Source organism: Hippopotamus amphibius, chromosome 11 (assembly GCF_030028045.1).
Source record: "Hippopotamus amphibius kiboko isolate mHipAmp2 chromosome 11, mHipAmp2.hap2, whole genome shotgun sequence".
Taxonomy (NCBI): domain Eukaryota; kingdom Metazoa; phylum Chordata; class Mammalia; order Artiodactyla; family Hippopotamidae; genus Hippopotamus; species Hippopotamus amphibius.
This window is the reverse complement of record NC_080196.1, coordinates 83,824,544-83,954,862: the sequence shown is the minus strand read 5'-3', so window position 1 is coordinate 83,954,862 and position 130,319 is coordinate 83,824,544. Positions and strand designations below refer to the sequence as shown.

General features: G+C 45.2%; 2 protein-coding genes across 2 annotated transcripts; both read right to left on the bottom strand.

Annotated features, from left to right (window-relative positions):
* Positions 1-12,578: 12,578 nt before the first annotated feature.
* On the bottom strand, positions 12,579-15,105 carry TXNDC2 (thioredoxin domain containing 2). Its single transcript, XM_057698209.1, is given in 3 exon segments — positions 12,579-12,706; positions 12,709-14,760; positions 15,033-15,105. Coding segments are annotated over 3 exon segments (2,253 nt in total).
* Positions 15,106-20,552: 5,447 nt separating this feature from the next.
* On the bottom strand, positions 20,553-127,691 carry RAB31 (RAB31, member RAS oncogene family). The gene is made up of 7 exons (XM_057699245.1): positions 127,527-127,691; positions 87,640-87,719; positions 83,341-83,422; positions 65,150-65,221; positions 57,692-57,798; positions 36,129-36,238; positions 20,553-23,346 (listed from the first exon to the last, which is right to left on the bottom strand). Exons 1-7 carry the CDS (start codon positions 127,563-127,565, stop codon positions 23,252-23,254), a joined length of 585 nt encoding a protein of 194 aa, XP_057555228.1. The 5' UTR covers positions 127,566-127,691; the 3' UTR covers positions 20,553-23,251.
* Between the last annotated feature and the right edge of the window lie 2,628 nt (positions 127,692-130,319).

Genomic DNA, 130,319 nt, shown 5'->3' with positions numbered 1-130,319 from the left:
ATGCATCTTTTACAAAAATATTTTATTCATTAGTATATTAGTTTCCTGTGGCTGCGGTAACAAAAATTACCACTGAGTGCTGCTTGAAACAACAGCTGTTTATTCTCCCAGAGCTCTAGAGGCCAGAAGTCCAAAATCAAGGTGTGGGCAGGGCTGCACCCCCTCTGGAGACTCCAGAGGGGAATCTGTTCTTTAATTCTTTCACCTTCTGATGGCTGCCGGGGCTCCAGTCTCTGCCTCCATCTTCACATGGGCTTCTCCTCTGAGTGTGTATGTGTGTGTGTTGAGTCTCCTTCTACCTCTCTTGCATAAGGCCACTGTGAAGGCCTTTAGGGATTACCCAGATAATTAAAGGTTATCTCCTCATTTGAAGACCCTTAACAATCACTTCTGCAAAGACCCTTTTTCCAAATAAGGTAACATTTATAGGGTTGGGACCTATTGTCTTTGGAGTTACCATTCAGTCCACTAGAGCTGGTACTAATAAACTTCACATCAACTTAATCTGGCTAAAATCGTCTCTGACAAATAACCCAACACAGAGAAATGGGATAACGTGAAGAGGTGTCAATATAATTACCACTAATTGAAAATATAAAAGACATTCAATCAACAGATTGCTTTACATAATATGAAAATTATTTCCCTGCTTCTAATTCTCATTTTTTTTTTATAAATTTATTTATTTATTTATTTTATTGGCCGTGTTGGGTCTTTTTTTGCTGTGCGTGGGCTTTCTTTTTAGTTGCGGTGAGTGGGGGCTACTCTTCGTTGCGGTACATGGGCTCCTCATTGCCGTGGCTTCTCCTGTTGTGGAGCACAGGCTCTAGGTGCATGGGCTTCAGTAGTTGCAGCACATGGGCTCAATAGTTGTGGCTCACGTAATTCTCTTATTAAAAACAACTGAGGCTGGTCATCCAGTGGGTAAGACTCCGTGCTCCCATTGCCAGAGGCCAGGGTTCGATCCCTGGTCGGGGAACTAGGTCTCACATGCATGCAGCAACTAAGATCCCACATGCTGCAACTAAAAGATCCCACATGCTACAGTGAAGATCCCATGTGCTGCAACTAAGACCTGGCACAGCCAAAATAAATAGATTTTTTTTAAAATATAAAAGTAACTGAGGCATTGTGAAAAATATTTACCTAAATTATGTGTAAATTTGCCAGTGATTATTATAGAAGTCTCGGTGTCTCTCTTTTCTTTAAATAACAGGGTTGAAAATTATCAAAAGTTGAAGTACATAGGATGCCCAAGGCAGACTCAGACCAAAAGCAGATTATTTTTACGCACACATTAGCAAAGTTTGTTTTGTCTTTTAACAAGGGACAGCAAACCCCGTTGTGGAATTAAACACCTTGTATTTCAGATGGACTTTTTTGGCCACCCATCCTATTACCTAATTTAGAGTACGATTGGTAAGTGTAATCTAGCTACAGTCATCCAGTTTCTAAAATTTTCACAAGCAATACAAATTTAGATTTCTGGTGTAACCCACTGATCTACTTAAGAAATAGGAAGTGTATCGCCAGGGTGGCACTCAGGTCTTGTCCATCCTGACTGTGGCCCTTGAGGCCAGGGTGACCTACCTCTGTATCATACCTCTGCCCCACTCATCACTGGTGACCACCCCCTCCACTTCCCACCCCTCCCCTGTTATCCCCTCTGAGCCCATCTTGTTTCCATGTCCAGTACCCAGGTTCTGACTTTTATACCCACAGATTACCCCAATGGCTCTGGCAACTTCTGGAGTCCCCTTCTGGTTTCTTGGGTCTCATCTTCACTGCTTCATTTTCAGCTTGTTGGCATCCTCTGCTGCCTGGGATGAGAGAGACCTCTACTTGCCCTTTACCTTCAGGAACTCCCCATGCCCCTGCTGTTCAGCTCAACTCTTCCCTCCTGGAGAGAAGCATGGTTGGATATGCTTCACTTGAAGTGTTGGAAAAGCATCGAATCTCCACCCAAGAGAATAAACAAGGGTTATCAAGACCTCACATTTAAGCAAGTCAATGAACTATGGAAGAATCCCAAGAATTAGAAATCAATTTATTAATTTTACCTAGAAACAAAGGAGTTTTTGGTGTCCCATGTATCTGTAAACAGTTTTCCCGGAGGGTGGCCTACTGTCTCCAAATATTCACCGTATTCAGAACAGTTTCTCTGTCAATTCTGAATAGAGGTCTTTTCTGACATAAGCACCAATCTTTCTGCCTTCAACCTGAACATCAACAATAAACATGCACAGTGTCTGAACCACACATAATAAATCTTGGCCCCTTTTTAAAAAGCACATAAGGAAAGAATCAGTACCATGGATGGGGCTTAAGAGGAGAAATGATGGGGGCTGGTATCCCACTGTGTACAACTACTGATTTTATTTTAGCATTTTTACATCTATACACATATATGAAAGTAGCAATCCAAAATAAAGTGGGATTATAATTTGGCTTTGTAAATGCTGTTTTAAAAACCTCAGATGCAAAAACAGAGATTAGTTTAAAGTCATCATCTTTATCATACAAGTAACTTCGAGCTGAGATGGAGACATCAAATTATTTAAGGAGATGAACATGGGGAGGAGCTCACCAAACCCACTAATGTTGAGTCTTTTCACTAAGAGGCTGCTCCAGTTCCAGTCATTTGTTTGTCCGGGTGAGTGTGACAACACACGATAGCCTGGCCCTTGTTAACTGGCGTGATTGAAAGGAAATCTTCTTTAAAGCCTTCTCTGGGAGGCGGCTAGCCTCTTCTGCCATTTCTAAACTAAGAATCATTAGCTGACTGGTGACTTCCTCCAAGTCATCCTAATGTCCGTGAAAGATATTGATCTATGAGTCATTAGACCTGCATTTAGCTTTGCCTTTCAAACACCAAGGGGCACAGGAGGGAGAAGCAGCCCTTCTGTCCACTCTTCTGAGGCCCCACCAGTAAGTGGTCTCCAGAGGCCAGAGGCCCCGGGGTGTTTTGTGAAAGCAACAATCAAGTCCATAGACACGTTTGAAGCCAGAGCGACACTGTTCCTGGGCCATCCTCCGGCGCCAGGTCTCACTCTTGCTTGACCTTGCCATCTTAACCTGAAAGAAGATGTCAATGTGTGAGCATAAAAGCACTGCAGTTCCTATCGATAGGCAGCAAAACCATCACATTTTCTTTCCGTTTTCACAATTCACCTTCTTCCGTTTCAATCACCGCCTCTCTTTACCAACCTTAACTTCCTGTTTACCACTTTCCATTTTTTCACATTCACATCAATCATTTTTTTCCATTGTAGAAGTTGACAATCCTGATTTTCCTAATCGGCGAAGCTTTATCTGGCTCCACGCTATGCTGATCCCAGTGTTCGCCACCGTTGCCCTGGTTGACTCTTTTCACCGTGGGTGTTAAAAGATCTCCTGATTAAAGTACCAGTACTATTTCAGAATTTGCAGCCATCTTCTCCTTGTACCTTTTGGGTTATTTTGTTTTTCAGTTAACTTCTATCTCCAAAGAATATACCATCTCACGTTCCCTTGCAAGGTCTTAAACAGCTGCCCCAAATCACAATGGACTTCTCTAAGCAACAATATACCACATTTTTCAATATTTGCTGAGTATAATTTATTTGAAATGAACACTTCTGCCTCAAAAAGACAAACATGTTGAGCATCCAAGGAACAGTCTGTGTAGACCCCTGCTATGAAATCAAATTGCTTATACTCAGAGAAAAATAAATTCTAAAGCATCACTTAGAAGAGCAGAGCCCAGGGCTTCCCTGGTGGCACAGTGGTTAAAGATCTGTCTGCCATTTAGAGGACACAGGTTCGATCCCTGGGCCGGGAAGATCCCCCATGCCTCGGAGCAACTAAGCCTGTACGCCACAACTACTGAGCCTGTGCTCTAGAGCCCGAGTCACAACTACTGAGCCCAAGTGCCACAGCTACTGAAGCCCACGCACATAGAACCCATGCTCTGCAACAAGAGAAGCCACCACAATGAAAGGCCGGGCACCACAACGAAGAGTTGCCCTCACTCACTACAACTAGAGAAAGCCTGTGTGCAGCAACAAAAACCCAACTCAGCCAATAAATAAATAAAATTAATTAATTAACTTAAATTTAAAAAAAAGAGCAGAGCCCCAAACTGTCTTACCCTGTTCATATCCTTTGCATCTTTATGGGAATCTAATTCCTGAGTGTTTCATACTCTCTTTGGATTCACATTCCATATGCCATCTTTAGCAAAACTCAAGTGTTATAATTTGTCTTTTGAATAAGGCACAGAGTATATTGATTTCTAAGGCCTATAGATAGAAACTTAGGAAGTCAGACTGGATTAAAATGAAATGAGAAGGGGTATTTGAAAGGCATTGGGTAAGCGCACAGCCTCTTCTTATCAGGTTTGATTTTTCACAGGAATTGATCAGTGGCGACAAGATGATGCTGACTACATTCTTGGTGCAGCCCTGGTCCAGGGCAGTGTTTCCAATGCCAAATCCATCCCCTGCAGCAGACACACCAGTCTGCCCAGCACCTCTTCCCTCCTCCTGCTCCCCACGTGGTCCTGTTTAGCTCTGATGGTCTGATGGCACTGACCTTGCTGCAGGGGTGCAAAGTGACCCAAGCCTGCAAGGTCTCCCCCAAGTACTCAGGGTGTTGCAAAGGACTGGCACGTGACCAAACTCAAAGTCTTCCCAGGGACTTCTGTTGGAGCTATTAGGAAACAGGCTCTCTTTTTATCTGTGATACTGAGCCAGGGAAGCAAATGATGCTAAAATCAACACAAGCAGCAGAACAAAGAGGTCTAAAACATCAGGTCCCAATGCTGTTATTTGAACCCCCACATCCATCTGAAGCAGTTTGTCCCCTTAGAATTTCCAGTTTCAAGATCCATTACTCCCTCCATTTTTGCTGGAGCAGGTTTGAGTTGGATTTCTGTCACTTGCCACTGAAAAGCGAATATATCACCTGCCCCACAACACCCAAGATCACCGAGGCAGTTCATCTCCACACAGAAGAACTTCTACTGATTTTAGTCTCTGTGTCTGTCCTGTAAACCTGAGAAGGCCCAGAGTGCATGACTAGAGCACAGAACCTGCGGTTAAGCTCAGTGTTCAAAGACTCCGTCAGAACACTTGTGACCTTGGGCCATTGTGCTCTCTCGCCTTTGCTTTGTCCTCCCAGATTTTGTATTTCCCAGCAGTTTCTAAGCAACTGGGGTCTCCAAAGTACTCCATTAATTGCTTTTTTGTCCCTTTGATTATAAGTAAGCAGAAAAAAATAGAATGAAAGAAGAAACATCCATACAGAGCCAACGATAAATAAAAAATAAATAAATTTTTTTTAATTTAAAAATAAATAAAAAACACTTCATGCTTTTTTTTCCATTTTCAAATAAAACAGGGCTCATTCTGTTCTTCATATTTATACCGTTTTATTCTGGGGTGGTTTTTTTTGTTTGCTTTTTTGTTTTTCATTTTTCTTTCCTCAGTGAATTTGGAAGAGGAGACCCCTGCTTTCCCGGTCCCCACACCTCTTTTAAGCATTGACTGGGTGAAGGAAGGCCCTCCCTCTGGCCAGACCCTTAGGAGGCATGTAACCCAGACCCCACACCCTGCTCCAGGAGAACTTGGGACTGCAGCCCTTGTTAAAGCAACTAAACAAGGAGCCCATTAGACAAAAGTGGCTCTGCAAAGCAACCAACACCGAAGCCTGTGATGTCTCAACGGTAAGAAATCAAACCTAAGGATCACAGTCAACCAGGCTTCAGGCCATAGCGGTCAAACCATTTCTTCACTTTGCTTCTCCACCTTCTCTGTGTAAGTCTTTCCCCAGCTCTCATTAGCTGAGCCCCCCGAACCATTAATGGCTTGGCACTGCTCAACTGGAATCAAATTTTGCTTGAATAAAGTCTTAAAAATTGTAACGTGCCTCAGTTTCTCTTTTAACAGCCTGTAAGTATGATTCCACAATGAACCCATTTTCTTATTACGGGTAGGTCTTTGGGGCCAATTTGAGAGAGAGTGGATGAAGTAAGTATGTTCCATTTGACAATCTGAAGTCCAGGGACCTCCCTGGTGGTCCAGTGGTTAGGATTCCATGCTTCTACTGCAGGGGGCGCGGGTTCCATTCCTGGGCAGGGAACTGAGATCCCTCATGCCACATGGTGTGGCCAAAAAATAAGAATAAAAAAATAATGTGAAGTCCTAACTCCACTGGAAAAGAAGCAGCCTCGCATGTCATAGGGACAGAAAGGAAGAAGTTCCTGCAAATAGGAGGTCCTATGGGGTTCGGTAATCCAGTCCCAGGAGTGACTCTGTTGTGGAAGTGTGTGTGTGTGTTTGTTCCAACAGTTGTGCTCTGGATTACCAGGGTACTTAGGGGCACACGAGCGGGGATTCATGCTAGTGGGGAGATCTCAGAGGAGATTGGACCCACCCAAGCCTGAGCCTCTTGTATGGACCAAGTGGTCCTCTCTTCCTGGAGGTGACGTTCCAAACGGAGTCTCTGAGACTTAGGGAGGAAAGGCTGCTGGGGAGGGGACTGATTCTAGGATAAGACCCCTTTGTGGGCTAGGGTTTGGGGTTTCTGGAAAGGAGGGTGGAGATTAGAGAAAGGTGATGTTGTGCCAGAGAGCAGATGTCCTGAGTCGAGGAAGCACGTTTGTGAGGGGAGCTTGTGGGGGACTGGACTTGAACTACGGACGGGTGGATGATTTTCCTTTACCTACGGAGAGAGATTCCTAGGCCCCGGCCCGCAACCACTAAATCTGATTTCTTGAGAACAGAGGCCTGGATATCTTGAGTGTCTAACAGCACCACATGTGGTTCTGTGACCGCTAGTTTGAGAAACTGATTTAACATGATCCTGACCCTGCTTAGTTCACTCCCCCTCCTCCTGCATGGGGAGCAGAAGGGAATCCGACACCGCCTCCTGCTGTCCAGCATGCTTGAGGAGTAGGAAGTCAGCAAATGCCTTTTGCCCTGGGGCACGCGAGCTTGGTGATGGGCAGCCCCCCAAGCTCATCTCTTTCAAGGTTGGAGAATCACTTGGAGCCATGGACACTGGCCTCACTGCCATCCAAGGCCTCAGCATCATGGTTTTTTGGTCTGTGCCTCAAGGCCTGCATTCAAGGGGGACCACAGACCCCTGACACAGTCTCCTGTTGGGCCTTTGGAGAAGTCCCCGTTTCCTCTTCGGGGCTGACTGCACAGGGCTGTGGGTCAGAGTTTCTTAGGATACCCCCCTTCTCTGACATGCAACGTCAGGGTGTGCTCCCTGGGCTCTTGTCTGATGCAGGCCAGAGCAGTCTCCAGGCCAGGCTCTGAGCCTCAGCTTGAGCTGTTAAGGGCTAAATTGTGTCCTCCCCAAAGTTCACATGTTGAAGTCCCAGTCTCCTGGTACCTCAGAAAATGACTGTATTTGAACATAAGGTCTATAAAGACACAAACTAAAATGAGGTCATTCGGGTGGGCCCTAATCCAATCTGACTGTTGTCCTTCTAGGAAGAGGAAGTTTGGACACACAGACACCAGGGATGTTTGTGAAGACAAAACACAAGAAGGAACCCTCTCAAGCCGGGGAGAGGCCTCAGCAGAAACCAACTCTGGGACTTCCCTGGTGGCGCAGTGGTTAAGAATATGCCTCCTGGGAGTTGCCTGGTGGTGCAGTGATAGAGTCCTGCTGCCAAAGCAGGAGACATGGGTTCAATCCCTGGTCCAGGAATATCCCACATGCCTTGGAGCAACTAAGCCTGTGCACCACAACTACTGAGCCTGAGCTCTAGACCCTGTGAGCCACAGCCTCTGAGCCTGTGGGCTGCAATTACTGAAGCCCGAGTGCCTAGAGCCGGTGCTCCGCAAGAAGAGAGGCCACCGCACTGAGAAGCCCGCGCACTGTAACAAAGAGTAGCCCCCGCTTGCCGCAACTAGAGAAAGCACGCGTGCAGCAATGAAGACCCAACACAGCCAATAAATAAATAAATAAATAAATATATAAATACATAAATTTTTTTAAAAAAGAAAGAAACCAACCCTGCTGACACCTTGATCTTGGACTTCCAGCCCACACGGCTTTGAGAGAGATATTGCCGCTGTCTAATCCCCTAGGGTGTGGGGTTTTGTCCTGGAGCGGTGGAGCCCGGAGCAGCCCAGCACACAGGCCGAAGTTCATGGAGGGTCTGCTCCTGTGTTCTGCTGTGTTCCCGAGGGTTGTAGCATCGTAATTCCCATCTGCTCACAAGTAGCTGCATCTCTACACACTTGCTAGCCCTGCTACCAAAGTCTGGTTGACTTTTGTTTGTATTTTCCTATCAATTAAAAACATTCATGTTTATCACCAATTTGTTCTTACCCTAACATGAACTGTGTGTTTTGCTTATTTTTCTATTGAGGTGTTCCATTTTTCTTACTGATTTGTCGGAGTACTTTTTTTGGTAAAAATATTGAATCTTATGTCGTATATTTGGCAGATAGTTTTTCAGTTTTTGTTTCTTGTTCATTGTGTTTATATTTTGGCATGGGAATGTTGAAATGTTTTGTATGTTCAAAACTCTTTCATTGTATCTGCATTTAGAAAATCCTTTTTCTACCCATGAATCAGATGAATGTTTAACTAAGTCTTCCTCAGCTTTTAAATGGTTTCATGTTTCATTTTTTAAGGTTTTTAATCCAATTTTTATTCTTTTGGTGACTGGCATGGGAATAGGATGTGAACTGATTTCCAAAGATCTAAATTTTGCCACACAACTGAGACGTATAGTAACCTAGTCACAATCCTTCAAAGTGAAATGTCTTCTTTCCCCTATATTGCTACTTACACACCAGAGTGTGGTTCTTGGTTATTGCTGTGTTTCATTACTCGCTTTTCTTGCTTCTTCGGTACTCCTGTTGGCATCTCCACACTTACACACCATTGCTACACTGATTACATCTGATAGGGCAAATCTCTCTTCACGGCTTCTCCTTTTAGACTTTTTTCTACCTATTCTGGTCTATCATTTTTAAGTATTTTGTCAAGTTCTCCCAATGACCTCATTGAGATATTGGTTGGAATTATATAGTTTACTAATTAAGTAGAAAGAATTAACGTCTTTCCATCTTTCTCTCCAATGGGGGAAAAGAGACTGTGTCTCCCTTCATTCAGACCTACTTGTTATATATGTCTCCAAACCTTCAGATTTAGTCTTAATAATCCTTACCACTCTACTGAGGACTGCTACTAGGTATTTTCATTCCTTGGCCCTGTTGCACATGAGACCTTTCCCCATGAAGATTCCCAATTACTTAGCACTGAATCAAAAGGAAACTATTGTTTTTTGGATATTATCTAAAGACCGCTATTTTATGGAGTTCTCTCATCAATTCAAACAGGTTTTCCATTGCTTCTTATTAAGATTTTAGTTAGATTGTCATCACTCACAGCTAACATGATTATCTGGAATCCTCCTCCCAATTAGAACTGTGTCTTATTTCTCCTTCATGCTAAATAGTAGAGGTGATAACAGTTGCTTGGTTCATTTATTTCAAGTACGCAATTCTTTCTTGGTTAGCAAATGGAATTTCCACACTCGAGCTTTTTGAGTAAAGAGAACATAACTCTGTCCTGGTGCCGTTTGACTATTATCCAGTCAGGAGAAATGGTGCTGAGGATGGACAGTGGGAGGAGCACGGACTGGCTCTCTGATAGCTTAGCGTTTCTCCCTGGATCGAACTAGAGCATCGAGAGCCACAGGTTTGCTCCAGTTGTCTCAGCCTCAGAACTGCCCTCCCAGAGCTGTGCTCTGCCCTCCCCCTTAGCTACATTAGTAACAACATAAAATCACCTGCAAAATCTATCACAACTGTTTTTAAGGATTTTTTTTAGGTCGTTGTTCAGGTCATCACTTGGTAACCTAAATATGAAGAAAGACCTATGATAGCAATATTTTCAATACTACAGTCCCAGAAAAAGCAGCTGGTGTAACTCACTAATGTTGGATTTTCGGGTCCCTCCAAATCACTGGGGGCTCACTAAGTTGTCCACACAGGGCTTTGGGAGCAGAGGGGTTGGGTTAACTCACTGAGGTCTGGGCTTAATAGCTAAGCAGATAGAGTCATATTAAAACCAGGCTTGGGACTTCTATGGTGGTCCAGTGGTTAGGATTCTGTGCTTCCACTGCAGGGGGCATGGGTTCAATCTCTGGTCAGGGAACTAAGATCCCACATGCTGTGCGGTGCAGCCAAACAAACAAACAGCCTGTTCAACATGGAAAATAGGAAAAAATCCAAGTGAAAACGTCAGAGGAAGGTCTATCAGAGGAAAAGAACAGATGGGCTCTATGAATCAAAAGTCCTTTTATAAGAAAATACATGCATTTGTATTTTCTTATAAAAGGACTTTTGATTCACGATTCTTTCATTGAAAAGTGCTTTCTGATGACAGCTTTGACGTCTATGAAAGATTATTACCAGGAAGAGTCATATGAAAATTGTTTCTGAATTGATCATGAAAAGCATTGTCAAGAACATCATCCATTATTCAAGGTCCCAGGTGAAAATTTTCATTCAGAAATTTAGTTGTGGAAAAGCTTTGACACCTTTTTCCAATTCCGATGCTTGCTCCTTTCAGGTAACACCTGATGTCTGGGTATTGCTGAGTTTCCCTTTTCTCCCCCCACCTCCTCGTTGCTAAAAAACTCAGAACAAAACTTGTCACTCAATTGGGGCAGTGATACCAGCCCTCAGATATATTATTGACACATTATTTATTTTTATGCTTCTAATTTCCCCAAATTATTTTATTAACGCTATCATTAATACTTTTTGCAGGTCTTTCTGAATCCTTTTGGGAAAAAAAAAGACTGGGTATGTATGGTATTTTGGTTTTATGGTTTTATTTTTATTTTTTAATTGATAGATTCAATCATTGATTTAAAATATTTCAACTGTACAGGAAAGTGATTCAGTTATACATATATGTCTTTTCTTTTTCAGATTCTTTTCCACTGTAGGTTATTACGAGATGTAGACTATCATTTCCTGTGCTATACAGTAGTACGTATGGTATTTTGTTTGCTGTTGTAGGTAGCTGTTTAATGCTCAGATGGGCTCTATGGATCAAAAGGACTTTTGATCTCAATCATGAGGTCCATGATTGAGATATCAAGGAGAGTCAGGGTCAGCACATGATGGAAGTTGCTGGCATCATGCCACTCCTGCAGCTAAGGAAGGATAGCAACTCAACCAGGTAAACGCAGAAGCCAGCCAGGTTCCTCACCAGAGATGGAGAACACACGCCCCATCCAACAGAGCGAGCTGCCACTCAGCCCTGAAGGTTAGATGGATTTCTGGAGGTCATGCAAGCCTGGACTGCCAGATTTCACACTTTTTCAAGAAAAGCTACAATTCAAGATTTTAAAGGGAATCCTGATTTTTGCCATGTGGATAATTAGTTCAAATTCTTTAAAACATTCTGAACCAGCAGAAGATAAGACAGTGCCTGACGGGGAATGAGGGGAATGCAGAGTTGTCACTCAGTGGGTATGAAATTAGTTTTCCAGGATGAACAAGTTCCAGAGATTTGCTGGACAACATGGTGCCTAGAGTTAATATTCTATAGTGCACTTAAAATGTGCTAAGAGAGTAGATCTCATGCTAAGTGTTCTTAACACACACAAAGGAAAGGGACACACAGGGAAAGTTCTGGAAACAGGTGATAGGTATGTTTATTACCTTGATGGTGGTGATGGTATCACGGGAGAAAGCGTGTGTTCAAAATCACCAAATTGTATATATTAAGCATATGCATATATATGCAATACACACACACACACACACACACACACACACACACACACACTTTGAGACATCTGAGAGCAGGTATCAGGAGCCCAATTACCAGGACGACAAAGTAGGAACTCTGCTACTAGGTTGCTGGTGTCATAATGGCACCAAGGATCACACTAAAACTTGAATCATAAAGCTCTTGGTCTGAGAAAACCAGAAGTTTTAAGCTGTATCAGTTTGCGAGCATGGATTAATAGAAAGAGGCCTGGACTTAAAATCTGGAAACATGGCCTTGGTCTCAGATCTGACACCAAAGAATCCCCTAGACATTTGCAGAGCCCATGACCGGTGGCCACAGTACTTCCCGCACATGAAGGAGGTTAGGTATATGTGAATCCTTCTAATTTTTTACTTCCAAAAGTATCTTACCAGAAATCCCAAAGGTATGTGAACATCAGAAAAGAAATTTCCACTCATCATTAAATCATGTCCTTTTACAGAAGAATTGTCTAAATTTCCAGTGTTGCCATTAGGACTACATACGCTGAATTTTCAAGAGTGAGTGAAAAAGAAATTAAGATTAAAAAATAGGGGACAACTGGACATCCAACCTCCGCCAAAGGAAATTCTAATATCACATTATCCCATCAACAAGAACACAGTCACGATAGGTGTTAGAGCTTTGACTGCTTTTTGGAAAGGGTAGAGCTAATGTTTCTGATTTACAAGCAGGTGCCACTTGGACACACCTTTTCGTTACTTCTCATCTTTTTTTGTAAAAAAAAAAAATCACAAGCTATGAACAGCTGACTGTTTCTAATGCTTTCAGACACATGATCACTTTAATTCTGTAGTGAGTGTCTTGAATTTCTCATTAAGGGTGCCAGAAAATTCGCCCACCTTTTCTTCTTTTTTGTAAAACTGAAAGATTGGGACACAAATGATGCAGTCTTTGGCCAGCTCTTGCACTTGTCCGCATCCACTTCCAGGAACACCACATCCTCGTGCTTCATGGACAGAGACTGGAAAAGGGGCTTCATGGAACTGCAAGGCCCGCACCACGTGGCCGAGAAGTCCACGGCCACCAGCCTCTCCCCGGCTTCCTTCAGCGCCACCTCAAAGTCTTCCTTGCTCAGGACCACCCTTATCAGGTGCTCCTCCAGGAGTTCCATGGCTTCATCTGCTGACTGCAGGTGGCCACCTTCTATGGGCTGGATGGTGTCTTCTAAGGACTTGGAGGTGTCACCCTCCTTGGGCAGAGTGGTTTCAGCTGAGGACTTGGGTGTGTCACCCTCCTTGGGTAGAATGGTTTCAGCCGAGGACTTGGAGGTATCAGCCTCCTTGGGCAGAATGGTTTTGGCTGAGAACTTTGGGGTGTTGCCCTGCTTGGGCAGAATGGTTTGGGCTGCAGGTTTGTGGGTGTGGCCCTGCTTGGGCAAAATGAATTTTGCTGGAAAATTGGGGGTATTGCCCTGATTGGGCGAGATGTTTTTTTCTGACAAACTGGGGATGTCAGCCTGCTTGTGCAAGATGGTTTTGAGTGGGGAATTGGGGGTGTCACCCTGCTTGGGTAAAATGATTTTGGCTGGGGAGTTGGGGCTGTCAGCCTGCTTGGGTGGGATGATTTGGGTTGGGGAGTTGGGTGTGTCAACCTGCTTTGGTGAAGTGACTTTGGCTGGGGAATTGGGGCTTTCAGCATGCTTGGGTGGAATGATTTGGGCTGGGAAACTGGAGGAATCAGCCTGCCTGGGCAAGGTGATTTTGGCTGGAAAATTGAGAATGTCACCCTCTTTTGTTGGGATGTTTTTTTCTGGGAAGTTGAAGATGTCAGCCTGATTGGGCAGAATGGTTTGGGTTGGGGTTTTGGAGGTGTCACTCTGCTTGGGTGGGATGGTTTTGGCTGAGGGCTTGGGGGTGTCACCCTCCTTGGGTAGAGTGGTTTCGGCTGAGGACTTGGGGGTGTCACCCTCCTTGGGCAGGGTGGTTTCGGCTGAGGACTTGGGGGTGTCACCCTCCTTGGGCAGAATGGTTTCGGCTGAGGACTTGGGGGTGTCACCTTGCTTGGGTGGGATGGTTTCGGCTGAGGACTTGGGGGTGTCACCCTCCTTGGGCAGAGTGGTTTCGGCTGAGGACTTGGGGGTGTCACCCTCCTTGGGCAGAATGGTTTCGGCTGACTTGGGGATGTCACCTTGCTTGGGTGGGATGGTTTTGGCTGAGGAGTTGGAGGTGTTACCCTCTGTAGGCAGAATGGTTTCGGCTGAGGACTTGGGGGTGTCACCTTGCTTGGGTGGGATGGTTTTGGCTGAGGACTTGGGGGTGTCACCCTCCTTGGGCAGAATGGTTTTGGCTGAAGACTTGGGGATGTCACCTTGCTTGGGTGGGATGGTTTTGGCTGAGGAGTTGGAGGTGTTACCCTCTGTAGGCAGAATGGTTTTGGCTGTGGACTTGGGGGTGTCACCCTCCTTGGGCAGAGTGGTTTTGGCTGAGGACTTGGGGATGTCACCCTCCTTAGGCAGAATGGTTTCAGCTGAGGACTTGGGGGTGTCACCTTGCTTGGGTGGGATGGTTTTGGCTGAGGACTTGGGGATGTCTCCCTCTGTGGGCAGAATGGTTTTGGCTGAGAGCCTGAGGGTGTTGCCCTGCTTGCGCAGGATGGTTTTGGGGGGAGAATTGAGAATTTCACCCTCTTTTGGTGGGACGGTTTTTTCTGGGGAATTGAGAACATCACCCTCTTTTCGCAGGATGATCTTTTCTGGCAAATTGGGGGTGTCAGCCTGCTCGGTTGGGATGGTTTTTGCTGAGGAATTGAGGTCACCCTGCTTGGGCGGGATGGTTTGAGCTGGGGAGCTGGGGGTGTCACTGCCCCACTCAGGTGGTAGTGTGTCCATGGCCTGTAGGACTTCAGACCGCTCCGCAGGTATGTATTGAACGTTGCTGACCCCATGGACAGAGGCCTCCAGGGTGTGTGCTGGGACCAGGAGAGTCATATGGCCAGAGAGAACCTGTAACAATGGACTTTCTGAAGAAAAAAGGTAAAAAAATAAAAATGCCAAAGAAGAAACAAAAAATTCTGATCATCTACTCTAAGGAAGATGGGCGTCATTCTTAGAGCTCTTACAACTGATGTATTCATTTGCAGACTCACATTCAGCAGAAGCAGCATGTGATTACACGTAATCTTCACGTAGGCTTTTAGTTTAACTACAGCTTTCTCTGCTTCGTTCGACACTGCAGCTGACTCCCCAAGTGCATAGGTCTCCCTCACCTCCCCCCCCTTCCCTTTAGCCTCACCTTCATTCGTTTCCGATGGGTTGTCTGGCCTCATTTGCAGTTCTTCCCGGGCTCCAGCTTCGTCACGTTCCATTTCCAGTTTCTTGTCTCTACCCACCCCTACTTCACAGTTGCTTCACAGTGCCAGAGGCTTATCCCTCCAGCCCTTTCCCACCGAACATCATACAGTGAGTAACAACTTGTATTCAGGTGGTGCTCACAGCTGGTGCGCCCTCTCTTTTCTCACAAGTGTCCTACTTGAGAGTTTCATGACAGCCTGGGTCCCAGGGCTGCTCTGTGTGTGAGGCTGTGCCCAGTGCCTGAAATGAATTCACAGCCATTATTTCCTACAACACAACAAGCCGCTGAGGTAAGTCCCATTATGATCCCAACTTTACAAGTGAGAACACTGAGCCTTAGAGAAGTTATGTGACTCGCTCAAGGCCTCAGGGCGCGTATGGGGGACAGGTTCCGAGCCCATACTCGGAACACTAGGCAGGGCTGGGCTACTGGACGGATGCCCCAACCAGGTGGGTAACTCAAGACCACCTTTCCTACCCTCTCCCTCTAGGCTCCCCAGCTCCCACTCTCTCTTTATGACTCACCCACCGTAACCATCTGCTAAGTGTCTCCTCTTGACCACGTTACCCTCCTCTGCAAAGTCCTGCCTGCTGGTCAGATGTCTGGTTTGGACATTGGGAAGAGAGAGTATGACACAGAGGGTATTCCCTAACTGAGAAGAGGCAGAAGTGAAAATATCGCCCCATCCATGTAGTTGGAGAACCAAGAGAACAGTATCTGTATCCCCTCTCTGGGTGGAAACCTCAGCACGGACACAAGTTAGGTATGTTCAGAGGAAAGCTGGAAGCAGAAGAGACTTTGCCTCCTGCTGCATATGGAAGGCCAGGAAGCACCCACACCCATGTGGACTCCACATCCACATGGCAGAATGGGTCTGGCAGATTCCTGGGCCAGGAATCGGGAAATCCTCATACCCCAGAGTCAGGTCATGAGTATTCTAAGACCAGAGAACCAGTAGAAGCTCAAGGAAGAACAAAGAAGCCACAGTGGAGGTGGATTTGAGGCCAGAGGCAAGGACCAGAGGCACAGGCTTGACCAGTGGGTGATAGCATGGCCCAGCCCTAGACAGGATCCACTGCCCTTAGCAGTTCCCAATTCAGGGACCAGGCCAGACCAGCTGCTTCCCATGGGGGACCAGCAAGGGGCAGAGGGCCTGGAGACAGCTCATCCACACAGCCCTGTGCACCCACGTGTTACGGAGAAAGGCAAGAACTGGGAAGATTGAGCTGCCACCAGAATAAAACTGTGTTCCTTACACTGAAATTCCACAAACAGGCAGATTGAATTCCGTGCCCCTGCTTCTCACCATCCCTCCCCAAATCCCTCTGAGATCAGGCTCATGGGGAAAAGTGGGCCCCTTGCAGGAAAATTTTAAAGCCTCATTATATCTGCACATCTTAATAAAAATGAGGAAATCTTTGACCCCATGACATTTGTGCTTGGGGATGTGAGTTGTGTTTTAGGCTTGGCAGAGTTTTCCCAATTATTTCTACTCTTCTTTCTGAAATTCAGGTGGATTCCAGGCAGCTTGAAGTATTGATGCCACTGAATAATTTTCATTCAACTTGTCATAAAATGTATTTTTTTTGCCTTCAGCACAAGCTCACCCCCAAATTGCTCATGAACCCTTATGTCAGTCATGGTTCTGTCAGGGAAACAAACAATCGGCTATTTCAGGCATAGAAAGACTTGTCTAGTCAGAAAATAGCTGGAAAGTCTGCCTTTGGGCAAGGTGTCCAGGAACGTTTCCTAGAAACAGGAACAATGCTGCAGAATTCACCTGCCAGGGGGGCCGCGACCTCCTTTTCGAGGACAGCAACCACCAGGGGCTGGTGGTCAGGAGCAGGGGCCCCAGCCAGTGGTGGCAGAGGCAGAGGCTGGGCCCAGGTGGGGGGAGTTTGTCACCACAGGTGACAGAGCAGGAATTTTAACTTGCAATGGGTGTCCCAGAAAGTTTTGAGGAAACATGATCTGATATGTATTTTAGCAGATTCATTGTTAGCATTTATTCAACCATAGATCTGAGGGCCAAAGACAGATTCAAAGAGATCTCTTAAGAAACGATCGCATAGCTGAGAGAGAAAAATATTGAAAGCCTCAACTGGGACAGTGGAAAGAGGGTTCAGGGTTCTGAAATTCCAGACATAGAATTTACATTGTTGGGACTTCTCTGGTGGCTCAGTGGGTAAGACTCCATGCTCCCAATGCAGCGGGCCCAGGTTCAATCCCTTGTCAGGGAACTAGATCCTGCACACGGCAATTGAGTCAGCGTGCTGCAACTAAGACCTGGGGCAGCCAACATAAATACACAAATAAGTATTTTTAAAAAAGAAAAGAATTTACATTGTTTGATAAATGCTTGAGAGGAGCTGAACTTGATCCTTGAATTTGGAGCCTGCGCGGCTGGGAGAAAGCAATGCACGAGGCACAGGTAACGTGCCCGGAGGGGCACCGTCCCTGAGGCAGGACACCCACCTAGCGGCTGGAAATCAAGGTCTGATCTCCGGAGAGAAGTCAGGCCAGATCGCCAGGTGGAAGTCAAACACCCAGAGGCAATAGTTCAAATCCTAAGACTGGATGGGACTGTCAGGAAGGGGTGTCCATGGAGGGGGTCAGGAGCACGGATGTGCAGGAAGCAGCTGCTTTTGAGCAGATATGAGGTTGCAAGTGGGAGGAGCTGGGGAGCCTGGAAGCCCAGGCCCAGAGGCCAGAGAAGGAGTATCAGGAGGGAAATCCTCAGCCTGGGTTCCCTCCGGGAAGCGGGGGGATTGAGAGGAGGGAGGGCAGAGCCGGGGCAATTAAGTACCTAAATTCAGGTGAGGAGTGAACAGAAGGTCACAGTTCTCCTTTAGGAATGTAATTAGTGTAAAGGAAAGAGAGGGTAGCTTGATGGGGAAAAGGAGGTGAACTGTAGCTTGTCAAACGTAGAGATGATTTGTGCGTATGTGTAACTTGATGAGAGGGGAAAGCAGTGCAGGGGATTTTAAGGTGGGAGCAAAAAGAAAAAAGCTTGAGACGTGCTTCAGAAGTGAGTTGGGATCCTTTTCCAAAGGAGCAAAAAAGGAGAGAATAGGTACAAATCTGAAGAAAACTCAAGGTAACGGAGAGCAGAGAACACTGGCCACCCTTGGGTCATCTGGGCCCACGTGGGGACAGCTGTATGGGGACTGGGTTCTCCAAGGAAGGAATTCAGTGCCTTGGGCCCTGTAAAGTCAGACTTGCCAGATACTGATCCAGAAGTCATTTCAAAAAGCCAGTGAAGAACTTGAGTCAGGCCTGAGCGATGGGGTCAAAGTTGAGGTCATGGACGTGGAAAAGATACATGCAGCAGCCTGAGCAGTGGGTGAAGGAGGTCAGCACACCCGCAGTTGGGATCAGATAGTGGTCGAGTGAAATCTCGTTAATGGTAATTCAGCTTTTCCAGCCCGAGCTGCTTAACCCCTGGCTCCTGGCCCGCACTTCCTCCTGAGACGCACAAGTAGTAGCCTGGCCTCAGCTCGGCTACCCAGTGCCCTGCTCCCCAAACTGAACAGACATGAGATGGTCAATCAAACCTTCTGTGCTCTTCCTGCACAAATGAGAGCAACCGTGCATCCCTCTCAGATTTGTGGACAAAATGAGATACCACTGGAAGGTATTTAGCTCATGGGAAGCATTCAGTGAACGTGGATTTTCTTTCTTTTGTTCTATTTTTATAGTCCTTATAATGAGAGTAGAGAAAGGAAAAAATAGAAAACAGTCAAAGGTACAAATTTCCAGCTATAAGATAAATGAGCCCTGGAGATGGATGGTACAGTGTGGTGACTGTTATTAATAATACCATATTGCATATTTGAACATTGCTAAGAGAGTGGATCTTAAAAGTTCTCATCACAAGAAAAAAAATTTGTAACTATGTGAGGTGACAAATGTTAACTAGACTTATTGTGGTGATCATTTCCCAAGATAAACAAATATGGAATCATTATTGTGCATTTGAAACTGTGTTAATTATACCTCAATTAAAAAGTTAAATTTTTTAATTAAAAAAGAAAGGAAAAAAATAACAGAAGCTACCATTTTACTTCTGCCTCTCTTATTGGTCTACGTATGGTTTTAGGCAATTTACTAACCTCCTGGGCCTTCATTTCCTCAGAATAGAGAGAATAACAGTATCTGCCTGATAAAGAGGGTTGTAAAAACAGAACAAGGTCATATGATGTAAAACACCTGGGACACTAGCTGGAGCAAAGCAGGGCGCTAAATTCGCGTTTGCTCTCGTTTACGAGCTCCTGCTTTGTGCCGGGACCAGAAGAGGTGCTTCCTGTCAAGTGAAACCCGTACAGCCCACTCAGGAGTCATGGCAGGGATCAACAGGGGCCTGCTGGCTGCCCAGAGCCCCCATGCGCAGGCCTCTTCACACGCACATTCTCTTTGAATCCTCAGGATATACCTGCAGGGTAGATGTTATGGCCTTATATGGTGGATATCATACCTTATATGACACCCTGGGGGCAGATGTTTTCAGAATTTGGAATTTTGTTTGGATTTTATAACAGTAATAGGGTGCATCTATTACAGAACATACAGCAGAGTCAGGGATCGAATCCTACAAGCAAACAGCAGGATTTCTGCAACTGAATGTGCAGACATTCCCCTCCCCTCAACCCCAGGTTGGATAAGTAACTATAAATAGCATCACGTCGGTTCAGGTCTGGTTTTACAGCCAAATGAGTCTGTATTAAACTTAAGAAAAAGTTCCTTCCAAAGCTTTTGGGATTCCAGAATTGTGGATAAATGTGCATATGAATTATTTTCTGCATTTTACATATGAGGAAACTGAAGCTTAGAGAGACTGATCTTCCAAACCCTCCCACAGCCAGCAAGTTACTTTAAAAAATTATTCAACCAAACATTATAATAAGAAAAAGACAAATAGTAAAACTTAAAATATTTATTAGTATGAATCAATGTGTGTTAAACCAAAAATAACAGATACAATCGGGCGATGTGGAGAGCAATGCTTTACTACAGAATACAAGGTGGAAAGTTCCTAATGTCTGCAGCAGTGTCTTCTATATGGGAGAACTGGGTCCAGCCCAGACAGAAGTCCTTTATAAAAACACGAGAAAGGGAGCAGTTTACGCGACAGAGCACTGACACTGGATCACTGGGTCTGGTTTCGGTGATGATGGTTAATCCAGAACCTAATATGTCTGAATGTGGCTCAGAGTCTTTTTATTTATGAGCCCACTTTTTATTCAGGTTGGGATGAGTGTGGCAGAGCAGGGAGAAGTTGGGAGCTGGTTTCAGCCATCACAGGCCACGTTCCTTGATCTCAGGGGACATATTTTAGTCACCCGAGCCTCCCTCGGTCCTGGGTGGGGCCCAGCCCTAAAGGCTGGCATTAAGTCTTCAGCCTTTTATGGTTTGCAAGGAAAGTCATCTTCAGCGCCCTGATGTACCACTTTCCATTATAAAAATGGCAGGTTAATTATGTGCGTACATAAAATGTTTGCATGACTTCACTGCCATCTTAGATATTCCCACGGGGAAATAATCCAAGAGCCCTGCCTGCATTACGTGACACAGAGTCACAAGCCAGCCTCAGACAGTGAAATGGATCACATGTCGGCATAACAAATATGAAATCATATTTACACATATAAACACATGTACCGCACAGGAGAGGAAGGAAACAGAGGAAAAGAGCACTTTGGGGGAAACTGGGTGAAGGACGCTGCTTGACATTTTGGAGCAACAGTCATTTCCAGGCCTTTGCATAATATTACCTGGTTATAGTTCAAAGATTAGCATAGCCAGAAAGTAATCTCAAGGCAAAATAAAGGAAGGTAAGAAAGCCTCCTTGTGGATAAGGCTCGAGCATCTATTTCAAACAAGACTCTGCATTCCTTCGAATGTTTGTGTGTCCAAGTGCCATCTACTCTTTCCACCAATTGCTCCAAGGAGTGACTACAGATACATTGTCACCTGATGGCTTGAATAGTTAAGGCCGTACAGAAAGGCAAAAGAGTGGTTCCCACCCTCGTGGGCTCCTGAAATCAAGTCACGGGCTCATGGATGGGTAGCTCACTGGTTAAGACCAGCTATTTTACGCAAGATGTGAGCACTGAAGGCAGCCCAAAGCTGTGAACTCCACTGGGCCGTGTACCTCCTTAGCTAGGCAACCTTGTCTAGAGACAAGCCCAGGTCCTCAGGGACAGTTGGTTGATGAAAGATTCCAAAATAAGCCTATATTACACCTGGAATGAGGTCATTTGAATTTGCAACCTACATTTTTTTTAGCTTTGGAAAGAAACAAGATAATCACTTGGCCTGCAAGCAGAATCACGGTAGCCCGTCATGTTTACAAGGTGAAGGAAACCCTAAAAATCCCTGCAAAGGCCCTGCCAAGGTTTGCAAGTGCCACTTGCTAACCATTTTTGAGGAACCTGTCTGGAAGAGCTAAGAGGCACTCTTGAACCAAAAATAAGTGTTTCCAGCTTTCACATCGTAAGATTGTCAAATTGCTCTTGCAAGCTGGATGAAGCAGTAAGAACGTCAAATTGACAACAATTTCTCAAGTTTAAAAAAATCTAAATTGAGATTTCGATCTGTTTTCTTAATTGCAGTCCACATGAAGAAATGTGAACTCGACTCTGGTCTCTCAAGGACTCTCACGTTTTTTAATAGCAGACTCAGCATCCCCGCCCATCCAGGGCTGGTGAGCAAAGCATAGCAGGACTCAAGCAGGGTTACTGAAAGTTCGAGGTCTTTAATCAGCTTATGATCTCTTCTCTGATTTCTGCATTGTATGTTTTCAATTAATGTTTGCTAAGCCTTGAATGTACCAGCTGGCCCTGATGCCATGCTGCGTGATCAACCACATCTCACCCCCACGAAAGGCACCAATCTGAATATCCTCCAAGAGTCACCTCCCAACATGAGCCCTCATAGGAAACCAACTTGATCCCAGGTTTTTACGAAAGTTAGAATGGAAACAGGATTTGAATTTTCAGTGGGGACAGCTTTTGCTCCTTTCCAGGCCTTCTTTCCTTCTCCTTCTACTGGACTCAGACATCTTTAATTAACTGAGCAGACAGGGAATCTGAAAAGGCAAAGTTCATCGGAGCCTGTTCTCAGCTAATTGGCATTCCAAGGTTGGACCTCTGGTTAGCCTTAATACCCACTCCACTGCCAAAGCTTAGCATCTTCTTAAAGACTTTCTCTGATTTGGTGGGGGTTTTTTTTGGGGGGGGGGGGCGGGGGGAAGGCTAGAATCTTAATGTGCTGGGACTTCCTCTGGCTGGCTTTCCTGTAACCTATTATTCATAGATATTGTTAGAAGTTTACCCTACAATTTAGATTCAAACATCTGCCAGTTAATTTGTTGCCCAGCTATGACACTATGACAAACTCTATCAGTAAAGTAACACTCGCGTGAAACTTCCCTAAGAGAGTGCGAATTTATTACTGTGGAGGTGATGCAAACCAGGTGGTCCCTGGAATAATATTTATATCCTGCACTTGTCACAGGTTATGCTGTAATGACTCCAACGACTTCCAAACCAGGCCCCTGAATCCCAGAAGGACATGAAATATTGTAGTCAGATTTGGTTGGTTGCTTTCTATGACCAAAACCTAGAAACAATGTTCATCAAGTAAAAGTCAGAGTGTAGACAATAGTTTCTAATACATCTTTCTCCACTTCCATAACAGCGCAAGTCTACAGCGGATGGTCCGGTTACACTGCACTGAAAGGGAAGTTAACGACCCTTTCAGCGGACCTTGGCTGAGTAACTAAGGCAATGGCACTGAAGAAGTTCCTGAAATTTGGTTAGAAACATAGGCAATCAGAGTGGAACACCACTTTAGCATCTCACACACATAAGCCAGTAAGACTTTTGTACAAATTTAAGAACATTTTGAGGTTTTTAACGAAAAAACTCAACTATAATTATGACATAAAATCCATTCCCTCCGAGTGAATTTCACGCACTAAAGGCCCTTTTCTGGTGGTGTGGTGACTTTTCCCCGAGTTTTCTAGAATCCTTTTCCAGGGACCTTCTCCGCCCCGTTGCCTGCGGGTCTCACCTCCCTCTGAGCCAGGGGCCCGGCCACCGAGGGCGGCGGAGGCGGGGGGCTCCGGCCTCTTCAAGCACGGGGGACTCCGGCCCGTGTCAGCAGCACCGCGGGCCGGTCGGCGCGCCTGGCTTCACGTGGATTGTTCCATTGTTTCTGCTCTCATGGGGGTCCAATGGTGGGATCTGGCGACCTGGAAGGAAAGGACGCCAAGGCTGAGGTCCTGTTGCTGTGCCGACCCCACGTGTCCACCCCACCTGCCCATCCCTAGTGCGCACCCCACGTGCCCACCGCATCCTGCTTCCACCTCTCCACGAAACGTGCGGGTCGCACACTAGGTGGCTACGCGACGAGCTCTTTCCCCCTCCCTGCCTCGCCTGTATGAAGTCAAATTTACATGTAGAAAGTTAAGGAAGGTAAAAGGCTTTCTGATCATAGGGATTTCCCTGGAGACGGAAGCCCGGCTCAGGAGCCCACATCCCCGTTCTCTGCACAAACGTCAGCCCTCTGGTTCGTCCCCACCTTCCTCCCCATCCGCCACCGGAATGGACCCCTTCTTGGCTCTGGGGCTTCAACTGCAACAATGAGGGCTCATCTCTGTGCTTCTCAAAGTGGACCCGGCCTGGGAATTGTGACGGACCCAGGTAACATCTTGTATCAACACTGAGCTCCCTTCCCTTATCCTGCCAGTGCACTGACAGCGCTAACTGCAAAGCCTCTGGAGACATTCTTCACGGTATCTTAATGTCATCCACAAGTAATCTTATTTTAATTTAAAAAATTATCCGAGAGTCTCTGTAAATAAATCCAAAGTAAAAATTAAACAGTCAGTGGAGGGGGTCGTACATACTCTTTAAGTATGTATTTTGTCTTTTATGGGGTTTTTTTTTGAGATGATAAAGATATTCTAAAACTGTGCTGATGGGTATACATAAAAACACTGAATTGTACATTTTAAATTGGTGAAACGTGTAGTATGTGAGTTTTGTCTCAATAATCTGTCTTCTAAAAAGGCACTGGAATCTAAAAATAACAAATATTTGTTTAGAACCTCACAGTTAAAAGGTTTTCACAGGCACATCTTCACTGGGTCCTGTGAAGCTGTGAAATGCCTGTTACTATTAACCAGAGAACTCTGGTTACACCTGAAGGTCAATACCAAGGGGCCCAGGTGGCTCTGACTCTAACCTACATCTTGACTCTGATGGACCCCAAAGCCTGTGTCCTTCCCTCTCTACCATACTAGCTCTCCATGCTACTTTTCTATCCTCCATGAAAAAGGCATGAAACGCGAGCTCTAAAATAGGGATTTTAAAAAAAATCAGCTACTTAGAGTATCACTTTACTAGGTAACCTGTAATTAGAGATGGAAGGGAAATTAGTTCCAAGACAAAGCCCTTCCATGCAAGTGGATGCCCTAAGGACCTTAAAGAGAGTCAAAACGTTCTAGAAGAGGTGCGTCTTCACAAGGGCGGAAATTGTCTATTTCACAGGTGTTATATTAAAGCATTGTGTAGATTAGGTGGTACAGCCATTTGTCAAAGCTCCAGCATAAAGATTAAGGTCACTGGCAATTATCCAAAGTTCAGAACTTGTGGTGGAGCTCTTATCCGCTTATGGGGCCAACCAGAAGGCTGGAGTGATTTCCGCAGCTACGGCTTCTGCAGATTTGCGTCCCCCACAAAGCTATACAAAGCTTTTGCAGGCCATTCTCCAAACACTTCCGTCCTAATCCAGAAGCAAATGAGTACGTACTTTCCTCTTCTGGACACGCTGTGTCTGTTTTATTAGTCATAAGAAAAGGGAAGGAAACAAAATGCCTCTCCTACTTTGTCAATCTTAAGTGACAAATAGAGAGCAAAGTTCGCAGTGACTACCAATACTCTGATTTATTTAGGTCAGACCTTCCCAGTCAAGTGCTCCATACCCCCTGGAGAAAGTGATCTGTTTGGGGCGATGGTAGTGTCAAGTTATGTCAACACTGACGCTATTATTTATTTATTTGGAGTATGGTTGATTTACAATGTTGTGTTAATTTCTTCTGCAGAGCAAAGAGATTCGGTTATATTCTTTTTCATATTCTTTTCCATTATGGTTTATCCCAGGATACTGAATATAGTTTCCTGTGCTATGCTGTAGGACCTTGTTGTTTAATCATTCTATGTATAATAGTTTGCATCTGCTAATCCCAAATTCCCATTCCTTCCCTCCCCTTCCCCTCCCCACCTTGGCGGCCACAAGTCTGTTCTCTATGTCTGTGAGTCTGTTTCTGTTTCATAGATAAGTGTATTTGTGTCACATTTTATATTCCACATACAAATACTTAAGTTGTTTAAGAATATTTCAGGTGCCTCCTGAGAGTGTGAGGAGCTGTAATAGGGGCTTTCACATCTGAAACATTTTGGGACAAAGTTATAATTCTCATTGGTGCATGTGGTTACCCTAGTTAACTACTGGAATACTGTTTACCAATCAGTTTTGACAATATCAAAATCAGTATCCTACACTCACAGCAGCTTTGTGGTACTCTTAAATTGTTAACTCCAAGGCTGGCAAAATAGCATTCAGCTCTCAGCCCTCCTATACATGACTGATTGCACATGCCTCATGTCGTAAAGTTTCATAAGTTTTTTCCTATGAAAAGGACCTCAAATATAGAAAAAGCTCATCAAGAAGATTAAAGTCATAAAAGTGAAGTGAAGAGCTAGAAAGGGCAATGCTGGAACGGCCCATCCCATCCCACCCCTTCCTGACCCCATTCCTCCCACCTCTTCCCTGCCCCTCACTTCTCTCCTCAGCAGTCGATCAGCGGTACAAGGTCTGGGAGCAAGATTAAGTGACACCCTAGGTAGCCCCTCAAGGAGACTCCCCTCTTATTTGTTTTAAACTGTGAGCAACATTTCTGAATTAGTGTCGAACCCAGCTTCCAAGAGAAGCCAGGTTCTATTTATCTTCAGAGTGTCCCAAATCTCACTGAATAGGAGAAGATAATTCTCTGAGACAGAACTGCTGCAGTTTCCTTAGACTTTGTATTTCTTATCTGGTAGAAAGAGTTTTGAGATTTGAGTGAGAGGGCTCCAGGTAAGTGAGTTTGGACAAGTTACCTGCTATCTCCAAGACAGCCTTTCCTCACCTACAAAGAGAACACGGGAAGTAGCCTGACAACCACTGCCCATCGCAGACGCTGAAGCTGACATGGAGGAGCTGAGGACAATGGGCGGGTCCCCAGCATCCCAGGCTCTGGGTGCAGCTACGTATCCACCCCGGCCTCCCGCTCCCTGCGGTGGAAGCTTAGGGTCCAGTTACTAGGATGGGACCCATCCTGCTCTTCTACGAAACACTCAGCCTGGGAAGGCCCACACATTCCAGCTTCAGACAGTAAGAAGAAAGGAAGTGCTTCCATTTCCAGGCAGAGAGAGGAAAGCCAGCCCTAAAAAGAGGCAAGCAACTTAAAAAGAGCCGGAAGCCACCAGCACTGTGAAAACACACCAAGAACTCAGCTCTTGTGGCCTGAAGTTATTTGGGACTTACTGAAAGCTTAAATATACTTACACAGTAGAAAAGTTCCAGAAAACGCCATAGGGTTCAGCACCAAGGTGATCACCTTGGAACACTGTGGAATCAGTATTAATTATACAGGCACAGAACAGAACAAAACTACACACACAAACATCTGAAAAGCCTCTAGCATCATCGCATGTTTCTGCTCTTACAAAATGTCCTCTGAGTACATGATCTCCAAACAGGTCATTCTGGACTATAAATCCCACAGCATGCTGTTTATTTTAATAAGGTTTGGATTGTGTAACATTCTGCTTGGGAAAAGTTAAAAGACTTTTTTTTTCTTTGGAGTTCCGTTTTCCTGATAGTTGACAGCCCAGAGAAAAAGCAGGTTTTATAAATGATTCCTCAAGAATGCAATATGTGAGAAAACAAATTCCAAGTCTATCAACTGTATCATGGCTCTGGACTGGGGCGGAAACGCTTTTACACACAACAAAAATAAAACAGCAGGCTCAGCTGCAGCTGTCTTCTCGCCCTGCGTGGGGACTGGCCGCTTTCTGCACAAGCCTGGAGTCCTCCCTGACAAGTCGCTGTTTGCATTCTTCTCTCTCTCATCCCAGTCCCAGGATTTACAAGGCTCGGCTTTGTTTGGTTGGGTGTTAGAGGTGCTGGTACTTGCCCTGTCGCTTCCATTTCTTGATCCTGATTTTCTGAATCATCCAGAGAAGTAAACTGATTGAGTTTACTAGGACTCGGCAGTGTTTGCTCTCGATCATGACCTCCAAGCCTCTCCATTTAGAGGGTGGTCTCTACGGCCCACTGCAGCGCTCACAATCACGGGACCCTGCCCTAGGAATACGGAATGCGGCGGGGAACACACGCATGACACTCGAGGTCATCCTCTGAACCGTCCTTTTGCTGCCGTAGAGGAGACAATATTGGGATTATGAGAGGACCTGGAGCATTAGAGCCTAGACCTTGGAAGGCGCTAACATTCTCTGCAGAAGTAGCATGCCTTAGGATTCGGGAAGTGGATTCAGCCAGGCAGCTGGCAGAAAATCCAGGTCAGGGATAATGAGAGCCTTAACGTGGGTGCAACGGAGAGAAGCAGAAACCAGGGATGGAAGGAGAACTGTAGGAAGATGCCTGGCAGATGTGACACCTGACTAGACATGGGAGGATGGACAGAGGGAGGAAGAAAACTGAAGCTTAGGTCTAGAAGGCGTGGGAACAGTGATGCCCCAGCAGAGAGGGAAGGAAGAGGGCAGATCACCACCGGCCCTTAGTCCAAAATACCAAACGTCTTCAACTCAGAGGGGCTTAAGTTACTCTAAAATCTTTAGGCTTCCTTGCCATTCAAAGGCATCATTTCCCTTTACTTATTTTTTAATTAATAGGCTATATTTTTGAGGGAAAGGGGCAGCTTTAGGCTTACAGAAAACATTGAGCATACAGTTCAGAGAGTTCCCATACATGCCTCCCCCTCCCCCCCAATTTCCTCTATTTTAACGTCTTGCATGAGGATGGAACATTTATTACAACTGATGCGCCGCTATGAATCATTAAGTGAAGTCCATGGTTACCAAAAGGGCTCACTCTTAGTGTCATACATTCTACAGGGTTTGACATGTAGCCACCATCACTGCATCACACAGAAGAGTGTCACAGCCTGAAAAGTCCCTGTGCTCCACCTACTCATCCTTCCCTCCTTCCCGCCCCCAGCCCCTGGCAACCACCAATCATTTTACTGACCCCATAGCTCTGCCTTTTCCAGAATGTCATATAGTTGGGATCAAACAGTATGTAGCCTTTTCAGACTGGCCTCTTTTACTTAGTACATATGCATTTAACATTCTCCCATGTCTTTTCATGACCTGATAGCTCATTTCGTCTTATTTCTGAAAAATATTCCATTGTATGGATATATCCCTTTTAATTTTTTATTTTAACATGTAAAAATTATGACACACACAAAAAACGCAAGCCACAAAGGACAAATCTAATAAGCTAGACTTCATCAAAATGAAAAACTTCTTCTCTTCCAAAGAGCCTGTCAAGAAAATGAAAAGACAAGCCACAGCCTGGGAGAAAATATTTGAAAGACAAATGTCTGATAAAGAACATGTATCCAAACTATGTAAATAATCTTTAGAACCCAACAATACAGAAACAACTCAATACAAAATGGACAAAAGTTGGACACATCACCAAAGAAGACACAAGGACTGCAGAGAGGCACTCAACGTTATCAGTCATTAGGAAGATGGATGTTAAAACCACAAGGAGAGACCACTGTATTCCCATTGGAATGACTGAAATTTTACCAACTGATCATTCCACATGCTGGCGAGGATCTGGAGCTACTGGAGCTCTCCTGCATTAGTGGTGGGAACTTAAAATGCTAAAACCACTTTAGAACACAGTCTGGGGGACCCTTAGAGCGTGAACCATTACCTATGAGATAAGCCAGCCACGCCACTTCTAGGTATTTACCCACATAGACTTGTAATACAGGAAAGCTCATCGCAGCCTTGCCTGGTAAGTGCCAAAAGCTGAAAACAACCCAAATGTCTAGGTGAATGAGTTAACAAATTTTTACTCATGCTATGGAATACCGCTCGATAATAAAATGGAACTCAGCAAAATCCATACTGTGTAAAACTCAGATCAGGACAGCTGACATAATTGTGCAAATGAAGAAATTGCACGAAGGGAATGTACTGCTAAGGAGAGGCTTAAAAGACACAGCAGCTAATTTTATCACTGTGTGTGGAGCTTATTTGCATCCTGATCCAAACAAACTATAAAATGCAAACAAAGAATCATTTATGATAATTATGAGCTATTGAAAATTTGAACACCGGATGTTTGATGATATTAATATGATAATAGCATTATGATTATTAATGTCACCATGTCATTGTTTTATGTAAAAAAAAAAGCTGCATACTGAAAATATTTACAGATGAAGTGATGTCTGGGATTCCCTTTGAAATAATACAGGCAGGAGGGGGTTGGGGGGAGTAGGGGGTAGGGATGAAACCAGTTTGGCTATGAGTATAGTCTGCCCTCCATATCCATGGGTTCTGTACCCACGGATTCAACTTACCATGGGTTGAAAATATTCAAGAAAAAAAAATTCCAGAAAGTTTCAAAAAGCAAAACTTGAATTTGCCACACTGGCAACTATTTGAAGAGCATTTACATTGTATTTACAACTAATTGCATAGCATTGGTATTGTCTTAGGTATTATTTGTAATCCAGAGATGACTTAAAGTATATGGGAGGATGTGCTTAGTTATACACAAATTCTACGACCTTTCTATAAGGGACTTGAGCATCCTCGGATTTTGGTGTTGGTGGGGTCCTGGAAACAATCCTCCAGGGATACCAAGATGGTTCATCACATTATTCGGTTTCCTGGTGTATATGTTTTAATTTTTCCATAATAAAGTCTTTCTTTAAGTTCCCTACAATTTCACCACCATGAAACAACCCCTGTTAACATTTTAATGTGTATATATCCTTCCAATCTTGGCCCCAAAGAATATATTTACTATTATATACTATGTGGCTCATACAGATATTTTATAAAATCGGGATATTATACAAACTGCTCTGTAACTTTGGTTTCACACTCAACAATTTATCCTTTTATGTCAGTACAGACAGATTTACATCCTCGCTTTTAATCATCAGTTTATCCTGGTGTCCCATGATTTTTAAAAAATTATTTCCCAAGTTTTGGACAGTTAAGTCATTTCCTGTTTTTCACCATGATGAATAATGTTACCATAAACTGCCGTTTGCAATGAGAAGTGATACAGACTCGTGGTTGAGAGCATGGACTCTGGAGCCAGGCTGCCTGGCTTCTAATCCTGACCCTCTGACCTGGAGCAAGTCACAAACCTCTCCACACCTCAACTGCCTCAGACATAAAGTAGGGATGATAACAGTGCCTATTTCGTAAGATAAACATTGCATCAGTGAGCTAATATATATTTAAGCAATTGCAACAACAGTGGAGAATGACAACTTGCTCTATGTGAAACACCATCACTGCATTTTGCATGCCTGACCAATTTCTTCTTTAGAATCACTGGGATAAAAGATATGCATGTTTAAGGCTCTTGAGACCCAACTTACCCACATTCTGAAACTACATTCTTTTGCAGAGGTCTCCTCTCATTGCATTTGGTAAATTAACTTTTGGGGGTTAAGAAAATGGACAGCTTTGTCTTTGTCCTTTCCTTGTCCCACAGAGGCTAAACTTACCTTCATTTGACATTTTACTGTACTATTATACACTGTGCAAACGTTTTGTTTTGTTTTAAAATTTCTTTAATCTGCTCCAAACCGAAAGTGTCTGCCTAGAGAATTTCAAAATCCAGTGGACTTAAAATAGCTAACACTCTGTGCTACCAATGACTGCAGACAAGAAACGATTACTGCCCACAAGCCTTAACTTCCTGTCACTCATGTTGACGCCCTATTCTAATTTTTCCAAACTCATATGCGTGTACCTCTACATTCACTTAAAAAAACACAAATAGTTCTCATCTTGCTCTCACACTAACAACAAACAAAAGCCTAGTTTCATCTCCAGATGTGATGTTCAGGACAAAGCCTGTGTTCTCTAGTCAGCATTCAAGTTAACTGAGCAGAAGCACAGCTGTCTGGCCGAGGTCCCGCCCCAATCCAGACATTTTCCTGTTGAACCTGCAGCCCCATCTCCTTTTGCCCTCAGGGAGAGACTTTTTTTTAAAGGGTAGGGGATTTGAGTTGAATAATTGAAATCCACAAAGCAAACCCTGTGCTCCCCATGCTCCAGAATCTGGTCTCCCAGGCTCATAGCAAATCCAGCCCCAGAGGACTCACTCCTGTACTCACCTTCCACCTTCCAGAGAAGGGAGCCTGGGGTGCACCTCAGGACCATGCTGTTCCTTGTTCCCCATTCCAGTCACTACCCAGTGTTCCTGGTTCTACTCCCAAGAGATTTCTGAAATTCACATCCACGTCTCTCCCCTCCTCCGGGCCTGTCTCCTAGAGGACCACGACAGCATCCTCCTCCTATAGACATATTCTCCATGGCAGATCTTCCCACTGCAAGGCCTGCAAGCACCTGGCTCAGTCTCTGACCCATCCCCCACCCCCTCATGTGGTCCCTGAGCTCCCATCCTGCAGCCCACCCACCTCCTTTCTCTTCCTCAAAGGCTCCACCACTTTCTGACTCAGGGACTCATTCACTGTGTCCACTTGCCTGACAGCTCTTCCTGAGCTCTCTGCCCTCTTCTCATTTTTCGGGTCCAGCTTAAAACCATCTCCCTCGGGAGACCTTCCCCAGCCAATCTAAAGTCCCCACCTGTCACTGTCCCCACGGTCCTTGTACTTTTGCTTCACAGCCTTGACTACGATGTGTAATTACACACCCATTTGACTCTGTGCCCATGGCCCATCTCCCCGCTCAACCATCAGTCTGTTTTGTTCCCCAGGATGCCCCTGGTGTCTGACACGGCCCCTGACCCACAAAAGAGAGAAGAAGAGAGAGAGGAGGCCTGTCCAATGGGCTGGTGCTAGCCAACCTTAATTCCCCTTAGAAAAGTGACCATGTTTCACTTGATCCAGTGAACCCACTGAAATAGTATCTCCTGGAACAGCATAAGATGAGCTGGAAGGTCTAGATTCAAAGCCTCAACTGGGCATGCTCCAATTTCCTAGCCTCAGCTTTACAGGGGATGTGCCAGAGTGAGATCAGCTCCAGAGGGCTTACAGTTCATCACAAAAAAGACGCACACCCGGAACCCTTGGAGAATCACTCAGAGAGAGAATATGTCCAAGTGTCAAAGTGATGGAGCAAATCAAAGGTGAAAGCCATGCGTGAGAATTTGCAAAGGGCAGAGATGCCAGGGAATTAACGGGAGGGAGGGAGGAGCATCTCACACAGGGAGGGCGGGGAAACATGAAGCCTTTACTGCTGTCAGGGCTCTGCACCTGCCTCTCAAGGTGACTGAGATGGGCAGAGTGGTTCCATAGTGAAGACAATATGAATTTTTGGCAGCAAATGAATATTTGTTGTGTTTCCACATACCAATTTAAAAATTCAATGGACAATAATTTTCTTGACCAAGAATCCTTCTTCTTATGTTTTAACTCAAGGAGGAAAACTTTAGTGTAAACTAAAGGTATAAGAACCCAGGAAAAATAAATGAACAACCCCATGGGACTTCCCTGGGGGTCCAGTGTTAAGACTCCACACTTCCATCGCAGGGGGCGAGGGTTCAGTCTCTGGTCAGGGAACGAAGATCCCACATGCCATGTGGTGCGGCCAAAAGAAAAAAAAAAAAAGAACAACCCTGGATGGAGATGCACAAAAGAACATTAGCCACGTGTGGTTGGCTAAAGCAGGTCCAAAAGTGCGCCATGGAAAAGGGAAGCAGGAGGATGCCAAGCAGAGAACAGACTGTGCACAGAAAACCCCATAGGGCGGCACCACACACTTTACAGCACAGCTTCAGTCTGAAAACAGATAGTATTTTGCTAAACAATTTCAAGTTAGAAAATATATTAACTCATGTTCCCAAAACACAGTTGTCTCATTTCTGGCTTCTGGGCACTGAGGGAACGTAAAAGGGAAACATTGGTCTCTTGGTCCGAGTCAGTATGAATCAAAGCTGCTCAAGCACAGCTCTCTAAGGGGCTTTTCTTCTCACTCCTTGTGCCTGGTTTCCTGCAGGTGCTTTTCTCCTAGGCATGTTGTCTCTGCAACTCTCTTTTGGGGGGCACGGGTGTCAGTAATATCTTGCCCTATTTTGAGCTCAGGGAGGAGAACCGGGAAAGGAAAATAAACGAGGTGTCTGCTGCAACGTATCTACGTGTGCTCGGTACTGTGTTTAAGTTAACCTGTGAGTAGGTGACAACACCCCACTCTGGAGACATGCACCTGAAGGAATAAAGAGGCTGGGGAGGCACCAGTGTCCGCATTATAAATATGGACGGAGATCTCACCACGGGCTGGGTATCTACAGGCTTTTTTGCTAAGGCAATTCTAACCAAAATCTAATGACACAGAAACAAACAACCATTTATGTGCCGTGGACGATAAGGAGATATAAGTATTCAATGGCTTCTCTAGCAATTCATGATTTGAAGCCATAATTACCCACTGTCTTATGCAAAACTTTTTTTTTTTTAAATGAAGCAGACCACCAGGCTCTCAGGAATTCCTCATGCAAAGTCCCCATCACTTTGAACTATAAAGGGACTTATACGGGCTGAATAGTGCGAAGGAATATCTTTTGAGTTAAGAGACTAATGCTTGGGCTTAGGTTCATTTTCTTCATTGAAGTCCTTATGTCATTTTATATTGAAAGCATGACTTGCAGAAACCTTGGAAGGTCCTCTAGCTCATGCAGAAATCCCAAGGTGAACTGCAGGTACACGGAGCTGCAATGATGCTGGGGAGAGAGCTCTGGAAAATACCAGGAGCTGCACAGGGACAGGCGTGAATGTCATGGTTGTCAGGAGCTCTCCTGCTGCATTAATTAAAACCATTAATATAGTCATAAAAACGAAATGTTTACTAGGAGTACAACAAGACTGATGTACCAGGAAAGCTGAACGTCCCCAGAAAAGATGGAGTTTGAGGAAGTACGAGGTTAACGGAATGAAATCAAACCAAACCCTCTTAGACGTCACCCAGAATCACACGGCACAGCCTTGCCCCCAGGGCCCAATCCCACATAGGAGTGGAGTCTGGGGATGTGGAGTTTAAATCTTAAAACTACAGCCCTGGTGCTCAAAAGTCCGAGTCCGACCACCCAGGCCCACTACTGTGTTGAGTGTGAAATCACAGCAGGAAAACAATCCTTCTGAAGGAGGAAGGGAGGGAGGCCATGTGGACCCCAGCGAACAAGTGGGGCCAGGGCTGCAGAGAGCTCTTCTCCTGCTTTTGAGCATTCTGGGGTCCAGAAATTAACCCAGGTCAGAGTTCCCCATCTGCAATGAAGTCTTCAAGCCAAGAGAAATGAGCAAAATATTCCCTGCTGTGGCTTCTCAGAGTCTGAAACAATAAACCAAAACCACCAGAAAGGAAATCAAATCTGCTCTGGGAAGCACAGCCCCTCCACCTCCAAGAGCATCGCCAACGGGGACTGCAGGCTCAGGGAGATCAAAGCATCAGCTTCCCTGCTGGAATTCCCTTCTGGAGGTGTCTGCAGCCCAGATCCTTGAGAACAACTGCCAACTGTTCTGGGGTTTGGCCTTTCCTGAGACGGGCACCCCAGGACCTTGAGTTCCCGCACCTGGCCAGGCACGGGCTCCGAGTGCGTCTCAGGACACAGTTTCCCAAGAGGGCTGCCAGCAGGTTGCTCTCTGAGGGGACCCAGCCGTCACCAGGGAAGTTGGGAAGGTGCAAGCTGGCTGTCAGCTGGGGAACAAAGGTTATTTGTGGGACCAACGCAAACATGATGCAGGACTGGGGACAAAGACAAGAGCATCAGCTTCTATCAGTAACTGATCAGATGGACCCAGTGATGATCACACTGAGAGAGGTAAGCCAGGCAGAGAAAGACAAACACCATATGATGTCACTTACACGTGCAATGTAAAAAAAAGATACAAATGAATTTATTTACAAAACAGAAACAGCTCACAGACATAGAAAACAAACTGATGGTTACCAGCAGGGAAGGGTGGGGAGGGGTGCATTAGGAGGCTGGGATTAACAGATACACACTACTATATATAAAATAAATAACAAGGATCTGCTGTATAGCACAGAGAACTATATTCAATATCTTGTAATAACATGTAAGGGAAAAGAATCTGAAAAAGAATACATACACATACACACACACACACACATATAACTGAATGACTTTGCTGTACATCTGAAACTAACACGACACTGTAAATCAACTATACTTCAATTTTAAAAAACTGATCAGAAATGAGGAAAAGCTTTCTACACCGACTCTTCACCCACTTCCCAACTTCAGATCACGTGGGATGGAGACACCACTTCTTGCTGACAATCACCAGGCAAAAGAAATAACTAAAAGCGTCTCTTGTTTCATTTGCCCAGAGTCACTCAGTTTCATGGGTGACTTCAGTTTTCTATACCTTTATCACTTTCCACTTTCTTTCTCCTGCTCTGGACATACTAACATAAAATGCTGTAGAATATATAATTCTTTGATTAAAGTAAATTTTAATTTACAACAGGGTTACTTCATTTTGATTCACTAAACACAGGCTTGGCAGGTGAAAGCACAGACTCGTGGAGATGGAGAACGAGGAGGCTCCGTGTGGGTCTGCAGTAACCAGGATGTGGCTGCAGGGCTTAGTATCTGTGGCATTGGACAAATTCACACAGAGAAAACGCTCTCCTCCAGAGTGCCATGGTTTTTATCCTGTGACTCCCAGAAGCATAAAAATGCAAGCTACGCTGAAAACACCAATCAGGTACTTACTGATTCCTTGAAAGAGCTCTTCGATATTAATCGCGTTCTTTGCACTGGTCTCAACCACGATGGCGCCGATGGACTCCGCGTAGTCCTTAGCATCCTTCAAGGGCACTTCCCTGGAAAAGAGGGCAAACCCAGAGAAAGATGAATGCTCATTTGTACAGAATAAATAACCCAACAGAGCAAAGAAAAGGCTCACGTGCAAACAGTTCCCTTGTGGCCCTGCAGAATAATAACTCAGTCGCTCAGCAAATATTTAAAACCTAGGATGGGTGAGGCTTTTTAAAGTTTAAAACTTGGTCTCTGGCATCCATGGAGACGAGATGTGCATATATAAACCACTGTCCCTGGTCCCACCAGAGGAAAGAATTCCAGAACAGTAGGAAAAGGTGTTAGGAGTAAGGCCAACTTTTAGAGTCAGGGTTGATTCCAAAATCTTTCCCATAACAAAGACTCATTATTTTTAAAAAACTGTGCATGTGCACATGCGTGCATACATGCTTGTCTAAGCTTTCCATATATTGCCTTTTGTAAATCAGAGAAAATATGTGACATGACCTGGAAGTCTGGCAATGAACACATTTAGAGCTCCAATGGCATATTTGGACTTTCACCTTGAAAAGGCTGTTCCTGCAAAGGTTTTAGGACATGAACTCTCTTTAGATGAATAATCTAGAAAGACATCCGTTGATGTACTTTTCATGTGAAGATACTGTGGTGGATTCAAAGATTAAAAAAGACACAGTTTCTGTTCTCCAGAAGCTTATTGATGTATTCAATCAATATTTAGAGAGTGCTGTCGTACGCCAGCCCTTCTTATAGAGAAAACCCTAGTCCCTGCCTTCTGGAACCTACACTTGAGAGCAAAGACACACACCCACGGACACACTAAGCCACAACACTGTAATATCTGTGTGGATAACAAAGTGCTCAGGAGTAGCAGGGTAGAGAGCCATGCATTTGATCAACGGAACCTGGGCAGGGGCCTTGCAGGGGGTCACTGAAGTGTGGCCACGAGAGGCAGCGGGAACAAGGACCAGGGCCTGTGATGCAGCAGCCTGACAAAGGCCCGCAGGCGGGGAGCACCCTCACCCCCCATCCCAGGTGCTATGGAAGGTCGACTCTGCACCCAGCACTGCCTTGGGTGCAATGGAGGCTAGACAGTTGAAGGACGTGGGGTCTGCGTGCAGAGAAAGTCAGTGATGGGGTTGAGAGGGTCCAGCAGGAGGGTGGATGGGCAGGAGGGCACCCAGTGGCCACGGAGGGACAGAGACAGGGTCAGCGCCACATCCTAGGGAAACCGGGCACGAGAGGGACTGGAGGGGGAGGCAGGGGAGGGTTCGGAAGCTCCCCCAGTGCTGTAAGCGGGAGAATGCAGGGCTGGGGGTGGGGGCTGGGGGCCGCTACAGGGAAAGGACAGAGGGCAGGGGTAAATCAAAACCGGGAAGGCAGTTCTTCCACTGGCTGCATGGATGGTTTTTTTTTTTTTAGTTTTATAAATTTATTAATTTGTTTATTTATTTGTTTATTGGCTGTGTTGGGTCTTCATTGCTACACAAGGGCTTTCTCTAGTTGTAGTGAGCGGGGGCTACTCTTCATTGTGGTGCACAGGCTCCTCCCTGCCATGGCTCCTCCTGCTGTGGAGCACCGGCTCTAGGCACATGGGCTTCAGTAGTTGTGGCACACAGGCTCAACAGTTGTGGCACACGGGCTTAGTTGCTCCACGGCATGTGGGATCTTCCTGGAGCAGGGATCAAACCCATGTCCCCTGCATTGGCAGGTAGATTCTTAACCACTGCGCCACCTGCATGGATGGTTTTAACTGGCACGTAAAGCTACTGGGAAACTTCTACCTGGCCTCTAAATTCTCTCCAGACCCCAAATCATACGAGAGGACTTTTCAGGCACTTTCTGGGAAAGGGTCCCACTGCCAAATCCAAGTCGGTGGTCCCAGAAGAAAAGAGGCCTCCTGAGCTGTGTCCACTGGAATCTGCATTTGTGCTATTGTTCTCACCAAAGACACAGCCCTGATCTACCCTCTTCCTTGTTTCTAACAGACAAGCTCCAGGCCTCTCAGTTATCAAAAAAAAAAAAAAGTTCAGCTTTTTGGTGGTGGTGAATTTTGCAGTTGAAATACTCCAGAAGAGGGCTTTTCTAGGTTCAGTTTGGCAAGTTACCCTACTTTTTTATTTCTTCCTGGCAGTCTTTATCAAACCACAAATGGAACAGTGGGGCTCCTCTCTGCTCAAAGGTGGAGCAGCTAACACAGGCTGTGTCTGCTCATCTCTCCCTGGGGTGGGGGTGCATCTGGCAACCAAGGGAGCTGCAGAGACCCCCACCCACTGTGTTCTTAACTCCCTCTCATCAGCCCCCTCGTGGGACCAAGAGGAGTAGAACAGCTTCTGCCAGGGTTACAGTGAGAACAAATTCGCTTGCAAAGCAATACAAACTATCCATCCTGAGGACAACAGTTAGCCTCCAAGAAGGGTTAATTCTCTCAGAGCTGACAACCCTGGGCCCTGAAATGCAGAGAGAAGAGAAGCGTGTCCTCAGGTCTCCCCCACGTTTAGAAACGGGTCCCGTTAAACAAATGACTTGCCAAGGTGACACAGTGACACGGGGCGGAGGCAGGGGCCAACCCAAGGCCCTCTGGCTCTGCCCACTTTACTCCCATCACAACCACCCACCCAACAGGCACCCACATACCAGAAGCTGTTCCTTCGATCTTTATAGACAAAGAAATAAGCTCAAACTGCAGCACACAGGAGGCAAGGGTGGAGCCAGGGGACGGGCACAGCCTGTCCTGAAGAACAGGTTCTCAGCTAGGAGTCTGAAGGCCAGGGGAGTCCCTATCCTCTTAAATGAACTGAGATTAGAAGGACCATCCACTCCTAGGTCTGCCAAGATATGTTCCCACCACAGTGATGTCATGCGAAACATGTCTTTGTCTCTGGTTCTTGGCATGGAGCTCCTAAAGCTGTGCCTCTTTGTGATTCATAAAGAGCCCCAGGAGACCACACCTGAGTTTCTGATGGGTTGGGGCTGCAGGACGGGGGCTGGCAGCCCAGCTGAGTAGAGGGGGCAGATTTAAGCCCCACTCCCAACCTCGGGGGAAGGCCTGGAGATTTAATCAGTCACGACCAAGTAATGACACCTCAATAAAGACCCCTGAACACAACGCTTGGGAAGCTTTGGGTTGGTAAACACACAGAGGTGCCGGGAGGGTGGGGTGCCCGGAGAGGGCGTTCAAGCTCCACACAACACACCCTCCACCCAAACCTTGTCTTATGTCTCTTCCATTTGCCTGGTCTTGAGTTGTGTCCTTTATAAAAACTAATCATAAGTCTAGTGCTTTCTTGAGTTCTGTGAGTCAGTTCTAGTGAATTATTGAACCTGGGTGGGGGGCAGGGCGGGGGGCTGGTCACAGACCCCCCAAAGGTGTTGTCTTCTGGGCAGAAGCGTGGGTGACTTGGGGATACCCAAGACCTGAGCTGACGCCTGAAGTGCGGGGCAATCTTGTGGGACCGAGTTCTTGATCTGCGGGGTGGGTGCTAACTCTGGTCCTTAGCATCAGAGATGAGCTGAGTGCAGGACACCTGGCTGGTGTCCGAGAATTGTTGTTGGAACAAATGGTACAGATATACTCTGAAAGGAGAGCCCCGGGAAGGTGAGTGGGTGCTTCCTCGGGGCCTCTGGAAGATGTATGACCATCAGGTGACCTTGGAACCCCTCCAGCTGTGTCTCCAGACAGACCACACACAGCCCAGGGAGGCCAGAAGTGGCCGCTGTCAACCAGCTTTCTGTAATCACCATCACAGGAGACACGGCATCCAGGACTTTCCTTCATTTCTTTCAACAAATATTTACAGAGTGTCTGCCATAGGCTGGGTGCTGTGTTAGGCCTTAAAACAGGTAGATTGAAACGAGTCCAACCAAGCCACGGGATAAACACACGGCTAGTCAATTTTTATGGGAAAGAGTATTTTTAGACTTTCAAGATGAAGCTACATATAGAAAGAATGAAAGTAGTGATTTCTGACTCCCAGGAATCACCCTGGAGACCACAGGGGAACATGTTGACTTCCAGGGGCCATAAGAAAAAACAGAGTCAGAGTGAGTGTGCAGAGCTGGGTGACGGGAGGGTGAAAGCTTCCCGGGTCAGGATCTGGGGTGTCTGGTGGCCTCCAGCAGAATGGCCTGCACCAGCGTGCAGTCACAGCCTCAGGGGGCTCATCGCCATGTGAACAGCAATGGGCTTTGAAAACATCACTTCTGCATGTATACTCACCGCCTTTCAGCCACAAACTGGCTGCTCTCCCTGTAAACCTGCTGCTTCCCAGGCAGGAAGTCATGGAGGCACCTACAAGGCGTTCCCTCCCCTCTCACCTGAAGTGATCAGGCCCTGGTCCCCATCACTCAGGTTTCTGCAGGTGTCTCTGACTGGTCCCCCAGCCTCCTGTAGACTATCACCTCCCCCAGGCCCACTGTGGGGATCTTTCAAAACTGCAAATCTGTCAAGTATTCCTATGAATAAAATTCTTCCATGTCTTCCAACCAATAAAACCCAGTGCCTTAGTAGGACAGGCTTCCTGCCTTAGTCCTTCTCGTTCATGCCCAAAGCGACAGCTACTCTGGGACCTTGCTGTGCTCACTTCTGTTTCTGGACCTTGCACCTGCTCTTGTCCACCCCTCCCTGTCCCCCTAGTGACCGTCCATGCGTGGCCTCCTGGAGAGCTCCAGGCAGCACCCCCTCCTCGAGAGCAGCCTGGGTGCTGCCACCATGCTGGTGAGCTTCTGTCTTCCTAATGGGCGGTGGATTTCTTGCGATCAGGACCATGTTTTGTTTTTAGGGGCACCTAGGAGGCGATCAGTAAGTACCTGCTGAATGACTGAGTGACAGCCACCCCAAGTGGCCTTCAGCAGAGAGGAGGACTCAGGTAGAGGGACCGTGGGGATGCGGAGTGTTGACAAGGACAACTGGAAAAGTCTCGGTGGGGTCAAAGATTCACCCAGACTTCTGAAAGAGCCGGGAGTGGGGCTTAGGCCTGAAAACACAAGAAAGGGGGCGTCTCCTCCCAGCCCCAGGCTCTGATGGTAATCAGGTGTTGTATTTTGGTAGGGGGGTCCACGCACCGTGGACCATGTGTGTCCCGTCATGTGTCTGGGCCTCAGGCACAGGCCACAGCCCTGGGAGGCTCCTTGTGGGGCAGGAGGGCAGGAAACAAGATTCTTGTGGCTCCGGACTTTTCAACAGACTGTGCCGCCCAATAAGGCTCCTTGTTTTGTTGTTGGCGGGTGTAACCTGGCAACAGGGCAGCTGACTCATTCCAACCTCAGGGCTATTTAATTCCATGAGCCTCCTCCACGGATGGTGGGGGCGGGGGTGGGGGGAGGTGGGGGGGTGGTCAGGGACCCCAAGAAGGAGCTCCTGGGCCCCATCTGTCAGGAGGCAAATCCAATCCTCAGGCTGGGGCAGGACAGCGCTCTGCCCCCAGGGTTCTCTGGCAAGTTCCCCTCCTGTGTCCCTCCTGAAAGCCAACGGAGACAGGTGACCTCCACTGGACCCCCGTGCAGAAGAGCAGTGCTGTGGCCAGGGATTCTCGTTCAGAATCTCTCACAGTCAGTACCCAGCTTGAGGATGGCAGCTCAGCGTGCTGCTCACAGAAGTAAAATGTTCTCCTTCAGCAAACAGCCTCTTCACGTCCCCCTCGCTCAGGTCTCAGCCCCTTTGCTGCCAGATGGCGTGAACGCTTTACCATTTTAAATGTAATGTAAGTTGATATAATAAAGTGCTCAAAACTATACCCGGCACATAGAAGGTGTTTCCGTAATACATCTTTACAAAGATGGCACTGCTTTCTCAGAGAATGCCAAACAGACTGAGGAAAGAAGCAAGTGGAGGAAAGAAGTAAGTAGGGGCTCAAACTGCTTCAGAACCTGGGTACATTTATGTGACTCACGTCCCCCATTTTAGGGCCCAGGAAGGCTCCCAGGCCAGTCACCACTATTCCACAGAAGAATGGGGGACACAGGCTACATCATTAAATACTCTAACTTCCAGAAATCACCCCAAGAGTAAAATTACATCATAGTTTAAAGTCCTTTCTCCATGAGAAAAATCTGACATTAATTCTGAGTAACTTTTATTCAAAGTTGGCACATAACTTTTCGTAGGCCACAGATATTTCTTGTTCTGTAACATTCTTACCCATGTTCTCTGCACACTTTGGTTTGGACTGTTTGGAATTTTTTTCTTATTTATTGGTAAGCACTCTTTGCATATGAAGGAACCTAGCCTTTCGTGATATATTTTCCCAGTTTAGCATTTGTATTTAGATGCTGTTCGTGGCATTTTTGCCACATAGGAGTTTTTATGCAGTCAGACTTATTGATCACTTCTACGACTTCTGAGTTTTGTAGCATGATTAAACAGTTCATTCCAATTCCAAATTTACTTTAAAATTTCAACCGCTTTCTCTAACTTTTATGGTTTTGTTACTTCATACTTAAATCCTTGATCCATTTTGAATTCACTTTCTCTCATTTTTTTCCTATGACTAGCTAATTTCCCCCAAACCATATATTGAACTATCCCTTTTCTTATTTAAATATCACCTTTATCATATACTAAATATCCCTATGTATTTCACCCTATGTCTTAATTCTTCAGTCTGTTCATTGATTTTCTGCCTCATTCTATGACAATGCTTTATTGTTTTATTACTGAATCACTAAAATATATTTCAATATCTGCTGGGATTAGTCACTCCAGTACTATTTTTGCCCGTTTGTTTTTCTAGACAAATTTTAGGATTATTTTCTAAAACCCTTTTAAAATGTTATTTTAAATTATTCCAGGTAATTTGCCTGGAATCTCAGTGAATTTAATCTCATGATTTAATTTAGAGCAAACTGACATTTTTACATTACTCACTTTTCCCATCCAAGGAAAAAGTACTTATTTTCACTTATTTAAGTCGTTTTTTTTTTGTCCTATCATAGAGGTGTAACATTTATCTATATAGGTCTTGCTCATTTCTTTCTAAATTAATTCCCAGGAATTACAATATTTCAAACTTTAAAATTAACATGCATACCCAAAAAGTCTATTACTCATACTTATATTGCTATTATAGAGTATTAACTGCTACTTGATCTTCTAATTGATTATTATTTGTATACAGATGAAGAATAGTTATTTAGTAGGTAACCTTGGTTTTCCTAATCCTGCCTGCAATTAAAGAACACATGAAAATGAGGATCACATCATTCGTGTATCAGGCTGGCCAAGATGAAAACATTTACTATATGCAGTGCTAGCGTGTGGAGACTGAGGAGGGCTCACATAGCAGGGTAACCACGGGATTCCACAGAGTTTGTTGATAACTGCAGAGCAACGATGGCTCCTAAGAAGTTTTCTGACATCTTAGAGCAGGTGCGCAAAAGTCCTCATTTTCCAAGAAAATTAAATATATATGTTAAAAAAAAACCACTTTGATGCTAAAAACAAAGAGGTGAAATGACAAACATCCAAGGTTCCTGCACTTGTCTCTGTCACATAACAACCAACACTAAGCTTCTCTAGACATCTTCAGAGGACGCCCCATGCATGTTGTGGGGCATCAGTCTCTGGTATGTTCTACAGACTTCCTAGCCCATGATTATTTGGGGCTTGTTAGAAATGAAGAGCACCCTGTGCCCCAGACTTACTGAGCCAGAATGTTTAGTGGACACATCCCAGAAACAGGCATTTTAGCAGCTTCCCAACAGCTTCCTATGCTTCCAATAGCTTGAGAACAACTCTTTTAGAAGGTAGACTGTAAAATATTGAGCTTGATATTTTTGCAGTTCATGCAATTCATAATCTGACACTCTCAAGTCCAGAGTTTGGAAATCTGTATTAAGATGACTATACCTAGGACATAAAAAAATATATATTTATAAGGCATCATTTTACAAGTGATCAAATAAAAGAATAGTGGCCTCATAAGCTCTTCCCAAAAGAAATCTTCTGGTAGTTCTGGTGTGTTCTAGCATGGATATTATATTTCTAAAATACCATACCATACCAAGCATTTTGTATTCTTCCAAACTCCTGGGATACGACAGTTACCATTTCACTGAAAAATGTTTGCCCTGTAATTTTACTCTCTTCTACAACCACAGCCGCCTTCCAACCAAGGTCAAGCTTAAACCACCAACTAAGCTGGCCATGAGGACGCAGCAAGGCATCATGAGCAGGAGAGGCTGTTGAATGTCTGCTGGCATTATTTTTTGTCAAAACCCCCCATGTGTTTAAGGCATTCTAGCCAAAAGCAATGGAAATCGTTCACAACATTCCATCAAAACCCAGCAGAGGAAGGCTGCAGGCTGTTTGCAAAGGCTGTTGTGTGCCATGAAGTGGTCTCCATCTCCCCAGGTCCCTCAAGCAGCCACTGAAATAAATAATCAGGGCTTACTGTGCTCCTACCAGCTCGTATTTTCTCTAAATATCCAAGATATTTGTGTAGCACCCCAGAGGAGGCAACCATTTTAGCAATAACTAAAGCAGCCAAATCTTTGTTCAAAATGCCAGTTCTTTTAGACCCTCAGATTGGCTCATCTGCCAGGTGGAACTAAAACTTAAATGAACTTTAAAAAAGAAGAAGAAGAATTACTACCTTCGCCATAAATATCTGATTGGAAAATAACTCTTTACGATGATCTAAGCGCTTACAGTTAAAGCACTTGGCATGTGTACCCTGGGAAGGATTTCTGTTCCCAGGGGGCTGAGCCTGCTTATTAATGTGTGTCCACAAATGCTATTCACCTGGGGCCAAATTCCTGGTGTCAAGTTCAAACAAGCAGTGTCAGGTTCCTGCCACCAACTTAGATGGACTATTTCTCATGGAAAATGTCAGAATTTGAACCAAATGAGTATTGAGCAGAAAACACAGGTTCCCAAGGGGAGGCCTGGCCATTCCTTTGCTTCTAAATACCTGTTCTCTAGACAGAAATGAAGGCTAGTCCCAAGAGGCCAGAGAAACCATTGCAAAAAATCATTTGCTCCAAATGCTCTGAGCAGAATCAAATCAGCTGCCATTTATTTTCTCTTGGTAGTTCAGAAATTATTTTCCCTCGTGGATCCTGTCAGCACTTCTTAGGAGAGGAACATAGCACAGATATCGGCTCTAGGACAGACAACCTGAGTTAAAGCTGGGCCCCACATCTTCTCAGCCACAGGATCTGGGCAAGCTCCTCAGTCTCTGTGCTTCTGTTTCCTTATTGCTAAGATGGGAGAATGACTGTAACTCTCACAGGGCTGTGAAGATTCAGGTAAACTGCTTATAACAGTATCTGGCACATAGTAAGCATTCCATTCAGGGTGACAGTGATGACAATGGTGATGATGGTGAACTTGTTTTCAATTCACTGCCTAAGTGAACAGTATATAAAGACAAGCAAATATTGTACCATTTGAAAGTAACCACTGACATAGCTGCAAGTCTTCACACAAGTTACACTTTGAACTCTTAAAGGTCTGGGCAATATGTAAAGTGAAAGGGGGAAAATTACTGTATCTTCTAAGAAAATCTCTAGGAACAAAAGCTTACCCCCCACCCCCCCACCCCACCCCCCACCCCTCCCGCTTAATCATATATCAGTTGATGACTTTTTAAAACATCCCTTTCCCACCTCCTAAGAAGGTTACAATGAGTCCTGTGGTTCTGGATTAAAGCCAGAGGCATTAATATGAACCTATATTTATCTTAAGATACATACAAATGGATACGTACAGAAGTAATTATAGACAGGTGTGTACACTCCAGTTAGCATACATACATATATTTCCTAAATCTGTTCACCCAGAGGGCCTAGACTCAATGACAGCCCAGTAGCAACAAGCACACCCAGTCCAGATCTTGGTTTCTAAATACCCTTCTCCAGTAAAAGGAATAAGGGCTGCTTGAAGAAATGGCTGAGTCTAGGGCTGTAGGCTAAAACATACAAGATGAGCCTGGAACATTTTACTGTGTCAAAAGTAAGGAAGTGCTCAAAAACCAAAATGATGGGCATATGTTAAAGGGACACAGGTGCCAAAAGAAAGAGCTCCCCGTGGCCAAAGTTGGAGCAATTTGAGCAACAAATTAAATAACACAATATTGCATTATAACTTAAAGTATAAAATAAATGTCCGTGAGTCCACACTGATATAAGTAAATGACTGAATAAATAAACTTGGGGGGAGACAAATTTCACCTGCAGAAGAATTACAAATAATTTATGTAGCGACTCCTCCCTCCAGGAGGTAGAACATAATCCCCACCCCTTGAATGAGGGCCGTGCACATGGACTGCCTTCCAAAGAGCATTTACAGTCACCACCTCAGCCAGGTGATCAAGGTCAACATCACCAGGAATGACAAACCATGTTGATACCATGAACCCTTGCTATGCTTGATTAGTAAACTAATGAAAACAGCACTTCACCCCTGTGGTCTTCCTCCCCAAAACACAAACCCTAGTCTATCTAATCATGAGAAACACATCAGACAAACCCCAACTGAGAGACAGTCTCTAAAACATCTGACTAGTACTAAAAACTGTTAAGGTTATCAAAAACAAAGGAAGTCTGAGATCCTAAAGAGACACAGCAACCGGATGTAATATGATATTCTTGGTGGGATCCTAGAATTTTAAAAAAAAGGGATATTAGGGGAAGATTAATGAAATCTGAGTAATGTATGGGCTTTAGTTAATAATAAAGTATCCACATAGGCTCCTCAGTTGTGACAAATGTACCACAGTCATTAACGTAGGATGTCAGCAACAGGGAAAACTGGATGTGAGGTATATGGGACCTCCATACTATCCTTGCAACTTTTCTGTAAATATAAAACTATTCTAAAATAAAGTTTATTTAAATATTTTTTAATTGGCCATAAAAATAAAAACGCCCCAGCACTCTCCTAACCTCCACCAGACCACAACACCCACATCCACACCCACACCATACACTGTCATGAAACCTTCTCTGGGGCCAACAAATATCAGTTACAGAGATTCCAGACCATATCAGAAGTCTAAGACTATGTATCAAGACTCATGATAAAGCTGCGATAATTCAGTCAGTGTAGTATAGGCATGAGGATAGATAAGTAGTCTGGTAAAACGGAACAGAGAGCCCTAGAAACAGGCCTGTGCACCCAGGGCACGTGACACACGGCTGAGATGGAATTTCAGTGGGGAGAGAATGGAGTTTACAACCAACAGTGCTGAGACAACTGGGTATCCATGTAGGAGAGACCAGGCAAGCATACATGAAATCAGTGCCAAGTGACTTAAAGACAGACAGGAAAACAAAACTGTAAAGTTTTTAAAAGATAATCAACACAGCGGAATAGCTTCATGATCTTGGCGGTGTGGAAAGATTTCTTAAATGACTCACCCTCCCTCCATGATCCCCCCCACCAAAAAAAAACATAAAGGAAAAAATTGATAAATTCTCCTAAGTAGGAATTACAGATGTAAAAATATACAGAAAGTGAAAATACAAGACATAAATTTGAAGAAGTTATTTCAATACATACCATCAAATATAAATAGATAGAGATATGGATAGAGAGGTAGATAGATCCTATGAATAAACAAGATTAAGGTAAACATCCCAATACAAAACGTGGCAAAGACTTGAATAGGCTCTTTACAAGAGAAGAACTTGGATGGCCAATAAATAAAAAAAACATGCCAACTTCCCTGGTAACCCGGAAACGCAAACTGAAATTCTTATCAGATCTCTCTCCATGCCCAGCACTAAGGGCGTAGAGCAGCAGGAAGTCTCCACTACCGGGTGTCCTCTTTGAAAAATACTGGCATCACCTAGTAAAACTGAGCTTGTGACTCAGCAATTAAGACTCTTACATACCCGAACCTAGAGGAATGCTACCACGTGGCACTATGAGATATGCAAGAATAATTCAAGAAGCAATATGCATAGTAACAAGCCAGAAATAAAAGAAACACCCGCCACCTGTAGGATGGCTGGATCGGCTGTATTGCACTCATCAAATAGAACCATGTACAGCCGTGGAAACGGACAAAGCACAGCTTACATTCCCTGGGATGAAATCTCCCAGGCATGTTGAGGGCAAGAGACAAGCCATCATATAACACGTGCAGGCTTATTCCATGTACACAAAGTTCAAAACCAGGCAAACCTAAATCTATTGTTTAGAAATGCAAACACGGGTGGCAAAGTACAAAGAAAAAAAGCGATGGTCATCACAAAAGTCAGAGCACTGGTTACTTCTGAGTGGAGAGAAGGGGATGTGATTGGGTAGGTACGGAACTGTTCATTTTATTCTTTAAAATTGTATTATTCTTTAAGATATACGTAAATGTTTTCTAGATTCTTCATTAAGAGTACTTTATAACTGAAACAGAGCGATTCCAGGTCCATCTCTGGGGTGGTCAGTCTTCCGTTTCTTTCCTCCCGCTTGGATAATAGCAGTGGATGCAGGCTTGGCCGCCGCACAGCATCAGAAGAAGGTAGAAACACGGGAAGTTGCGTCTCGCGCGCTCGTTTAAATGTACGCTGTTAACACACATTTTAACAGGGCAAACTCTACTCTGCCTCCTCATCTCATGTAAGGAAAATGCTGGCTCTGTTATTCACTCATTCATTCATTTATTTACTTGTTTGTTTGTTTACGCCGCACAGCTTTCAGGATCTTAGTTCCCCAACCAGAGATTGAACCTGAGGCCCCAGCAGTGAAAGCCCGGAGTCCTAACCACTGGACTGCCAGGGAAGTTCTTGGATGTGTTTTAATACTTGCCATGATATTTCCACACCTAGCACAGTAGTAGATTTTGACGTTGTTGGCTTTTGTGCTTTTTAGTATTTGGAATAAACTGGATTTTCATCACCCAGCATCTCAGGTTTTCTTATTTGGTTTGTATAATTTTAAAGAAACTCTTATACTCATTTTTGGCCCACTGTCAAGACTGGAATGAGTTTTGAAGTCACACATAAGAAGGGAAAGCAATTCATACATTCTTAGTAAGAAAAATATTTATTTCCAAATATATTTTTCATCCGCTAAAGACCTCAACTCAACTTTCTCCCCCAAACTTGAAACCACCAGTGCCTGGTGATTTCTGACTCGGTTGGCATGTGTTTCAGGAAGCTGCACAGGGGCACTGAGCCTGCAATCCTGGTCTCCAGCTCTAGATGACACAGGAAATTGCAAGTACCCTCACTTGCTCAAGAATCCAGAGAAGCTCCCACGCCTACCCTGGTGTTGGCAAACAGCTTCCATTGTTTTAGCTAGTGGTGATTCTATGAAGCTCTGCATTAGGAAGAAGCCTGAAGCCACAGAGGCTCGGGAGAAGATAGAGCCGAGACTGATGGGTGATGATGCCGGGGTATGAGAGGTGGAATTGGGAGGCAGGACCTCAGGGGTTTGCCATCCAGGCCCCGCACATTGAGCCCAAACACCCTGCATACTTTTAAGCCATCTATAAACTATCAGCTTTCCACCCCACCCCACCCCTGCCATCTTTGCCCCATTCCCAAAGGCAGACGATCAGGTAGATATTCTTGATGTCTCCCCAGCACCCCCCACCATGTCACCTGGCAAAGGCCCTCCCACATCTATGCCTTTGTCCATGATCTTCCCTTCATGGAATTTCCTCCTACCCGACTCATCCTTAACAGCCCAGCCTGTGACACATTTTATCCACCGGCTTTTCCAAATCCCCCTCCGTGACTACGGACTTTCCCTTTCCTGAATCCCTTTGTTGTTCCTGCACCTTAACTTTGGAAATTTATTAAACATAGTCTTTATTGCTCCTCAGATATGTTCCTCACCCGTGTACCCCTCTTGGCTCCCCGAATAGAATTAAATAGCTCTAAGGAAATATTTTCTTCTCTTCTCTTGTACTTTCCATAGTACTCTGCTCCACACAGAAGAACTACCAAAAGTTATTTGCTAATCGGATAACTGAAAACTGGCAGGATAAATCACCTTCCTCGTCCCCACCCTAGTTTCACTTCTACCCCCAGCTGCTCTGTTCTCGGAAGACGACCTCTACTCCAGGAAAGAAGTCTTAACTCAGCAGTAACAGCCCCACAAATCTCTCTCAGTGTTTCTCTTGGAGACACCAGGAGTGTTGCTATAAGGTCTTAGAGACCCCAATCCCGTCCCTCAGGATTCCAGTCCTGCCTATCTCCTGGGTTGTATTTAGCGGGGATGGAAGGAATCTTGGGCATTCCCAGGTCATCACCCACCTCCTCTCCAAGCCCCAGACTCCACCACCACTTTTGGTGGGTAACTCGCCTCTGCGACCATGGGCAAAATAAAATAAATCAGGCCTCAGGTGCTCTCTCCTGTCAGCACTTCTGCACCATCACTCCTGATTCATTCACAGCCCTAAATATGCCAGTGATGGGTGGAATTCCCATCACAGGAAACCCCTGAGCTTGAAGAGCAGGTCAAATTAGAACCCATTAGAGGAAGGCCAATGTCTAAGTCATCAAGAAATGCAGAAAGAGTTCCTAATCTGCAGAGGACACAGGGGATTTGTGTACAGTCAAGAGCCCAAAATCCAACTGGAGCCTGCTATGAGGTAGGGGTGGGGTGGGAGGAATTTCTGCAATAAATTACTTTTTATGATGGTTAGAGACAAAGGCTGCTTGAAAGGTTGATGCAGAAATGTGAGAGAGGGAAGGGTCAGGGGTGGGATAAGACATCCTCTCCTTCCTGTAACCTCCACACCTGGAGGATCCTTCCCCCTGTCACTGATTAAAGCAGATGGTTTCTAAAATACCTGCAGCACCCGAGCCAGGCAATCCTAATTCCTGGCCTGAGCCAAGGCAACCAAGTACAGGCTGGATCTGGGGGAGAGGACTGGGTGCACGATGTTGGTCCAGTGGTGTCTGACATCAATTAGACGGAGATAAACCAACACAATCACATCTTTTCTCCTGATGACTATCAACGTGAGATGCAAAACAGGAGGCAGAGAACTGGAGCTGCTTCTCAAGGGATGAGACAGGGGTCAGTGGTGCTTCTTCCAGATTCTGGATGATGCTGAACCACTGTTTCCAGTCTCCGCGAGCTCTGAAGAGTGGCAGGGAGGCCCGGGCAGGTGTGGCCTGCAGTCAGATGCCCAGCCAGGTTCCAGGACCCCCTCCCGCTTCCCTCCCCCCAACTCCTATCACCTAAGGCAGGGCTTTTCCAAGTATGGCCCTTGGAAAACTTGTAAAATAATTTAAAAATGCATCTATTGGACCTCCCTGGTGGTCCAGTGGTTAAGACTCTCTGTTTCCCCTGCAGAGGGCACAGGTTCAATCTCTGGTTGGGGAGGTTTCACATGCTGTGCAGGGCAGCCAAAAAATTAATTAATTAATTAATTAAAAATGCATCTATCCCCAGCCTGCTCCTGCCTATTGAACCAGAATTTACAGAACTGGATCCTGGAATCTGAATTTTAACAAGTGTGCTATGCAATTCCTACGTTCATGGAACTTTTAAAACTCCTAAAGCAAGCGGATCTATTTCTCTTTCTCTTTTCAAGACTTGTTTGCCCCAAATTTCCCACCAGGCCCAGCACAAGGCCGTGCAGTCTCTGGTGGGCTCCCCAGACTTTCCGAGAAGGTGCCTTCTCTCTCTAGACCCCAGGCCAAATATGCCCTCATCAGAGACACCTGGAATTTGCCCAAGGCCTCATGTTACTAGTTCAGAAGCCCGGGACCCACCCTGCTCATCAGCACATGTCAGCAAATGGTCACTCTCTGGGCTCCCAGCTGGCTATGCTCCTCCAGCCCGGACACCTCAGGCCCCGCACAGCCAGTTCAGCCCAGGCTCTCTGCTTCTCTTTCAACTTTGTATGTCCCTAAAATGTCCCCCATTTGCAACTGCCCCCCACCCCCCCGCAACAGCAGATGGTAGGGAGAAGGGGGTGGCCCCCTCCCCCAGGCCCCATTAGGAGCTACACACACTCCTCCCCAAGGCCCATCCTCACTGCGGAGGGATGTGGATAGGAAGGCAGGGAAGGGACGTCCCCGGAGCACCTGCTGAGTGCGAGCTGGGGGCAGTCTTCTCATGCACAATGTCGCCAACTCCGGTTTGCTTCCTAACCTGGGGCTCAGAGAGACCACACATCACTACAACTCCACAATACTCTGAGCCCAAGAAGATTCTGTCTAGAATTCTTCAAGATATTCAGGAAAATCTCTCACAAAGATCAGGAGCCTTAAAAAAAAAAAAAATCCAAACTGGAAGTCCTGAGTTCTCCTGACCAGATGCCCCTGAGGGCCTTTCACTCTGCGGTGTGGTCAGACCCGTCTACCCTCTTCTGGAACATGCGTGGATGCGAAACCCACTTACCCCATGAACGGCCTCTCACCTGCGAAGCACTTCTGCACACAAACACCTCCAGTGGGCTGAGTCAAGTTCAGGGAGTTACTTCCATTTCAAGTCCAGACATTTCCAAAATACACCAGGCCTAGCTCTGCTTAAGGATTTACAACCTTACACAACCAAAGTCTGTTAGGTGAGCCCAGTTCCCCCTACACACACACACACACACACACACGCACACACACGTGCACGCACCAAATGTACACAATCTTCCTCTCCAACCCCCAGTGAAAAATAGACTATAGTCTTCTGGCAACTACAGAAGAGCAAAGCATTTTAGATTAGAGTAAAAGAAGGTCACGTTCTAAATAAGGTTTGGGGTGTAGAGACTTGGCTAACTCCCCAGAAAAATGGTCCCAGCAGGCTGAATCTGGAGCAGCTGGATTGGCTGACCAAGAACGTGGTCCCACTGCCATGGAAAGGTGTCAACAGCAGGTGCCCGTTAGGCTCAAAGGCCTATCGTTTACCAGACTATTTCTGTCCAGCGGGAGAAAGTTCATCCTCTGGGCAAGGATCAATCCACCAGCCTTCCCCTTCCCCACTTTCCTAAATGGGAGTTACTCTGTTTTTCCTTTGTACAGTGGGTGTGGGGGGGGGCGTTAAATTCATCCTTTGGCTCAGTGTGTTTACAAAGCTTTAATCATATATAATATACATAATACACATGTATACATGCACACATGTGTCTGCACACACACCACTGCCTAATGTTTACTTATTATTTTTACCTAAATCCAACTGTGTTAACTGAAATTTGTATTGGGGACTCACATGCAGTTACAAGAATAACACCGAGATTCCTTGTACACTTTGTACCTGTTTCCCCAAATGGCACCATTTTGCAAAACTACAAGATTACACCCAGGATACTGACACCAACACACTCCATCTCATTCAGATTCCCCCGGTTTTACTGGTGCTCGTGTGTGTGTATTAAGTTCCACAGTTTCATCACCCGAGTAGGTTCCTGTGTCCTCCCCGCAGAGAGGTGGATGGTTCCCGCATCACAGGGATGCCTCAGGCTGCCCTTTTATGTCCGTGCTGTCCTTCCTCCCCCTCCCCCACCCACGTCACCCCAACCAAAACCACTAACCTCCCTTTTTTCTAAAATGGTTTCATTCCCAAAATGTTATATAAGTGGAATCACACACCATGAAACCCTTGGTACTGGCTTTATCCACTCAGCATATTTCCCTGGAGGTTCGTCCAGGTAGCTTGTATCCATTGCGCCCCTTTTCACTCCCGAGTAGTACTCCACTGTGTGATACGCCCTGGTACGCCCACTAAAGGACATCTGAGCCAATTCCATCATAAATAAGACTTCCGTGAACATCATGTGCAGGTTTTCTGTGAACCTAAGTTTTCATTTCTCTGGGATAAGTGCCCAAGAGTGTGACTGCTGGGCAGATGGTAATCTCATGCTTGGTTTTAAAAGAAATTGCCAAACTGTTTTCCAGAGTGACTACCATTTCGCATTCACACCAGCAATGTGTGAAGGATCCAGTTCTTCCCCACCCTCACCTGCACTAGTCGTTACCCCTCTTTCTTATTGCAGCCATTCTGATGGTCTGATAATGACATTCAACATCTTTTCAGGTCTTTGCTCACGATCTTGATACTCTCTTGGGTGAAATGTCTGCTCATCTCTTTTGCCCATTTTAAAATCAGATTTTTTTTAACCATTAAGTCTTCAGAGTTTTTTTTAAATTAATTTATTTATTAATTCATTGGCTGCATTGGGTCTTCGTTGCTGTGCAGGCTATCTCTAGTTGTGGTGAGCCAGGGCTACTCTTTGTGGTGGTGTGTGGGCTCCTCATTGCGGTGGCTTCTCTTGTTGCAGAGCATGGGCTCTAGGCGCCTGGGCTTTCATAGCTGCAGCATGTGGGCTCAGTAGTTGTTGCTCATGGGCTCTAGAGCGCAGGCTCAGTAGTTGTGGCACATGGACTTAGTTGCTCCATGGCATGTGGGATCTTCCCAGGCCAGGGATCAAACCTGTGTCCCCTGTATTGTCACGTGGATTCTTAACCACTGCGCCACCAGGGAAGCCCCAGAGTTCTTTATGTAGCCTGCATGCTAGTCCTTTGTCAGACATCTCATTTGCAGATATTTACTCCCAGTCTGTGCCTTGTCCTTTAACCTCTTCACATGGGCTTTCACAGAGCAAATGTTTTTAACTCTGAAGAGGTCCAGTTGATGAATTTCCCCTTAGATACATTGTGCTTTTGCTATCAAGTCTAAGAACTCTTTGCCTAACCCCAGATCCTCAAGATTTTCTCTTAGATTTTTTTCTAGAAGTTTCTAAGAATTTTACATTTTACATTAAAGTCTATGATTCATTTTAGAGTAATTTTTATTTTTATATATGGTATGAGGTTTAGGTTGAAGTTCTTTTTTTCCCCTCCCTTTTAAATGCAAAACAGTGAATTCCACCCTGAGAAAGGGCATGACTTAGGTGCCAGCAGCCAAACCAACATGTCACAGACATCAGGCCGGACTTTTCCTCGAATTATTAAACACAGAGTTTCCAGATGACCCCAAAGTTCTACTCCTACGTATACAACTAAGAGAAATGAAAACATAGGTCCATATAAAATTTGTACGTGATTATTCACAGATGCACTTTTCGTAATAGCCAAAAAGTAGAAACAACTTGAATTTCAACGGGTGAATGAAAAAATAAAATGTGGTACATTCACACAATCGAATATTACTCACGATAAAAATTGAAAACAGGCTGAAACAGGACCTTGAAACCAGATACAAAAGACCACATATTGTATGATTCCATTTATACGAAATGTTCACAAAAGGAAGTTAATTAAGACAGGAAGGTAGATTAGTAGTTGCCAGGGGCTGGAAGGAGGTGGAAGTTGGGAGTGACAGTACATGGTTATGATGTGTCTTTGTAGAGTGGAAATGTTCTAAAATTAGATGTGAGGATGACTATATGACTCTATAAATAACACAAATTCATTGAAATGCATACTTAAAACAAGTGGATCCTATGGTTCGTCAATTATCTCAATAAAATACACTAAATGCTTAAACATTTTAAATTTACTAGCATCGACTGGGCTTTGCTGTTCAGTTAATTAGAGGTTTGAAGGAGAATTGCAAAGGGAGCTATTTCCTTGATTCAGTAACCAGGAGCATCTAAGAGAATTCTGCGTCTAACAAAAGATCCACATTCCACACTTTGAACCACAACTACGGGAGCTGGAGAAGCCACACAGACCCGCTGAGACCAAACCAGGGGACCTGGGCTCAGGGGAGAGTGGCCCCACGATGTCACACTGGAAGCTGGAAATGGCGTTGGATCATGCCCCTTTGGGGACAGAGGTGCTGTGAGGGCATTTATGCTTGGAAGTGAGACGGAAGGATTATATGAGTGTGAAAATTGTATAGATAAGCAGAGAAGCAGAATGTCTGCTGAGCAGAATGCAAAACAGCAAATTCCACCCTGAGAAATGGCGTGACTTAGGTGCCAGCGGCCAAACCAACATGTCGCAGACATCAGGCCGGACTTTTCTAGGAAATGCCCCTCTTCAAAACCACCCTCCGTCCCATTCTCGTGATAATGGTGAGAAAAATCATCTGTCCCACCCACATCCCCTCCCTTGTCCACAAATGCTTTGTCATGACATGGGGAATCCTTCCATGGCACAGAGAGAGTGCCAGGCTGGGAGCTTCCTAGACACCAAAGACGGAGCTAAAGGCACCCCTGTTTTTTTACCACATGGATCTCAGTACCTTCCAATAAATTTCCCTTTTCCCTGAAATTAATTTCAATTGGGTTTCAACTCCCTGTAATCAAGAGTCCTAATTCCATTCACGTTTAAATCGTTTTCTGCTTAAACTGTCATCCATCAGTTCTCCCACGATACAAAGGCTTAGTTCACAATTTTCCACAATTTGATGGTGTCAGCTGATAGCAAAGGCTTTCTCTCAACAGAGGCCACCCACCCCACCTCCCTCCTGTGACAAAAGTTAAAGCCATTCATCTGGGAATTCTAGACAAGCAGGCTGTTTCAGGATTAGAGTAAAGAAGGTAGAGAACTAAACTAATTCTGGGGAGTTTAAAGATTTGTCCAGCCTCGAGGAAAACAAACAATTAAGTAGTGGTTATGGCTGTTATTATAAACCAACGTGATGCAATGTGATCTAAAGCTTTTGAAATCCCAAAGAAACAGAGCAATGTGGCAAAAGCTGTCTTAAGGGCTTCTGCAAGATCTGTTTTCATTGTTCACTGCACTTTGGTTTAATCGCGTTTGATTTAGCAAAACCTAAAACATGCGAAAATCAACTACTCGAATTGCTGAGAATTAAATTAACTTGGGGGTAGAGACAAGACAAATTCACCATTTCCTTTTTCATTTGTTTTATTTAGTAAAAATAGTTAGCTTTTCAGGCTAGATAAAGCTATCATCACAGCTCTAGTCTACACGGACTGGGTCCCTACAAAGCTTTCTCCCAGCAGAGGAAGTTCAACATCCAGCGTCTCTGGGGGCAGCCAAGGTGTTCACATACAATCATTAAATTCAGATCTTAGAACAAAACAGTGAGATCATACAGACCCAGCCACGTCCTTAAGTTAAAGCCTAGAACTAAAACAAAAGGGATGCTGTGCAAAGTGTGAAGCATTCTAACCGTCCTTACCCTAGGAAAACGGTACTAAAATGGTAATAGCAGTAATAATGACAAAAACAACAGAAAAGGTAACAGTAAACAATAATAAGGGAATTTCCTGGCAGTCCAGAGGTTAGGACTCTGTGCTTCCACTGCTGGGGGCCCAGGTTCAATCCCTGATTGGGGAACTAAATCCCTCATGCTGTGCGGTGCGGCCAAGTTAATTAATTAATTTAAAAATACTGAAAGCATTTAGCCCAAAGACATCTAGAGTCAGGGGTGTAACTGTGCTCTGTACAGATCTGATTTTAATAATCATGAGTGGGTGCTCCCTGAAGTTTGCATTTCCCTATTATTTCCCCTCAATTCTACTCTGGTTGAATAAATACCACCTTGATCACCACAAGTGAAAGACATCGGTTAAATTATGACACCGAGAACAGACTTAACCACACGGGTGTGACGTTTACATGGCGTTTCACACCCAGACATTTGGGGTGGAGGACGTGAACCACACAAACATTTTTTAAATGCATCTTACCTGATGTCTGAGAGGTCACACTTGTTTCCAGCGATAGCCATCACGATGTTTTCTGGACCATGTTCTTTCAGTTCTTTCACCCATTTCTTCAAGGTATGAAATGAATCCTAAACCGAAAGTGTAAATCAATCTTGGGAAAGACCCATCAATGTCACATTTCAACCATGTAGAAATACAAACCCAATATAATAATTTAATGAGGAAAAATATCTTGGGGGAGGCACACCAAAGTTAATACACTACCCCAATCTTGGCACAAAATTTAATATGAGCCAAGTTATACTTACAGAGCCTGTAAAAGCTTCCTTTTCTAAAATGGAAACTCGAAGTTAAGATAATCTTATGTATAATTTTCATCTATAAATAACATTAATTTTAAATTATAGCCTTGCCTCAACATGAGTAGGACAAGGCTATAGAACTGAAACAATGTTCATACTTAATCAGAAATGAAAAAAATATATATATATACAAACACATACATACACACACGCTTTAGAGTCCTACTTTCCTGTCTGCTCTTCCCTGGCAATGCCAAGGTAGCCACTCCATTTAGGGAGCCGTGGTCAGGAACTCATGGATGGTCACAGCATCAAATTCGTTAAAGCAGTTAATCAAGTGCAGCTAAGCAGGTCCTGAACACTGGGTCCCAGGCGTGGGGGCAACGCCAGCAGACCACCATCGATATTTGTTGATACCCATCAACGAATGGGTTGATATCCATCAATGAATGAGGACCATCCTGGGTCCTCACGGTAATAACTAAAAATACATTCATGCTCCATGCACACAAATACACTATACACACATCAACACCACCCTTGATGTTTTAAGTTGTATGATTGAAACACTAACAGGAAATAAGTATCTATAATTATCAAACATGCAAAATTTAAAAATAATTTTCCTTTTCCTAAAAAGCTGACATTCTGGAGAACAGTATTAGCGGGCCTGACCTTGCCTCTACGAACAGTCAATTTTAAAAATGAATGATCGGAAGAAGCGGGAGAGTAGTACAGACATATATATATATATATACTACCAACTGTAAAATAGTCAGTGGGAAGTTGTTGTATAACAAAGGGAGTCCAACTCGAGGATGGAAGATGCCTTAGAGGACTGGGGCAGGGAGGGTGGGGGGGAATCGAGGGGGGGGCGTCAAGGAAGGGAGGGAATATGGGGATATGTGTATAAAAACAGTTGATTGAACCTGGTGTACCCCCAAAAAAAATAAAATAAAATAATAAAAAAATAAAAAAAAATAAAAAAAAAAAAAAAGAATGATCGAGGGGGAGAAAAGATGGCGGCGAAGTAGAGGGACGTGGAGTGCATCCCTTTCCACAGATGCATTGGGAATGCACGGAAGGATGCAGTAATTCCCACAGAGAACCAGCTGAACACCAGCAGATGGCCTCAGACACCAGAAAGGACCGCGGGGAGCCCGACACAGCCGCTAAGTTTTTGGTAATAAGGACAATATATCTCTCATACTTTCCTTTCATCCCTATCTTTTATACATTTCTATTCCTTTCTTTTTATTTGCATATTTCCAACCACATTACACTCTTCTGTTCCCCTTTCTTCCAGCCTTTTTAAGTTTATTTTATCTTAACATACTTATAAGCAACACTATTGGTCTGCTCAGACTCCTTGCTCTATTCTCCAGATGATGCACTGCCTTGGTATTTAATATTAGGCTTTTGTCTTTATCTTAGTTCTTAGTACAGTTGTCTAATTACATTCTGAGAATCTCCATTCTCTCTGGTGGTACTCCAGCTCATTTCTATATTGGATCCTAGCTTACAAAATCTCCCTGGATTAATGTTTGTATGTGTAAGGTGTTATTTGTTTGTTTGTTGGCTTTTGCTTTTGTCTCTGATTTGCTCTGTTTCAGTTGTCAATTTCTGTTGGGTTTCTCTTTGAATATCTGATAGCACACTGGGGTTCTGTCAGGTCTTTCTGGAGCCTTATGTCCTACTGGATTCAGTAATTGTGTGTCTTATACATGTATGTGTTTCCTAGACTTAATATTTGTTTAATCCAATACTTGGACATTAGTCTGAGGCTTGGACAGTCTTCTATAAACACCTCTATCACCAGGACAAGCAACCCCAAAAATTTGGACAACCATGAGGAAACAAAGAAACCCCATGCAGGCAAAGGAGCAGGAAAAAAACCCACAAGACCAAATAAATGAAGAGGAAATAGGAAAAATGCCTGAAAAAGAATTTAGAGTAATGATAGTCAAAATGATACAAAATCTCGATAACAAAATAGAGAAAGTACAAGAAACAGTTCATAAGAACTCAGAAAAACAAACAGCAATGGATAACAAAATAACTGAAATTAAAAATACTCTAGATGCTATAACCAGCAGAATGACTGAGGCAGAAGAACGAATAAGTGAGTTGGAAGATAGAATGGGGGAAATAACTGCCACAGAGCAGGAAAAAGAAAAAAGAATAAAAAGAATAGAAGACAGTCTCAGAGACCTCAGTGATAACACTAAGCATACCAACATTCAAATTATAGGCATTCCAGAAGAAGAAGAAAACAAGAAAGGGTCTGAGAAAATATTTGAAGAGGTTATAGTGGAAAACTTCCCCAACATGGGAAAGGAAATAATGAACCAAGTCCAAGAAGCACAGAGAGTCCCATACAGAATAAACCCAAGGAGAAATACACCAAGACACATATTAATCAAACTAATGACAATTAAACACAAAGAAAAAATATTAAAAGCAGCAAGAGAAAAGCAACAAACAACATATAAGGGAAAACCCATCAGGATAACAGCTGACCTTTCTACAGAAACTCTGCAGGCCAGAAGGGAATGGCAGAATATACTGAAAGTCCTGAAAGAGAGAAACCTACAGCCAAGAATACTCTACCCAGCAAGAATCTCATTCAGATTTGAGGGAGAAATCAAAAGCTTTCCAGACAAGCAAAAGTTAAGAGAATTCAGCACCACCAAACCAGCCTTACAACAAGTGCTAAAGGAACTTCTCTAAGTAGGAAACACAAGAAAAGGAAAACACCTACAAATACAAACCCAAAACAATTAAGAAAATGGTAATTGGAACACACATGTCAATAATCACTTTAAATGTCAATGGATTAAATGCTGCAACCAAAAGACACAGACTGGCTGAATGGATACAAAACAAGACCCTTCTATATGCTGCCTACAAGAAACCCACTTCAGACCAAGGGACACATATAGACTGAAAGTCAAGGGATGGAAAAAGATATTCCATGCCAATGGAAGTCAAAAGAAAGCTGGAGTAGCAATACTCATATCAGACAAATTAGACTTGAAAGTAAAGACTATTACAAGAGACAAGGAAGGACACTACATAATGATCAAGGGATCCATTCAAGAAGAACATATCACAATGGTAAATATCTATGCCCCCAATATAGGAGCACCTCAATACATAAGGCAAATGCTAACAGCTGTAAAAGGGGACATCGACAGGAACACAATAATAGTGGGAGACTTGAACACCCCACTTACATCAATGGACAGATCATCCAAACAGAAAATAAATAAAGACACACAAGCTTTAAATGACACATCAGACCATCTCGACTTAATTGATATTTATAGGACATTCCATCCAAAAACGACAGAATACACTTTCTTCTCAAGTGCACACGGAACATTTTCCAGAATAGATCACATCTTGGGTCACAAATCAAACCTCAGCAAATTCAAGAAAATTGAAATCATATCAAGCATCTTCTCAGACCACAACGCCATGAGACTAGATATCAATTACAGGAAAAAAACTGCAAAAAATACAAACACATGGAGGCTAAACAATTCACTCTTAAACAACCAAGGAATCACTAAAGAAATCAAAGAGGAAGTCAAAAAATATCTAGAAACAAATGACAATGAAAACACAACAACCCAAAACCTATGGGACGCAGCAAAAGCAGTTCTAAGAGGGAAGTTTATAGCAATACAGTCCTACCTTAAGAAACAAGAAAATGATCGAATAAACAACCTAACCTTACACCTCAAACAACTAGAGAAAGAAGAACAAAGAAACCCCAAAGTGAACAGAAGGAAAGAAATCATAAAGATCAGAGCAGAAATAAATGAAAAAGAAAGGAAGGAAACCATAAGAAAAATAAATAAAACTAAAAGCTGGTTCTTTGAGAAGATTAACAAAATTGATAAACCATTAGCCAGACTCATCAAGAAAAAAAGGGAGATGTAAATCAACAGAATTAGAAATGAAAAAGGAGAAGTAACAACGGACACCTCAGAAATACAAAAGATCATGAGAGACTACTACAAGCAACTATATGCCAATCAATTGGATAACCTGGAAGAAATGGATACATTCTTAGAAAAATACAATCTTCCAAGACTGAACCAGGAAGAAATAGAAACCATGAACAGACCAATCACAAGTATGGAAATTGAGGCAGTGATTAAAAATCTCCCAACACACAAAAGCCCAGGACCAGATGGGTTCACGGGTGAATTCTATCAAACATTTCGAGAAGAGCTAACACCTATCCTTCTCAAACTCTTCCAAAATATTGCAGAAGGCGGAGCACTCCCAAACTCATTCTACAAGGCCACCATCACCCTGATACCAAAACCAGGCAAAGATGTCACAAAAAAAAGAAAACTACAGACCAATATCACTGATGAATATAGATGCAAAAATCCTCAACAAAATACTAGCTGACAGAATCCAACAGCACATTAAAAAAATCATGCACCATGATCAAGTGGGGTTTATCCCTGGAATGCAAGGATTCTTCAATATACGCAAATCAATCAACGTGATACATCATATCAACAAACTGAAGGATAAAAACCATATGATCATCTCAATAGATGCAGAAAAAGCTTTTGACAAAGTTCAACATCATTTATGATAAAAGCTCTCCAGAAAATGGGCATAGAAGGAAATTACCTCAACATAATAAAAGCCATATATGAAAAACCAAAAGCCAACATTGTTCTCAATGGGGAAAAACTGGAAGAATTCCCTCTAAGAACAGGAACAAGACAAGGGTGTCCACTCTCACCACTATTATTCAACATAGTTTTGGAAGTTTTAGCCACAACAATCAGAGAAGAAAAAGAAATCAAAGGAATCCAAATTGGAAAAGAAGAAGTAAAATTGTCACTCTTTGCAGATGACATGATATTATATATAGAAAACCCTAAAGACTCTACCAGAAAACTGCTAGCACTCATTGATGAGTTTAGTAAAGTAGCAGGATACCAAATGAATGCACAGAAATCTCTTGCATTCCTATACACTAAAAATGGAAGAGCAGAAAGAGAAATTAAGGAAACTCTCCCATTCACCATTGCAACAAAAAGAATCAAATACCTAGGAAGAAACCTGCCTAAGGAGGCAAAAGATCTGTATGCAGAAAACTTTAAGACATTGATGAAAGAAATCAAAGACGACACAAACAGATGGAGGGACATACCATGTTCCTGGATTGGAAGAATCAACATCGTGAAAATGACTGTACTACCCAAAGCAATTTACAGATTCAATGCAATCCCGATCAAATTACCAATGGCCTTTTTCACAGAACTAGAGCAAGAAATCTTACGATTTGTATGGAAACGCAAAAGACCCCGAATAGCCAAAGCAATCTTGAGAAGGAAAAATGGAGTTGGTGGAATCAGGCTTCCTGACTTCAAACTATACTACAAGGCCATAGTGATCAAGACAGTATGGTACTGGCACAAAAATAGAAAGGAATATCAATGGAACAGAATAGAGAACTCAGAAGTAAGCCCAAACACATATGGGCACCTTATCTTTGACAAAGGAGGCACGAATATTCAATGGAAAAAAGACAGCCTCTTCAATAAGTGGTGCTGGGAAAATTGGACAGCAACATGTAAAAGAATGAAATTAGAACACTTTCTAACACCATACACAAAAATAAACTCCAAATGGATTAAAGACCTACATGTAAGGCCAGACACTATAAAACTCCTAGAGGAAAACATAGGCAGAACACTCTATGATATCCATCAAAGCAAGATCCTTTTTGACCCACCTCCTAGAATCAGGGAAATAAAACCAAGAATAAACAAATGGGACCTCATGAAACTTAAAAGCTTTTGCACAGTGAAAGAAACCATAAACAAGACTAAAAGGCAACCCTCAGAATGGGAAAAAATAATTGCCTATGAAACAACGGACAAAGGATTAACCTCCAAAATATACAAGCAGCTCATGAAGCTTAATACCAAAAAAGCAAATAACCCAATCCACAAATGGGCAGAAGACCTAAATAGACATTTCTCCAAAGAAGACATACAGATGGCCAACACACACATGAAAAGATGCTCAACATCACTCATCATCAGAGAAATGCAAGTCAAAGCCACAATGAGGTATCACCTCACACAGATCAGAATGGCCATCATCACAAAGTCTGGAAACAACAAATGTTGGAGAGGGTGTGGAGAAAAGGGAACTCTCCTGCACTGTTGGTGGGACTGTAAGTTGGTACAGCCATTATGGAAAACAATTTGGAGATTCCTTAAAAAACTACAAATAGAACTACCATATGATCCAGTAATCCCACTCCTGGGCATATGCCCAGAGAAAACCATAATCCCAAAAGAAACTTGTACCATAATGTTTATTGCAGCACTATTTACAATAGCCAGGACATGGAAGCAACCTAAATGCCCATCAACAAATGAATGGATAAAGAAGATGTGGCATATATACACAATGGAATATTACTCAGCTATAAAAAGGGATGAGATGGAGCTATATGTAATGAGGTGGCTAGAACTACAATCTGTGATACAGAGTGAAGTAAGTCAGAAAGAGAAAGACAAATATTGTATGCTAACTCACATATACGGAATCTAAAAATGATACTGATGAACTCAGTGACAAGAACAAGGACGCAGATACAGAGAATGGACTGGAGAACTCGAGGTATGGGAGGGGGTGGGGGGTGAAGGGGAAACTGAGACGAAGCGAGAGAGTAGCACAGACATATATATACTACCAACTGTAAAATAGATAGTCAGTGGGAAGTTGTTGTATAACAAAGGGAGTCCAACTCGAGGATGGAAGATGCCTTAGAGGACTGGGGCGGGGAGGGTGGGGGGGACTCGAGGTGCGGGGAGTCAAGGAAGGGAGGGAACACGGGGATATGTGTATAAAAACGGATGATTGAACTTGGTGTACCCCCAAAAAAATAATAATAAAAAAAAATGAATGATCACTGTTTATTTAACTTAGCAGATAGATTTGAAAGGTTTTGCTACATATAGAAAAGAGAAACTCAAAGTTCGGTGTTTATTCTCACCAACCACCATACTGTGAAATCTCACCCCAGGCTGCTGGTGAGACTCAGGCAGCAAAGTTTTTGCCTTGGTCTTTCTAAGACAGCAAATCTCCATAAATAGCACTGAAATTCCAAAGAGGACCTTCTTACCTGCTTGGTAATATCATACACTATGACAGCCGCCGCAGATCCACGGTAGTACATGGGAGCCAGTGAATGAAACTGTTTAGAAACAAGGGATAGTTTTAGGCCAAAGCGAACATATTTTATGCAATCCCAAATTAAACATAAAATTATCGCCCTACATCATTCTCATAGGGTCCCTGGATTCCCCCTAGAATTTCCCTTGGATTCAGATCAGATAATAAATTTTCCTCCCCAACGGCACACACCCTTGTGGTTTGTAGACCATGAAATTCACTCTGGGAAAAAGCCAAAAACAAACATTATTTTCAATGTTGCTACCCTATGAATTTTCTTTTCTCTACTGCGCATCACTTATCTACCATGATGGACCCAGGGCAATCTCATTAGGATGATACAGCAACAAGAAGATGTTTGCCAAGGGAAGGAAAAGATGAGACGGGCACAGATCACACGACCTAGGCCCAGCCTCTAAGAGAGAATACCGCAGCGAGGGCGTCACAGCCCCCACCCTCGGGTCTGGAGGGCTGCCGTCCCGCAAATTCACAACAAATGGTGAGAGAGGTGAGCTTCGTTCCAAGTGGGAACAGGGCAAGTGTTGCTGGTCACTAGGATCATTCATCCCCAAGGAGGACAGATAACTATCCTGGGGATACATACAGATTTCATGTATATTTTGAAGAATATATCTTTATATTTGAAGTCTATATCACAGAGGGGTTTTGAAAGACAATAAGAAAAAGATAACAGCTCAATAGGAAAATGAACAAAGGATATATAGAGGTAGATAAATCACAGAGGAAGAGTTATAAATTGCCAATAAATATTTTAAAACATGTTCAATGATAATAAAAGAAATGGAAATAAGAGCAATGATAGGGTATTTACTCATTCATTATGTATTAAAAAGACATATCCAGGGTTGGTGTGGGTCTGGGGAGGGAGGCACTCACACACTGCACAGGAGTGTATTTTAAGACCCGCTTTTGGAAAGACGCTCGCCACCACTAACCATCAGGGAAATGCAAACCAAAACCACAGGAGATATCACCGCACACCTGTTAGAACACGTATTATCAAAAAGACAAGAAATAACAAGTGTTGGCTTGAGGATGTGGAGAAAGGGGAACCGTTGTGCACTGTTGGTGGGAATGTAAGTTGGTGCAGCCACTGTAGAAAACAGTACGGAGGTTCCTCAAAAAATTAAAAATAGAACTACTAAATGGTCCAGCAATTCCTCTTCTGGATATTTATCCAAAGAAAACAAAAACAGTAACTTGAAAAGATATATTCGCCTTCATAGACAAAGCAGCATTATTTACAATACCGAGGACATGGAAACAACCTGTGTCCACCAACTGATAAACGGATCAATAAGATATGATACACACACACACAGAAGAATATTATTCAGCCTTAAAAAAGAATAAATCTTGCCATTTGTGACACCACCGACGGAACTTGAGGGCATCATGTTAAGTGAAATATGTCAGACCAAGAAAGATAAATACCATATGATATCACTTACATGTGGGTCTAAAAACAAAAGCTGAATTCACAGATGCAGACAACAGACTGGAGGTTGCTAGAGGCAGGGGTGGGGGGATGTGAAATAGGTGAAGGTGGTCGAAAGGTACCAACTTCCAGTTATAAAATAAATACATCAGGGGAGGGAATGGATGGCACTGTGATTATACTTGATAATACTGTATTGTATATTTGAAAGCTCCTAAGAGAACAGATCTTAAAAGCTCTCAACACAAGAAAAACAATTTGCAGCTGTGTGGTGACAAATGTTATCTAGGATGTGAGCTAGACTGATTGCGGCGATCATTTCACAATACATACAAACACGGAATCATTTTGCTGCACACCTGAAACTAATATAATGCTGTATGTCAATTATACTTCAATTTAAAAAAAAAAAATCAAATGCAGAGAAGCAAAGAGTGGTGGTTGCCAGGAGCTGAGAGCATGGCGGGGGCGGGGCATGGGAAGACATTGATCAAAGGGGACAAGGTTGCAGCTCTATGCATGAGTATGTCTAGAGACAGAATGTACAGCGTGATGACTGCTTAATAATACTCCAGTCTGGAAATTCACCAAGAGAGTAGACTTCACACGTTCTCATCACTTATAAAAAGGTAACTGTGAAGAGAAAATGTGCTAATTAGCTTGACTGCAGTAATCATTTCACTACACATACATACATCAAATCATTGTGTTGCACACCCTAAACATACATAACTTTTATTTAAAAAAAAAAAGAGAGACCTTCTTTCAAAGCTACTGTTGCTAACATAACAAAAAGTTGAGTCGTGCATATCGTTTGACCCCGAAGTTCCACTTTTGTGATCATCACGCAAAGGTCCTCATCCCTGTATGGTAAATGGGAGAAAAATATTTAAAACAACCCAAAGGTTCATCATAGAGAATTCATGAATGCTGTATGTATATAATGGAAATGCCACAACCATTAAAATGATGGTGAGGACTTGTTTTATTGATAAGATATCCTTGATGTAGTATTAAATGAAAACAATAGTCTTAGAGCAGCAGATGCAGCATAATATAACTTGGGATAAAACGTGTCTGGGTGTGTCCGTGTGTGTAGGTATAACATAGTGTTTCTCAAAATGTTAACAGCAGGATTTCTCATCACATATACCTTTTCCTTATAAGAGTCTATATCGTATAAATTTTTATGACGATTTTTAAATGATCTTTATATTTTAAAAAAGCAGCCATATTTCACTCATAAAAAAGAATGAAATAATGCCATTTTCAGCAACATGGATGGATCTAGAGATCATCATAGCAAGTGAAGTAAGTCAGAGAAAGACAAATATCTCATGGTATCATTTATATGTGGAATCTGAAAAAATGATACAAATGAACTTATTTACAAAACAGAAATAGACTCACTGGCATAGAAAACAAACTATGGTTACCAAAGGAGAAGGGGGGGGATAAATCAGGAGTCTGAGATTACATATACACACTACTATATATAAAATAGACATTCAACAAGGACCTACTGCATAGCGCAGGGAACTATACTCAATATTCTGTAACAACCTATATGAGAAAAGAATCTGAAAAAGAATGGATATAGGTACATGTATAACTGAATCACTTGGTACACCTGAAACTAACACAACATGGTAAATCAACTCTACTCCACTATAAATAAAAATAATATTTAAAAATAAATAAGTAAAAAGCAGCCGTATTTATCGGGGAGTCGGGGTGGGGGAGCAGGGAGGGAAGTTCGGATCCTGACGTTTTTATGGCAACAACAAAAGCATCGTTCATTTTTACTTCCCGTGCAATACTTTTCACTGAACCAACACTGGCCAAGCTGAAACGATCCTGTTTGGAAATTGGAAGCACATCCATTGCTGAGGTTCCCTTTCACTGCAGGATGCTAGCACAGCCTCATCAGAGTGTGCAAGGAAGCTGGACTTCCACCCCAGCGCCATGGCCCTCGAGCGAGTCTCCACCTTGGTGAGAGACTGCCCTGCCCCTGTGAGGCTTTCAGAAAAGGGAACGGGTTGGATGGAGCTCAGGATGGACCCAGGAGTTCCCAGCCGGAGGGCCTCAGCCGCTGACCAGGACTCACAGAGGACACAGCCTTTCTGTAGGCACTGGCTGCCCAGCTCTGTTTGTTGTCCTTGTCAGGCATCAAAAATCTATTTTTAGTCCATCCTTTGGCAACCCACTCCAGATGCAGAAACCAAAATCAGAATTCCTGCCATAGAGGAAAAAAAAAAACATGTATTTTTTAAACATTCCTGCTATGCTAACAGAAAGGAATACATATAAAGTGTTCTTTTAGCCCAAATATATAAAATGCCCATTTTTCCAAAACAGCCTCCATCTAAGAATGTTCCACTTAAACACTTGAAGTAGGATAGTCAGTACAAAATGTATATCTCAAAAATCAAGTCCTTGTGGACTCAGACACAAAGAGGAACAAATTGTGGATCTTCTAAGACAGAGTTCATTTTCAGGTATAATACCATGAAGTGAATCTGAAATGGTCACTGGTGTGCATGTCTCATGAATTATTGACTAGAGCTTTGTATATAATGCATTACTTGCTCCTTCCTTCCTACAAATGGAATCATTTTGAAATAAATCTGGTGGTGAAGCCACTTAAACTTTATTACCGGGGACTTAGGGGTTTTAATGAGTTAAAGTTTGTGTCTCAGTTCCAAAACCCAGTAATGCATTGACCAAAGGATAACATTTGTGGAGGACAAAAGCATAAATCACGTCTAGCCTACAATGTGTGTGCTTTTCCCTACAAATATAAAACAAAAGCACCTCAATCTACCTCAACACGACATCATTCCATTTCCGTGGGGTCGGATTTAAGACTGATGAAACGCATAAAAGATACTTCTGGAAACAAAGTCTGCAATCACAGGAGGCTGATAAAACTTTTTTAAAAATCTCACCTTGAAAGGTTATTTGAAAATCTGCACAATAGATGCCCATTCAAAATCCCTTCCTCCCTAATTATCCAACAAAATGTCTAGAATGCCAAATTAAAGTGTTCAGATAACTCTCAGGCGACATTTAGTTGTTTAGAAGATGCACGTGGAATTGTGAACGGCCAATCTGTCCTCTCAAAAGAAGTGGCTGTTTATGTCTGTGTGTGTGGCTGTTTGTGTTGTAACTGCTGAATGTCTACATGGTGGTGGTGGGGGCAAGGGAATGGGCTTCTCTGCACTTCTAAGACCCTCAGCTTTCACAGGTGCAAAGTGCCACTACCATTTCCAGCAACGGGCAGAAGGATAAGTGGGCATGACCTTTCTGGAAAGCACTTGGACAATGCATTTTAAAAGTCTTACCTAAATGTCCATCAACAGAGGAATGGATAAAGAAGATGTGGTACATACATACAATAGAATATTACTCAGCCATAAAAAAGAATGACACAATGCCATTTGCAGCTGCATGGATGGATCTAGAGATGGTCATACTGAGTGAAGTAAGTCAGGCAGAGAAAGACAACTATCACATCATATCACTTACATGTGGAATCTGATTTTTTTAAATGATACAAATGAACTCATTTACAAAACAGAAAGAGACTTACAGACACAGAAAACAAACTTATGGTTACCAAAGGGGTAAGGTGGGAGGGGTATTAATCAGGAGCTTAGGATGAACATGTACATACACACTACTATATATAAGATACATAACCAACAAGGACCTACTGTACAGCACAGGGAACTATACTCAATATTCTGGGAAAACCTATATGAGAAAAGAATCTGAAAAAGAATGAATACATGTACATGTATAACTGAATCACTTTGCTGTACACCTGAAACTAACACAACATTGTTAATGAACTGTTCTCCAATAACATTAAAATTTTAAAAAAAGTCTTGAAACATTAATATGCTTTGACTCAACAATTCCACTTCCGATGGGGATAGTCAGAGGTGGCCTCAAAGAAACCAGAGTTCATTCTAGAATCATCAGTAACGCTGAAAAATTGGGATCAACCTCAATGTCTAACCATCAGAGACTGGAAACATAACTTTGGCTTAGCCGTATGATGGGCAAGCAATTAAACTCAAGTTTCTGAAAAATATGAACTGGTACATGAGGCGAGATGGCTTGGTATTTCCCTAGGAAGGGTTTTCCGCAGAACCCTGTGCCCCTGCAGTACTTCTGGGAAAAAAGGTTTCTTGGCCAAGTAAGTTTGAGAAACACTACATATTATAATGCTCCCCTGGAGGTTTTCAGAGGATAATTGGTATGTGAAAGGCTCTGAAAATTTCTATAGTAAAGAAACCTATTTATTTTGCTTTTAACTCAGAATTCTTAATTCATTTTTTACCTTTTTTCAAGTAGTATTTATGAAGTCTAGGGACCTAGTGAGTGTCCTGAGACCCACTTTAGGGCACAGGATGAAGAGCTCTAGACCCAAGACAGGGTGTTGACCTGTGTCTGGCTCTGTACCAGTTTTGGGGGTGGGCCAGTGGTGACAGCTAAGGTTTTCCCGGCTCTGTGAGGACACTCAGGTCAAGATAAGACTGGCTCTGGATGGAACCTCCTTCCCCCGCCCTGCTCTTGCCTTACCTGCAACACAAAGCTCTCTTCTTCCCATCCCACAGCATCCTGTGTGTACACACACACACACACACACACACACAGAGCACACAGAGGAAAGCCGTATTCCAGGAAACCTAATACTTTAGACCACCCAGTCTGCTTCAGGCAAAATTCCTTACATGCAGGTTTGTGGCATCATAAATTCCACAGCAGCAAAATTCTTCACATCGAGAATGAGCAGTGGTGGAAAATACATGAAGTTTCCAAACAAGGACAGGCCCCAGCTGGGCTCTGCCTACCAGATGAGAGTCAGCCAAGCCAGAGGGCTCTGGCTTCAGGTCCTGGAACTTCAGGGACTGGCTGTTTCAGGATTTTCAGAGAACGCTCTGTCCCTGATGAGGTACTTCCACACAGCCTGGGAGCCAGTGCTGGTTGGTCTCAGGGGCCAGCACAGGAGCAGAAATTCTCACCCTCCCCCAGAACGCCCGCACAGTCAAGGGCAGAACCCTAAACACATCCCTAGGTCCCTCAGGATTCAAACAAAGAGGGAAGGGGTAGAGGAAAATTCCTGACATTCCTGACATTCTCAGCTGGCAAAAGTTGAATGGAAAAACCATTACTGATTGTACTTTCTGTGTCATTCAGAAGAACATTTCTAAGTTTTACACAGACCCTCTCTCTCCACAGAAAAGCAGAGGCCTGTTTAATATGCCTACTAAGATGTCCTAAAATCCAATAATATGTAAAGTTTAATAGAAAAACCTACTCAGTGGGTACTTCTGAATAATGCCATTATAGGCAGACCATCACTTGTTTTCATATTTCCTAATTATTTAAAAAATAATAACAGGATATATTACTTTTGCAGTGAGAGGGGATTTTTTTTCCCTTTGTTTACTTTTTTCTTTTAATGTGCCAACCAATGTCAAAGGGCTTCCTCTGTATTCTGAGATCAAAGGGTCAAAGCAAAAGTCCCAGGAGGAAGCTGGGGTTTAGGATAACCTGACAAGGTGCATGCAAACCTTCTGTAACAGAAAATGATATGAGCAAATCCACACATCTTTCCACAAAAAAGGTGTCAGGGTTAGTGGTAAGGGGGTGAGGATCAATGTGTTATTCTGATCCCTAGATTAACCTGTTAAGACAGAAGTCAAGGTTTGGAAACGCTGTAGCAATTCACGTTTTTCCCGCCCATTAAAAACCCTCAGCTCTCAGTCCAGTCCGCTGGCGCCAGGGATGGGGGTGGGGAGGTCCTCTAAGTACAGAACCCCGTGTACCCCGCCCACCCCTAAATCATCGGAGGAAACGTCGTGATGGGGTCACATCTCACTCTGTCTCCTCCAGGCTCTGCGTCCTCGGCCCTGTGAGCATCAGTGTCCCATCGTGGAGGCGAGTGCCCTGCGGAGTGGGACAGCAGAGCATCGCCCAGGATGGTACCCGAGCTGGCAACCCCGCGCTCCCGGGGCTGGCCACCCCAGTGTTTCAAAGCTGGCACCCTCGCTGCAGCCACCAGGACCACCCCCACCCCCGCCCTGCCTGTGACAGTACCTCCCCAGGAAGGGTCCCAACCCCACAAAATACACCCCAACCCTCCAGGCACCCAGGCCTCTGTGCCGTCTCCTGTGCCCCAGGCACGCAGGCCCAGCCCCCCAGCCTGAGCCCCTACCTCGGCCCCTCCCTGTTTCCCAAGCCCTAGTCACCTTCCAGTGACTAGCTGTCCTGAAGCTTCCATCAGTGCATTTAGATGTTGCCGTGGCCACCACGCTGGTAGCATAGCCGCGGTGGGAGGGAATGCTGTCTTTAGCTGCTGGGTTGTGATATTTATTTACATAATATCGAATCTATTTCTAACTTCTTATTGTGGAAATTTTCAAAAAATACACACAAGAAGAGCGCAGAGTATAACACACCTCCATGTTCTCATCCCCCAGCCTGGACATCCCTGACACGCGGCCCCTAACATCCGGGCCCCCCACCGTCCAGCCCATCCCCACCGCTGGAGTCCAGTGCAGCAAACACTTGACACCGCATCATGTTAACTGTAAAGCTGAGGGATTTTTCTTCAAATATAAGCCAAACTGTGTCACTTTCCTGTTCAACACCAATCGAACATACTAAGCATAAAATGCACCCCGGGGCTGTGGTGTCCAAGGCCCTAGTCCCTCCAGGTACCAGGCTTGAACCTGCAGCTGCACTGCATCCCAGGCTTCCTACATGCTTTCCCCTAGCCAGCACCCTCCTCCACCCACATCCACGAGGCTCCCTCCCTCCCCTTCATTCACACATTTCTCAGCTGCCACCACCTCCTCTAAGAACCTTCCGTGACCCCTATCCAGGCAGCAGCAAAATGCAGTGACTGAACCTACAGGATGAGCTAATAACCCTGTGCAGGCAGGCAGGCTAGACAGGGATGTTCCCATTTTACAGATGAGAAAACTGAGCCTCAGGGTGATTATGTAAATTGCCCACGGACACACAGCTCTTAAAAGACCTTGAACACACAGGTCTTCTGACTCCAAATTCCACACTTTTTCCACTCCTCAGATGCTTCTCATAAATGAAGCACTGCTTATGGAGATATGGGTTGGCACTAACTTTACTCATTCACCTGGACACCTGGCATGTGACAGGGACCGTTCTAAGCCATGGGGACACAGGGTTGGTAGGTAGGATAATAGCCCCCAAAGGTGTGCACATCCTAATCCCTGGACCTGTGACTATGTTACAGTGCATGGTGACGGGCACTGGGTTGCTGACCAGCTGATCCTGGGATAGGCGGTTACCCTGGGCTACCAAGTGGGGCCAGTGTCATCATGTGGAAGAGGGAGGCAGGAGAGATAGAGAACAAAGATGCTGTGCCCCTGGCTTTGAAGCCAGACGAAGGGGCCACAAACCAAAGACTGTGGGCGGACTCTGAAACAGGCCAGGAAACGGCCTCTTCCCAGAGCCTCCATAAAGGAACCAGCCTGCCCACACTCCAGACCTGTTGTTTGAAGCCACAGGAAACAGAGAAGGTGAAGAAGACAGACAAATCTGTGTCCTCCAAAAGCAAACATTTTCCTTGGAGGGGAGGGTGGAGGTGCTGCCTTCAGAGGGCCTGCTCTGGAGATGAAGGCACACATGACAAGGGCCGTCTCAGAGGACACTCCTGTGCCCCGTGTAGACATGACCTTCAGGGACTCACGGACAAGGTCTTTTGTGCTAATGAAGTCTGTGTGTCTAACTCCCTCGTCAGGAACAACACTCATTGCCTGTATTTTAACCAGACGTTGGAAATTAGCTGCATAAAAGGAAAAGAGGGAGGGGAGGGGAGAAGACCAACCAGGTAAAGTGCTTCTCGAGTTCTTAACAAGCAACCCCAGCCTGGCCCCAGGTCCCCTGGGAGTCTCAGAGGGAAACTGGCCTCAACCCAAGAGGCACAAACCATGCCTCATAATTAGAAGCCACTTAGGGTGTCGCGTCCCAGACTAGATACATACAGTAAAAGCCTGACTAGCTCAGCATCTTCATATAGAGGAGCCATGTTCCTCCCCAGGAGCGGGAGACACCCTCTGGGGAACAGAGGAAGACAGTGGGGTCTCATGATGGGGAGGATGCAGAAGGCAAGGGGCCGGGTCCCTTTCAGACCAGCTCAGGGCTGAGATTCCTCCACCCCATCCCCACTCCTGGGGCCCCACTCCCCACCCCCTACACCCCTTTCCAGCATCCCATCCCACTGGCCAAGGGCAGATGTTTGCAGTGTTTCCCAGAAGACTGACTAGATTTATTTTAGTACATGGACATGTCCTTCCTCTTGCTTTCCTGTCAGCGGCATCTCTGACACCCCAAGAGAGCAAAAATCCTGTTTTCCTAAATGATACCAACACCCACACACAGAACAACCCTGGGAACCAGGTCCGTGGGCAACTAGCTCCGCCCCTCCTGGACACCACTGTCACTTTTTCCCCATAGTTTCTGCCTCCAGATCACAGCCCCTCGTGGGCTGCACCACTTTTAACTAAAGGTGACGCCTGAGGCTTCTTCTAAGAGGAACTGCTAAAAAAGAATGAAATAACGTCATTTGCAGCAACATGGACGGATCTAGAGGCTATCATACAAAGTGAAGTAAGTCAGAAAGAGAAAAACAAATATCATATATTAACGCATATATGTGGAATCTAGAAAAATGGTATAGATGATCTTATTTGCAAAGCAGAAATAGAGATACAGAGGCAGAGAACAAACATATGGACAACAGGGAGGGAGGCGGACGATGAACTGGGAGATTGGGATTGACATATATACACTACTGGTACTATGTATAATAACTAATGAGAACCTACTGCATAGCTCAGGGAACTCTACTCAATGCTCTGTGGTGCCCTAAATGGGAAGGAAATCCAAAAAAAGAGGGGACATATTAAAAAAAAAAGAAAAACAAATATCACGATATTATTTATATATAGAATCTTAAAAAATGGTACAAATGAACTTATTTACAAAACAGAAATAGAGTCACAGATATAGAAAACAAATTTATGGTTACGGGGTGGGGGAGGGATAAATGGGGAGATTGGGATTGACATATACACACTACTGATACAATGTATAAAATAGATAACTAATGAGAACCTATTGTACAGCACAGGGAACTCTAGTCAAGGCTCTGTGGTGATCTAAGTGGGAAGGAAATCTAAAAAAGAGGAGATATATGTACATGAATAACTCATTCACTTTACTGTACAGTAGAAACTAACACAACATTTTAAATCAACTATACCCCAATAAAAATTTTAAAAATAAAAATAAATAAATAAACAGGAGGAGCCGCTGTGACCCCGCCCGTGGACAGCTGTCGATCTCATTTAATAGCACACAGCATATCTGCAGGCTTCTGAGCTGTCTGCTTCCCACAAATCCGTCATCCAGTTTTCCTTTCGGAGAACATACTTGGGGGGTGATGGAGGGAGGGGGTAGTTCCCTTATTCAGACCTCAATTCACACTGTGACAGCACTGTTCTCTGAGAATGGGGGGGTGCATTTACTTTACCTCCTCCCACTGAAGGGGGACCCCCACGGAGGTTTGTGAGAAGGCGCCCCCAAGGTGAATCGCCCCCAGCAGTGCTTGGAGTGTGTGCTCGGTGCTGGGAGTGGGGCCTCTCTCTCCAGGGGCTGCAGGGTGAGCGGGAGAGAAAACAAAGAGCAGCTCATTCAGAGCCTATCAGAGGTCTCTTTCTTCAAGCACTCCTGAAGGGCAAAATTTTCCCTGACTTCAGCCACAGCCTAGGTATAGTGAACCACTTTCCTGACCGTAGACTCCGGAGGCTGAGAAAGAAGGAAAGAGAGCAGAAAAGTTTCTTTTGATGTCTGTAAAGAGCCTGAACTTGACCTCAGATACTTGCTATCTTCAGTTCTCTTTTCCTTCTCAAGGACCCATTCAGACCCAGTAGTGAGGCTACAGCTATCTCAGCTGCATCCCAGCACCTGTCATCCAATCACCTAAGCTTCCAAATTATGGGAGACACCTGGTAAGTGCTGGAAGAGTTAAGCCCAAGTAGGGGAACAAGCAGTACAGCCAACCAGCCTGGGCGTCCAAGTTCCACGATTGTGTCCATGAAACCACAGGCTCCTGGGGTCTTAGTGGCTTTTCTTCTTCAGGCACCCGGGGATCAAGGAAAACTTCCGACAGAAGGAACAAGTAGAGGTTAAACAAACCTGGATGGTGCCAATATAGCTATTTATTATATATTTTCCAGAATTTTTGAAATCTCTCACAGTTGGGGAAAAACAGTCTGTGTACTCACTAGGAAACTGACCATAAGTCTTTTGAATCAATGGGTTTCAGAATATTATCACATTATTGTTAGCAGTATGTATTAAGTCATAAAGTCTGCTTTGGGGTTAGATAATATTGCTGAACTAAAACTAAATCAGCTGCAAATAATATTATTTTGGGGACTTCGCTGGTGGCACAGTGGACAGGACTCCATGGTCCCAATGCAGGGGGCACGGGTTCTATCCCTGGTCAGGGAAATAGATCCCACATGCATGCCTCAACTAAGAGTTTGCATGCCACAACTGAGGAGCCCACCTGCCACGACAAAGGAGCCACCTGCCACAACTAAGACCCAGCACAACCAAATAAACAAATAAATATTTAAAAATAAAGTGTTAAAAAATACTATTTTGAAGATTTAATCCTTCTTTTAAAAATATATATTTAGTCAAATATCATAAATTTCAAGTCGAATAATGGTTTTGGTATACTGTGATAACTTCATCACAAATATAACTTTATGGTACCAAATAAATTTACTACAGGGACCACGTTTAAACATTTAAAAGATTTAATACTTTATTCAGCATATTTTCTTTAGGTACTACTCTGAGGTCAAGGCTGCATTTCCAAATCACGAGTAATCTCCAAAAAGATGAAAGAGTGTGAAACTTACTTATCACTTATAATTTAAAGGCTGAGTAGGTAACCTCAAATTCACTATGGATTCAATACAATCCCTATCAAAATCCTAACTGGATTTGTGTGATAAACATTGACAAGTTGATCCTAAAATTCATGTGGAAATATAAGGGACCCAGAAGAGCCAAAACAAACTCGAGAAAGGAAAACAAAGTCGGAGGACTCACACTTCCCAGTTTCAAAGCTTACTACAAAGCTACAGTAATCACGGCAGCCTGGTGCCAGCATGAGGGAAATTTTTAGATCAAAGGAATAGGACTCAGAGTCAGGAATTAAACCCTCACATGTGTGGCCATCTGATCTTCAACCAAGGTGCCAAGACAATTAATTGAGCAAAGAATAGTCTTTTCAACTGTGTGTTTGATACTGACATACAAAGAAGCTGAATTCCTTTCCTACCAAGATACACAGAAAGTAGCAACAAATGATCAGAGAGTTAAATGTAAGAACTCAAACTATAAAACTCTCAGACGAACATACAGGACTAAATCCAGGTGACCCTGAGTTAGGCAAAGACAAGTGTTGGTGAAAATGTGGAGAAATTGGAACCTCATACATTGCTGGTAGCAATATAAAGTGGTGCAATGACTCTGGATAACAGCTTGGCAGGTTCTCAAAATGCTAAACTTAGAGTCACCATATGACCCACCAGTTTCACTCCTAGATACATACCCAAGAGATGCATTTAAAATACATCTGCATAAAAACTTGTACAAGAATGTTCACAGCACCATTATTCATAAAAGCCAAAAAGTGGAAACAACTCACATGTCCATCGACTGCTGGATGGATAAACAAAATGTAGTAATCCAAACAATGGAACCTAAGCCAGCCACAAGGAGGAAGGAAGCACTGACCCAGCTACAGCATGGTCGAACCTTGATGACATTATGCTCAGTGAAAGGAGCCAGTCACAAAACCCACAGACGGCATGAGTCCATTTATATGAAATGTCCAGATTAGAAAAATCTAGAGACTGAAATTCACCTAGGGCTGGGGAACTTAGGGGAAGGCTATTTTTTAGTCTTCATATGTGTTCTTCAATTTCATCCTTAAAAAGCATAAAACAATGAGTTTGATTTCAGAACCCAATCTATCCAATTTCAGATATCTGTAGAAGAGTGGAGCGTTTTTATGCTAATAACGGAATCATCAACTCATCTTTGTAGAGTTTGTGACTGTGGTTCCCTTGAAACCAAAATTACACAAATGCAATCCTTATGACTCAGGCAGTCTACTAGGAAAGACAGACAGCAACAACAGTGACTTTAGCCAAATGAAACAAAAGAGTAAGATGATGTTAGTATTTTTCCAGGTTAGATTCTTAAAATAATGCTGCTCTGACAGATGAGACCACAAGAAGGAAGCCTGAAATTTTTCCACGATACTGACATCTTTAATGGAGTTATTCTACAGATTGTGATTGTGTTTTAAAGCAGGCACGGAAGGCTCTGGAAGCACACATCTAGAAAGTGAAGGTTGAATCTCACGCTGTGATATTTAATAGCAATAGTAAAAAAACAAAGGAGGAAATCAAAGGAAACGCAGAGGGAAGGAATGACATGTTGACACCGTGGGACAGAGGTCTCATCTCCCCTCACAAATCTTGATGATGGGAGATGGGAGGGCAGAGAGGTAAATTCCTCTCTCTGCCCGGGGCTGTCTCTGAGCTGCAGTTCCTGAGTGCATCCTTCTAGGGGCTCTGCTCACCTACCGCTGCTCCTCCTCAAAGATCAGCATGAAGCAGAAACCAGTACGACAACCCATGGGAACAGGGCAGCATGGAAACCCCAAAAGCCCCCACCCAGATCCAACAGGGACACTTTTCCCTCCCAACACCATGTGGGGAGCAGCAAAGTAAATGCACAAATCTCGAAAATGGTAAGCTTTTAACAAATTGGATTCAACAACCAATTGGAAATAGTTACTTTTTCTTAAACCATTTAGTTTTAAATGGCTGAACTAAAAGCAAAATTAAGATAACATATGAAGAATGAATGCACTCTTATACCTAGGCAAAACTCTAGTTTGAAAAGATACACGTAGCCCTATGTTCATAGCAGCACTATTTACAATAGCCAAGATGTGGAAGTAACCTAAACGTCCAGCAGATGAATGGATAAAGACGTGGTATATAAATACAATGGAGTGCTACTCAGCAATTAAAAAGGATGAAATAATGCCATTTCCAGCAACATGGATGGACCTAGAGATCATCATACTAAGTGAAGTAAGTCAGAAAGAGAAAGACAAATACCATATGATATCACTTATATGTGGAATCTAGAGTACGACACGAATTTATCTGTGAAAAAGAAACAAACTCACAAAGAGAACAGATTTGTGGTTGCCAAGCGCAGGGGGATGGGAGAGAAGGACTGGGAGTTTGGGATTAGTGGATGCAAATTAGTATATATAGGATGGATAAACAACAAGGCCCTATTGTATAGCACAGGGAACTATATTCAATATCCTATGACAAACCACAATGAAAAAGAATACGAAAAGAATATATATATGTATAACTGAGGCAGTTTGCTGTACAGCAGAAATTAACACAGCACTGTATATCAACTATAGTTCAATAAAATTTAAAACAAACGATCAAAAAAAGAATGCACTCATACAAGGACAGGAGGACTGGGATCCTTTTACATCTTCAGTGCTCAGAGGGGAAAATAATCTTTCAAGAGTATGAATTTATGCCACATGTATAATGTAGAATTAGTACCAACAGTAAGTAGGGCATCAACAGGAGTGCTGTGTGTGCCAGGCAGACACAGACTTGGTCCAATTTTGAGGAATTAACACATTTAAAGCAGTGCGCTGAGCAGTCTCCCTCCTGGAGGACACAGAAATCTGTCTTCATATTGTCAACTCATAAATCCAAAGAGATTGGGTTTGTTTAGTGTTGTGAAAACTAAGGAGAACAGCAGCAAATTTCTACAAAGATAAGGAGGGAAAATAAAACTCACTGAACTCGACGATTAATGAGAGAACCAACAGCACTCTGCACCAGCAACAGCAGGGAGTTTATTTTTAGCTCGAACAGGAGGCAATGTCATTACAAGCACGATTAAGTCCAGCAACACGCTGCCAAAATGACTGAAAAATCACTGGAGAGATGGAGACTGCACAGAGGGACCGCAGACAAGGTCAGCCCAGGGGTCACACGCCGGGCCTTCAGGGTCAGAGGGCTCAGAGGACCACGAGGCCAGGTGGACCCTGCTCACTCATTCTCCACAAACCCGGATTCACCTGAAGTCACCACCCAAACCTCATCCCTCTTCCCTGAAGTATAAAGAGAAGCACTAGTGCAGAATAGTGCCTTGCACTTACAAGGCTAACACTTGGCAAATTATAGACACAGTAATATAGTCACAGGTATCTATAACCTCTAAGAGTCAAATTTTAGAAAAGCAATTAGAATAATTTAAAATACAGTCATATGAAAAAAATGTTATTGCTATTTTGCTTTGAGATAATGCGAAGTGGGCCAAACTCCAAACTAGAATAGTCACTTCAGAGCCAAATTTCATCAAAAGCAATAGACCCCTTGAATATTATATTGGAATAAGTAAGTAAATGTCAAATGCCCTATTTAGATCGTACAGAAATCTCCCTTTAGGGACAGTATTATCAAGTGAAAATGGCAGTTTATAAAGAATCATGACCCCATTGATATGAAATTATTGGCACACACAGAGAGCTATCTGAAGATGTCAACAGTGGAAATATCTGGGTGGTGGGATTTGGGATAATTTTACTTTCAACTGTATGGTTTCTGTGTGATTTTTCTATCATAAGAGAACTATAAGTCACAGGACCCAGACTGCTGGATTCAAATTTCAGCTTTATACCTTATTAGCTGTGTGATCTTGTGAGCATGTTACTTAACCTCTCTGTGCCTGGGTGACCTCCCCTGTAAATGGAGACAGACAGTCCCCAACTTAGAGTGCTGTGGGCAGGCTACATGCACTAGTGCACGGAAGGCACTCAGCACAGGAAGCCTTCAGGACACGGCAGCCAGCGGTGGAAGCCACACTGCTGCCAGCTCTAAGTAAAACTGACTTATCACACTCATTCAAAACAGCTGCAAAAGCAACTATTTCATGGGCAAAAGTACACAGGGAAACAAGAAAACCTCATTGCTTAAGTTTAAATGACAACCCCCCCAAATTCCAAAAACAAAAAACTAGCAGATCCACTACAGAGCACACAAGTACATGAAGAAGAGACCCCTAAGCAGGCATTTCCCCTGGAATCCGGCCCCTCGTTTGGGGAGTGGGCGCAGCTGGACGGACGGATGGACGGACGGAAGGAGGGAAAAAGCGGCCCCAGGCAGCAGCTTCATGGATGCAAATCTGTGCTCTCAATTCCGTAGCGAAATAGAAGACATTCTAATGAGGTTAGCATTTGTAGGCCAGGAGATCTGTCCTCATTAAAGAAGAGGAAATCTCCAAAACGCCTTAGTCTACAAATGCTGGAATGTTCGTTTTAAGACGGGATTTATAGAAAATGAAAATTATATAAACACATACTTGATTTGTTAGGGGCTGATAATGAAAATGATGTATTACCCTGAACCCTGGCTTCTCTTTCCTTGAGAGGGAGATGGTCAACAGAATCGAGAAGTGAATTCAGTGGTGTATTAGAGGCTGGTAAGGGCTATGGAGAAAAACGGAGTGGCGGGGGATGGCAGGAGAAAATGCCGACATTCTAAGGGGGGGTGGGCAGAAAAGGTGATGTCTGAGCTGGGACCAGACCAGGGGAAGTTCAACCTGTCTTACGCCACGATTACAAGCTCTGGTGAAAGTTCTGATCAGGCTAAGCGCTCTCCGTTAAGACGAGGTATTGGCTACCCCTGTGTTCACTTACCCTGGCCACCCCCTCAACTAGATAATATACGCTCTATGCATTACACACATTCCCTGTTCTAGTCTGTTGGTATTTGTTATTGCACTCTTTAAAATCTAAAGATGTGAGCTTCTTCATAAGTATTTTCAGCAAATAAAAAGAATCAGGAATAAGAGAGCAGTCATCTGCTGTTCCTAGTAACCTAACGTCCATTCCCCTGTTTCGGAGCAAGAGAACCCAGACCTTCCTCGGGGAACAAAGCCCACCCGACTCCCAGCCACCGGGTTTGGGTGGAGCTGAGGGCAGCCGCCACCTCCGGGGTAAGTGTATTGCCTGGCCCCACCAGCAGGGGCGCCACAGCCCCCTGACTCAGACCAGGTGAAGCAGGACCCCCAGGGCTGGGACTTGGGTCACAGGTCTGGGAATAGGTGCCCTGCTTCCTGGGGTTGCTGATGAGGCCTCCTAGCCACCCTCTGGGAAGGGAAGCCAGCGGGGGACGGGGCGGGGGGGTAGGTGCCAGCCTAAAAATGAAGTCAATTTAAAGGTAAGCAAGCAAAGAAAATGGAACAGAGGCGGGCGCCTTTGACAGCACAATGGCAGGAATGGAACTCAGCCCTGCCCTAAGATGATTTTGCCCCCTTATTTTTCTCACAGCTGAAGAGTACATTTCCTTTTTTGCTTAAATCATTTCAAGCTAGATTTCTATCACTACCAACCAACAATCTTGCCAAACAAAGAAATCGTTGGTTTTTGGCATTTTTTCCCCAGTATTTTCCCCAGAAAGCCAGCAGCAGCATGTCCTTACCCGTTCCTGACCAGCAGTGTCCCAGATGAGGAACTTATGAAGTTCATTTCCACAAGGCACAGTTTTGGTCATAAAAGACGCCCTGAAAAAGAGAATCGACATCACCACGTTACCAATCACCCCTACAACCTTCGCAAGGACTCCCGTTTCCAACAAATGAAGGTGGAGCCTCTGCAGGACTCCAGACGCTCTTCTCTTGGGGGCCACGAAGAGGAAGGAAGGGCTGTGGAGTCCTGTCACCCTCCAAAACTATTCTGCATTTTCTGTTAGTCCAACTGGGGGTTTGGGGGGAAAAGGCAAAGAATGCACTCAAAATACTCTGTTTCCAAAACACTATCTTCAATTGTTCTATTATGCCTGAAATCAGGAAAGAAAATAAAACCTTAGATTTTAAAAACATATTATCACCACAGTTAAGAGTGAAAACAGCAGCTAGTATTTGGGCGTGTGACAGTGCGGGCCCCGCAGAGGTGCAAACAGTGGCGCACACTCCCTCCTCTATGAATCCAGCACCGGTAGCAATGATCAGAATACTGTATCTCATCCCCATCCTGCTTGCGTAAGTGCAGGGATAAAGATGGGTAGCTTAACAAACATTTGTTTTCTCTATGAACAAGGAAGGATTTGAAATTCTCAGTAGATAATGAAACACTTGCTATTTTCTTTTTTGCACAGTTTCTCTTAAAGCTTTTTCTTTGTGCTCATGAAAGATGTAAAAATCCTCATATTGGATCAAGTCCCCAATTCATTAAAAAATAACAAGCCTCTCCAATAGTGGGACAACCAGACACAAGGAGCCTCCTGATGTGATGGGATTAGTACACGCATCACCTGTGCAGCATTCAGGCCAGAAATGTTTAATCTGAATTTAATCATGAGGAAGCAACCAGGCAAATCTGGAAGGGGGACGTTCTACCAGACAACTGGCCTGAATGCTTGGAATAAGTCAATGTCATGAAAAACAAAACAAAAGGCAGGGGGATTGTTCCAGATTAAGAGAGAGGAAAGAGACAAAACAACCAAATGCACCATATGGACCTTGACTGGACCCTGGATCAGGAGGAAAAGCACTTCAAAAGATAATTGAAGAAATTTAAATTTACATTTAGATTATAAATTTAAATTTAGACTGTATGTCAGATATTATCATTGAATCAAATTAATTTTCTAGGTACAATAATGGTGTCCTCCTTATATCCTTCGTAGGAGATGCACACTGGAGTTTGCAGGGGTAAAGTTTCAGGATGTCTTCCCTCATTTTCACGGATCCCACGGGCCCTCCCAGTCCAGTGCAGAACCCAGCCCTGCAACCACTCAGCATTCGTCCTGGTAATATTTCTTCAATTTTTACTCCTTTCCCCCAAGACTAAGCAGCAAACTACAGAAGTCCCAGGGAGAAAGGTATTTGGCCCTGCAATTTCCATCACTATCCCTACAATGTACACACACACCAAGGTTAATAGTTCTAATTATCAATATACAGTGCTAATTATCAACATACAATTGTGCTAAATGGAAATTCTAAATATTTTTCTAAGTGATATGACCTAATATGATCAAAATTGCATCTGCCCTATGACATTTCATTTCTTTAAGAGTTCTTAAACTATACATCCCAGGCTACCAGTCAGAGCAAATATATTCCAAAAATAAAAATAACTTTATTACTTTTCTCATTATAAAAGCAATATAAGTACGTCACAAAAAAAGAAATTCTAGAAATGAAAATTAAGTCAAATCAACTGTAATTTCACTACCTAGCCATAATCACTGCTAATAAATTGGTATATGTCCTTCCAAATGATTTTTACACAACTTTTACCCCCAAATTGACAATACAGAAATTTTGTTTCTCCTCCACTTCATATATTGTGGACATCTTTCTATTTCTATGAATATAGATCAACACCATTATCTAAAGGGACTGCATATTACACACCATGTTATGATATAAATTCATTTTGGGTCACCTATTTTTCACTATTATGACAATGGTTAAATGAATATCCTTGTACCTAAATCTTTGTGTCCTTGTACAACTATTCTTTGGACTTAATTCTTAAAAGTATACATTCTCCACGTTGCTATGTTCACCAAATAGTGGGTTGTACCAACCTATACTCCCACCGCAGTGTATGAGAGGACGTTTTCCCCAACCAAGAATCTTTCAAATCTTCTCCAGGATGACATGTACAAAATGGTATCTCATTTCTGCTTTTGTTTTGGTAATCATAAGTCCGGACATTATTTTAGTGTTCACTGTTCATTTGTTTTTCTTTCGTGAATCTTTAGTTCATGAGCTTTGCACACTTTTCAGTTGGGATGTTCATCCCTTTCTTATGTACTTTTTGGGTATTTTATACCAACTTTTTGTAACGGTATTTTTTTAAAATATTTTTCCAGTTTAATCTTTGCCCTTTGGAATTTTTTTCCAAAAATGCTTTTTAAAACTTTATGTAGGCAGCTTTATCAATATTTTGTCTTGGTGCTTATTTTTGTTTTTTTTTTTTTACTTTGACGTAAGCCAGATTTTCATTCATTCTTCAGTATATTCTTGGCCATGGGATAAATAATACAGCAACTCTGCCCTTAAAAAGTTCTCAGGCTTAGAAAACTAAGTTCATGCCTTTAAACTCTTAGACGTTAATGAGCTGGGAAAAAAAATAAACAGGCCAACCCCTTCACTTTACAGATAAGAGGAAGGTAAATCTGAGACCTGAGAGATGGCCTTGACCCTGGTCAAAGAAGGATCTGATGACACAATCAGAAGAGAATGCAGAGGCCCCGCCGCCAGCCTGTGGAATGGGCGCTCACGAGTCCCTCGGTTTGCTCATCTGTGCAACAGGCCCAGAACCTACTCCGCATGGTCTGCAGGCTGTTGTAGGGTCAAATGAGGAAATGACAGCTGTGAAATCCCGCCTTGGTACAGAGGAAGCCCGTGAGGACCAGCTCTAGCAATAGCAGTAATGCGTATCATATACATGTGCATGCATAACACCTCTATGTGCAGACACACACGTACACACACGCACGCCTGCACACACCCCTCTCTGTTCCTGACCTCCTGCCACCAGGAAAAAGACTATCGCTATTTGAAATAAAGACTGACAACCATTGCTCTTTTGGTTGTTTGGGTGTTTTTTTTTTCAGTCTCCTTGCTAGCTTTCAACTTCAGACTCTCAGGCGTCTTCTCTTCCCTCTAGCTGCCTTCCCAAGCGATGGGGGGTGAGCACTGCTGAACTGACTTCGTTCCCTGCAGGAAGCAAAATCTGGCAGAGAAGTAACACAATTTCCTTGTAAAGGTCGAAATAGAAAGGGAGGTGCACACACACTTCTAACGCCGACAATCTGCCTGAACAGCAGCCAGGGTTTCTCATGAGTCACAGGACGATGAGGATGAACTCTCGGTGCTGAAATGCTGCTCTTTCGCAGCCTGCGGCCTTTTCCCAGCGCAGCGATCACAGCGGGAGGGCGGTGGACTCCCAGGGGACTCGCGTGCTATGAGTCAGAAGCTCTCCGTGTGCCCCTCCATGAATTTTCTCCACTGACGTGGCTGATGGAGACCAGCACCCTGTCCTTATCAATCCTACCTGGTTCCCAAAATTTACACCCACATTGTTGCCCTGCTGAGGAAAACCAAACCTTGCCCTCTGCAGAGAGCATGCTGGAAAAATAAGCCAGGCCAAGTTCTAAAACAGTGAAAAATCAGACACCTGCAAAACAGCATAGCAAAAGCGCATCTGGAGAAGGCATCCGTAGGAAAGGGGAAAACGCAACAGGAAAATGGTTCCAAGGTCAGGGTCTGGGGTGAGCAATCCCCTCCGCCCCTCCCAAGCATTAGAACGGAGATGCTGACATTGGATTAAGCCACAAAAGGAAAATCAATCTGCCCACAGGCTGCGCAGACTGCTCTGCTGTAAGTGGACACGTTCCCAGGTTTCCTGGCAGGCAAGTCCAAGCAGGGCCTTCAGGGATTTGTCCCAAGTCTCGACTTCCATCTGGAAATAAAGCCAGCGTGATTTGCAGAATAACGCTCTTAGAGATCAAGGAAATGGCCTTAGGCTGCAGCATGAGGACGGCTGGCTGGGGCGGGTTGGGGGGTGGGATTGGGGAGGGACTGACCAGGACAGTAAGACCAGACACACTGCCTAAAGGTCCCTGAATTCCTGTCCAAGTCTTTACAGTTGGGACTGGTTCTCACTGGCTGGGATGAAAACCGCTTGACGGTTCAGACAGAGCAACCTCTCTGAGTGCCTAGAAAGGAAGAGAGATGAATTAGAAGAACAGATGAGAACTTACCCAATGGTCGGGCTGATGTTGTGGTCAAAGTGATCCTGGACAAAGCGACACACGATGCTCGATTTCCCAACACCGGTATCCTGGAAGAGGACAAGAATACAGCCGTGAGGACCAAAGGTGCTGGTTCTGACCCAGTATGAGCAGAACCCAGGGCAGGGGAGGTTACTTCCAGATGGTGGGAAGGGGGAAATTTTCTTCTATTTCATACCAGCATTTTTGAGAATGAAATCATATTGTTTTCATAAAATGGAAAGAAGTATGGTAAAAATAAGTTTAAGAACCATGTCCCGGACTTCCCTGATGGCTCAGTGGTTAAGAATCCGCCCGCCAATCCAGGGGACACAGGTTCGAGCCCTGGTCCGGGAAGATCCCACATGCCGCAGAGCAACTAAGCCCGTGTGACACAACTACTGAGCCTGCGCTCTAGAGCCCGGGAGCCACACCATTGAGCCCATGTGTCACAACTACTGAAGCCCACACGCCTAGAACCTGTGCTCTGCAACAACAGAAGCCACCGCAATGAGAAGCCCACACACCACAGTGAAGAGTAGCCCTCTCTCATCGCAACTAGAAAAAGCCCGCATACAGCAACAAAGACCCAACACAGCCCATAAAGTAATTAATTAATTTTTTTAAAAAAAGAAAAAAACATGCCCCATCTATATACAATAACTAACCTAGAACTGGCATGTTCACAATATGCAAAACCTCCAGTTTTGCTCAATTATATAAAGGTCTCATCTCAGCTCTTTCTCTGTTAACTAATTCTTTAAAGCTGATTAGGATAGGGGTCCAGTTACACACTGGAAACAGGACACATGCGTTTTTCTCCAGTCTCTTCCAAAACCCTTGTCAAATGGTTTAAGGAATCAAAAAACACAAATTCACAAGGTCAAAGAGAAGCGGGAAGAGACAGCCATCAGATAAGTGATGAGAGAAGCAGTGCTGGGTGGGGGGGGGGGGTCACTGAGAAAGAAGAAGCTGGAGCCTCAGAGCCTGCAGCAGGGAGAGCAGGTCAGTCCACACCCAGGTAGGAGGTGGTATCAGGAACGAGAGGGCAACGCTGGACTCAGCATCAGGTGAAAGGCTGCACAAAATCACACCCTGGGTGCCCCAGGCACGTAACCAGAGGAGGGACATTCCAGGAGGACCCAGGAGGCTGACTGTCCAGGAATCGTGTATCACCACAGGCTGGCTCAGGACTCCACATGCAGCTCAGGGGGCCCCGGGGCCACTCCTCCCCCTGCCACCGCCCTGGGCAGCCCAGAGAGAAGAGGCGAGGGTGCTCCCCCGGGGAAGAGGAAAACCCTGCAGACCTTGATAATGTGGTGCCCCCCAACTACTGGCCGCGTGTGCTCCAGCCCACAAGCCCCATCGCAGAGCTTTGGGGAGGCAATTCAATCTCTTATAAAGAAAAGCTCAGCTAAGAAATACCAAAGATTTATACCCACAAAAAAAGACCAGGATGCGATTTTAGAAGAGCGTTCATAAAGTAAGAGGGACCCCTCAGAAATTAAAAATACAATGGTAGAAATGGAAATCTCAAAGGAAGAATTACAAGGTAAAGTCAAGAGATTGCCCAGAAAGCAGGACAAAGGAGAACAAAGCAACTTCCCCAGCTGCCAGCAGCTGCCCTTTGAGAGCAGCCTCAAGGTAAAGAGACACATGGAGTGTAGAGAAGTCCTGTCTACCTGCTCCAAGAGGATCGTGGAGACCTGAGATGGATATCGACAGGGAAACAAGACACATTTAGCCCAAGAAGGAAAAAAATACTGATAACGCTTGCCTTGAAAATATAACATTAAAAGACTATAGATCAAAGAGAAAACGCTGAAACTCACAGAAAGGTGTTTTTGTCTAGACACTGAAATATGAAATGAGATTTGAAACACCACTGGCCATCTGAATTATAGGCACGCCCTCTCGCTCCTTCATTCAGGGGACAACTCCAGCGGACCCAGCGCGAGAGGGCTGTGGACTCATGATCTTCATCAGAAAATCACTGTCCAGGGACCTCCCTGGTGGTGCAGTAGTTAAGATTCCACCTGCCAATGCAGAAGACACAAGTTCAACCCCTGGTCCAGGAAGATCCCACATGCCACAGAGCAACTAAGCCAGAGAGCCACAACTAATGAGCCCGCATGCCACAACTACTGAGCCCATGCACCACAACTACTGAAGCTCACACGCCTAGAGCCTGAGCTCTGCAACAAGAGAAGCCACTGCAATAAGCCCGCACACCACAAGAAGAGGAGCCCCCGCTCATCACAACTAGAGAAAGCCTGCAACAACACAGACCTAACACTGCCGATACATACATACATACATACATACATACATAAATTTATTAAAAAAAAGAAAAGAAAATCACTGTCCAGAAGGTGTCACCTCCCAGTGCACGGCCTGCACTAGCCCTGAGTGCCGAGAACACTGCACCAAGCACTGTCTCTCTCAAGCGTGCAGATGGGTGCACAGAGCTCAAAGAGGTGAGGACAGAACGGAAACATCGGTTCCTCAGACACACATCAGTGCTGCTGCCATTTCTGAGCTGCACCTTCGGGAGGGAGTCCGGCTAACATTCCTCAGTCCCCCCCAAACCACAACCCACTTCTTCCCATCTTGGCTGCTCTTAAAGCCCTCGTGGATGAGCAGACCCTTGCCGTCCTGTAGCCCTCGCAGCCCCAGAGACAATGAACATGGAAGAACTGGGCTGCCACCTGGGCCGTCCTCTTTCCCAGCTGGGACAAGGCCCCTCGACAGCCTCCCCTCCGCCCCCACCCCCACCCCCAAGCAGGGCGCTCGTCCTCTAAGGGAGGGGCTGGCTCCAGGGCTCCAGCCTCACAGTCAGGACTCTGCTCCAGGGGGCATGTTTTGCAGTCCATCCACTTGCTCTACCCAAGGACTCAGCTCAAAACTGGCTCCAAATCCTCCAAACAGCCCAAGGGTCCTGCGAGGCTGACCCTTAAAATCCCCTTAAAGATGAAAAATTCCGAAGCATCTTAAATATTATTCATCTCTCCTCATCATCTTCTCCAGGTAACTGAAGCTAAAACTCCCCTGTCCTGAATAGTTAAAGCAGCAAGCCTGCTCGAATCTAGACTGAAGTTCATTCTTCCACCAAATAACTCAGTGTTTCTTTTCTTTGTACAATTTAACTCCCAACATCTCTCTCTTCTACATTTGACAGGAAGGAAATAACAGGACAAAAGGACAAGCAAAGTTTTGGTTTGTCTCCAAAAAGAAAATATTCTTACAAAGCTTGGCCTAAATCAATCTTGTGGGGCCAAAAAAAAAAAAAAAATCTTTTGGGGCCAGTGGCTTTGTGATGACCCGGGGACCTCGTCCTCCCGGGCCTGCTATTCCCCCGCCGGCCACAAGGGGAAGGCCCTGCTCGTGGATGGCAGAGAAGAGCCAGGCAGGATGCCAGATGCTTCTCATGAATCACACAGTTTGGTGACTTCCTTTTCCTGCAGGACCTCATTCAGACAGACACACACACACACGCACGCACACACACACACAAGGAAAATGCCCCGGGTCATGACTATCCCACAGGAAATCGCAAAGGTCTGACACAGGAACTCCCGGGTGGAAAAGGAGTCAAAGGAGAAAGAGAAGGAGGAGGCCCAGGTGGCTCATTGCTCTCCGCGGCCCCGTTACTTCCGGTGGACCTGACACCCATGGAAGGAAGCTCGCCCACTTCCTGAGGTGACAAGACTGTCACAGCCCCATCCAGCCTCTAATTCTGCTCAAAAGGAAGCTGCGTGGCTTCCTTGAGCTCACACAGTAGTCCGGAGAATCAGGACCTAATTTTCTGAGTCCCGCTGAAATCCTTAAAGGTTCTCATCAGGTTAAATCAACCTCCCTGCCAAATGTAAATTTCTTCTTTAAAAAAAAAAAGTCCATTTCTAGAACCCACGAGGCATGCTTTTACTAATACTTTCCAGAGTTACCTTCCATAGTAGAGTCGCGTGTTCTGAAGCTATGTCTGCTGGGTTTTGTCCCAGTGAAGGGGGACATACTGCCAACTACCAGGGAGGCATTAGAATAAAACCAATTCTTTTTTTTTAATTGAAGTATATAGTTGATTTACAATGTCGTGTTAGTTTCAGGTGTACGGCAGAGTGATTCAGTTATACATATATATATACATATATATATATACACATCTATTCTTGTTCAGATTCTTTTCCCTTATAGGTTACTATAAAATACTGAGTATTGTTCCCTGTGCTATACAGTAGGTCCTTGTTGGTTATTTTACATATAGTAGTGTGTATATGTTAATCCCAAACTCCTAATTTATCCCTCCCTACCTTTCCCCTTTGGTAACCATAAATTTGTTTTCTAAGTCTGTGAGTCTGTTTCTGTTCTGTAAATAAGTTCATTTGTACCATTTTTTTAGATTCCACATATAAGCAATATCATATGATATTTATCTTTCTCTGACTGGCTTACTTCACTTAGGAAGATAATCTCTAGGTCCATCCATGTTGCCGCAAATGGCGTTATTTCATTCTTGTTATGGCTGAGTAATATTCCATAGTAGATATATACCACATCTTCTTTATCCATTCACCTGTCTATGGCCATTTAGGTTGCTTCCATGAGAATAAAACCAATTCTGACTGCACAAAGCAGGAATAAAGTTTAGCACAATCCTGGGGCTTCCCTGGTGGCACAGTGGTTAAGAATCTGCCTGCCAATGCAGCGGACATGGGTTCGATGCCTGGGCAGGGAAGATCCAATATGCCACGGAGCAACTAAGCCCAGTCACCACAACTACAGAGCTTGCGCTCTAGAGCCCTCGAGCCACAACTACTGAGCCCACGTGCCTAGAGCCTGTGCTCTGCAACAAGAGAAGCCACCGGAATGAGAAACCCGGGCACCGCATCGAAGAGTAGCCCCACTCGCCACAACTAGAGAAAGCCCGAGCACAGCAATGAAGACCCATGCAGCCAAACATAAAAAATAAATAAATAAACAAATAATAAAGTAAATCTTAAAAAAAAAAGTTTAGTACAATCCTCCCTGGGGGATAATCAGTGTTCCCTTGTACTCTCACTTGTATGGTTGATAAAGAGCCGTGCTGAAGCCAAGCTTCTGTTCCAGTTACTTCCCGGGAAATGGACCCCTCCTCGGACATTCCTCCCATAGACATTATTGTTACTATTTGGGGATAATAATACAATTGTGTGCCAACAACCAATTCCTCTGCCATGACACACCCTGCTGTTAGAACGGTCCCAGTTATTAATCTCCTGTCATCTGGAATTATGGAACCACGAACCACAAACTTCCAGCTGCCACCATGTAAATCTCTAGGCGTCGTGTAATTCGCTCTCGGGCTAGGGCAACAGGCTGCAGGTGGGGTTCCCACCTCTCAAGATAGAGAACGGGAAATCCTATGCAGATGTATCACCGCTACGTGACTGCCCTGATGGAAGACATCACACATCAACTCAGGACTCTAGTAATCACTGCCAATAATCCCAACCTTTCGAAGGAGCAGGAGTGGACCAAACAGTCATAGGGACAATGACCAAAGCTCTTGACACCCAGCCAGGCATTTTCTATGAAGAAATGTCTGTTGTGACCTCTTCCAGCACTGTTTCTGCTCCATCATATCTTTTCTCTCCTTCTGGGACTCCAACTGTGCCAGTATTAAGCTTTTTTACCTTAGCATATATGTCTTTTATATTCTTTTCTTTATTTTCCATCTTTTTGTCTGTTTCAATTTGGAATTATTCTGATTTACTTTCTACAGATGTATCTAACATGATGATGGACCTATTTATTGATTTCCTGATATCGATTATTGTATTTTTTCCACCATAACATTTCATTGTACAATTTTCAATTGCATGCCAAAGTCTGAAACCATGACTTCTATTTCCTTGAACATAATGAACATACATGTTTTAAAGTCCACATCTGACAAGTCCATTACCTAGATTCTCCACGGGTTCTGTTTCTATTACCTGTGGAAAGGTTTTCAGTCAAATCGCCCTGTCTCCTATCACTGGTCAAGTTTGTCTCGGAAGCATCCCTCTAGGGCACGGAATTAGAGAAGCCTGTCCAGGTATGTGGGTCTCCAAGCCCAGACGCAACCCCAGATTTTCTATGACTCTTGGAAGGATATTTAAAAATCACAGTGATCTCAACCACTTTGCAAGGCAGAAGTAGAGATACAGATGTAGAGAACAAACATATGGATACCAGGAGGAGAAAACAGGAGGGGGTGGGATGGGGTGGGGTGGGATGAAATGGAAGACTGGGATTGCCATATATACATTAATAAGAAAAAAATCAAATTGTACACTAAATATATGCAGTCTATTGTATGTCAATTATATCTCTATAAAAGTTTAAAAAAAAAAAAAGAAAAAGCACAGTGATCTTGCTTCTGGGATCTCATCCACCCCCAAAAAAAACTGTTCCTAGTAAGAAAATATTTATACTATTTTAAAATGCTGTCCCTTCTACTATCACTAAATTTATCTGCCTCTCTTTATTCCAGAGTTGGCAGATCTGATGGATTCCGAAGTCTAGCGGTCTTTCAGTCATCGAGTGCTCTGGCCCCAGAGAGGGGGTGGCTTCTCCACCCTGCTGGTGGCAAAGGAATGTCCTAGAAGTTCTAGGGAAGCCAAGGTCACATATTCGGCGTAGGAAAAGGTGAACAGCAGAGGCCCCATCCCTCTCCTGGCCCCGGCTCAGAAGAAGTTCTCCTCCTTACTCCTCAGACAAGTTAAAGAAGGAAAAGAAGAAGGAAGACACTTCTTAAATGGGGAAGAAGGGCAAGTTCCATCACCTCTTCACTTCCGTTATTCTCATAATAGCCCCCACTAGCTAAGCAGAAATTTCTATGTATCTAATGAGTCTTAGAAGGTGTGACCTTAACTGTTTTAAAAAATGTTTAACCCTAGGTTTTACTTAAATCGCACTTCCTGCCCAAGGAACCAACTGCTCTTTTGCTACCTTTCTTTCCTCTCGAGCAACACACATGTGGGCTGGTGGTTGGGCAAGACAGGTCTCTGGACAAACAGCAGAGACAGAAGCCGCCCTCTTCCTGGCAGGGAACCTACATACGCTCCCAGCACCCATGTGCGGTTTTATTGCTATATTCTCCAATGTTCTTACAAAACACTCAAAATTCGCTGTTCCTAAGTTGCAGATCTAGCAAATAAGGATAAAGAATGATCATAATTTCAGCTTCTAAAGTGGTTCCCAGTGATCCCTGACTCCTGGTATTTGGTCCCCTGTACGCAGCCTGAACCTAACGAATTGCTCCTAAAAAGTGGAAAAATGGCGAAAGTGATGGACATCAGTCCCCAGGTTAGGTTATGAAACACTGAGACTTGGCCCCCCTTTCTCACCAAACTCCCCACTCCCCGCCAAGGGGGTCCTGAAGCAGACACAGTCCTGGAAATGAACACATCAGAGTCCCGGCACCCAATGACCATCCAGGGTACTCTGCCCGTCCCTAGGATCTGTTGGTACTGCCGCACTGTGAACTTGCCCTTCAGGTGGGAGGCGCGGCCGTGGACCCCAAAGGCTCCAGGGCTCAGATAAGGAGCCATCGCCATCCTCCCCCCACCTCTTCTTCACCAGCCTGTGGAGCCTGGACTTTGTCCTGAAGGCAGTAGAACCAACGAGACCCGCTGCGGGGTGGAACTTTAACAGGATTGGAAGGAAACTGAAAGAGGAAACAGAGGCTTTAGGAGGCCGCGCTCATCTGTTGCATTTTTGTTGAGTACCTACTATGTGCTGGGCGTCTTCACAGATCACGGTGGCCAGTCTTTCGTGTCAGAGCTAAGACTCCACATTGAGAGCTCTCCTGGTGCTCACGTTTGGCTGTGCAGGGTGGACAGAAGGAACCGTTTTGGGGGGTTTTTGGGGGTTTGTTGTTTGTTTGTTTATTTTTGACACAGCACAAGCTTTATTCAGTGGCCAAAGAATGAGGAAGTGAAAACTAAATTCACAGATCAACTTCTCGCCCACCTGGCAAGAGTGGCTTAATTTTAACGGGTAAAGACAAAGGGAGGAGGAGTGAGGCTAATGGTAGGGAGGCAGATGCATTAGTCTGCTGGGGAAGGAGCAGGGCTTTTTCAAGGGAGTGGGGTGCCACCCTCTCTATAAGGAGGAACCGTCTGACATCCCTACTCTGACAAGCCTGACAGCTGGCATCTTCAGACCACTCACTCATCTGAATTAACTCGATGCTTTGCTGACCCCCCAGCCAAGATGCTGTGATGCAGATAGCGAACTGCTGTGGTCCTTCATCACGACACTAGATTGTAGCGGATGCACACGCACCCTTGTCAGCTGCAAACAAGAGCACACCATCAACACACCTGCACCGTGTTGATAACCAGGGATTCTAGCCCCTACTCACAACTCACATACCTTCCTTGACTCTATCATATTAAATAACCATAGTTCCATGACACATGAGGAATCGTCCTATATGTATGACAGTCAAGTATATCAAGCCCCAGGCTTGATTCCCACACTAGATTCAGGAAAGAGACGTGCACGAAAGGGAGGAAGCGTGTCAGAGGAGGGGCCTGGGCCCACAGAGTGTGAGAAAAGCAATCCCCGTAACTATCACGCTGGCACGACTTTCTCGTGGCTGAGTTCCTTCGGTCAGCCAGCACTTCTGCAAGCGTTTCAGAGACTTTACAAAACACACATAAATGGCAGCAGGGAACCTGCTACTCCCCTCACTTTCAATCTATGCTCCTGGGGAATAAATGCTAAACTATCACACTCAGTTTAAGACATTCGACCAGGAAACACAAGGCTGCCCGCATCACAGCTGCCAGAAGAACCCCCACCTTGCAGCCTCTGAGCAGGGCTCCCCCACCACCCCAGCCTGCAAAGTCAAAGATGGGGCACCCTCGTACTTTCATTGTCCAAAGGGGAGAAGACGGGTGTGGCTTCTGGGGATGGGGCTGAAGGGACCACATGGACGAATTCCCCAGGAACAGTCTGAGTGGCTGCACTGCTGACAATAAGCAGTAAAGCCATGGAAATGTGCCCTCTGATTCCTGCACTGTCCCCCACTGCTCCCCAGCCAAAGGCCAGCTGAAGGTCAAAGAGGAAAGCACATGACTGCAGTCCGCCCTCCACCACTGGATCGATGCTAAATTGCAGGGCCAATCCCACGTCATTAATGCTGAAGCACAACTCTGGCCTGAAAAATACCGGCCATGCCACCCCCCCACCCCCAGCATGGGAAACTAATCTGAAAACTTGTTCCCGCCGACAGAGGTGAAGATCAAGGGGAATGGAGTAAACCTGGACTAAAAAGTAAGTGCATGTGCCCAGCTGAGCTGAAATTGCAACGAAAGTGATGACTTAGGGGAAAAGGAAGAGAAGGCAAAGACACCAGGGCTGATGGAGCTTCTGGGCCACCAAGTTCCAAATCACGATGACCAGTGAGTTGTTAATAATGCCAGCCGTGTTAGTCATGTGGTGATGGTGATGGCGGACGTTTTGTTCAATTAGACACCATCTCATTCATTCTCCTCCTAAATCTCTGAGGGATGTGCTACTATCGCCCATCACAGTTGGGAAAACAGGCTCAGGAAGGGTCAGCGATTGAACCCAGTCTGTGCCTCCCGAGCCCAAGCTCTTGACCTCCATCCTTTACCCTAGTTCCTCCTGATGGACATCACCTGGTTCCCATCTTGTGACAGGCATGATGATGCATTTCTCTACTGCTTGCTAACCCATCCTGTGTCTGAGACACAGGTGGCCCCATGCTGGGCACTGGAGAGTCAGTGGGGTGTCTCCTCCTCTCCTACAGATGCAGGAGAGACGCACCCAGGAACACGACCCAGAGCCAGACCTCAAGATCTAGGGTTTCCTCTCCATGACACAGAAGAAGCATCACGTCCAGAACAACATGCCCCCTTCCCAGGCCCGCCTACTCAAGCCCGTGGGGTTTCCTTGCCCCTCCTGATCCCCCTACACATGATGCACTGGCACAGGCCCTTGCTCAGAAGTTCATGAGAGGGACTTCCTAGGTGGTGCAGTGATTAAGAATCTGCCTGCCAATGCAGGGGACACAGGTTCGATCACTGCTCCAGGAAGATCCCACATGCCGAGGAGCAACTAGGCCCGTGTGCCACAACTATTGACCCTGTGCTCTAGAGCCCATGAGCCACAGCAATTGAGCCTGTGTGCCGCAACTACTGAAGCCTGTGCACCTAGAGCCCATGCTTCACAGCAAGAGAAGCCACCGCAACGAGGAGCCCACGCACCGCAACGAAGAGTAGCCCCCAGTCACCACAGCTAGAGAAAGCCCGTGGGCAGCAACAAAGACCCAATGCAGTCAATAAATTAATTAATTAATTAAAAGATTCATTAAAAAAAAAAAGTTCATGAGAAACTGAAGCCATGGCCTTTCTTGACCTCAGCCTACATTCTAAAGGCTTCCCGGCAGGCAGAGCACTCACATTCATTACTGCATGCAGTCTTCAGGGTGACCCTGTGAGGTTATCACGCCTGTCTCACAGATGGCGAGCTTGAGGCCTAGTGCCCATCACAGGCACACGAAGCGCACAAAGGGGGTCCGGCCAACTCCAGGCCTCCGTCTCCCCGTGCGTTCTTTCCCCAGCACGGAACCATCTCCGGGCCCAAGTCAACAAATCCTCATACAATCTCAGCATGTGGGGCCAGGAGGACGTTCAAAAGCAAAAAAGATAAGATAAATAAGTCCTGAGGACACAGCATACGGCATGGGGACCACAGTAAAAGCACTGTGTTGTGTATTTAAAAGTTCTAAGAGAGGAAGCCTTAAAAGTTCCCATCGCAAGAAAAAAAGATTGTAACTATGTGAGGTGACAAATGTTAGACTTATTGGGGTGAGCATGTCACAAGATACAGAAATGTCAGATCATTATGTTGTACACCTGAAACTCATATAATGTTATATGTCAATTACACGTCAAAGAAGAAAAAGGATCGAAGCAAAAAAAAGAACTTGGTCAGGTTTTCATAGAAATAAAAATGCTTTTATTATGCAAATATATGCTGCATGGACCTAATAAAATAATCTGCAATTTTAACAAAGACTGAAAAAGATGTTAGAGCTATTTCATGTTGGTATAGATAATTTATCCTAACTAGAATATGAGCAAAACAAAAATAGAATTCTTTCCAAAAAAAACTTAGAGAGGAAAAAGTTCAGAGCTAAGAAATGTCAAAGTGAAATAACAGGCAGTTTGCTTCCTATAAATAAACAACTTTGGTTAATTTTTATATTAAAACTAATTTTATGTAAATAGGTATAGATAAGTGGACAACAACCCCCCTGTGCAGCCCCTTCCTCTTCATGCTGACAGGAGGGTATCAGAACTTTACGCACCAACACTGTGAAGTTCTGCTTGTGGATACTTCGAGATCTGTGGACACACATCTCTTTAAGTTTATTTTAGGGTCAGGAAAGAAAATATGTACTTTATGCTTCTCAAAACAGGAATTGTCCCTCCTATGAATCACTGAATATTCCCAGAGACATTGTGGGTTTGTAAACTTCCTACATGTAATGTGAACGCTGCATAACGTACAAATCTCAGACCTCTTTGACTGCAGAAAATGAGGTGTGTACCCCCTGACAGGTGTACATCTATTTACAAATGGCACACATGCAGTACTGTACTAAGATATTATACGACGTATAAGATATAATCAGAAATAGAAATTTTAAAAGAATGATCTATTAGGATCTTCTCAACCCTGTGCTGCCAAATACAGAAAATCCCTGGATGCTGAGGCTGGCGTAAGCTGCAACCGCCCCGACGCCCCCAGATTTCACATTTCTGCTCAACCAAACAGCCTCGCCAGTGTCACAGACAGACTTCAAATCAATACATGCCAGCACTGGGGAAAGGACCCTCTCTCAGTGTGTCCCCTCCACATACACAGATGCTGGGAAACACAAGGATGAAGCCCCCTGAGGCTAGAACCACACCGTGTGAAGCGGAGGCTGGAGGTGGCCACCTTTCAACTCCCTGCTTCGAAAAAGGGAAGCAACTGTGCAGAGAGACATTAAGCCAAGCAGCCCAAAGACGGGATTCTGGTACCTCCCCTACCTTCCCGAGGCCCAGGTGCATTCCTGCTTTGGGTTCTGTGGGATACCCTGCATCTTTCTTACTTTTTAACTGGGTCTCAGAGCATGTTGGAACCTCCCAATGGCCACTGGCAGCACAGCAGGCGGCTGCCCATCCGAAGCTTGACCCCCAGAGGGAAACATCTGTAAGGATTTTACAGCTGACCCCTGGTCATATTACACCACCTCCATGCCCCTTTCCTTCCGCCCCGGACTATGCCATCACATCATTACACCCGCTATTTTTTTGCAGGCGTTAAGTTATGCCCAAACCATAACTTCATAATGTGCTGCTCTCCCATCAAAAGAGAGCCTGGAAAACGTCGCCTCATGCCTGGGCCTGGCCAACAGCAACATCCGGCCGCCTCCGGCCAAGGCATCAGGAGCAACCCCTGGGCCACTTGGTAACCCGGGGTGTATTCCACCTGCATCGCGGGGCACGGGCACGGTTTAGCGGCACTGCTGCACAGGCACTCAGAATCTAAGTGACAGAAAGCTATGCGCCGCCTCTAGTTTGTTAGCGAATGTCCGTTTCTATTTTCTAGCTTTACAAAAATACAACTGATTGAGTTTATTAAAAAACAAAACAAGGAAGAGAAATCAATGGTCTAGGAAAGACGAGGACTTGTTCCAGGATGAAGTCATCTTTCTGGTTTCAATTTGGACCCTTCTGTCTGTTCATGTTCTGACTCTGGGGACCCATCTCACACTGCCCCCGCCTCCCCCACCGAATTCTCTCTCAAGCAGGCAGGAAGATTGCAGCTAGATTGAGGCAATCAGGCCAAAAGTTGACAGAATAATTTGGTCAGAGGAACCAAAGGAAGTGTGTTTCTTCATTCGGTGGTTTGGACCCCTTCAAGGGCCAGGAATGGGATTGCGGACCTTTTCTGACCTCAGAGCACAAACTTCTGCTCTACCGTGATCTGACCACATGACCCAAGCAGCTAATTTCAAACTTTGGTTTCCTACTACCCACGAATCTGTGTCTTACCCAACCTTGCACAAAAGAGACTTTCCCAAGCGTCCGATGCATGTGAAAACACGCTGGTGAATCTGCCTACACAGTTCCCTATTTTGTGTGCCTGCCTCTCTCCCATAAAAGGATTAGGATATTTAAGAATGAGCTTCCAGAGTCCCAGGGCACACCAAGCCTGCGTTTTTACGAGACGGGGTCCTTTCCTGCTAAACATATCTAAATGCTGTATCTGGCAGCCAGGAACACAGGGTCAGCGGGGACATACAGACGGCGGCAGCATCCTGTCATTCTGCTGACCAAAGGAAAACATTTTGGAGCTGGAGTTTTCTATGACGTTTAATCTTGACTCTAGATCCAAACCGGCTCGCTGTTTACGCTTCCTCAAGACAGTAGCCACAAGGCTGGCCAGCATCACTGCGTTATCCATTTGCTCCTTCTCCGAAAAAGCCAAAACACGAATGACCAGTGCACAACTGTCCTCTGCAACATACCCGCATCTGATAATGCCACGAGCTCACAGAGTACCCTGGCACCCCACCCTCTGATCCACGGGCTGGCTTACCAGCTACAGTTCCATCTGGAGCTCTCGGCTGGGGAGACACTAAGACCCAGTGTGAAGAAAAGGAAGAAATAAACAGCAAGGGTCCAGGCACCCGGGGGTCAGGGGCTTCCTCAGCCCCGCCCTTCACCCTGGGACCCATTCACCACATGGCAGGGCCGGCAGGGGACACCCAGAAAGTCTCAGTGTGGTCTCAGCCATGTGGCATCCTGGAGGGACAACCAGGACCTGCCTCCCCTACAGGAGAGAATCTATACAAGTTATGCATATTCTCTTTTCCGGGCTGAAAAATCAAAACCTGATAGCTACTCTTGGGAATAATTTTGCAAACCTTAATCATAAATTGTTTTACTCTTCTGAGTTATTCCCTATCTCTTTTAACTGGAGGACAGCATGAAGAGAACCCCAATAAGACAGAGACCCCAAGTGGTCATAGCCTGGAGTGTGCGGCACTCAGGGCACACATCCCAGGGGATGCTGCGACAAAGGAGGAACAGAAAATAACACTCGGGGGGTAGCATGCAGGGAAACCGGAAGCATTGATAACCCCCTGCCCTCCCACAAACTCACTACCGCAGGGGAGCAGAATTTTGTTTGGTCAGGGTGTATGTCTGGGGTCAGACGCACGAAATTTAAGTTTCTTACTAGTTCTCTCTGTGCTTCTGTTAATTCCTTTGCAAAACAGGAGCAATAGCAGGGCCTGCCTCATAGGATTGTTGTGAAGATTAAATGAGAGAATATGTCCACGCACCTAGCACAGCACTGGCACCCTGCCAGTGTTCCCAAGCGCTCATTATCATTAGGGTGATTGTGCAGCGTTCAGAAGAATGAAGTCCATCTATAGGAGCTGATACGTATGGAAAGCACCGCAAGATATGTTGGTTGAAAAAACCCATTTACAAATTTGCAATGACTCCTTGATTTAAAAAAATAAAAAAATCTGAGTGTGTGAGCACAAGTACACGAGCCTAAAACATTTCCTTAAAAAAAAAAAAATCACAGGACACATTAACAGTGATTGGCCAAGGTAGGAAAGGCTTCACTTTTTATTCTATACCTTTCTGTCCCATTTGAACTTTGTAATCCTATACAAATGATTCCTTGTATCTGTTTTTAAGTATGAAAAGATGTGATCCAGGTAGAGGGATGAGGGTACAAACTCTGTATTCTTCTTTAAGCTTCTCTATATAAATAACTTTTCACACTAACATTGTCTCCCCACACTCCTTCATATTACCCAAATTTTAAATGACCGTCACTGACAAGCACAGATTCTCACTTCTGTGGGGTATGCCTCACGCTATCTGTGTTAATCAGAGTTAGCAGAGCTGATGAAGTGGAATTACAGGAAACTCTCTGGAAACTGCACAACCTGGGAACTCCCGGGCACGTGCTTCCCAAGTCAACCCCATCGTCAGTGTCCTGTGTGTCGTGTTTCTGGTGGGAAAATATTAAAACTGCTGATCTAAACCCTCTGCCTCCTAATGACTCACATTTAAACTATATCAGACATGGAAGTTGTCTACACTCATTTTTCTCGTTGTTGAGGTGCAATTCGCATAACACAAAATTAACCATTTTACAGTGAATAATTCAGTGGCACTCAGTCCATTCGCACCGTTGTGTAACCACCACCTCTACCTAGGTGTGAAACATTTCTTCATCCCCAATAACTCCATACTCATTAAGCAATTATTCACCATTCTCCCCTCCCCGCAGCCCCTGAATCACACATTTACTTTGTCCCTATGGATTTACCTATTCTGGACAGTTCACATAAATGGAATCATACAGTACATGACCTTTTCTGACTGGCTTCTTTCACTTAGCCTCATGTCTTCAAGGTTCATTCACATCGTGGTGTGTATCAGTACTTCATTCCTTTTTCTTTTTATAAATGTATTTATCTATTTATTTATTTGTTGGCTGTGCTGGGTCTTTGTTGCTGCACACGGGCTTTCTCTAGTTGTGGCGAGCGGGGGCTACTCTTCATTGCAGTGGCTTCTCTTGTTGTGGAGCACAAGCTCTAGGTGTGTGGGCTTCAGTAATTGCAGCACATGGGCTCAATAGTTGTGGCTCACAGGCTTAGTTGTTCCACAGCATGTGGGATCTTCCTAGAGCAGGGATCGAACTTGGAGCACTGGCAGGCAGATTCTTAACCACTGTGCGACCTAGGAAGCCCCTACTTCATTCCTTTTTAAGGCTGAATAATATTGCGTTGTGCATTTATACCAGAATTTGTTTATCCATCCTCCACTGATGGACGCTCACATTGTTTCCACCTTTCGGCTGTTGTAAATAGTGCTGCTATGAACATTCATGTACAAGGATTTGTTTGAGTTCCTGTTTTCCACTGTTTGTAGTATATACCTAGGAGTGAAATTGCTGGGTCATGTGGTAATTCTGTGTACAACTTTTTTTTTAAAGAACTTTTACTGAGATACAGTTAACAGACAATACAGCATATATTTAGAGTGTACAATTTGGTATCCCAGTCTCCCAATTCATCACCCCCCAACCCTCCCCACTTTCCCCACTTGGTGTCCATGTGTTTGTTCTCTACATCTGTGTCTCTATTTCTGCCTTGCATTTCCTCTTTCATAGTTGTTAGCATTTGCCTTACGTATTGAGGGGCTCCTATACTGGGTGCATATATATTTATAATTGTTATCTCCTCTTCTTGGATGGATCCCTTGATCTTTATGTAATGTCCTTTCTTGTCTCTTGTAACATTTTTTAAAGTCTATTTCATCTGATATGACTATTGCTACTCCAGCTTTCTTTTGATTTCCATTTGCATAGAATATCTTTCTCCATCCCCTCACTTTCCATCTGTGTGTGTGCCTAGGTCTGAAGCGGGTCTCTTGTAGACAGCATATATATGGGTCTTGTTTTTGTATCCATTCAGCCAGTCTGTGTCTTTTGGTTGGGGCATATAGTCCATTTACATTCAAGGTAATTATCGATATGTATGTTACCATTTTCTTAATTGTTTTGTTTTTGTTTTTGTAGGTCCTTTTCTTCTCTTATGTTTCCAGCTTAGAGAAATTCCTTTAGCATTTGTTGTAGGGCTGGTTTGGTGGTGCTGAATTCTCTTAGCTGTTGCTTGTCTGTAAAGCTTTTGATTTCTCCCTCAAATCTGAATGAGATCCTTGCTGGGTAGAGTATTCCTGGTTGTAGGTTCTTCCCTTTCATCACTTGAAATATATCATGCCACTCCCTTCTGGCTTGCAGAGTTTCTGCTGAGAAATCAGCTGTTACCCTTATGGGAGTTCCCTTGTAGGTTATTTGTCATTTTTCCCTTGTTGCTTTTAATAATTTTTCTCTGTCTTTAATTTTTGTCTATTTGACTGCTATATGTCTTGGCATGTTTCTCCTTGGGTTTATCCTGCCTGGGACTCTCTGCACTTCCTGGACTTGGGTAGCTATTTCCTTTCCCATGTTAAGGAAGTTTTCAACTATCATCTCTTCCAATATTTTCTCGGGACTTCTCTCTCTCTCTTCTTCTTCTGGGACCCCTAAAATGCGAATGTTGGCACGTTTAACATTGTCCCAGAGGTATCTTAGGCTGTCTTCAGTTCTTTTCATTCTTTTTTCCTTATTCTTTTCCACATCAGCGATTTTCACCATTCTGTCTTCCAGGTCACTTATTCACCCTTCTGCCTCAGTTAATCTGCTGTTGGTTCCTTCTAGTGTATTTTTCATTTCAGTTATTGTGTTGCATATCTTTGTTTGTTTTCTCTTTAATTTTCTAGGTCTCTGGCAAACTTTTCAATCTTTGCATCCAGTCTTTTTTCAAAGTCCTGGATCATCTTCACCATCATCATTCTGAATTCTTTTTCTGGAAGGGTGCCCATCTCCTCTTCATTTAGTTGTTTTTCTGGGGTTTTATCCTGTCCCTTCATCTGGCACAAAGTCCTCTGCTTTTTCATTTTCTGTATCTTTCTGTGGCTGTGGTTTTCAGTTCCACAAGACGAAGTACTGCTGATACTGCTGTCTGCCCTCTTGTGGAGGAAGCTATCCAGCAGGCTTGTGCATGCTTCCTGAAGGGAGGGACTGATAGTGGGTAGGGCTTGGTGGGCAGAGCTCAGTAAGTCTTTAATCTGATTTGGTGGGCAGAGCTCAGTAAAACTTGAATCTGCTTGTCTGCTAATGCCGTGGGGCTGTGTTCACACCTTGTTGGTTGTTTGGCCTGAGGCTACTTAGCACTGGAGCTTACAGGCTCTTTGGCGGGGCTAATGGTGGACTCTAGGAGGGTTCACGCCAGTGAGCACTTTCCAGAACCCCTGTTGCCAGTGCCCCTGTCTCCTTGGTGAGCCACAGCTGCCCCCCACCTCTGCAGGCAACCCTCCAACACCAGCAGGTAGGTCTGGTTCAGTCTCCTGTGGGGTCACTGCTCCTTCCCCCTGGCTCCTGGTGAGCACAGTTTTTTTGTGTTCCCTCCAAGAGTTTTCCCCAGTCCTGTGGAGGTCCTGCAATCAAATCCCGCTGGCTTTCAAAGTCTGATTCTCTGGGGATTCCTCCTCCCGTTGCTCGACTCCCAGGTTGGGAAGCCTGACATGGGGCTCAGAACCCTCACTTTAGTGGTTGGACTTCTGTAGCATAACTGTTCTCCAGTTTGTGAGACACCCACCCAGCATTTATGGGATTTGATTTTAACGCGACTACGCCCTTCCTACCGTCTCATTGTGGCTTCTCCTTTGTCTCTGGATGTGGGGTGTCTTTTTTGGTGAGTTCCAGTGTCTTTTTGTCGATGACTGTTCAGCAGTTAGTTGTGTGTATAACTTTTTAAGGAGCAGCCAAACTTCCATTTTCCACAGCAGCTGCCATTTTGTACTTCCATGACTCATATAGGAGGGCTCCCAAATTAAGAGAAAAACTTCCAATGTCTTAAACCCTTTAGGATTAATTAGTTATTTCACTTTCTGCATCCAAGTTCCTCTTATTAGGGTCCTTTCTTGTCACTATTTAACCAAGAAGCTCAGCGCACCTTTGTTATTTTTAATAGGGACCATAAAATGTTAATAATTACCCAGGTAAAATCCTGACTCTCGTAGATTCAAAATGAACATGTGATAAAGGCTTTATTGACCTCATTATTAATGAGAGTATTGGTGAGGTGTTGAAATCAATTCACAGAAGTCAGAGGAGCACAAATTTATGCAGATTAAAGGAATGATGCAATTAAAGGTTGGAATGAGTTTACAAACGGACAAGAAACTGACTTTTTTTCATGATGGGGGAGGTCGTTTTAACCACACAAATAGATGTTTTTTCCATGTCTGTAGACAGTCATTATTCTGCACTGCTATCAGCTACCTACAACTTACAGAGGCAAAAAACAGATCAAGGGCAAGAAAGGGCTAGAATCAGACACCCTGGAAGGTGGTTCTTTACATGATGCATAGTTTTCTTTCGTTTTTTTTTTTTTTAAGTCTTTTTTGAATATGTTGCAATATTGCTTCTGTTTTATGTTTTGGTTTCTTGGCCACGAGGCACATGGGATCTTAGCTCCCTGACCAGGGATCAAACTCACATCCCCAGCATTAGAGGGCAAAGTCTTAACCACTGGGCTGCCACGGAAGTCCCAGCATAGTTTTCCACTGTGGACACCTAGTAATCTTTCTTTTTTTTAACAGACAATAAACTGCATATATTTAGAGTGTACAATTTGGTATACCAATCTCCCAATTCATTCCCCCCCAACCCTCCCCGCTTTCCCCACTTGCTGTCCATATGTTGCTTCTCTACATCTGTGTCTCTATTTCTGCCTTGCAAATGGGTTGATTTGTACCATTTTTCTATAGTCCACGTATATGTGTTAATATACGATATTTGTTTTTCTCTTTCTGACTCACTTCACTCTGTATGCCAGTCTCTAGGTCCATCCATGTCTCTACAAATGTCCCAGTTTCATTGCTTTTTACAGTTAAGTAATATTCCATTGTATATATGTACCACATCTTTTTTATCCACTCATCTGTTGATGGACATTTAGGCTGCTTCCATGCCCTGGCTATTGTAGGACACCCAGTAATCTTTTCTGCTTATTCCAAATTTCCTCACAATATGACACAGAAAGTAAAAAGAGAAAAACCTAAAGGTGTGGGTGAGAAAAGGAACTAGGAGAAGCAACTCCACACTAAATAAAAATGAGAACAAAAGTGGGAAAAGATTAATGGGGCAATGTGCACCGTGGGGTCCCATGACCGCCATGTCATCAGGGAGGGCACAGGCCAGGCACGCCATGGGGGTCCACAGTGGCGAAATCTGGGGCCTAACATGGAGATCTCTCCACAAATGAGATCCTGGCCTAAAAGGGAGAACACCAAAGGCAGCAGACACGGGACAAAGAACTGACCGGGGCTGCAAGACGGCAAACACTGGTGCTGAGCCAGCTGGTGCCGACGTCTGTCACTGCTGCCAGTGGTGTGGGGGCACAGAAACAGCAGGGATGACTAACAGAACTGGGTTTGGGCTGGGAAGGGAGGGTCCCTGGAGCCCAGGAGCAGGGAGCACGTGTAGCAGTGGAGACCCAGGAGTTTTCCTAAACCCACCCAGGGTCCAGCCTGGCATCCACTTGGGAGTCCAGATGGGAAGTTGGCCCTCGTGTGAACTAGCCCTTGTAAGAACCTAGACAGTCACAGATGGGCATTATATAAACACTCAGGTATTATTATTTGACTTAATGCAATACTTCTTTTTTAAGTGACTGAGATACATGTGTATAATTCAGATATTACATCTGTCCTCTTTATTTCCTATAAAAAAATGCATTATATTGTAGCTTTCAAGCATATGAAAATTATTTGTACATCTGTTAATCATTCCTCTTCATATGCTGGTAATGCCTGTACAGGGAAAGTTATCACACAGACCTGAAAAAGAAAATCACAAAATTCAAGGAAGATAAATTATTTTAAGCAAAACTGTTTTTCCATCTAAACCTGGTCTAGGGGCTGACTTACTAAAGCATTGTCACTGGTCTTCAGAACCTGTTTACACTGCTTTTTAAGTGGGCATCTTCCCATCTACGTTTATGCATAAAAACCCATCACTTATTAGAAGACAAAGAGCTATGAGGAGAACACTGAGAAGGGCCTTAGCATGTAGCTGGCGGAGTGAAGGCCCACAACCCCCTCCAGCTACCTCACCAGGACTCGGCTGTTCCTTGTGACATCAGCATTTCTTTACTCTTCCTGTTGGGACACACCAGGTGACTGTTCAAGAGAGGAACTTCCCAGAAGGCTCACCAGCTCTTCAACGAGAAGCATCCACAGGTAGTTTGCACCCTAGGATTCTCTGAAACCCTCAAAAACCTCACCCCGCTGATTGCACCAACCCTGCATCATGACAGCAATTCTCACCCAAGGACAACACCCTCCTGCCCGGAAAGACCTCTTGAAATCAAACTGAATTCTCAGCGTCAAACCTTGCCTCCCTCCACCAGCACTGCCAACGCTGGCTCTGCCGGGTGGTCGGCAAGGAACTTCAGTATCTCATGGACAGGTTGTTGCTGAGCACAGCTCTGGACAGGAGAGAGGGCAGCCAGCCTGAGCCCCCATGATGCCACAGGCCTCCCTTCAAGAGGCCACCAACTCCCCTGCCTGACCCGGGGGCCCCACAGCAGCAGGACATGTGGGTGCTACATCAGTTTAGCAAAGACAGGGGCGCACGTGGAAGGCAGGGGAGCATTTCCGGGTGCCGCCCCACAAACAGCAATCAGGGTGCCCATGGAAAGTAATCACACCCGGCAAAGGGCTCCCCGAGGCTGGGGTGGCGGTGGGCGGGGGGGGGGGGTGGCTGCCAAAGTGCAGGGAGGCAGATGGTGACTTAAATGAACCACACAGTGATGCGGCAGGAAGCCCAGGCTGGGAGGCACAGCCCCAACCCCTCCCACAGCCCCAGGAAGCCAGCAAAGCACCTGGGGAGTCACCTGGGAGCCCACAGGTGGGACCCTGGCTGGGGAGGCAGTGATGGGAAAGAATGCAGCTTCCCAAAGGGCGGGTCGTCCCAGTGAAGTCTCATCAATTCCGACCCCACGACTTCAGTCCCTGTGATGCGTCTTTGTCACTTAGTGATACCACCCAATTCTGGAGCTCCCTAACCTAGGACCTCGTTTGCCACAATGCCAGGGGTGCCAGGTGTCACACCTGCCTCAAAGCAGCATGTGCCAGGGTCTTGCCTAGGACCAGCAGCTTCCCTGACAGGGTCTGGGCTCAAGACCCAGGGACCCCAGGTTACCTGCCAGGAGAAGCACATCTGCACCGCCCAGGGACTGTAGCTCACGACCCCCAAAGCATCTTCGAGGCCATGGCTGCCACTGCAGTCTCCCACAAGGCAGCGTGCATACATCATTTCCCAAAGAAACCTGGTTTTAGTTATCCCTTCTTTCCAGCACTGGTGCAGTGAGGCCAGAAGATATGTCATGATGGTATGACTTGCCTCTGGGTAAATGTCAGTTCATCACAGAATTTTAAAATGCGCATTTGGAGAAGTAAAAATGCTTTTACTGTAAAGTGATATAATCCTGGTGCAATAAGGCAAATTAAAGTAACTTCTGAGCAAATCAACTTGTTTTTCCAGAAGCATCTGGGAAGTAGATGACCTCTACCTGTCCTCCTAGAGAGGAAGAACAAACTTTGTTCTATTGAGAAATTATCATAAGACAGGCAGGGGCCATGGTGTTCTCATGTTACTTGTGCTGTGTAACTGTTACAACTCACTGAGACAGATACTGTTATCAACCTTTTTACAAATGAGGGATTTGAGTCTAAGGGGCTCCACAAGCCAGCTTAAGGCTTGCTTCTCTCTCCTTAGAATCCAGAGTCTGAGAGACAAATCAAGTCAAAGCTCCAGTCAAGCCACAAACTCATAGTCTTCAAATTCATATTCCAGCAGTGACCTTGTTGGAACATCACAGGTGCTTATGGGAGAAACTGTCATTGCTCCACGGTACCCACACTCCCCTACATCTATCACAAAAAGAGCCCTGAGGTTTAGCAGGCACTCGGTCACCCCTGCTGGTCGAGGTGGTCAGGGGACTAGGTTCTGGCAAACAGGATGGAAGAAGAGGCAATGTGTTGACCCCATAAATCATCAGAGCAGTCCTGAACCAGCTACCAGGACTGATCAAGAAGAAAGAGGTGATTTCTCTCCTGCTTAAGTCACTGGACTTTGGGATCTCTTGTTTCAGCAGCTCAGCCTGTATCCTCATCCATATAGCGCATCGAAGAAACTTAACCCATACATTCCCCTAAACAGTTTAAGAATTATCCTTAGAGCTTGTTGAACTTTATCATCTGCTTATTCCTCATTCATTTATAAGGTAAATTAATCCTGGCCCTGTGTCTGAATTCTCACAATTCCCAAATCCCAATGTATGAGATTTACCTGTATACTATGACACTGTACTATTTCTTTAAACCCATATTCTTCCCAGAATATGTCCTTCTTTGGAAAATGCCACTCACCCATATTTAGCTGTTGGGCAGGTGTCTGCCACCCAGTTTCCTGATGGCCCGGGCTGGCAGGACATCATTTGAACCGGGCCATGCACTCTGCCCTAAAGGGTGGCTCTGGCCCTTCTTCAGCAACTGCATCGACATTCACACACATAAGGCCCATTGGGGTTGCCACGGCAGCGAGCATCCTTTAAACGCTGGCAGGCTGGCTGCCTGCCAGGACCAAGTCGTTGGTAATTCTGTCTTGTTGGTTGGCATCAGGGCAGACAAAACTCTTTTCATGACCATTCAGTAACAAGAGCCCTTAAAAGAAGCGGAAGGAGGTGGGGTATCTGCTGGAACCTTCTGATCTATGTAGAGACCCCTGGCTTGGATGCCTTGTGCTATGTATTTCAGCTGCACCGCACATAACCAACTAACAGTCATTGCCTGAGATTATATGACAGGTATGGGTCAGTTTGTTCTAGCCTGCCGTTTTCTGCCTTCTCAAACACCTATTACCAACCTGAGATTGATTTGCTGTGACACCTGCTGTACCCCATGACCAGAATAATAAACACAAGTAATTCACTTTGGCCACTCCATTGTTGGTGAAGAGCTGCAGTCGAGGACAACAGACATCTGCCCATCAGGAGTAGCACGTAATGAACAGCAGTATTTACCCACCTGATACCATGCAGTAGGGAGAAAACAGACTGTCACCAAAAGAGACCAGTATCACCTTCGCCATCCTGAATTATAGAACCTACACTCGACCTCCCGCTCAGCCTCAACTACAACCAAAATAAATGCGCTATTGGATTTAAATGACCTATACTATACATCCATATTATCTATGGTATATATTTCCATTATATTACACATGTTAGAAAACTGCACACACACGTGTGTGTGTGTGTGTGTGTGTGTGTGTGTGTGTGTGTGTGTGATCACCTGCTACAGAGGCAGGGCTGGGGCTAACCTTAAATTGAAACAGACGGAATTGCCATCTCTGCTATGGAATTAAACTGGCATATGGAACTGTGCCTTTTATGGCATTTGATTGGAATTTTTATGTGCTTGACCTTGTCACAGGAGCAGAATCCATCATCCATGGAAAGTCATAAAGCTGCCAGTGTCACCTTGGCACACCATTCAAAACCAATTAACCGATCCTCTGCTAGACACATAAATCCATTGATCCATTCTTACAACTGGCATATAAAACATTCATAAGTGCAAATAGGTAATACATTTTAACAAACATTTGAAAGAGTAAACTAGAGACAAGGCAGATTTAAAAACAAAAATAATGAGCCCTTGCCCCTTTCATTCAACATCTCAAAGCACTACTTTTGAGTCTTAGGGGAAAACTTGGAAATTCACATAAAACAGTACTGTGCTTTTAATACACATCTGTGGATTCTAATACAAATTATACACCATTTTCAAGCAAATTTATCACCACCGTAGTCTGAAGGCTTTTTAGAAACTGAGAGCATAACCCACTTAAGACTTCTTTTGCCTTCGGCAAATCTAATTATTAATATTTGCCTAATTGGCTTTGGACACCTATCACGTTAACATAATCAGCAAACATTTACCAAATACTCCCAGGATGAATGCCACTATTTTGATGTTCTGAGTTGTCAAGGAATTTATAAATGAACAAAAACAAATTTATGCACATCGGGAAATTTCAGCTCTAACAATCAATAAATGAACAAGAGGGACCCCCCTCAGTCACAGAGAAGGCTCCCCCTCCTCAGAGCTCCTAAGCATCGGAGGCCCCGGGCCAGCTCCCGTCCCTTTCGGTCCGAAAGGGAAGCAGAGTGGTGACAACAGTGGGCAGTGAGCTTCTAGAGCTTCAGTTCTAGTTTTAGGATCTAGAGTCCAGAATCAAAACTAAATGTTTTAATAATGGCAAAGAAAATACTACTTACCCTCTACATCAAGATGGTAAAGAGTGAGAAAAAGTGCCCCTTTTCAAAAGAAGAAATCGATTTTGCAAGACTAAAATCACACACAACATGTCTGGCACAGGACGCTGAGATGAGATGGCCTTTCCATCACCTGGGGAGTCTGTACCTGCATGGTGATTCGGTCCCAGAGCCCAACAATGCAGAGTGGCCCCCACCCCAGGGAGCTTCCAGGGGCCAAAGCCAAGGACCGCCTCTCTGTGCCCCTTCTGTCACCCACGGCTGGGTTCTCCATCTCCTGGCATTAGTCACTGAGGCCAGGTCTGCTGTGCGGCCTTCAGGCCCTGAGCGCTGCACACCATCACCTGGCTGGCCCCCCAGCCCTCATCCCTATGAGGCCTGGAGTGGCCCACAGAGCCGCTGGGAGCCAAGGCCAGGGAGATGCCGTGTGCTCACGACCTTCACTTGATAGGATCTAGTCACGCACACCTGCAGGCTGCCGTCCCGGCTCCGAGCCCAACAACCTTACCACACCTGCAGCTCTGGCCGGGGCTGCACGCCGGGCATTCAAGCAAAATGAGATTTACTGAAAAGATATCGGCCTGGAAACAAAAAGGCACAATAAACACAGCAGAATGGTCAGAGCTGGGTTGAGGCCGGAGAAAAATGAACTGATTAAAGCTGAAAAATAAGAGTGCGGATGTAGGCGGGCCGGGGCGACAGCAAGGCATTAGGTGGGGCGTGTGATCCACTGAGCACTCAGCACCGAAAAGCATGACCGGGGGCAGGTTGAGCCGCACCGCTGAACTCACAGGATTTCCAGGAAGCTGGAGGAAATCACACCATGACACCAGTCTGCCAGGCACTGCTTCCCACGGCCACCTGCACAGTCACTGCCATCCCGGCTCCCAGGCAAAGACCAGGGCACAGCCTGGTCAAACTAGGTCACCTGCCGGTAACCAAGCTGCCAAAGAGGTATTTGGCCTTTTTCACTTCTATTCAGAAGGCAGGATCTGCTTCCCTCCAAAATTAATGCTATAAGGAATTTCCTAAAATAAAACACAAACATCGACCACATTCTTGCGTCTAATTCCATGGCTTATACGACTCATTCCGGGCACTGCACCCAACTCCAGACAAAACTCAGTTTAGTTCAAGGGGAGTAGCAGCTCTTTCCTCAGGCACTTTCCAAGTGCTCTGAGAATCGTTCCCTCCCTATGTCTGATCTGGAAACTACGCCAGGGAAGTTTTCCATCCTGTGATATCTGAGGATTATAGCAACACAAGCGTTAACATTCCAGCCAAAGTGAGTTCTGTCCATCAGAGAGCAATGAGCCTGCTTCACATCCGAGAAATTTCACCAGTCACATGCGTGGATTCACGTGTAGGGTTCATGGGAGGGAAGGTGAGCTTAAAGAGAGAGGAGATGCCAGCTGCAGGGGGGCTGGGATATGGTGCCCAAGGGCACGAGGATCTGCCCCCGGGGCAGGAGCAGAGGCTGCAAGCTGGGAGGCAGGAGGCAGCCCGTAGTCCTAGGAGCTCTGTCCATACTCCTCTTAGGTGACTCCTGGAAGTGCTGAGGGCCCAGGAAAATGGGATGGGGCTTAGGGTTCAGGTTGGGACTCCAGGCAGAGAGGAGGAATCAGAATTTTCCTAGAATGAAGGTGAACCTGTGCTTTCTCGTAGAAGCAGCCTCTGCCCTGCCTGACCGGCAGGAAGCAGCGTAGGACCCGCTGTGATGCGGGGTCATCGCTTCACTGACCAGAGCACATCCCCTACAATCCACCGCTACAGGCATCAGAAAGCCTTCATCTGTCGCGAAGAAGGATTCCAGCCCTGCTTGCTCTTTGGGGGAGGTGAAGAACCCAGAATCTAGGATCTTCTTAAATGGACTTCTTAAATCCCTAACTTTTAGACTCGCACTTCCCACTGACATAACACTTTCTGGACGAACTCTGGCGGAAGTAATCCCACTCACACTGAAAGGGAAAAGATTCACAGCACGGAAAATACCCAAGTGCTGTAGGTGGTGTAAACTGTAACTCTTCACTCTGCCTGCTTATGTTTCTAAAATGGGTCCAAACACAGAAGCCGTCGTACTTCAGAGCCAGGTACTACCCAGCTAAGGCTCAGCTCACAACATCACTCTTTCTCTTTAGCTCTCCTCGAAATTTTCACTCATTAAAGCATCCTCCTGTAATCACTGAATGAATTCCATATGTGCAATGTTCCAGATTATCATTCTCAGTAAGATGGACATTGCCACAGATGAACAAAACTCGCAATACACTCAGCACGTAGCAAAGCGTGTGCACATTAATAGTGGTTCAACGAGCAAATCAATTAACTATATGCGACTTGCAGCCCTGGGTGTCCAAGGGCCCTGCATTCAGTTCCCAAAAGGGATCCCTTCAAGCAGTTTCTAAATTTTCCTGAATCTGATAGATTCAGAAATCAGTGTATTTTTTAATAGAACGTTATAGAGTCCAGAAACAGACCCACATACCTATGGTGATTTCATTTATGATATATTTATATCAGATCAGTAAATAACGATGAATTAATCAATAAACAGTATTAAAACAACTACCTAGACATTTGGAGTAAAGGGGAAAAAAACCTGAACGGTCCTTTGTACCAAAACAAATTCCACATGACCAAAGGAATTTTTTTAATTAAAAAAATGTTAAGACATTACAAAAGTACAAGAGCAAAATAAAAATATAGGTAAAATTTTTTTATATTAGAATGTGGAAGGACTATCTAAGCAAGATAGAAACACCAAAGCCATAAAAGATTGATATATTTGACTAAATAAGGATTTTAAAATATTGATTAGATTTTTTTTAATTCAGTAAAAAAAAGTAAACTAGAAAGCAACAAACTGAAGAAAGGTTTATGCAATACAAATGACAAAGGATTTGGTTTCTTAATATAGTAACACAAAGCGTTCTCACAAATCAATAAAAAAAAAACCCAATAAAAATTAGGTAAATGATGCGAATGTGTAGGTAACAAAAAATATAGCTAGTCAATAAACATATGAAAAGATGATCACAGCCATTCATAATTAATGAAATCAAATTAGAACAGGTTACCGTTGTTAATCTATAATATTAACGAAGATAAAAAGTTTTGATGATATTCAGTGTTGGTAAAGGTGCAGAGAATCATGTCCTAAACAGTTAATGGGAATATTCTGCTTTTTATTCTGGGCATTTACATAGGTCTGTTCAATTTGTAAAAATCCATTGTGCACTATATTAAGATTTGTGCACTTTTTTATATGAATATTATACTTCAATATAAAAATGTAAAGAATATGTTCTATCACCATGAGCTATCACCTTATACCTGTTAGAAAGGCCATCGCCAATAGGACAAGAGACAATAGGTTCTGGTGAGAATGTAGTGCAAAGAGAACCCTTGTGCACTGTGGCAGGAATGTAACTTGCTCCAACACCATGGAAAATAATATTGAGGTTCCTCAAAAAATTAAAAATAGATCTACCATATGATATAGCAATTCCATTTCTGGGTTTATACCCAAAGGAAATGAAAACAGGATTTCAATGAGATATCTGCAATCTCATGTTAACCACAATATTATTCACAATGGCCCAGATACGGAAACAAACCAAACTCATCAACGAATGAGTGGATAAAAAAGATGTGCTACATGCACACAATGGAGCATTATTCCGCCATGAGAAAGGAAGACATCCTCCCACCCGTGACAACACGGATGGACCTTGAGCACACGATGCTGCTATGTGAGATAAGTCAGACAGAGAAAGACAGGTACTGGGTGATACCACTTATATGTCAAATCTAAAAAAGTTATCCCTGTAAAAAACAGACAGTAAAATGGTGGTAACCAGGGGATTAGGGGTTGGCAGAATAAGATTGCTATTGTTAAGGGCACAAACTTGTAACGAGTAGAAAATAAGCTGTTGATTCCACTACTGGGCCTATACCCAGAGAAAACCATAATTCAAAAAGACACATGCACCCCAATGTTCACTGCAGCACTATTTACAACAGCCAGGACATGGAAGCAACCTAAATGCCCATCAACAGAGAATGGATAAAGAAGATGTGGCACATATATACAATGGAATATTACTCAGCCAGAAAAAGGAACAAAATTGGGTCATTTGCAGAAACATGGATGGACCTAGAGTCTGTCATACAGAATGAAGTAGGTCAGAAAGAGAAAAAGAAATATCATATATTAATGCATATATGTGGAATCTAGAAAAATGGTACAGATGAACTGGTTTGCAAGGCAGAAATAGAGACACAGACATAGAGAACAAACCTATGGACACCAAGAGGGGGCAGGGGGAGGGGTGGGATGAATTGGGAGATTGGGATTGACATATATATACTAATATGTATAAAATAGATAATTAATGAGAACCTGCTATATAGCACAGGGAACTCCACTTCACTGTATGGTAGAAACTAACATAACACTGTAAAACTACACCCCAATTAAAAAAAAAATAAGCCATTGAGATCTAAGGCACAATATAATGCATATAGACAAAACTTGTGCTATAATTATGCAATGTGACAAATACGGCTACATTGGCAATCCTATTACAGCACATAAGTGTATCAAAGTAACACACCTACACCTTAAACTTGTACAATGTTAATGTCAATTTTATAAAAAAATTTGTAAAGAATACTTGGTCAACTTCATGAAAGGAATGAAATTCTGCAGCATCATATGGTAAATCAAAAGCTGTTACTTACCACCTATGCCATGCCAGCTCCTTTAGCTACGCAGATTAATGGAAACTTCTAAGTTGGAGATTCTCTTGTGGAAAGAATCCGCTTAAACTCCCCTAAGCCTTGAGATTCTCAGGGTGTAAAATGGCTTGGGGGGAAGAGGTAAGAGAATTTTCAACACGACACACCAGGCAGGTTAGAGGGGTTGTCTAGGCAAACTGCCACCATTTTACAAAGAAGGGAACTGGACCCGGGCAGTTATGTGATTTGCCAGAGGAGTCGAGCTAGAAACTGGCAAAGCCAGAGTAAGCATCCAGGTCTGCCGGCCCGAGGGTGACCCACAGCCCATCCAGCCACGATGACGGCCCTAGAAACTCCTAACATCCAACAGGTGGGCCATCCCGATGGACCACAGTTTGCAAACTGACACTTCCTGAGCCCAGTTACAGCATTTAACATGTATCCCCTGAGAGAGCAAAAGAAAAAAGGCCTGGAAACAGTGCTTCCTGGACACGAGCTGGAAAAAGGGCAAACAGAAAAAGCCGAGCTCAAGGCTCACACATGGCCACGTGACGTCAGAGGACGCGCTGGACCCACCAAGGTTCATCTCACACCACAAACCAGCGGCGGGGCCGCCACACAGGACTGCCCGAGGACTGAATGCAACAGCTGTGGACCGGACCCCACGTTGTCCCCGCCGAGGCACCAGGCACAGTACACTGTGTGTCCTGGACGCGTCCGAGCCTTCCTGCTGATCCACCACTTTGCCTCGTCACAGCTAATAGAGGCCCCGCTATCACACCTCCCCAAGCCTGGCCAGGACACTGCCTTTTTCTTCCAGGGAAGTACTTCAAACCTGGTTCAGATTGCTGAACTATTTTTTAAATACAGACCTTTCATTTATTTATTTTTTGACCCATTCTATTGAACCAGTAGTGCTCTCCCTACTACATGCTGGTTTGAACAAGTAATTTGTGACTGATCAAGTGTGCAGCCCAGCAAAGAGGCTACGTGCACTGGTTCCAGAGTTGCATAGAGCTGGTTCTAATCCTCAAAGCCTCACTTATTAGCTGAGAATCTTTGCACTGTTACCTAACCCCGAACTTCAGTTTCCTCCTAAGTAAGATGAGAATAGCAGCAGGATTCGCTCTGATACATCCTTTAATGCATGATGTGGACAAAGCACTTGTTCAGTCAGGCAGACGGAAGACAGCCACAGACCCTAGCTATTCCTCCATGAAGAGGTGGAGTCTAATTCTCCTCCCTTTGCTTCTGGGTGGCCTTGGTGACTCGCTTGATCAGTAAAACATGACAGAAATGACATTCTGTGATCTGTGAGGCAAGAAGCCTGTTAGCATCTACCCAAAGCTCATGGAACAGAAACCAAGAAGGACCCCATGGGGCCTCACAGATACAAAAGCCTTTCTATGTCCCCTGTTTCTCATTTGTAGGAAAAAGGCTTCAGCCTCCTAGACCTTCTCTGAGTTCCCAAGAGATTCAAGTAGTTTATAATTAGGGAAGGGAGGGGATGCAGAAACAAAGGAAAGTAGTCAGGAAACTAGTGCAGCCTTGGGGCAGGGTCCTGGTTCCTCCTCAAGGGATACACAGAACAATGTCTTTGAGCTCCTCTGCAGGAACTAAGGCCCCCACCCAGGTGGAGGGCACTTCAGGCTGAGCACAAGATTCCTGCTACCTCCCCACCAGCCAATCAGAAGAAAGCCACACACCCCCAAATCTTGCCTAGAAAAACTCTTCCCACAAAACCATCAGGGAGTTTGGGTTTCTTTGAGCACAAGCTGCCCATTCTCCTTCCTGGTCCTGCAATACCCCTTTCTGCTCTAAACGCCAATGTTTCCGTTTGTCTGGCCTCACTGTGCATCAGGTACATGAGCTTGGGTTCACAAAAGAACTGCTCTGGAGGTGGCCAGCCACCTTGGAAGAAGTCTGACTGCCCTGAGAGTCCACACTGTGAGGAAGCCCACGTTGATGGCGTGGAGAGGCCACGTGGAGACTGATGCCTAGTCACAGTGGATGCAGCCAGCCCAGCACAAGCACCAGGCGTGTGAGTGGCCACGCATTCAGATGGCTCTAGCTCCAGCCACCACCTCACTGAAACTGGAAGAGAAACCCCAGCAAGGACTGCCCATCTGACCCCAGTCAGCCCATAGGCCAGTCAGTGAGAAGGAATAATAAATTGTCACTTTAAGCATTAAGTTTGGGTGGTTCGTCACAAAGCAGTGGAAACACTCAGCCACGTGCACACCTGTGAAGGTCTCTGTTCATCCCCCCAGCACACGACCCATTGGTGAAATCCTCATTTACTTTATACAGATGACTTTTTTTTTTTTAAGTAAAACAAGAAGTCTCATGAAATGCCTTCATGACTCCCCACAGGGTAAGCCTGGTCATGTTTCTGGTTGACACTGGCAGCAGGAGGAAAGGTCACGGCACTGGGGCTCAGCACACTCCCTACTCAGTGGGGTGGGGGAGATGGAAAGCAGAGCCAGAAACATTTTCCTCCAAGAGCCAAGCCCTGGGTGTCTCTTTAAAGGGCAGAAAGATAATTCACTGATGAGAAGTGAAGAGAAAAATGAAACAAAATGATGGAACAACGTGGGGCTGAAAGAACAGAGACAGGGCCTGGATGCTGACGATAAAATAAAGGAGCCATCTGAACAGAAAACAAAAGACAGAGGAAGAAGAGCCATGAGGAGGTGAGCGGTGAGGTAAAGGAGGGCCAGCAGGATGCTGTCTTCACAGGTGCAGGATTTCCACCTCACCCAAGGAAACAGGATGTCGGCAGTTGGTACAGTTATGTGTCATGATAAGAAACTGAGGTTAAAGGCGTCATCCTGTAACCCTGGTCTTTGCCATCTCAAACCCAAATCGACATGTATCATTTCACTCTTTAATCCTTTCACCCACCTCATCATTAGGTTCAAATTTTAATTAAGATGAGCATAGATAATGAAAAAAAAAATAGTTTTTCAGAAAGTTTGTTATGGAAAGTTTAGAGAATGCCTTAGCTCCTAAAATGAAAGATGTCTATAAGTATGTAGTAATGATGGTATGAAGTGTTCTTTAAAAACAAGAAAAAGACTTTCTTAATTAAGCTTGCTACAAGTGTAAATGTTCTGGCGAATCATATGATTAAGGGACGGAGGGAGGGAAAAAGAAAGGCTTTTCTCCTTTCCCCTGCCAGCAGAGGGCAAGCTTTATGTAAGAGTGTGTGTGAGTGTGTGTGTGTGTGTGTGTGTGTGTGTGTGTGTGTGTGTGTGTGTTTCTCTTCCTCACTCTCACACACACACACTTCTTTCCCCTTCCCTTGTCTTCTCCTTACCCCCCCACCATCCCATCTCCCGCCCTCCACCCCTTCTCTCTCCTCCCCTTCCAGGGCAGGCTGGGGTAGAGGCACTTTTTAGGATGATGCATTCTATTTGCAGGTCCTACTTAGAACAGTGATTCCATGAGGGCAGAAAGGAAGGAATTCTGGAGAATTCGCACATCTGTTTCTTCTAGAAAAATACATACTGTTGATACAAAGGGATCCAGATTCCCGGGATCTTGCTCAAAGAAGAGAAAATAGGAGGGAAGTGACCTCCCCTAGGTTCCGCTTCTCTCCAGGGCCCAGTTTTCTGATAACCCGGGTCATCTTGGCACTTCTGGGGAAACTGAAACCCAGGCTACGTTCCGGGTTAAATCTTGAGCGAGCAGAAGGCATGACCTTCAGAGAATGCCGAGCAGGGCCAGAGCCTCAGGAGCAAGGAAACGGATCAGAAAAACACTCCTCGAAACAGAAGGTTCCGCAGGGAGAAGCTCGCTCGGGGCCCCCAATGTTAAATCCCATTTTTCTTTTCTTTATTTCTGCTGACAAACTCCTCAGGACACCTGCGACTCTCAGCAGTTTTAGCAATTATGTGAGGAAAATAAATCATATGGCCTGGTAGGAGGTGGTCAGTGCTCTACAGAAAAAGACAGGACCCACAGCTCCGGGCGTGCGGAGCCAGCAGGTGGGTGAGCTCAGCATCTCACTCCCCCTGAGCTGATTCTGGCTTTGCATCTTCAGTCCCTGCTAAGGCGTCTGACCCACAAGATCATGGCCCTTAGTTTTGCTCGGACACACCACTGCCCGGTGCTCAGAGAAGCCAGGAGTATTTTTTGAACGAGTGCCACAGAGGCAAATGGGAAAGAATATTTCCACATGATCCACAAGCAAGGAAAAAATACAACCGTTCAACACCACCTAGGTTGTCTGCCCATCCCGTAACCCAGAAGAAGCAAAGAGGAAGCAAACAGGCAAATCAAGATACTGTGACTTTCTACAAGACAGCTGGCCCGGATTCTTCAAAAATGCCAATGTTGTGGTGGAAAAAAAAAGAGAGAGAGAGAGGAACTGTCCTTGATGAGAGACGTGAGAAGCAGACGTGAGAAGCAAATGTGAGAAGCAAATGTACCACGTGATCCCTGACTGCATCCTGGACGTGAACTACATGACTGATAGTATTGCTGTGTTCAATGTCCGAGGTGAGATGATGATGTTACAGTTGTGCGGGGGGAGGATATCCTTGTCCCTAAAAGATATACACTGAAGCCTGTAGGGGGGAAGGGTCATAATGTCTGCAACTCACGTTCAGATGGTTCAGGGGGGAAATCCAGTGTTATCTGTATACGTGAGAGAGAGAAAGAGAGAGAAAAGCAAGAGTGACAAAAAGTTATGCCTTCTGACTCCAGGTGAGAAGGCTATAGACATTCGTTCTACTGCTCTTTCAACTGTTTCATAAGTTTGATATTTTTCAAAATAAAACAGGAAAGGGGAGTTAAAATAAAAGATCCCCTGCTAGAGACAGTGAGGCCAACAGGAGAGTCGTCAGCCTGGGAGTAGGAGGTGGTGCTCGATGCCATCCTGCACCCTCCAACCACCTGAGCTTTCCAGAAAATACTGCGAGATCCAGAGCCTGCTCTTCCAGTCCGGGGGTCCAAGCCCACCTTTCCTTCCCTGTCCAAGCTCTACTCGTCCTTTGAAGCCCTGTGCAAATCCTTCCCAAGGCAGGAGACCTTCCAGGTGGCTTAGTTCCCAGCCCCCATAGCACCACGTGACACCTCCAGCATCCCTCTCGTCACCGTGGCCAGGGATGCTGGCTTACCTGCCCAACTAGGAGCCTCTCTACTACAAGCGGGACCAGAACCCACCCTCCCGACTTTCCACCTTCAGCAGAGCTGACACAGCACCTTATCCACAGCAGGTACTCAAAACAGACCTTGAGCAAAACCTTTCTGTCCCTCACCTGTCCTCACACCTAATGAGATGAACGACAGTCCATATTTATCGCCATCCCACTCTGTTACTTCTGTTGTGTGCAGCTCCGTGGTGAGTGCTGTCGCAGGAATACAGGGGGTGTCATTTAGTTCGAGTCTCATTGTGTCCACATCCTGGGAAAGCCAGAGCACAGTGAGGACAGGGATTGTGGCTGCCCTGCCCACCTGCAGCCACCCAGCACGCGATAATCAGTGATGACTGAGTAAAGGAACATCTACTCCAATTTTAAATACATATGACAAATTATAAAAACTAAGACATATCAAAGTGTAATATGTACAGAAATTCATCCAGCCTGCTGGACACAACTGAATTGAAGACCTGTTCTAATGCGTGAGCTCAGTCTTTTTATGTCCTGGCCCCTTAAAATGTAAAGTTTTCTCTTTTCCAATGGCCATGGCCTTGGACCAGATCCAGGGGACACAACACACGCACTAAAACAGGGACACCAGGCGAGGGCAGAGGTGGGACCGCACGCCTCAGAGCTACAGACATGGGCTGGGGAGGGACCAGAGAAGTTTGAAAATGCTCCACAAATGATTCAGATGCACACACTGGGCTCAGGGCAAGATGTGGCCATGCCAACACTGAGCAGAGAGGAACGAGGGCCTGGTGGATCCCTGCGGCCTGGCCCGGGTGCTCCGGTCACTGCACGCCAGGCGCTGCTGGGAGACGTCTCACTGTATCCTGGATGTTTATTCTCATCCCAGAGTCACCAACACTGAACCACAGCTTCCACGGGGGTCAGTTTAATAGAGGAATCAGGTAAGAAACGAATTACTGTATGTTCCTAGTCTCTCTGCACCCGCCACCCCCTTGCCCACTAAAAGAAATGCTAGTTTCCAGGAAAGAAAAAAAAATGAGTATGTTAACAGGATCTCAGGCTCGGGCAACAATGCTGATGGCTGCCTGGGCCATGCCTCCCCATCCTATGCACTGTTCCTTCCACAAGGACCCCAGAGATTCACATAACCGTGCAGAATACTTTCAGGAAGGAGCACTCACCCTTGCTCAGAGCAGGCCTGCCAGGGTCCACAGCTCGGGCTCATCTGCTCACTGTGAGCAGCCTCGTGGGTCCTCGGGGGTCCCACAGCCCTTTCTCATGAAGACTGGGACAGTCCCCACTGCCCAGATGTCACAGCGCATCCCAGGGACTGGACTGCTCTGTGACGAAGCACGGAGCAGATTCTAACAGAGGCCAGAGGACAGGCCTCACCAAAGCCCTGACAGTGGCCTCTTAACTATGCCACTCAGCTGTGGAGGAAGTGGCAGAAATCTCTAAACTGTCGTCAAGACAACCAAAGTCTAAATATAAATCTCTTAGGGATTCCACTCGGAAGCAGTTTTTAAGTGTGCACACACCCAGAGGAAATAATAAAATAAAAGAAAGATCTTCTCCTCCCCCTCCCCCTCCTCCCCCCTCCCCCTCCTCCCCCCTCCCCCTTCCCTTCCTCCCCCTCCCCTCTCTCTCCTCTTGCTTTCTGCCACGTGGTGATGTGTGTTAAAAATGCATACTGGGAAGCTTTCCACCTTTGGGGCTGGAACAGCTGCTGCCTCAATATTGTTTTTGTTAGTTTTTTTTTTTTTAACATACTTTGCTGTTTCTAATGGAGTTGTTTTTAAGCTACATGTTTCATAATAGTAGCTGAGATGCACAAAGCAAGACAATGGGCACTTTACTGGCAAGAATGAGATTCACGAGTCCTAAACATCCAACTCGGACCCCTGGCAACACTCTGCTGCCCGGGTCATTTCCAGGACAAGCCAGCTTATCCCAGGAAAGGGCATTCTGAAGGCTTGGTAAAAACACGACAAAATCCACCCATGAAAACAACAAGAGCCAAGAATTTCTAACAAGTAGCCTAAATAAACCCAACGTTCTCGAGTCCTTGGCTTCCAAGAGCACAAAGCATCCAGGGAATGTTCCACTGATGCCTGTGGTTCCATCTGGTAGCTCACACCAAAAGAAACAAGATCAGACACACCTAACATCAGGGTTCTGAAAGGCACAGGTACATGCCACCTGGCCACCTGCTGCCACCTGCTGCAAATGACCCTTCAGTCAGGAACCTCCACCCCCACAGGGAGCTGGAGGCTTCAGCTAGGAGCGAGGAAAGTTTGCACCCTCCGTGCTGAACACAACCGTGCGCCTTAAATGGAAAGCACGTCCCCAAGTAATCACTGAGGGACAGGGACAATCACCAGGCACAAAAGGACCAGCCCCTCAGCCTCTACAGTGAGCGAGCAAGGCTGCAGCTAAGTGGTCTGCATTCCCATCACCTTCTCAAAGGGGCCCAACAGAAAGTGATGCCCACAATGGGCGTGGGTGCTGTGGCCTGGGTCAGACCGAGATTTTAGGGAGGTGGGGCAATGGCTAAAAACAGGAAGCTGAGTGTTGGCTGCACGCAAGACTTCATCCAGAAAAGACAGGCCTCCCACACAAAGAACAAAGGAGCCGGGACTCCTGTTAAAATTTTGAGAGGACACTCGGCTTGGCACTGATTCCCTCTTCCGGCCATGGATCGACAGGCTTCTCTCCCAAATCAAGAGAGCAGACCAGCAGTTAGAATGGCTCTGGCCTCACCCAAGTGCTGTCTCACCCAGAGCATCGCCCTGTTTGGGGGAGCAGCTGAGAACATAGCCTGTAACACACATCTTGCCTGGATGGGACCAGCCAAACCAGGGGGACTTAAGACACATTACTCAGTGCGATAATAAGATTACTGGTTCTTTCAGAGATTTCAAATCAGATGTCTTCTGACCTAAACAAGACTAAAGCCTAGAGCCACTCTCAATAAAAGAAGGCCATGGATACGGTGCGATAGGACTGAAGCTTCAAGGTCTCCATCTGCTCAGAGACACCTTCTTGCTCTGCTTTGGGGCTGTTCTTCCCTTCCAAGCCCAACCTATCAACTGAGCCACTGCAAAGGACCAGCAAACAAGGAGAGGCATTGTCTCCAGGAAATCACCGAATGAGTGAGTTCCAGTCTTAGAGATAAGACAAAAACAAAATTTCCTCCAGCTTTCTCATCTCCCAGGCTTGGAATCACAGGGTAGCAGGAAATGGCACCACGTATCTTAGGAGATATCTGCTACAGTCCTCTGCCTTAAAAGGGAAGATGTTATTATGTCCATTTCACAAAGAGGAGACTAAGGTACTCATCCAAAACAGCACGGCCAGTGAATGGTCGAGAATGAGAACCTAGGCTTGCCACCTCCAGGTCAGGGCTCTTTCTACCTGATCAGTTCCTTGCAGAAGGAAACAGACTCTTACCTAAGTAGCAAAACTGCAAATAATTTATGTGGTGGGACAGGCAAATCACTTCCGACTTCATTTATTCCCAAGGCCAATCCTTACACACACAACACACATCAAAGTTGCTTCTTGATTCCTTGGGACCCAACTTTCCTTCTGAGTCTTTGAAGGGCTTCCTCGAGGCTGAAATGACTCCTCACATGGAAAACATGCAATTTGTGGAATCTATGTCTAGCTTAAGTTAGAGAGCCTGGCAGATGGTGCAACCTACCCCTGCAACACTGATAAAGGTCAACAGAGAAAGGCCAGAATAGTATCCCAACCAGATCCAGGCCACCGCTGAGCAAGCAGTGGCAGGTCACAGGGAAGGGAGGACCTTTGCCTGACCGCCTGGAATTCAAGGCCAAGCAGGCGACCTAGTGTAAACAGGGGTTCCAGCAGAGGACAGTGAGGGGAGACAGCCAAAAGCATAGTTCTGCCCCAGGTTCCAGAAGAGCCTAGAGGGAGTCCAGACAGCCCCTTGGTCTGGACAACCCATCCTAACCTAGAACCATTTCTTCTTTCTCTGCTTTTGCACGTCCATCTTGACAGACTGGTTGGCACTGCTTTGAGACAAACAGAATGGGTCGAAACTTTGCTGCTTTTTTCAGAAACGGTTTTCTTGGGAGAGCAGATCTGCCAACGGCTGAGCACTAGGCATCCGTGCCAAAAACAGAGCTTCACACCAGCTCTTCCCAAAGAAGTAATTCTGGAATTTGACGTGGGCACCCAAGAGGAGGAGACCCTTAACACCACCTGAATCCCCTGGGCGGTCCCCAGGGGGCTGCCCGGTGCCACCTGACAGGTCCGCACCACTTGGGTGTTTGTGTCTGTCTTTGTTTCTGGCTTCTTCCACGTTTCTCTGGGCTCAGAAAGACCCACTTCGGGAGGGGAAGTGGGAACAGGGGAAGACTTTTTCATCCTGCCTTTCTCCGCAGCACTAAAAGTTTTCTTGGCGCAGTTTTCTACGGTCCGTTCTCTCTTCACCTTCCAGCCGGGTCGTCCCCTCGCGCATTTTCTTACCCTGAGTTTGGCTTTCTTTTTAAACAAGTAAATAAACAAACTGTCCCCGGGAGGCAAAAGGATTGGGAGCCTTGGCTGAGTAACTTAAAGTTTCCGCCGGAAGGAAATTATTAAAGGCGAAGGAGAAAGCCCTCGGAGGCGGGGGCCGCGGCTCCTGTCCCGGGCGCCCGGCCCGCCCAAGCGGCTCCGGGGACGCGGGCCGGCGGCGGAGAGGCGAGTGGAGAAAGCTCCCGAGCACTTTCGGGCCCGGACCCAGCAGGGCCTGGACGGGGAGCGGGCCCGGGGGCGCGGAAGAGGGGGGCGCAGGGAACACGGGGGGCGCACGGCCCAGGGGGCGCAGGGGAAGCTGGGGACAAGCGGGGCGCAGGGACGAAGGGGCGCGGGGGAAGAGGAGGACTAAGGGGGCGCTGGGACGAGGGGCGCGCGCGGACCGGGGAGCGCAGGGAGGAGGTGGCGCGCGGACCGGGGTCCCCGGCGGATGGCGGCGCAGGACTCACCCCGAGGAGGCACACTTTGAGCTCGCGGATGGCCATCATGAGCTCGGGGCCGGGCCGGACGGGGGCTCAGCATCCTCCGGGGCCGCACTGCGCCCCGCCAGCTGGCGTCCTCCGGTCCCCGCCTTCCCCTCGCTCAGCCCGCGGGCGGATCCGCCGCCGCTGCTATTTCTGGGCCGCCGGCCGCGCCGCGGAGGGTCACGTGGCCGCCGCCGGATCCTCCCGGGGCTGCGGGGTAACCTCGCCGGCCTCGCCCCCGACGGCGTCAGCCACCCGGGCCCCCGCCCCCGGGCCTGCGGCGTCTTGGCGCAGGGCCTCTTCTCTCCGGCTGGCCGGCCTCGGACCCGGCTCTGCAGAGTATCCCAGGCCCGCCCGCTGCAAGGCCCATGCGGTGGAGGGAGGACCGGTTCTTCCCCCGGGGGTACCGGCCCCACAGCTGGAGACTGCATCCCCCTCCGGAAAGTGGGTGCTGCCACCCTAGGCCATCTGCGGGGAGCGCTTCCAAGTCATTCAGTAGCACTTGACGGAGGCTGTGCGGAAGGAGGGTCTGAGGATGCATTGCAGCCCACCCTCTCCCGCAGCTCCTAATGGGGAGGGGGCTTCGGGTTACCCCAACGTAGCTCGTCACTCTCAGCCCTGAGCTCGTTTTTGTATATGTAATCGAAATTGGTTCTAGAAGCAACGGTTTATTTGTCCCTCCAAAACAGGCGTGTCCACGTCCAAAAAGGGAAGCGCGTTCTAGAGAGGAAGCTGCCGTTCTGAGCAGAGAAATGCTACCACTTGCCGGGGCAGACATCCAGCCCACAGAACATCGACTAGAAACAGGGAGCTCGGCCCACCTTCTGCATCCTTTCTTGACCGGGACCAAGAGGCTGTGGCTTGAGAGAGTCGAGGCAGGCTTGGGACACTGCCCTCCCCTCTCCACGGTGGCCCACGACCTCACCCACTCAGGCACCTCCTGTGTTGCTACCATAGACATGTTGACCTTTGGGACATAGGTACCTGGGTTATTCAGGGCATTTCAGGTTGGAAAGAATGGTTTTCTTTAGACGTCATTCCCTCGCCCAAACTCTCAGGCCTCTGTCCTGACCTGCCAATTTTGGTCAATGACATTTGGGCCCGCAGTGGACCACCCACCTTGATTATCTAGCTTTGTTCCTACTGAGGCCATGTTGAAGCTACCCAGCACCCGAGTGGCCCCAATGGGGACTTCCAAATCAAGGCCTCCAGAGAGAGAGAGAGACTGGAGTCAAAATAGCCCTGCCCCACAAAAAAAAAAAAAAAACACAGTTGGCAGTGAATTCCCCAGGGCGGTGGGGGCTTCCGCTGGCTTGGGCAGGCTGTGGAGGATTACTCACCCACAAAGCTGGACTAAATTGTTGAAAAAGTAGCCATGGATGAAATACAGGTTCTGTTTGGTGTGGAGATTATTGTATTGGTACCTGTCCTTGGTTTCGTATCTAAAGCAAGGACAAGATGAAAAGAGGCCTTCCCAGAGTTACCCAGCCCTGGTCACAGGGCCTCCCTGTCCTCAGATTCGCTGAGCAGAGAGCAGCCGCCACACAGCTGCGGAGCCGCGGGGGTGAAGCAGCTCCAGCAAGGCCACCTCGCTTCCCTGGCAGAACAACTTGAATCTCCACGTCGAAGTGCTTCCCTTTGGCCTTTCTTCTCACTTCCCCAAAGTGGTCCAAACCAGGGTGAGAGGCTTTTTCATTAACATTTCACTAGGTCACCAAGGGCAGGGCCATCCCCAGACAAGGGGGCTGGCGGAATTTCTCATCCGTCCCCTGCTCTTGTGATTCTTCCCATGCCTCTCCCTTCTCCACAAGCCTAGGTGTCTGCCCTGCTTGTGTGGTTACTGGGTTCTCCCCAAATGGTCAATGATCCAGACCTTCCCCCCTGAGAATCACCTGTCTGTTTATTCTCCCTGCACCCACCCCATTAAAATCTTCTCATTCGTGTCCCATTCTGACCAGGCCAGGCACGTCACAAAGTGCCAGCCCTGGTCTGTCAACCACACCACCCCCTCCTCAGCCCAGTCACCCTTGGGGACTTAAAAACTGGCCTCATGAAAACCCTGGTCCCCATGATCTCCCCAAGGTGGTGCACCAGGCTGTCCCGGGAAGGAGGACAGAGGCTGCTCTGAGACGTGTTTGGGACGTGTCATGTCCTGGGTGGCTCTCAGCTTGTTAAAGGTGTAATGTTCCCTTGGAATGCTGTTATCAGCCTCTAGGATTACTGTAGAAAGGGCCCAACCTGACTCCTCTGGAATTCTCTGAAAATATGAAGAGGTTCTGATATAATTTAAGCAGGGATAAAAATCCAGCGTAACTGAGGATTAATCACATTTCTAAAAAATGGAACATGCGAGGTTTTCTCATGAGACCTTTGTAAAGCAAAAGGTCATTGTACTAATTTGGGTTTCTGCTCTTCTGCTGCTTTGAAGACCTCAACAGCACCTACAAGATGCAGTCAAGCTCTTCAGCACGTCTTGTAATAACACTGCCCAAACCAGCCTTTTCTCTGCTGTCTTGTGGAACCCATCAGCCTCCAGAGACCTGCTCAGATTCCACCTCCACAGCGAGGTCTCCCTCTGCACTTGCACATGCTCTGCTCACAGCTGTCCCAGCGTTGACTCGCAACTCACCTGCGCTCCCATCCCCAACAACGGTCCTGCCCAGTGTCACGTGAGCCAATAAAACGAGGCCGAGTTCAGTTCAGAAGCAAAGGAAAGCTTTATTCTTTGATCAAAGAACAGAGAGGTGGGTGCTCATGTGCCAGAGCAGCAGTCCCCAA

Bases quoted from the DNA above. Each gene is read 5' to 3' on its own strand.
- RAB31 (XM_057699245.1), bottom strand. From the start codon at position 127,565: ATGATGGCCATCCGCGAGCTCAAAGTGTGCCTCCTCGGG. The intron at 57,799-65,149 runs GTAAGAAGGTCC...CTTTCGGTTTAG, and splicing joins TGTATGATATTACCAAGCAG to GATTCATTTCATACCTTGAA. The intron at 36,239-57,691 runs GTAAGATGCATT...CCTCTTTTCCAG, and splicing joins TGTGACCTCTCAGACATCAG to GGAAGTGCCCTTGAAGGATG.